The sequence below is a fragment of the Schistocerca piceifrons genome, chromosome X (assembly GCF_021461385.2).
Source record: "Schistocerca piceifrons isolate TAMUIC-IGC-003096 chromosome X, iqSchPice1.1, whole genome shotgun sequence".
Classification (NCBI taxonomy): Eukaryota; Metazoa; Arthropoda; class Insecta; order Orthoptera; family Acrididae; genus Schistocerca; species Schistocerca piceifrons.
Genome location: NC_060149.1, coordinates 429,785,294 through 429,929,472, shown reverse-complemented (window position 1 = coordinate 429,929,472; position 144,179 = coordinate 429,785,294). Strand labels below are relative to the sequence as shown.

Below are 144,179 nucleotides of genomic sequence, written 5' to 3'. Positions count from 1 at the left end.
CTAATAAGTTGCCATAAATAACTCCTTTTATGTTCATCAGCTGAATCAATTTTTATAAATATAGCTATTATTCTCATTAATAAGCAGTTATTACACATCTTCATAAAACAGGACTAATATTTGGCACTCCTATTATTTTTAAACCGTGTTTTCTTCCCATTCATGATAATTTTCAAGTTTTACAAATAGCTATAAGTGTTGATAATTTCAATAGCACTATTGAATCAGTTATTTTATACATGAATTAATAATAATTAATTAAAACTATTCTATAAGTTGTTGAAATGAAATTGTTTTGTAAATTATTATAATACAATACATTCTAATTTTTTTAAAATAATGAATTTATTAATGCGATATAAATTATCTACATTAAAGAATAACTGTACAGTTGTGTATTTTAATGTTGAATGTTAAGACTAATACTAAAGTAATTAAATTAAACTAAATAAATTTCATATAGTGATGATTATTTTTAACTGATGATCAGAAAAGAAGAATGATGGAAATTTGGTAAAAGTATACCTATTACATTATGTATTAGTTCTTTTTAAATAATTACTAATCTCTTATAAAAAATAAAAGACATATTCTGGATTAACAAATCATTAAAGTGGATTTGTAGCATTGTTATTGGCTGAATTACCGTATTTAGCTAGTGTTGGCACAATAGCTCATAGAATGGCTGCTGTACCTAAAAATGATAGAAATAAAAAAGATAATGAAAATTAGAAAAGATATAATTTTTCATTGAAAATAAAATGATATAGAATATCAAAATAGAAATATATAAAAGCTACGAACCGTTAATAGTTTTTGATTTAGAAAATCTTGTTTAAAAAGTAAAAATAAACATTTTAGAGGCATTTTTATGATTAATGCATTACCTAATAAATAAAAATTTTAGAATGTTGTAAATTTAATTTAGATATTTCTGATAAATTTGATACTCACTGGGGTTGTTATTATAAATATTTTATAATGTTACAAGACAACAAACTTTAGATGAATTTATTTGTGGTCATTTACGATATTTTATAATGCAAATACGATTTATGATAACACTATAAAAGATTATGATAAAAAGGTAGATAATATCAATTCACCTTTTTATTATTCTTTAGATAAAAATTTAATAGATTTAAAAATATAGTCTATGATAAACAAATAATTGATTTTATGTTTCCAACTATAAATGAACAAAAATTCTGAAATATGATGAGTATAATGTTATTCTTAACAAAATTGTTTGTTGTTGTTGTTGTTAATTATAAAAATGAAGATTTTTCTTTCATTGATTTAACTTTTAATTGTTTTGATATTTCACTAAGTGTTTTTGTTATTCTTTACGAAATAACTACAGTTAACTGTCAGATAAAATTGTGCATAAATGTAGTTTGCCACCTATATGATAGCAAGATGTATGAGTCAGTCGAAATACCCTCAGACTTGAAGAAGACTGTAATAATTCCATTTCGAAAGGAAGCAGGTTTTCACAGGTGTGATAATTACCGAACTATCAGTTTAATAAGTCATAGTTACAAAATACTAACACGAATTCTTTACAGATGAATGGAAAAACTGGTAGAAGCTGACCTCAGGGAAGATCAGTTTGGTATCTATAGAAATGTAGAAAAACATATGGCAACACTGCCCCTACAACTTGTCTTACAAATATAGGTTAAGGAAAGGCAAACCCATATTTATATCATTCATACACATAAAAAACTTTAGACAATGTCGACTGAAATAATGTCTTTCTAATTCTGGAGATGGCAGGGGTAAAAGAAAGGGAGCGAAAGGCTATTTACAATTTGTACAGAAACCAGATGGCTGTTATAAGAGTCAGAGGCAGGAAAGAACAGCTGTGGTTGAAAAGGGCTTGAGACAGTGTTGTAGCCTATCTGTCGTGTTATTCAATCTGTATATTGGGCACGTAATGAAGGAAACAAAAGAAGAATTTGGAGTAGGAAATAAAATCCAAGGAAAAGTATTAAAAACCATAAAGTTTGAGGTGACATTGTAATTGTGGCAGAGAGAGGAAAGGACTTGGAAGAACAGCTGAACAGAATGGACAGTGAGTTCAAAGGAGGATAATGGAATGTAATAAAATTATTTCAGATGATGCTGAGTAAATTAGATAAGGAAATGAGACATTTAAAATAGTAGGTGAGTTTGGCTATTTGGGCAGCAAAATAACTGATGAGGGTCGAAGTAGGGAGCATATAAAATGTCGATTGGGGCGGCAAGAGAAATTTGTTAATAACGAGTATAGATTTAAGTGACAGGAAGTCTTTTCTGAAAATGTTTGTATGGAGTGTATCTATGTATGGAAGTGAAACATGGACCATAAACCGTTTAGACAAGAAGAGAATAGAAGCTTTTAAAATATGGTGCGAAGAAGGGTGGTGAAGGTTAGATGGATAGATCAAGTAACTAATGAAGAGGTAACGAATAGAATTGGGGAGAAGTGGAACTTGTGGCACAACTTGTTTACGAGCAAGGATCGGTTGGTAGAACATGTTCCAAGGCATCAAGGAGTCACCAAATTAGTATTGGAGGGTAGTATGGAGAACAAAAATCGTAGAGAGGGACCAAGACATGAATACACTAAGGAGATTAAGAAGGATGTTAGTTGCAGTAGTTACTCAGAGATGAAGAGGTCTGCACAGGATATAACAGCATGGAGAGCTGCATCAGACCTGTCTTAGGACTGAAGACCACAACAACAATCTATATGATTAAACAATGAAGTTAAAAGTGCGCAACTAGATTCAAAAATAATTTTGTTTGGTGAAATTTAATCTTCTGTAAATGGATTTATTTCCTAAGAAACTCAACAATGCTAAAAACTTGATTTTCCTTAAGAAGAATTATGAACTGGAATACAATTAATTATACAATAAAATTAAGATGGCCCTGAGCACTATGGGACTTAACATCTGAGGTAATCAATCCCCTAGACTTAGAACTACTTAAACCAATCTAACCTAAAGACAGCACACACATTCATGCCTGAGGCAGCATTCCAACCTGCGACCGTAGCAGCTGCGTGGTTCTAGGCTGAAGCACTTAGAACCGCTCAGCCACAATTGATGGCAGTAATGAAATTAAAGTTATTTTGAATAACAAATATAATGAACTAATTAATGGATATAACTTTAATTATTTTGAAAAAAGAAAAATTAATTAAAATACATTTTTAATAAACTTTGTTCTCATTTTTAATAAAATCATATTTTTTTTAAATTTTTAAACAAATTTCTTCTTTTTAAATATTATTTCTAAACAAATTTATTAAATTTTTCCTCACAAAGAAATATGCAAATAAAAACAATTTAAAAAATATTAGCCATCTAGAATTAAATACTTTTTATAAAGTTACCAACTGTGAATACAGAAACACAAAACAGTAAAAGTATTTTCTCGAAGCTTAATGACAAATTTAAAATTATTTTGCCAAAAATATATAATAAACCAGCTGATGAATTTGATTGCAATTTTTGGAGGGCAGCTTCTGATCTAAAATACAAAGGAATAAAAAATTACAATGTTGAAGTTCTAGAAATCACATTATGTTCGATGCAGTTATAGCTCGAGATTTTCTTTAAAGAAATTTCACTGTAAATGAACTTTCTGATTACTGTAAATTAGAAAATTAAAAGGGTAAATTAAATAAACAATACTTTATTATATTTATAAGTAATCGTTTAATCAGGAGCGAAAGAAAAAATTGGGAAATTTACCATTTTCTAAATTTGAAAATTATGAACTATTTAAAAGTGACACAATCCCACAACGAATTAGACAAACCAATAAAATTTTCCCTTTTGATGAAAGTTTTTTTTTAGAAACCAAAAATATAAAGAGCAACTAAACATTATTTGGTTGTAAAATCATTCGAAATATATTACTAACTATAAATTTCGAAAATAACAGAAACTCAATTGAAACTAATCACATCTAAAATGTGGCAAAGCCAAAAGTTATGTAAGCAGTTATGTAATTCAAAATTTTTAATGGTTTTAAAATAAATTTTAATTTTTTTGGTGAATATATAATGCCTACAAATAATTAAGTTATGGAATATGGACATCAAACCCAAAATTATATAATTACTATAGAAAAAGATATATCAAAGTATTTGAGAAAAGGTAAACAGGGCTTTAACACAAATGGTTAATTTTCAAGCTGGCCTCCTTTAAGAGGCTCATCATACATTGAGTTGCCAGAATAATAAGAGAAATAACAAGCTTCCATTAATGTAAAAAATAATGATCCAAAATGCTTTCTTTGGTCTATAGCTTGCATATTAAATTCAGTATACAGACGGATATGTAAAAATCCAGGTAGAAAATGCATTCATAAAGTATTTGGGAAAGATCTTAAAGAAAAAATAACTAATATTTCGTTTTCTGTTGAAAATTATATTTCATAAATTAAGGATAAAGTTAATGTCTCTGTTAATTCTTATTCTTTTGATGGAAAATATCAAGAACATCCATTATAAATAACAAGTTTTAAAAAGGATGACTTATTGATTTATTATAGTTTAAAAAAAGAAATAATTCGCCCTACTGTGGAATAAAAGCGTTGTCTAAAGTTGTTTCAACTCAAATTGATATAAATGGGCAATAACAATTAATTTGTGATTTATGTTTATTACATTCTAAAGGTAAAGAAAAATTTGATGACCACGAAAATAATTGTTTAATTAATAATCCATTAAAAGTTGATCTACCATAATAAGATCAATACATAAAATTTAATATACTAAAACGTTCCTTGCATTATTTACATGGATTTTGAAAGTTTGTTACTAAAACTGAGCCATTTTCATTCTGATACAGAAAATTCCTTTACTATACAATATAAACAACAATAACCAAGGGGTTTTATTATTACATCAAATAGATAAATGGACATTATATAAATCCAGTTATTTATAGTGCACTAAATAGTTTTAAAAATTTGTAGAAACGATAAAAAAGGATTTGAAGAAGTTGGGGAAATATATTCTGAAAGTACAGAAATGATAACCTTAATTTTTGAAGAACAATAAATACACAGTAAACCTAAGTTAATGTAAAAAACATTAAAAATTTATAAAGATGGAATGTATATGAAACTGCAGGATGCTGGAGCATTCGTTGTAGGATTTTAAAAACACACCATCATTCTATAACTGTAATTTATTTATGATCTCTTATTTCAATTAATAGTTAAAGGTATGCTATTTACTAATGTGTAAGTCATTGTCCATTGTGTGGATTACTTGTTGAATATGACTCCTGTCAAATGATGCCCCCTCTGCACAACACATTCATCCAGGTAGCGTTGGAAGCTTTCCGTAACTTGGCATAATGTATTCACTGGGACAATGCAGATGGCAGTTCTGATGCGATCCTTCAACTCAGGAATTGTGGCACAACGTGTTCAGAACACTATTTGCTTCAGGTAGCCCCAAAGGAAAAAGTCTGCACATGAAAGGTCAGGTGAGCGAGGTGGCCAAGAAATGCCACCAAAACAGGCAAGTACTCTACCAGGAAATGTCTGTCGCAAGAAATCCATGCAAATTCTGGCTGTATGGAAGGTCGCTCTGTCTTGTTGAAACCATAATTATTTCACATCCACATCGACCATACCTAAATGGGGAAGAACGAAGTCTAGCAGCAGCTTTAGGTAGCGTTCACTGATGACAGTTACAGCCACACCCCCGTCATCTTCAAAGAAGTAAGGTCCAATAATCCCAAAGGAAGCAAGTCCACACCACACTGTGACATGAGAACGGTGCAAGGGCTTGATGAGCGGTTGATGCGGGTTTACATCACTCCAATAACGCATATTCAATTTATTTACTGAACCACATAACTCGAAATGAGCTTCATCTGACATCAGGATTGTGCACAACATTTGTGGCTTTTGGCGCAGGGAATTACGCATGGTTAAGCAGAATGTTTTGCATGGAACCCAATCATGAGACCTAATTTCCTGAACAATCTGCAGCTTATGTGGGTAAAAATGGAGATCTCTGTGCAATATTCTGCTGAATGAGCGATCAGACATATGCACAGTTTGTGCATGGCGGCCAGCAGATCTTTTTGCACTACGCAATAGTGCAGCATGAACATTTTGCATGGCTTCTGGTGCCTGCACAGTTTTTTCACTTCTTCCTGGTTTGCCATTGCAAACGGAACCTGTTGTTCAAAATGCACGTACCCACCTCACAATGGTCCGTCCATCTGGAACTTTCCCATGATGTCCCAAGTTGAAACGTTGCCAAAATAGACGCTGGGTAGCAATAACAGAGTCGTTATGCTTGAAATAACTTTCAACAGCAAAGGCATGATGCTGTGCACTCCACCGCTTCATATCACTGTTACACTCGAAATGGCAGCTCATTAGTACACCAATGCGGCACGAGCCGGCGCACATTCCTGCAGTATGTCATTGTACTATGCAAGTCAAATTACGCTATGAACGCTGCCACACCCTGTATTATGTAATAACTGTAATTTACAATCAAAACATCCTATTTTTGTACCAATTTATATACATAATTTATCAGGATATGACCATCATTGATTTATAAAAAAAATTGTAGATGAATTTGATACTAGTGGCTATCCAGAATATAATAGTTATAGTATACCTCAAGTAAATAAAAAAGTTGTTGGAAAAATGAAATATAAATGTAATGTCTACTGTCTTCTCTCTCAGGTTCATTGGCCAACATTCATTTGGTGATTTTTCAGACATTTCCCCAGCATGAGTGGCTGCCATTGTCAAAGCTTCACTCACAATTGCTAGTGGTGAACTGGAGTCGAGTTTGCAGCCACAGATTCTATGAGGAGTAGGGCGATGGCGGTATCAGCGCAATTTTGATATCAAATTGTTACCCAAATTAATTAAATGGATCAATTAATAACCCCCACGAAGAACCCCATCCCCCACCCTCAGATGACGTCATGCGTTTTTCTCAGCTTCCACGTGGGTCCCAGCCCCCTCCCTCCATCCCTCCCCACCCTCCCCCAACTTCCCTTATTGGTGGGAATTTCGAATTTTAGAGGAAATTTGTTTGTCCTAGGGTTGTGCTGATGTTCTACCACACCCTGGAATTGACGCGAAATTAAGAATGGCGGTGCCCTTTCTGGGACCTGGAGCCTCGTCCTCCTGGAAGAAAAGCCCAATTGCACTCCCATAACACAATTATACCACCAGAGGCAGGAATCAATATGAACGCAATATCCGATCACAACAGGGAATTAGGCGGGCCCAGCAGCTCTGCAGCCTCAATTGCGGTCAGTCAGTCAGTCAGTCACTCAGCATGAAGCGTCAGTCGAGATCGTCCAGCGCCGAACAGCCTCAGCAGCAACAGAATAAGAAGAAGCTGCGGAAGAGTAAGTACCCCTCTGCTTAATGTTTGTGTTTAGTGCTGTGTGAGGAAGATGAATCTTTGTGCTTATGTCATCGCTTGTAACCGTTTTTCATCTTTGCTCATCAGCAGATGCGTAGCCTGTTGGGATCTGCAACAGTGATGTGTCCCAGACTGTCAGGGCCTGCAGCAGCGGCACCATCCTAGGGTCCTGTGGCGCACCTGGCCACCTTGATGGAGGAGGACAATCATGTGTTATTGTCAATTGAACACACTCAGCCACCCCTGACTCGCTGAAGTGCACCTGGGGTCTTAATCAGCATGATGTAGGTTGGTACTGTGATCCATCATACGTGCCATCACAGAATATTCTAGTGTTACTCAATGGATGATGTTCGTGATAATAGACTCATGTATACAGTGTACTATCGCATTAAAATGCTGGATCCACGCAAAGAGAAATTTATTGTAGGTGGTTTGGTAAGTATCTTAGTACACAAAATGGCATTTGAGAAATCATACCTACCAAACTGGTAAACAGAGATATTTACAGTCTCCAAAATGCAAAGAACAAATCCTAGAACATCTTGAAGGATAGTAAAGGCGAAGAAATTGCAGATTGCTTCTACATCAAGGAAGTGCAGAAGAACTCTTAACAAGATGTGTTTCTCGTGGAGAGAGTCATAATGCTTTGGAGAAATAGAGTACTAGTTAAATGACTAGGTTTTCCTGCAGCACAAAATAATCAGATTGACTCATGATTTGCAATATAATGGGGTGCATAGAGCCAAAACCAACACAGTAGCATAACATGCATGCTAGGAGATGCATTAGAGGAGCTGATGGTATTCTAGACAAACTGCAAGTGGAATTACACGTTCCGGGTTATAACTACTGTGAACCTGGAACAAAACGTCAGAAATGCTTGGCGCGAGGTGATAAGGATGTTAATGCGCTCGACGAAGCATGTATGGAACACGGCACAGCATACATTGGAAATAAAGATCTCCCAAGTCGTCACAGGACAGGATTTTAGCTGATAAGACTAAGGCTTTACACAGAAGAAAGGATATTGGTATAGGTCAATGCACTGCAGCATTTGTATATGGTAAAACCATGCATGGAAAAATTAAGCTAAATTTATGAGTCATGAATTTCAAGCAAGTTATGAATGCTGCAGATCACTCACTGAAGAAGGAGAAGAAGAAGCAGACAACGATGAAGAAGAAGAAGAAGGGATGCTTGAAAAACTGTATCCTGACAGTGATGTATGCAGCTAAAAACGCTCTGAAGCAGAAAGGTGGTGGGAGGAAGAAGAGGATCGGTTAAAGCACCTCGAGTTCTACCAAGACGTCTGTGGTTTTATTCCATTCCTCATCCCAGTCCTCTCCGTGCTCTCGGCAGTAGGGTCCCTCGCCGGTGGTGCTGCAGCTATTGCCAGAACAGTCAAGAATGCACGAAACATCCAAGCACAGTTAGAAGAGGCAAGAAGACATAACCGTATGATGGAAACCGCAGCCATCGGAAAAGGACTATACTTGAAACCTTACAGGAAAGGCCTTGGTCTGTTCATAAATAAAAAAAGTTCATTAGCAGTCCTACCGGATAGGCCTCTCACAAATACTCATTATATTAAGTTTGTTAGAAAAAAATTCAACATTCCAAGATTCTGTAGTGTTTTTATATGGGATACATTACTAGAAACTATATGGAAAACTGTTGAATGTGGTATTGCGAATTTCGATGTCTCAGGAGGTCGTGGCACCCACTGGGTGTCATACGTTATGAAAAATACAGATACCAGCTACTATTTCGACTCGTTTGGTGATCTGCAACCACCAGAAGAATTACAATGATACTTCACTCGCAGAAGACATGTTTTCCACAATTTTCAGCACTATCATGACTTTAACACACACCTCTGTGGACATCTATGCATCATGTTTCTCTTGTCTTTACAAAGAAGAAGCAGAATATATAAGGAGGAGCTTTAAACATTCCTTCATCAGTTGAGATTCACATGCAAGGTCGTACGCATTGACTTTAAAAGAACGATAATCTGTATTGCGAGCAAATTACTTCTTGCCAATTGATATCAGCATTGGTGAATGGAGTATTGCATTGATTGGACTAGAGACATACAACAGTATCGCAAATATCACAGAGACAACGAACTGCATCTGGATATTAATGGTGAAAAAGACATTGTGGGAGTAGAACCTGGTGTGTATGGTATTGGCGATTTAAACGAAGTCTTAAAACAGTCTGGTAAAGTTATTGAGCTGCGTGCAAATGTCAGTATATTTAAATCTGAAATAAGGATTGTAAAGCAACACTTGACTTTAACCAGAAAGGTTTAGTAGGGCGCCTACTGGGTTTCACAAGAGGACGGGCTTTGAAGAAGAATCCTAGTAAATTTTACAAGTCAGATGAGACTGTGGACATACTGCCTGTCAGCACAGTCCAAGTCAAGTGTAATATTTCAACGAACTCCTATCTCAACGTAAGCTTGATTCATACTATTTACGGATTCTTCCCATCAGTTGTAACAGTTTATAAGATTCTTGAGACTCCTATGAATGCAGTATACCTTCCAGTGCCTGTTCGACATTGGACTATTTGGAGTTGCATATTGTGGACCAGAATAATCAACTTGTTGACTTTCGTGTTGAGGAAATCATTGCACAATTACATCTAAGGCAGGATGGGCATATGGCAGTGTGCGATTTGCAGGGGGGGATGGGGGGATTTGCCCCCCTCCGCATCAGACTATCCACTCCTCTGGTTTTAGTTTACGCATCCCAACCTGGGATGTTTATTTCCCACGCACTGGAGTAAAACTTTACATATAATGTAAATTTGTGGAGCTGAACACTGAAAGTTTTTAATTAGTCTTACGTTTAACACTATTAATATAGTTTTCTATCATCAGAATAAGTACAACTTTTCACAAATGTGCCTCTACTTTTTGAATTCCCCTTGTATATCTGTACCCGTATGTAGATGATTTTGTAAATAAGCTTTACCTACAATGTACTTTTAAAGATATAACAAGGGATGGCTTTTCTGATAGTGCATACGCGTCAATAGTGAGTTTTGGCATTAACATCTATTTATAAATAGCTGTTTAACCATGCATAACGCCACGGTCCGAGCTAGTAACATATATAATTCTACTAACACCCTATGACATCCCCCCCCCGCTGGTAGAAGCACAAATCGCACCATGGCGTATGGTATAAAACCAGTGCATGCAATCAATAGCACGTCACTTCGCTGACGATCTGCTAAGTGATAATACATGCGAACTACGAGTTTCTTAAATCAGTTGGCTTGAAAACTCACAATGACGTCCTCACTGAATATAACCAGGCCAGTAGAGTATGATGAGCGAATTATACGTCACGAATACTTCTCGAATAAACCTTTGACTTCAACCACATTTAAAAGACATTAAATTAGGATTGTCATCCAGCACCAAGACGCCCTAATGCTTCCATGCAAGAGTGTCATATATTTGGAGGGGTCATTCGAGAAAACCGACGGCAGCGATATAATGGGATCCAGGCGTACATGTAATGCTTTAGCTTTTCTGTTTCGAGAGATACACTATGAACTCAATGGATCTGAGATCGCCTGTAAACGCAATGTCGGCATCACATCAACCCTTAAAACATACAACTCTGCATCACCCACTGACTTGAATGGTTTAGAAAAAGGTAGATGGTTCATTGACGATCCGACAGATAGAACAGTTGCATAGTACAAGCAATTTACCTCTAAAAATGCTCATGGGTTACTTTGAGGCCTTGTGGCAGATTATTATCAACGCCAAACAGGGACTCATTCTAGTACAGAGTGCAATGAACAAAAACTCATGCAATCAAGGAGCACAAGAGGAGAATATGATCACAATCAGCACGATAATATGGAGAATGCTCACATGAGTAGATCAAACGAGTAGCGTTTGGAGCTTTTAAAAGTCCTGAATTCCGGTACATTTCTATCACGAACATTTCGCTCATGGGAGGTTTTTGAGAACCCATGCTACCGACTGCAAGCAGACAAACATGGGCTATTAAAACCTCTTTGCATCTAGAGATGCCTATATTCATCACACTTGCGTTTCAGACTGGTAGAAGAGGAAATGTAGCAAGTGATTCCACTGTATTCGACAACTGCAAGATAACTAATGTTAGGGTCTACCTGAATTCAAATTCTACCCATATGACAATTTACACCTACAGTGGGACGAAAATGAATACAGTCTGTCATATGACATGTATACGAGGCTTCGTTCTTCTTACGATAAAAGTGCTGAAGAAGAAGGAGGAGGCTGTCTACTCAGTTCAGGAAAATTCAAGGAGCTGTCACCGATCATCGTAATCCACTGCTCACAACAGGACGAGATAATTAAGTCTGGACTTGAAGATGTGCAAATTGAATTTGAATCTTTGACAAATTTCCCGGAACACACTGCCGCATATACTCCAGTTCTATATGACAATGTGATCAACTACTGCCCATTCACCAGTGTTGTGCAACGAGCTGTATAAATGAACAGGTGCTACGCCATACCTAGTCCACCCAGTACAACTGGAAAACTGCAGGAAGCTGAATAAGGAAAGAGAGAAACTGAAATAAACCACGTTTAGGAAAAAAAAAAAACATTGGAATGTGGACTCCCTGAATGTAGGCACAGGGGATGATAGAGACAACATCCTCTTGTTTACATGCTTGTGTGGCTACAGTATGCAGCTCAGTGTTCACAATCGTACTGCTCGGTGAAATATTATTAGTTGTGAGAGGACACTTTGTTTTCATAGATTGTAAATTACAGTGCTATCAAATTTGTGAGAGTAGGCGTTGTACTGTCCACTGATGTAAACATATTATTAGTTTTATTATTAAACTAAAATATTTTATATATTATCTTTTAATTGAACTATTTACTATTATTATTATATATATTACACTATTATTATTATTATTATAAAAAATTGCATATGTATAGCACATTACAGTTGGAGATGACTGTAAAATTCTATCTGTGGATGGGCAAAAGGAGTAACAAACCTTGATGCTCTACCCCCCCTCCCCCCATAATAAAACTAAGGGTCTGTGCCAGGTTCTCCATCAGGTCTAGGCTTACCATATGTCCAGGATTATCTCAGAGAGTCCTGGTGTTTCAATGGTCTCTGGAATAATATAAGGAATTGCAAAAATGTCTGGGGTCTGAGACTTTCATGACTGCTGAGAATGTATTTAAATTTCAGACCTATATGTTGCACATCATGTCTTTCAACATTCTCTTACAGCTGTGCCTCTCTCAGCATCAAGCAAGTGCTGACGTCAATGGGGAGGTATGGCTCCTAGTTCTGATGCAAGTTTTCGTGTAGTGTCTTGGCAGCATAATAGAGGCAAGCTGTTATGTTGTTTTACTGTGTGAAGTAACTGATCTAGAACTTTTTGATAATTTATCTCTATTCGTTTTTTGCCCCATCGTTAAGCAATAAGCAGAAGAAAATGTGAGTTTTCTGTCAACCAGCAATAGGGATTTTTGAAATGTTAAAATGAGTTCATAACTTTCTTGTTGTGAATTTTGTGGTTTAATTAAAATTTAACTTTAATGTTTCAGTAAACTGCTAAGACTTTTATGTAATTTAAAAATTTTCTCCTGGGTTGCGCCCAAAAATATATACAGTATAAACATGGCCTAGGTTGGACCCACAAAATTTGATAAGCATTGTCAGTCCATGTGTATGATGCACAGTGAAAACAAGTTCAAGAAAGCCATAGTGTTTATTTTAAGCATGAAGAAAGAGAATTTCAGTGTTGGAGGTTGGTATTTTAGTTAGATTGTGTTAGTAATTTTTTGGTGAACCATGTTTGATCTGAGTAGATAAGTACCTCTCAAAGCATCTTTAACATTTTTTTAAGAATTTGAGTAGTAGAAAATTTGTTATGAATAAATGCAGCATACTCATTACATAATGGATTGTTTGGAACAACAGTGACAGGAATAGAGTGTCCTCTATTATCACTATTTAGCTCATAGACTTGAATGTTTTCTCAGAAGTATGTGAAAAAACAAAATAGGCACTGCCTGCCCATCAGACATGAAAGTGACGATAACAAATAGCAGATTCATGGTAAACACATGAAACATGTTGTAGGTGTTGGAAGGACATTTCTGAGCAGTAATGAGAGAGTAAAGTTTGCAAATTAGATGAATAATGCTATTTTTCATATACATGAAATTATCGAATTCACAAATTCGTTTGTCTGAATAGACACGTATTATAGCTTTTTCCTTCATGGAGGTTATTTAGTTAGTTTCGTACTCCATGGAAGAATTGCAAGATAAATTTTAATAATATGGGATGAGTTATTTTATATTTACATCACAAATTATTTTATAAATATGGGTAAATGCTGATCATTTACAAGACTTTTTTTAAAAAAGGACCTTGGGATACAAGTTAGAAATCCCACCTGCCATCACCTTTCACACATTACAATAATAGCAATTCTTCTATGGAATAGAAAGACTAGTCAAAAGAAACTTTTTCTGTCTGTTTTCCAATTTTATATTGCTGTCTGTCAGATAATTAACATAACTGGGTAAGTGATGCAAAATTTTGGTTGCAGAATTGTGACCCCTTTTTGTGATAAAGGCAACCTTAATGTGATGTATTGACTCTCTTTTTTCTGGTGTAATTACGTACAACATTGCTCCCTTTCAACTGCAGTGTATTATTTACAAAAAACTTCATGAGGGAATAAATTAACTATAAGGCAGTAGTCAAAGCATCCAACTCTTGAAACGGATGTCACAAGAGGGTGGTCATGGGGCAGCACCATATATTATTCTTACAGCACATTTTTGGACAACGAAGACTTTCTTCCTTAAAGATGAGCTACCCCAGAACATTCCACATGACATTAATGAATGGAAGTATGCAAGATATGTCAACTTACTGATTTATATCCCCCCAAGATCTCAGATGATTCAAAGTGGAGATGTGGCTGAACTAAGTTGTTCAGGAGTTCCAAAATGTGTCTTTTCCAGTTTAAATTTTCGTTGATATGGACAACTAAGAACTTTGAAGTTTCCCCGACTATTTGCTACTTCCTCATCATAAGTTACAATAACCATTGCTGCAGTAGCTCTAGATGTGCAGAACTAAATATGTTATGTCTTTGTAATTGAGGGTGAGACCATTCACATAAAACCAGTCAATGCTACTTTTATTGACATCATTCACCATTTCGTCTGTTGGTGTGTGTAAGCTTGGATTGATTCCATTACTGATAATATCTGCAGAAAAAATTAATTCAGCTTGTTGTGTATTAGACACAAGATCGTTTAGATATACAAAGAACTATAGTGGGTCTAAAATTGAGCCTTTCAGAACCTGAGTTCTCCGCTGTCAGAATAATGTCCTCTAACTACAATCATTAATCTAATAAGTACGGCTGTCTGCATACGTTTGGTCAGATATGATATCCATTGACTAACTGTACCATCAGTCTCATAAAACCTCAGTTTATCTATGAGAATATTGTGATTCACACAGTCATGCCATAGATAGGTCGCAGAAAATATCAGTCACTGCAATTTTCTTATTTAATGCTTGTAAAATTTGATGAGTGTACACATAAATGGCATCAGAAGGTGATCCTACTGTATGAATTCTCCAAGATGTATGAAGTGCTCCAGTTGCAGTAGATGTGGAACAGCCCAATTCTTGGACAATAAAGATTTACATAACATCAGAAGTAATTTTGACAACCAAGGAACAAGACAATATTGCAATGAGTGTGACATTATGGATTGAAGAGATGAAGACACAATGTGACAATGCAGCACTATATTTTTAATGGCAAGAACAGATAGACTCAAATTTTCAACATGAAGATTTTGTTCTTATTATCATGAGTGACTTTGAAGATGAACAGCTACTGAAGTATGGACAACATAAAATATGTCTAGGCCGGACTCTTGAGGACTCTTAACTTGATGGCATACAGTCTTCGGGTCTTTGATGAAATGAATACTGACTATTATTTTTCTGGGATGCCATTTTTATTTTATTCCACAAATAATGGAGACATGTGCTTGCTGTCTTTTTTACTTCAGATGTATAAGAGAAGTGGGAGGGGCACTGTAATGGCTAATGACATTATGTCACATGATAATCCAGCTTTTTATAATTCATGATCACAAGCAATGTGATCATTTGCTGTGTTCATGGGATAGATCTATATAACGAAAGTGATCTCAAAATTTAAGGGGAATATGGATGGTATTGAGAAAAAAACAGCAATTTTTATTACAGTAAAGGACTTCAGAATGAATTGAATATAGATGTTCTCAGTATTAATCCAGATAAAGTGCTGGAAGACATGTTAAGTGGCACAGACGTTGTGGAACTTGGCAGGTACTTCCTTAAGAGTTATTACCGTCAAGTGGAGAAGTTGCTATCTTAGTTTGGTCACAGACTGATTATAAATACAGATTATTACTTCAAGTGCTTATGTAAGGTACTAAAATATAGTTACCCAGAAGGTAAAAGACGCAGAATATTAGCGAAGATTTAAATGCAAAGCTTTTAATGGCGTGGTATCACTCACTAAACATAAACAATGCTTCAGACTTGAAAACTGAAAGCAAGTCGCAGGAAGGTTTAGAAACCACAAACGAGATGATTTCATGCAGGGGTAAAGGCTTATGGGCAGCAATTTCATCTAGTGGTTACAAACTATATGTTGTAAGCAGAAATACAGAACTGACATGTGAAAGGAAATAACTTGTCTTTGCAACCAAGTGTGGATGGAATGGACAGTCTCATGATGCCAATTTCTGGTTACTAAACGTCGAAGCAGCCTAGTTGTGAGCTGTGATATATATACCACTTGGATATAGAACTCTGACATCTGAGCATAGCACTTCTGTCTTTCTGCAGATGCCTGTTGTTTCATCATTCACCATATTTCTCTTGGGTAAAAAGTTTCCGTTGCTCTGGAAGTGTTTAAGGATTATTTACTTATTTCTGCTTATGAACCTTATGTCTTTTACTGTATTGATATCCAAAACAGGGAACTGTCATATCAGCAAAGTATTGCAAAATATCTACATAATCAAAATCATTCATTTCCTCAAATAAGTTACAAATATAGCAATCTATATCATAATTTTGTTTCTGGAAACAGTAACAGGAAATTTAGTAAGCCAGAAATGTTTTGTGTGTATATCCTGCAGGAAAGTGACAAGCATTCTCTATTTTATGCTCAAAGTCCATTGTCTGTCACCTTGTACATGTGTATCTCTTGCCAAAATAGTCCACATACAGAGTGCGTTCCATAAGTAATGCCACCAATTTTTTTATGACGCAACGGTACACCACAGCGTGTTGTAACTGGCCGGGCTAAGTGGAGGGGCGTGTTAGCTTCAAAACGCTCTTTGTCTCATTCGGCTGCGAGCTGCTGGAGAGTCAGGACGTGCGTTTCTGTCAACCCCATTTTGAGTTTACGTAAAACAGCACAAAAGATCATTCTGTAGAGCAACGGTACACTATCATATTTTGCGTTAAACTTGGGAAGTCCACCACCGAAACATTTCCATTACTTCAGCATGCCTTTGAGACTGATTGCTTGTCCAAATCACAAGTTTTCCTATGGCAGAAGTCGTTCATGGAGGGCCGAGAGGAGATCACCTACGAACCTCGCAGTGGATGGCCATCAACCGCACGAGTCGACGAAAATGTGGCGCGTGTGCGCGATTGTTTGAACTCTGACGGACGGCTGAGCCTTCAATTGATAGCACAAACTCTAAACATGTCAAAAACAACCGTTTTCCGCATTGAGACTGAAGATTTGAACAAGAGAAAGGTGTGTGCCAAACTCGTCCAAAAGTGTTGACTGACGAAGACAAGCCCTTGCGAGTGCTTTGGTGCCGAGAAATGTTGGAATTGTGTTAAAATAACCCTAGTTTTTTAAACGCAGTTATCACTGGTGATGAGTCATGGATTTTTGAGTATGACCTTGAGACAAAAAGGCAGGGTCCAGAGTGGCACACCCCATCATCGCCCTGTCCCAAGAAGGTATGCATGAGCAAGTCCAGGATCAAATCCATGCTCATTGTCTTCTCTGACGTCAGAGGCATTGTCCACCACAAATTCGTACCTACCGTGACTACAGTGAGCTCAACTTTCTAATTGGAAGTGCTGAAAAGACTGAAAAAGAGGGTCTCGCACTGCCAAAGCGACGTCAAGGACACGTGGAAAGTTCGCCACGACAATGCGCCGAGTCACAGCGCCTTCATTGTCAACGACTTCCTGTACAGGACCAAGACCCCATTGGTTCCCTAGCCTCCCTACAGTTCTGACCTGGCTCCCGCTGACTTCTTTTTATTTCCTCAGCTAAAAGGAGTCATGAAAGGAAAACACTGGGACACGATTGAAAGCATCCAGGCGCATGTTACATCAGCTCTAAAGGACATTCCGGAAAAGGCATTCCAGGATACCTTCCAGGCATGAAAACACCGCCTCCAGAAGTGTATCGACGCAAGAGGGTGCTATAATGAAAATTTTTGATTATTTGTACGAATATATTCAATAAATGATTTTTTATGAATTTGGTCGCATTACTTATGGAAGGTACCCTGTATACTATCGGAGGTGCAGATAAAGAAAACTCGATTTTTAATGTTGTGCTCAGAGAAATACATTGTCACATTTCCAGTACATTTTTCCATGACATTAAATGGCAATACGAATGCTGGTAGCAAACAGATAACTTCTGATGCCAAGCATCCAACAATTCATTTTGTTTTAGACTGAGAAGTAAATTTCTTTCTACATTTTAAAATCAATTTATACTTATATCTGTCCACATTATTTAATGTGCTGTCTGCGTTATTTACAATACTTTGTTTTACGAGTTAAAACGTTGACTAATATAGTAGATAAATTATTGATTCCTACTGCATGTCACAGAATAGTTTTGGACTGCAAAATGTGAGCGCAATGGATAAATTTTATAAATAGACTGTCAATGTACCGATTATGAACATGAAAATCTTTGGCCAGTACCCTGCAATTTAACATCGAATTCAGGTGAAAATCACTGGTCGTGAGACACTTGAGAGAATTATCTATCAGTGCCTTTGGTAGTTCTGGTTTGCATCTATAGCGAATACTGAAAACAAATAAATTATGTTACTAATGCTCTTACACCAGTAGTATTAATCCATGATGAAACTTTAAAATTTCTGTGTTTCAAATTTTGATTGCTTGCTTATTGGCTGCAGTCGCCTTACTCAAATTTTGTGCCTTTTCTTACTTTTTATTCCTTGAGTTACAGCTTTCCTTTCACTCACAGTATGGTTTACTTGGCATGACCTCTCCACCATGTGAGTTATTAATATTCATCAAAATTTTCAGGGCAGTGTGCCAGCTTCCACCCATTATTTAAAAGATATGAAGTTCCTTTAATGATTGTATTCATTTGTTAAAGGTTATTGCAAATTTCCACATTTATTTCATTTTCAAGCACAGTAAAGTTGTGTCCTTGCATGCTGCAAATGATGGTAAACCACATCCCACATCACAAGTCCACCAACATGACGAATATAGCTACATCACTTGTGGTCACTCTCTGAATGCCCATAAGTAAGACGTTTTCTCACCTGTGCCCACCTATGCCTTTGTGTATCCGGCTGCCCACTCGACCTGGAACAGTCTGTCATAAACGGTCCAAATTTTGATTACAGTTATCTTGAATCTGATTGAAGTATTATATATGCTGTTGTCTTCTGTTTATTTAAGTTTACCTTCACCTGTTTCATCACATTGTTCATTGACTTGAGTTCTGGGTTGCTACAGTGATGAATTTGCACTTGGTTGTTGATCTGGGAACTCAATACTGCATGGAACTTTGTATTTGAGTGCTACAAGTCTTCGATTAGCAACATCGAACTAGTTGGTGTCTGTGAATGCAGTATCTGATCAAAAGTATCCAAACACGTATAAGTGACATTAATATGAGTGTGTCCATCCAAGTTCGTCTTTGTGATACCTTGAATTCTTCTGGGGACACTTTCAATAAGCTGTCTCACTGTCTGTGGAGGAATGGCAGCCCATTCTTCTTGAAGAGTTGAAACCAGATAAGCTAGTGATGTTGGACACCAAGGGTCTGGAATGAAGTTGACGTTTTAATTCATCCCAGAGGCATTTCGTTGGGACTCTGGGCAGGCTAGTCCACTGCAGGAATATTATTGTCCATAAACCATTGCCTGAAAGATGCTGCTTTATGACATGGTGCACTGTCTGATATGAACAATCATCATCTCGAAACTGTTCCTCTATTGTACACAGTACGCAGTGCTGCGAAATGTGTTCATATGCTTGAACATTTAGTGTTTTCTTATATGCAATAAGGGGATCACACCCCAACCACGAATAACATCTTTGTATCCCAACACCATCTTCTCCTGTATTTCGCTGTTCCCACTAAACAAGTTGGCAGTTAATGTTTTCCAGGCTTTCACCAAACCCAAACACTTTCATTGGATGGCCACAGAGTATAGCATGATTCATCACTGCAGATCACTTGCTTCCAGCCATTCACTGTCCACTGGCGTTGTTCTAGACACCATTTCAAGTGTCACTTAGCACTGACTATAGAAATACAGTGAATAACCTTAATATTCGGACACTAAGAGATTTTAACTTTGCTTCATCATAACTGTTGAATGATGTTTACACAATGTATACCACTTGTTAAGAAATACGTTTGAAATAAAGCACTCTTCGATGGTCATGTTACATTAATATCTGGACAGATGGCAGTGCCGCACTTGTTTTCACCATTCTTACCATGGTAAATACTTAAGAGTCAGAAGGCAAGTGTGTGTTTACAAGCGCAGTCGACTGTCCAGTCAGTAGGATGCCACTCAAAGCTAATACTAGTTTTGAGATACGACAGTTTGTGATTTTTCACAACACGAAAGGTAAATCAGTGGCTACAATGGAAGAGTGGCCAGGAAGAAACTGTATGTGAATGAAAACAATCGAAAGAAGAGATTGTCAGGGAGTCTATTACGAAAGACAAAATGTGGTGGAACGACGTCATTTTTGCCGACGAAAGTAAATTTAACGTTTTTGGGTCGGATGGATGAAGCATGGTGTGGCGGAAGAAGAAGAAGGATGAATTTACAGTCACAAATATTAAACCGACTGTAAAGCATGGAGGTGACAGCGTTCTTGTCTGAGGCTGTATAACGAGATTTGGACCAGGCGAATTGTTGTTCATCGACAGTATTATGGACAAATATGTCTATTTGAACATATTAAAGAACAATTTATGGAAATGTGCTGAAACCATGGGGATATCAAACACATTCAAGTTTTACCAGGACAATGACCTGAAACATAAGGCTCGCATTGTGCAGGAATATTTGTTGTAGAATTACGCCAAAGTCTTACAACCACCACCTCAATCACCAGATCTCAACCCCATTGGGAATGTATGGGGAGAACTGGAGCGACATATTAGAAAAACACCAGTATCGTCCAAGGAAACTCTGAAGTGTCGATTAAAAGAAGAATGGGACAGTCTACATGCAGACTATTTAAAAAAGATCATTTGCAGTATGCCACAGCGTTTGAAAGAAGTGATAAAACAGATTGGCTACCTGAAAGATATTGAAACATTTAATGTTCCACAAAATCTTGTCTTCAAATAATTAGTTCTGCAAAATGTCTGAATATTAAAGTAACGTGAATATAGTATAGTTGTATTTAAATAGTATTATAAAAGAACTTATGTACATTATCTTAATAAAGTTTATGCTATTATTTGCAAGACATGTAGGGAAGCAGCATACTCACGCCTTATAAAATTCACATCAGTCTTTCTATTGTGTGCCAGCCAGTCCGCTGTAACTAGCTCTGACGTCATAAATGCTGCGCAATACTTTAAAAAGCAAGTAAATAACCTGAAACGTTTCTAGCATGTCAGGAGTAATACTAAATCAATATGTGTTGAATATCAGTTCAATAACTTCAGCCATTTTCGAAATTTGGACGTTTTTCTGTAAAAATCATTGGCGCAATAGAAAAGAGCTAGAAACTTAAAAATTTATATTTTGATTCCTTTTTCATAATAATTTAGTAGAAGCAGTGTTCTGGATCTCACAAATTAAAATTTTAGTTGAAATTCATGATTTTCTGGTTTTTGTCTTAAAAATTAAGGAAGCAAGATAGATTAAGTAGGCGAATAAATAAAGCTAGGATGTTTAAATTTAAGTAGAAGGGAGATCCGCTATAATCATAAAGATGTGAGAAGTTTCAACTGAATAACTATAAAACTATAGCGATAGCGTATCTCCAAAGGGCGAGTTCAGAGCTCGTCTACTGGGTGTAGTGTAATTAAATTAATTCTCTCACCCAAAATATTTGACTTAGCCACGTAAGACTTTTATTATGATTACTTACCTGAGTGCTGATTGCACATTTAAATTGAGAGCTTCATCGGCCATCAGCAAAGGAAGCAATGATTTATTTGATAACTTAAAGTGGTGCACTACTAGCCCAGCGGCTAGTCGGGAGAGCGGATTTGATCAGGCGTTCCCTTAGCCATCCGCACTGCGGCTTTACATGTAAGAACGCTGCGCAAGAGTAAAAGGTCCCAGTTCTCTCCAGACGCTGATTAGCGCACCACCTGTGCCGGGAGTCGCGTCGCGTCGGTATCATTGCTATAAACAGCCTCAGATGCCGTAATAAGTTACTCGGGATACGCGTAACCATGAAATCGTTTTCGAGTGAAGTGTTAATTCTGGGATGACTTTAATGATCTATCTTCAGTTTGCGTATGTCGTATTTTCACGTGCCGCCGTGGGACACACATTCTACCATTATTTAGCGTGGCGTTTGATGAACATATCATCAAATTATGGCGAGCATTCACTTAAACATTTAATCTGAACAGTTATAGTTCCATCAGCGCATTAGACTTGAACTGCTCTGGTAGTTGGATTGTGTGGATTCTTTTTTGGTCTGTGACTTTCAGAATATAGTGAACATTTTAGAGAGAATGGTTTTTAATTATGAATCCCTGACAATCTCCTAATTCCTCAGAGCTATAAGCTGTAGCTATAAATGTATATCTCAGATGAAGTGGGCACTAGGAATTCTAATTACTGGCTTCACGTTTTGCTAATCACTTTCTGGTTGCCAATATTGTAGTTAGAGAGCCAGTGTTGAGAACGACAAACAACAGCAATAAATAAATAATATGAACATTTTAATACCAATTATTCCACCCGCCGCCCCACAGACACATCACAGAATATAATACTTGGTTATATGTTTTGTTTGTTTTTTATGAATAAAGTTATGATGCTGCAAAGTTAACATATCATAGTGTCCAAATATTAAAGTGATTCACTGTATGTGGCTTATGAGGAGTTACTTAGCCATTGTACCTCACAGTCACTGTGTTAGCTGAACTGCTGGCAGTATTCTACAATTCATGAGTGATTTATTCTGGTGATTTCACATGACTGTTTACAACTACCTCTGCAACACCCAATGGTCTCTGTCCACAAGTACATGAAGTCTATCTAGATTTGGTTTAGCTGTGTTTGTTCCTCCCTGTTTCCACTTCACGATCTCGTCACCCAGTCCACTTTGGCAGCTTTAGAAGGGTTGAAATGTCCTTGACAAATTTTTTCCTCAGATTGCATCCAATAACTATTTCACATTAGAAGTTGTTGAGCTCACCTCGCTGTCCCACACTGTTGTTACTGCTTCTCTACTGGCAATGCAAATTCCTCCCCTCTTTTTATGTTAATAGGTCCACCTCTCGTGACTGGCAGAGGCCAATTCTACATTACATAGGGATGTCCCAATACCTTTGACTAGATAGAATATTTTGAACTGGCTCAACGAAACTATATACCTAAATCCTATGAGTCGATTTCCATCACAATTTAGAACACATATAAACAGTCAGCAGATGATTTATTTTGAGTAGAAATTCATCAATACAAGACAAATAAGCTCTCTGAAAACCAAGCAGTAGGATGAAATACTGCCACATAAAAGCTGTTACAAGAATGTAATGGACAATGTCTACACCCTGTGAGAAAACTAAAATTAATAGCACAGCTTACATCAACAATAAACTGTCATAAAATGGAATGAGTGATGTACTCAGCTGATTATGGTTTAAACTGTTTTGCTTGTGTGGATCAACAACATATATTAGCATGGGTGATAATGTGGCAGCCATTAATAGTTCTTACGAACAGAAAAAAATTGCTTATTATGCCAATTTGATGCTGAAGTTGTTTGCAGTAGACTTTTACATTGTAACTTTCCTACAAACACCTTTGTTTTGACACTCTGTACATGGACATGTATTTACCTGAAGATATTCCCCATTCAATGCTTTATAAATCGCTTCACATATTTCTGTAATTATTTTGGATACTGTGCAATGTGGTTTTCGAGTGCTACTAGAGTAGCTCTTCATGTATCAAGAAATTGTAGTGTCACAGTGAGTCTGTCATCTGCACGTATAGGATTTCTCAAGTGAGTTATTATTATTGTAAAATGAGAAGCCCCTTTACTGGGCAGACACTGAAATGTATTCTCATCCATTCATAAGTAATTTATATAAGATCAGATGTCTTCTACTTGCAGCTCTCATAACAAATTTTCCTGAATGATTTTACTGTCTCATCGTAACAGCCAGTGCTTCAGCTGAGTGTATTTCCTTTTATACCACTGCTTTTCTTCCAAATACACAAACAATGCACTTGTGGTACAAGAAACTGCAGTGTATAATAACAAGTTGTTATGGTCTGCCCTCTTGAAATTTGACGAAAAATATAATGATAGCGTAATACCCCTCTTTAGTGCCACATCAAAGATCTTTGCCAAGGAAATCTGACAAATATTTGATCATATTTCTTTGTCTGAGAAATATGATAGTGTAATACCGGCCTGACCAGTAGCTTTTCACATTATTCAGGTCAGGTCACATGATATCGCACACTTGTTGCTTCGAAGACTCCATATTGGATTTTATTGTATTCCGTTGTTTCTGCATTTTAACTTGCATGTTATGACAGTACGCTGTTTCAAGATGTAATGCTAACAATGTCTACCTTAAATGGCAGTCGTTACCAACATTGTATCTCTGTGAGGAATTTTTGAGAAATTGTGATTGTGACTTAATGTAGTAGTAGAAACAGGACAATCAAACTGGGATTCATTTCCAAAACAATCTAGCAGAGTATAACTAACAGTAAACAATTGGGTCTGGGAACAGACGTTCTCCCAGCACAAAAGCAAGTTGTAACATTTTGTATTAATATCAGTCACCTGCCTAATTAGGCATTCTTGTGTCAAGCAATATAATAAAGCAGAAGGCAGTGCTGAGGCTAACCTATCCTTCCTCGACACATCCACTCTAACCTGGAAATCAGACAAACAAATGGCAAATGAGATAGCAAGCAGCAACATATGTGTCTCAACAACATGTACCTTAAATTTATTAGATACAGCAGTTTATAGAACCAATCAGCAACACACATGAAACTAGTGGCATACTAAACAGGGAAAGGCATGAAATCATTGTGATTTAAATCAGAGGATCTGTTAATGATCATACTCTACAACTTCATTGCTTAGTACAGGGTCTCTATGCCTGTGCATTAACCAACTTGCATTAGAATAGCTAACACAGTAAATATCTCTTTCTTAAACTCGGTTTGAAGCAGTTAAACAGAATGCAAATCTAACTACACTAGCTCTGAAGGAGCCTTTGCTTTTCTTCATTGTTAATTATATAAACACAAAAAACTATAACGCTTTAAATAACGAATGTCGTTTCATAAGCAGTCTTTTAACCTACGGAAAATATAGTTAGCTGTGCAAATGCCAACACAACATTAAGTTCAAGTTCAAACACTTTCTCTTGAAATGAACACCGATAAAACTTTGCGATTGTGATCAAAGTGCATAAATGCAACAGTTAATAATCTTTTTTCATTTCAGATTAACTATAATACTTTCAGGTAGCTTTTCAAGTAAGGCAAATTGTTTAACACAATAACTGCAGATTGATTGAAAATTACACTGCAAGTGGAGTATTTCTCTAACTATAAAACTGAAATTTAAATACTATAACTCCACACATTAGAAAGCATCATAAATATTTTTATGGCTGCCAAATAAGTTTTTCCATAGTAAATTCGGACGCTCGGAATTAAATTCACTAGGATAGGATTCCTATCCAAGTTCGTAATTTGGGATAATCACGGATGTAAGATAGAGTTTTTAGCAACACCACAATTATTAGTAAAATCAACCTAATTTCACAAATGCCTGGTCCATTTACAGACTGCCAAATATAAACAATTTAATGGCAGGCTGATGGTACTGGTGGTGTAATTTGCAGTGGCTGTTAACCTGGCAGCGATGCAGTCATGGCAGTTCTGTTGGCCTCGCCCTATTACTAATCTTATTGAAGTCGTAATTATATTTTTATACGGCCAAAAACTATGCCATGATAATAGTATCACCAGATGCAGCATTCGAGGCCCATAAATACTGCTCTTAAGCTCCTCTGACCTCAAATTCCAAGAATATGCGTCACAATGATCCGCTACTGCTAGCAATATGTTAACCACAACACTGCTGAGCTCAGACTGCTTACCCCTCACAAAGGACGAGTTGGCACTTGCGCTCCAACCACACCTTTTTCACTCCGCCAGGCTACTTCCATAGTTGTGGGCCTCTCCCACATCTTTTACATTCAACCCTATGTTCCCTAAGTATGGATCAAGTCATTTAAAATACATTATATAACAGTCATTCCAGTAGTTACTTAAATCCACAAGCATAATTTAAACAACATCGTGCAAAAGTTCACAAATTGAAATATGTATATATACTCAAAGAATTTCCATAATAGATGGAACACTCTACAGTAGCAACACTACAAACTGACATAGAAATATGGATATAGATAAAAATAGGTCGGAAATAGGTGTTACAAAGGCAACGGTTCATCGGAGATCTATCACAAACATCACTATTGATATGATTTGTTAGAACTGAATGGCAGTTGGTGACACATCAGCGGTAAAATCCTTTTAGTATATACGTAGATAAACAGTATTCAGCCACAGGTATCTGCGCAAATGGTGTGGTTTTGTGGTTAGGAACATAGGGTTATGATGTCGAAGGCTGTAGGTTTATGTCTTTCTTTCAGCAAATATTTTTTCCATTTTCGCTCTTACAACAGATGCTGATTCTTTCTTATACATGTAACAGAAGCGCGTTCTCCAATATTCGACGTTATTTACACATAAGAGAGTGCTCGCACATAAACGAATTTCTTTGATCATGTGACTCCAGTCTGACTAACACTTTTGGTCATGTCTCATCATGTAAGGACATACTAAAGAAATGCTTAGTATATTGAAATTCGTTAAATTTTACCATTTGTGATTGCTATACTCATATTATCACAACCAGAGAGTTTATTTGAGAACAGTGTCGACATCTTCTGTCAATCTGTGGTACCACAAAAGAAAACTGAATGCGCAAAGTCACGGATGCTTCCCAGTAATCTTTGTACCTTCCATCAGCCGGTTAATATCTTCTGAGTTTAGGTAACAAAAATTTATTTGTACATAGAAAGGTGCATTCTTGAAGGTGAAAACTAAACGTGTCTTTCACAACGAAAGGTAAGTGACATATTTATAACTTTATACATGTTTCCAAACGAGGACATTGTGATTGCAAGGTTGTAATAGAAATTTCGGACATTAATTTGCTGTCTTTTTAGTCAGATTACGGTGATTTCACAATGCCGTGAGTTTAAGACAGACGAAGGCCACTTACAGAAGAAGAAGAAGAAGAAGTTATAGAGCTCCTTAATTCATCTGAAACTGACGATCTATTCGATGATCCTGGCGATAATTATGATCAGGAGGTCAATGATGGAAGTAATGTTAGACATTTTATACCGTACAGTATACTCTAAGCTGAGTAGCCTAGACACAATGCCCGCTAACTGCATGATAAGTGATACTGAGATAATCACGAAACACTCTTCCCATCCAAACGACAATGCACTGGCAGCGAGAACGTTATTGTTGCGTACAAATTTGTTAAAGTGCAGCCAACCTAAATCTGAATAAGAAAAATACCCATTCTAGTCTTAACAGCCTAAAAGGTAGCTTTGAATGTCCAGATTGGTAAGTCTGATGTCTGTTCACATGCTTGGCTTCCGGACATGGCATGGCACAAGCCACGCCTATTGGACATTTAGCGGGTTTTGCATCCGAAGACAACATGCAGTTAGCTGCAGTTACCTGACACGTTCCACATCATTACGAAGTGTCATATTCATGATCTATGGATCAATTATTAATCTAATCTAATCTAATCTACTGAACACCATTTTCGACAGTCATGTTTGTTCATGCAATTGATATTGCATGTGTAAATGCATGGACTGAATACAAGAAACCTGCATCAGAATTAGGTGTACCTAAAAATAAGACACTTGATTTGCTTCACTTTAGGCCAAGTGTGGTCAAAGTACTGACAAAAATAGATAAGCTAGCTGCCAGGAAAAGTGAGAGTCCAATGCCATCTCCAGATCAATGTGGAAGTTCATCCCAAAGCTGATGTTCATTTGGACTACGTTGAATATCTTCCAGTGGTCAGTGACAAAAAATCGTTTGACAGGCGCAAGAAATCGGATTGCAAAGGCAAAGCCAAATTTTGTTGTGTAAAATGTAATATTCACTTATGTCTGGATAGAAAAAATTGTTTCTTTGATTATCATTCTTCGCAAGAATAAAACCATAGTTTATGTACACAATAATTACGTAAGCTTTGTGTAATCTATGTATTTTGATGAAATAAAAATCAAATAAAATACTTTGAGTTTTTTACTTATACTGCACCCACTTGAACGCAGTGTCATCATTTGGGGACGTGGTGTATCTCCCCTTGGGGGGCACCTCGGAATATTTTATAAATCTGAAAAATCATAAATTAATCCGAAGAACTGGATGGCAAAGCCATCATTTATTTTCAGGAAAAAACTAATTCGTGACTGAAAGGTTTAAAAAACGAAACATGAAACTCCTGCAAGTGAAACAACCAGCAATGTAACTTATATTCACACCTGTTATGAATACTTTGCGGTGTATTCCGAATATGTCGCAATTTCCGAGAGTGTGGATGGGCATGAACCTAAGAGGACAGCTTAAATTGCTGCGAGTGGAACAAACGGCAATCGTATTTCTAGGTTTGGTTGTCAAAAATACCTTGCTGCTTATTCTGAATATACCACGATTTCCAATGGTCTGGTTAGGTAGGAACCTAAGAGCAACAAGGAGTAGTGACATTTACATTCTTGCTTGTCACAAATATTTAGCTGTGTCCGGATTGTTAACAACACTTCCGTAAATTCAGCAGTCAAGGCAAAGATCGCACCACAAACCAAGTGACAATGATTTTTGAACATAATATAGAATGGAGTTTATGGTGTCTGACTGTGATTTGTCCCATAATTTCCATACTTCATGTTTTACATCTCTCTAAATGATCATTTAAAGACAAAATACACGTAATTGCAGCAAGCAACACTATTCACCAAGAGAACTATTCAGTACACTGACTGCTACAAATTAAAAAAAATCCTTGAATCTTTACAATATGTGAATGTTCCAGAAGCAGAAGTTAGTAACATGAGCATTCATGTATTGAAAATGTGGACCAATGTTTACTCTCTTCCCCTTTTTCACAAAAATAGCTACGCTAACAAAATACATTATTTCATGAATCATTTGCAGACAATTTTTTTCCCACAATGTTTCAGATGTAAAAATTCAGTTTTCGTTATGTCTTCCACAGTGCCCACAGAACACCAAAGCTAATTACATCTCTGGCAAACCGCACTCAGGCTCATCCGAAATGAAGCAATACTGTTGACTCTCACTACCCCCAAATGCTATTGGTTATTCACGTGTCTCTAACCCTGCCTGAGCTCTCTTGTCTGTGGATTAAGTCTTTGTGTTCCAACGTGATGTGTAAATATCCAGCCCTTAAATGGTCTAAACAGTAGCACATCCTGCAGGTCCACGACTGTTCGTCATTCCTTGACCATACTGTATGGCAGGCAGTTTGTTCCATGTTCTGTAGATCACACTAAAAATTAACATTATGATGTGAAATGTGTCAGTTGATCTAAAGATTGCAGAGGCTATTAGAATATATATAGCTACATGCTGACCATTTACAGATTTTTAACTGACTTATTATTTCTATCCACGAATTCCTCTACAAAATAGAAATACTTGTGAAGGATAAAGGACTTTAATCTACATTTGAAGACATTCCTTCTGTTTATCATACACGTTATTTCAGTGGGTAGATTATTAAAGTGTATTGATCTCCTTTCTATGTCAAAGCTAAATTCCCTAGAGGGAAGTGCATGTCACTTTTCCTTCTATTGAGAGGCACCCACTTGCCTTTCTCATACTGTGGCATCAAGCAGTCAGGCCTGCAAGATGAGTGGTTTGCCAAGCGAGTGGATTCTTCCTTAATTTATCGAGCAACATGAATTCTCGTATCTTACCATTTAGTTACAAATTATCCTCCTGTATGAATAATACGCAACGGAAACACGCATCTGACTATCAGTGATTTATAGAACTCTGACTGTACACTACGCACTGGCAATACCACATTTACCTTTTGTCTTTGATTTAACGGCTTTTATATAAATTCGGGACATTACGATAACATACAATTTAATGAAAAAGGCCACCAATCTCTTTCTTTTCACTATTTGATTTATTCCTCAACACACAAATTCTACAACCTACAACAAAATCACATGAGAAATTCCGCCCAGTGGGCATGGCTTTACGTTAGTGAATCTCTATACTATGGTCTCGTAATCTATTTACCGCAACAGTGCACTCCCTGGATCGGATGGTGGATCTTTTATTATACCTCACACTTCGCCTCTCACAATAATCCTCACGAAACTTTCCTCCAGATCGAGCGATACAGAAGGAACAGGCATACCCACAAATCTTTCGAAACTACCTTGCTACTCCCATGCAAAACACACATACCCAAATTACAAGACATACACAACACAACAATATGAAATATTACACAAAGAACGGTTACAACTTCATCACTTTTCCGCTTTCCCACTTCAATCAATATTTATCCCAGTTTCACACGACACTGCCCCACTTTGTAATTCTACTTTCCTACTGTGAACTCTGGAGATAAACGCACGTCTTCCTGTGCAATGCAAGCCATGTGGCGTTGCTGGAAAAACGGCCGACTCACCTTGATTCTCTCTCAGAGTTTAAATTCAGCGTCACACGGAATGATATTTCTTAAATACTTCAACTTATGATACACACGCTATTTCTTAAATATTTCAGCTTATTGTACACACGCTATTAATTCTTAAATATTTCAGCTTATTGTACGCACGCTATTAATTCTTAAATATTTCAGCTTAAGCTCACGGAAGTATCTCAACTTATAACTACACGTGGGCTCTTTGTGACCGTTGGTTTACTACAATCCCCTTAAAATTACCTGCCTCACTTTGTAATTTTCCCCACAAAAGGTCCTGTGAAAGAGAAATTATTAATTCTAACTACTCTTAAATATTCCACATCCATACCATGCCTCCACTCTTTCATTCCGGAGCACAACAAAAAAACAGGTCTTTACAGCAGAAGGTTCAGCGGCAGAGTAGCTGAAACATGGCCGTATTCCGATTCTCTCGCACCTCTCTCGAAGTGGGAGAAGCACCTTGCTACCTTATTGGTCAGCCACATTTCAGACGCTCAAAGCTCTGGTAACTTCCATCTCTTTGGTCTCACCAAAGGTAGCCAAAGGATCGACTCAAAGATGATCATATATTCCGATTCACTATCTGTGGTTAGCAGACGACCATACATTCATTCCTTTCACAGATCTCACCAAACTGGATGTAGGGATTTATTTTGAGGGAGTGCACATGTGATCAATTAAATAAATAAATTGTCATTCTTTCCCACACTGGTATCCGGCTTCGCTGTATTAGTTGAAATTGAGTTACTTTTACACAAAAAATGTGTTGTTCTGACAAGAATTTCGTACCTATTTTCAATGTTGGGCGGTACTGTACCCTTTCACCACCGGCTACCCATGCAGAAAAAAAATGGCACGGTACTATCCTTGCAATGCGAGGGTAGTTCCGAACCTTTTTTTTTTTTTTTTTTTTTTTTTTTTTTTTTTTTTTTTTTTTTTAGAAAACTGTATTAAAACAAACGTAGCAATTCATCAAAATAACCAGGAGGAGACCTTAGCCCCTGGTGACCTCAAATTGACGACCAAATATTGTTACTTTACCAAATTGGCAGTTGTTGCATTATTGTACTCTCCACAATCCGGAGTAACGTACACATACAAATTTACAACAATCTACATGACAAATAAAACATCACATCATAGAAATGAAAAAATAATCTTGAGATAAAATTTTGCTTTAGTTACTGGGATCTTCGTTATTTTTATGAGTAATCCAAATTTCAATAATTCTAAAACAAAAAATACTTTCTCTGTTGTCACACATATAGACGACAAGAACTTGCATTTCGACTAGCCTTCGTTACACTTTAATGTGAAATGTCACCACTGTGATAATAAAAATAAGTGGCTTCAGTCAAAACACCAACAAGATTATTACTATGGACGACATCAAAATACATCAGTTAATTCCGATATTTGTTGTGCAATGCAAACTCTTGTCCCCTGTGACAATCTTACTGATCAATGCTACATGAACCGCTACGTTAGTATTACGCCACTGGCTTATAATTAGAGCATCATTGTACCAAATATTCTAATAAACATGCTACGTGAACTTGATAACCCAGAACAGACAAAAAACAAACACTAACTATTCTAAACACAAATGTTGATGAAATACAATTACACTTGCTGTCCCTTCAGGAATGAAACACATAAAAAAAACATTTACACAATTACAAATACATTATTCCCTATCTTGCGAGTCACACGGAAACCTTTCATTCTGTGATTTTCTTGTGGTCAAAAAGTTGCTGATAGTTTTCCTAGAACCACTGTCTCGGTGTCAAAGCTCTCCCATGGTTACCCGGACGAAAGTCTTTGAGTCACTCAAATCGGCATTTTGAACACGCACTGGACAGTAAACTGTATCTCACATTAAACACAAATGTCATAGTCACTGTCAGAGTACCATCCACACGAATCTGTTCGTCCAAAAAAATGGCCCTACAACTACTATTACCCACGGTTCTGTCCTTTCAGTTCATGGTGTAATTAAAAGTCGTAAGTTTCAACAAACAGCACTCATTCCCGCACCAGTTCAAGAAATGTCTCCTACTACAGACGCAAATGTCAATGTCCCACTCTAGTTTCTTGCCTTCATACAATAATTGTTCACCAAACGACAACTGTCCTCTTTAAGTATACCAAGTGTCCCACATGCAATTCACAAAGCACACTTAACAAGTCACTGCCAAAAGTTTATGGATCCCACCATTCAGTGGTCAAGACAAAACAAAACGATCGTCCTGTCTGCTAAAGACAAAATCTTTTCCACCACTCACAACGTGGAAACACCAGTCCTTCACTTTCCACATTATGGAAAGTCGCAGTCATCTTGTTTCACGGCTCCACAGTCCAGTACTAGTTATTAGCTGCTGGTAAAAAAAATGCTCGCCGGGCTCTGCCGCGCCTCGTCCATTCTGCAATAGCGCCGCTGCGCGCGCCGTTGAGCAGAAGAAACCACCCGCTGTTGCCTCCGCGGGATACCTCCCCCAGTCGTAAGGGTGGCGGAACTTATGAATGGCCAGTGGTACGTGCGTGTCGCCCCAGGCCGTTGACCTGCTGTAGCGGGCGCGTGGAGTGTACCCCGTCCGACAGTGGAGTGGGGAGTGCCGCGGCTCTGTCGCCCGTCGCCATGGCATCGTCAGCTAGGCCCGCTAGCGGTATGGGCGTTACGACACCCAATCAGTTAGCCTTCCGTGCATCTCGCAACATTACAGACAAAAGGAAATTCTTACATTAAAATTATACACCCTAGTTTTCTACACATACAACATCAACATTTATCTCTTTTCTATAGACAGCCCATACTCGTGCTATTCATTGTACCTGTCGTCCCTCATACAAAACATGAAAGTGTAAAAAAAAAAAAAAACAAAAGGAATAATAAACAATCTATACAGCTCATAATTACAATATCAAATAGTAGGCTACTCTAACATCCTATCACAGTGAAAGTATTAGAAACTTTATCCTAAAACTACAATATACAATGTACTTTTGTGCTCGTGACACACTGAAATTAGTATCTCTTTATACATTTTACATTTTATTATATATAACAACATTTCTAGGACATGTATGAACCATCCACATGATGTCAGATCCTGACCCGCCATCGAGGTTCATCCAAATCAAACAATACACAATAATGTTTTAGTTACAGATCGGTAGGATCCCCTTTACAGGAGTGGGCGCATTGATCACACTACTCTACGACTCTCACTCACCAGACATCACATTTTCCTTCTCATTCAATCCATTAATACACTAACAGAATAGGTCTAGAAGTCAGTTAACCTTAACACCACCACACTCACGACAACATACCATACCTTTGCTCCCTTATACTTATAACACCACCACACTCACGACAACATACCATACCTTTGCTCCCTTATACTCAACCACATAACACATGAAGCTGTTCCGGAGATAGCTTTCCAGTCTCCGAATTCGTCCTTTCACTCTGGCACCTCTCTCCATCGGCTTACCTCCGCATTCACTTCATGCTAAATATCAACTTAGAATTGCGACATTTCATCTAAGAAACAAAAATACACAAATTATTCAACCTGCAAAATAACTGTACACATTCTTGGTACCGTTTTGATTAGTTATCCTGGTACCAGGCTTCAACAACAACAACAATAAATATTATTTTTGCCAAATCGCAAATGTTATGCTAAGAATTAGATCTTACACTTATATTACATCTTACGTCAGTGTTCCACAACGTTCACCATCTGGATCTCATATTCCCTTTATGTCCTTTCACATTGTGCAGTTGTCCTCATCTCTTCATTCGTATTTCGGCTCTCCGTCCGTCCATTACTCCATCATTTCCTGGTCTTCCTTCGCCATTCGCATCAATCTCTATTGCAGCATACACAGGTCTCTCTGTAACATACATCTAAGACATCTCCACATTATTCAATTCTACTCACCTTTATTTACCACTGTTTCATCACGTCGAATCTCTATTTATTAATCACACTGCTTCACGTCGCTTCTTCCCTTACCTATCACCTTTATCCACTACTATTTATCACGTCGCTTCTCTATCTACCATCTTTATTCCCTCATAAATCATCACGTCGTTTCTGCTTGATCCTTATTCATACGACAAAAAATACGTACATACACCACTCTGTCGACTCCTGTTCATGACTCATTTGACCAGTCTATTCCGTCATACTTCCTGACATCCCGCCTGAAAATTCTTATGTTCGATTTGACCCTGCACAACGTTACACACCACAAATAAATACACTGACTATCTACCATAAATTGCCTACTTTAGATCTATCCTTAACTTTTCCATAATTTGATGTTAGAAATGTGATGAAGCCCACGAGACTGTTTTCCCTTGATCGTCTCAATCAGTACAGCATTTTCATGGACAATCCGCCTCACTCTGAATGGTCCACTATACACAGTAAAGAATTTGCTAGTTAGGAATCTGTGCTTCTTTGATAATCGATGAGTTTTGATTAGAACCTTGTCTCCTACTGCCAATTCGATCTTACGGATCTTTCCTTTCTGCTTCTCCTGCCTATCCTTAGCTGCTTTCTTAATACGCTCTATCGCAACCTTGACAATTTCTGTGTGCCTCTGCTTTCCTGATCGCGGAAAATCTACCAGCTCCCTGACTCGATCTGGTGGTGGTTCATTCTTTAGTACCGTAATTGGTGATAATCCAGTTGCTCCATGTGGTAGCTCATTGAGGATGTCCTGAAAATCTTTGAGAAAAATACTCCAACTTCTGTGTTGCCTATGGCAATAGATCTTACACAATTTTCCCAGTTCTTTTACCACTCTTTCACTGGGGTTACTTGCAGCATGGTATCGGGATATGAACACCGGTTTTATCCTTCTTCTCTTCAGTGTGGTTAGCCATTGTCTGGATCTATATTGCGGTCCATTGTCAGCTATGAACTTTTCTACAGTTCCTACTTCTCGCAAAAAGTTTTTAACGATTGCTGCCGCTACTGTCCTTCCCGTCGCACGTTTCAAGGCGGTAAAAGTCACATACTTTGACACCAATTCCACTGCTACTAAAACATATCTATATCCCTGCACTGACTTAGGTAGCGGGCCAAACAAATCTGTTGCTCCGAATTCCCTCAATCTACCTGGCACTATCGGAAAAAGCGGTGCTTTGCATGAGATAGTTAACGATTTTGCCTTCTGGCACAATTTGCAACTACCAAGCACGTTCTTGATCCTCCTCTCCATACTAATGAAATAAACTGATTCCCTTAACTTCTTACAGCATTTCCTTGCCCCGTAATGCCCGTAACTTAGGTGCGTGTACCAGATCAACTTGTTGACTATTTCATTTTGTATACACAACACCCAGTCCTGTGTGTTCGGATTTCTACGGTAGAAAAGGACTCCGTTCTGAATTGTATAAAAGCGCGCTATATTGGCATCTAAGTTCGCTCTAATCCCTTGTTGTAGCATGCTTTCGATCTCAGCTTCCACTCTTTCTTTGTACACAACAGGTATCGGGTACACTTGGGCCCTAAACTGTTTATGTGGCTTGACCTTGAATCTATACACAAAATTTCTTATTGTACCCGCAGCATGTTTAAATACCTTTCTATTCTCGTATAAAATTTTCTGCAATTCCTCGTAGACCGTGGTCCCTCGTAAATGCCAGATTTTCTCCCTGATCTCCTCCTCCAAACATTTATGAATTTCCTTCTTCTCTTGTTCGAACCCCGTATTCTGTGCCTGTTTACCGGACTTTACCGCCAGACATAATGCTAAGTGTGCGTTATCTTTACCATGTAAGCAATCGTCGAATCTTAATGTAATTTCCTCCGAATCTCGTTTCAACTCCATCGAACCATTTCTCATGTTAACGACTGCTTTATATTGGTTCAAAAAATTAACCCCTAATATCCCTTCAACAGTTAGAGATGACACAATCATGAACACTGTACTAAACCTCTTCGCCTGGCACACGAAGTCTACCTGCGCTTGTAACTTCACCTCAATTCCCTTTCCTGTAATTGCCCCTCTCACTGTTGTCCTTTGCAATGGCAACGTTGGCCATGGTTTTGTAAGACTACAACACTTGAACACATCTTCCCTCAAAACACTCATTACACTGCCTGTGTCGATGACACAAGGTACGATTATATTATTTATTTCTACGCTAATTATTGGGTGGACTTCACTCCCCACATCTCCTACCTCCTCTAACAGATTCTCCCTTAGTTTTCCGTAATCGATATACCTAATATTTACATCATTAATAGTCCTGGTTTGTACCCGTCTATCAAGTAGTCACCTTCTTGTCCCTCCGTCATTGTGACAATGATTGTCCTGTCGTGAACCCAATAATTGCCTATCCTCTCTTCGCCCATCATTTTCATTTTCCCTTCTTCTTCCATCTCTGTCCCATCTTCTATCTTCCCGGTTTGCTGGTCGATATCCCCATGAATTCTGCCCCCTATTTCCTCGCCATCTTCCATTTCCGTCATTCCTCTGATTCCATGCTCTCCTGTCATTCTGATAGTTTCTACCGTTCCTATCCTCAACTCTGTCTGACCTAAGAGTCATGTCGCCGTTCACAATGTTGCTCTCGTTACCCAGTTCCTGTAATAAGTGCTGAAATGACGCAGAATCGTTCAAGCCTCTGCCTGCTATCACTATATCTCTGCGCAATCTCACTGGCAACTTCGTTATACAGATCCTAATGAGCTCCCCAGTTTCGTATGGCACATCCAAATACCTGTTTCGTCTCAGCATTTCCTGATAACACGACACTGGATCTCTTATACCACCTTCGTTACAATTTGGCATCATCAATATGCTTTGCTTAACCTGGTCCTGCTTACTTTTCGACCAGAATTCATTTAAAAATTTGTCACAAAACATCTTGTAGCTACTACAGTCTTTAATAACTTCCTGCATTTTCGCTCTAGCCTCGTCCCTCAAATGGTTACACACAAACTTCATTTTTAGGAGCGGTCCCCACGATGAAGGTAATGAATCTTGAAATTGAGACAGCCACAGGCATGGATGTTGGTAATTATCAGGATCCGGAAAACAAGTGTACGTTTGTACCGACACGAAGTGTCTCCTACATTCTTCTTCCGCATTTATGTTTTCCGACCTTGGGCTATACCCAGTTGGGTTTGCCACCTGTTTTATCCGACACAACCGTTCTTCTAACTCTCTGAGTTCGTCATCCTCTTTCTGCCTATTTTCGATTTTTGAATTTATCTCACTCTCCCTACGCAGTCTACCTGGTGGTGTTTCACCTTCGCTTCTGCACGCTAATTGCAACTGTGCTAGTTCTTCCCTATGTTTCCTATTTGTTTCCAATTGTGCCTCTTTAAACTGTAATAGTGATTGTATCTCCTCCTGGTCGGCATAAACCTTTCGCTGCGTACTGTCAGAGCCTGTTTCGCCTCTTATACTGATCTTTTCTACATCTGCGCTAATCGTATTCATTCTGACCACTACCTCCGCAACTTCATCCCTGTGTTTATTTAGCGCCATTTCCTGCCGTGTGACTTGAGCTTCCATGCTGTCTAATGCCCCTTGTTTATCTGCCAGTAAGTCCCCCACTATCTCTTTGATTCGCTCATCCGGCCACACGCCCCTATGTTCTGTAATATCGCTTTCTATTGCACTTATTCGTACCTCCAAATTATTGGCTTTTTCTTTCACTGCATCACATTCTTGCTGCACCGCATCCAGATTCTTCTCCCCCTCATCTAACCGATTATTAACTGCGGACAGACGCTCATCGATAACTGTGTGTAGCTTCCTCATTGCCTCTTTATTTCCCTTATCAATTGCCTCCAATCTTTCCTTATTTGCTTCCAATCTCTCCTTAGTCTCCCTATCCATTGCTTCCAATCTCTCCTTAGCCTCCCTATCTCTCTCCTTATTCTCCCTATCTCTCTCCTTATTATCTCTATTGATTGCTTCTAATCTTTCGTTAGTTGCTTCAAATCTTTCCTTAGTCTCCCTACTCATCGCTTGTAAAAACTGCAGTATCACATCGTTATTTCCTACTTTCGACGCGCTCACCTCGTTCGCCTGAGAAACCGTAGCTTCGCTAAGGGTAGCTGCACTTTCACCGCGCACCTGGCCTAGTCTCGGCTCGCCCGCGTCGTCGGGAAAAGCCCGCGTTTGTGGACAAAGCCCACCGCATAAAGGTTCCCCTTGCAGCGGTCCACTGAACAATACAGCCCGTTCGGAGCGTTTGTCTTTCTCGCTCATTAACCCATGGTCAACAGCTACTTCCTGCTGCACTGCTACGTCCACCCCAGAATCGCTATTCTCCATGGTGGCTACACTTTTCGACTGCGACCTAGTTACTACGGACATTACGCAAAAAAAAAAAATTATGAAACGATCTTCCAGCCTTGTGCGATATAGCAATAAATTACATAAAATAAAATAAAAGATCCTCACCAATCCAGAAAGAATTTGCAAACAGAAAAAATTTTACTTCTTAGCGCTATCACAATACATTCCATAAAAAAAATCTTAACAGCAAATCCTAACAACAAAATATCCTAACAAAAACGATCCTGGCAAAGGAATCCTGGCAACAAATTAAATATCCTGGTAACAAAATTATCGTGGCAAAAAAAACGGAATCCTGGCAACAAATTAAATATCCTGGTAACAAAATTATCGTGGCAAAAAACGGAATCCTGGCAGGGTCGAAATTATGAGAGGCACCCACTTGCCTTTCTCATACTGTGGCATCAAGCAGTCAGGCCTGCAAGATGAGTGGTTTGCCAAGCGAGTGGATTCTTCCTTAATTTATCGAGCAACATGAATTCTCGTATCTTACCATTTAGTTACAAATTATCCTCCTGTATGAATAATACGCAACGGAAACACGCATCTGACTATCAGTGATTTATAGAACTCTGACTGTACACTACGCACTGGCAATACCACATTTACCTTTTGTCTTTGATTTAACGGCTTTTATATAAATTCGGGACATTACGATAACATACAATTTAATGAAAAAGGCCACCAATCTCTTTCTTTTCACTATTTGATTTATTCCTCAACACACAAATTCTACAACCTACAACAAAATCACATGAGAAATTCCGCCCAGTGGGCATGGCTTTACGTTAGTGAATCTCTATACTATGGTCTCGTAATCTATTTACCGCAACAGTGCACTCCCTGGATCGGATGGTGGATCTTTTATTATACCTCACACTTCGCCTCTCACAATAATCCTCACGAAACTTTCCTCCAGATCGAGCGATACAGAAGGAACAGGCATACCCACAAATCTTTCGAAACTACCTTGCTACTCCCATGCAAAACACACATACCCAAATTACAAGACATACACAACACAACAATATGAAATATTACACAAAGAACGGTTACAACTTCATCACTTTTCCGCTTTCCCACTTCAATCAATATTTATCCCAGTTTCACACGACACTGCCCCACTTTGTAATTCTACTTTCCTACTGTGAACTCTGGAGATAAACGCACGTCTTCCTGTGCAATGCAAGCCATGTGGCGTTGCTGGAAAAACGGCCGACTCACCTTGATTCTCTCTCAGAGTTTAAATTCAGCGTCACACGGAATGATATTTCTTAAATACTTCAACTTATGATACACACGCTATTTCTTAAATATTTCAGCTTATTGTACACACGCTATTAATTCTTAAATATTTCAGCTTATTGTACGCACGCTATTAATTCTTAAATATTTCAGCTTAAGCTCACGGAAGTATCTCAACTTATAACTACACGTGGGCTCTTTGTGACCGTTGGTTTACTACAATCCCCTTAAAATTACCTGCCTCACTTTGTAATTTTCCCCACAAAAGGTCCTGTGAAAGAGAAATTATTAATTCTAACTACTCTTAAATATTCCACATCCATACCATGCCTCCACTCTTTCATTCCGGAGCACAACAAAAAAACAGGTCTTTACAGCAGAAGGTTCAGCGGCAGAGTAGCTGAAACATGGCCGTATTCCGATTCTCTCGCACCTCTCTCGAAGTGGGAGAAGCACCTTGCTACCTTATTGGTCAGCCACATTTCAGACGCTCAAAGCTCTGGTAACTTCCATCTCTTTGGTCTCACCAAAGGTAGCCAAAGGATCGACTCAAAGATGATCATATATTCCGATTCACTATCTGTGGTTAGCAGACGACCATACATTCATTCCTTTCACAGATCTCACCAAACTGGATGTAGGGATTTATTTTGAGGGAGTGCACATGTGATCAATTAAATAAATAAATTGTCATTCTTTCCCACACTGGTATCCGGCTTCGCTGTATTAGTTGAAATTGAGTTACTTTTACACAAAAAATGTGTTGTTCTGACAAGAATTTCGTACCTATTTTCAATGTTGGGCGGTACTGTACCCTTTCACTATTGTTGTATTGGTGAATAGTCTAAGGCAAATTTTTTACTTTAAAATGCTAATTTCCTTGCCATTTCATCCAGAATGTTTGCAGGTTCATATTAACATGGGTGACTGTTTGCATTATTTAACTTGATTTGACTTCAGTAAGTAGATCAAAAACGCTGACTGTTATTAGACCTAACCCTTCATAGATGATCACAGCTGTGTCAGCTTCTCATTTAAAATTACAGAAGTCTGCAGTGGATTAAGTTTTCACCAATATATATATTTATGGAACATGTTTTATGCTCAAGAATTATGATGTTTTTGGAAAAATGAACAGCTCCTCTATAAAAATCAACATGGATTCCGCAAACAGAGATCCTGCTTGCCTAGGTGCTCCATGAGATCCACAGCACAGTGGACAATGGAGCTCAGGTTGACACCGTGTTCCTTTATTTCAGTAAGGCTTTGGACACCATCCCACATTTCTGTTTAATGAAGAAATACAAGCTGACAGAGTATCAGAGCAGACTTGCGATTGGATTCAAGACTTTCTTGCAAACAAAACTGAACACGTTGCTCTTAACAGAACAAAATCGACAGATGTTGTAAGAATTTGCAGAACGACCTGCAGAGAACTGATGATTGATGAAGGCTCTGGTAGTTAACTCTGAACGTAAATAAATGTAACATATTGAAGGAAATGTAACCCATCCACGAAATAAGTGGCTTATAAGGCGCTTGTTCGCCAGATTATTGAGTATTTTTCATCTATCTGGGATCCCTATCAGGTAGGAGTGATAGAGGAGTTAGAGAAGATACAATGAAGAGTGGCACGTTTCTTGCTGGAATCGTTTAGCTGGCGAGAGATGCTAAACAAACTCCACCGGTAGACGTTACAAGAGAGGCGTTGCGCATCATGGAGAGAGTTACTATTGAAATTTCCGGAAACCATTTTCCAGGAGGTGTCAGACAACATATTACTCGCATACATCTCATGTATTGACCACGAGGAGAAAATTCGAGAAATTAGAGCCAATGCAGAGGCTTATTGACAATCATTCTTCCCACACACTATTCGTGAGTGGAACAGGCTTGGAGGGATCAGATAGTGGTACAGAAATTACCCTCCACCACACAGCATTAGGTGGCTTGTGGAGTATGATGTAGATGTAGATGAATATTGGAGTACACATGTCAGAACACTCATACTCGATTTCAACTGAAATTCTGGCTATACATTTTCATGTCTTGGTTTCTGCTGTGTTACTTTGACCTGCACTTAAAGCTCCAACAGACTGTGATCATTGGTAAAACGAATGTTGTGCTGTAAACTCGTGTTTACTGGGTCACTTTGGGATGGATTTGCAATTAGGTTGTCCATGACATCTCTAGGGTCGACTCAAACCTTAGTATCATTGATGTTCCACTTCTGATTTTTATGAATAGTACATCTGAACTTTCTTTCATGTGATATGTGACGATTGTACTTCTGCAGGAACGACAGGAATGTTGGAGGAGCCGACAGGTACCTCACTCCAGGATGCTTTATACCCATAGGAAGATGAAACTCACTTCACTGATGCAGTCAACCCATGGCAACTGAAAATGTGTGTGAGACTGGGATTCGAACAGGAACTACTGTTCATCGCCGTCAGTTGTGTTAAGGCTGATTCGCACTAGACTTTAATAGAACAGAACAGTAGATAACGTCACCATCAAATGGTGTTGTGTATACACTTGAGGGACATCCACATGTCACTTTACTTAGCCCAATACCAAACGACAAAAGTGAGGTTATGAGATTTGATCAATGAAAAAACCAAAGTCAAACAGAATTAGAATTAAGAAACTAGCAATGATAAAATTTATTAACACACACAGCAAACTTTAAAATGGGTGTTCTTGATAAAGTCTGTATGGTAAATTGCTGAGAACTGAAGCAATAATAATCGTTTTGTCCAAATACTCCAAAACATTGACATTTACTTGCTGGCAAAAATATACACATACTAGGATCCTGTCCTGGCTTCACACAGGTATGGCTGGCCGACCTGTGTGGCATAATATAATTTTATTTATGGACCACTGTGTAGAGTTATGATTAACGTTGAGAAAACACCATTAGGCAACTGAATAAATGACTTAAACGATTTAAGCACTACACCAGGAGGCACCAATGTTGTGGGTTCCATATTGAATTGGCGTCTGGAGTGATACCTCATGACAATGATGGAAAATGTAAGCTATGATGCCATCTTGAGTCAGTGTATCTATTAGTGGAATCCATATCAAAAACATTACAGTATTACCTGAGATTAGCCTTCCTGTATAGACACAAAAACACAGCAGGGGTCTTAGTTTACAAAACGTGTACATGCAAAAGATATGTACAAACATAAAGATTCTAGTAATAATAGTTTTGTGTGGCATTGTGGCAGTCTTTCAGTCAGACACCACTTCATGCTTGCAGTGGGCAGCATTTACTTGATCCATGAAGATGCACAGGCAGCACAAAATGTGCAAACCATGAAATGGAAAATGACAATAGGTCACATGGCTGCAAAACTCGAGCAACATGAGCATTTTCTATAAGAATTTGGCCTTAGTAATAGAGAAATTGAGAATAAGACAATATCACGGTCTCCGAATCTCTGCTGACTTTATAAATTTTCTCTCAGATAATAATGACCATTTATGCTTTAAAAAGCTTATACACTGCTTCAGTTTTGATCTGGAGATTAAATCTCTAACAAGGCTAATATATCATAATGTAAGTTCTGTTGATGAAGTAGTAAGTGATATGTAGGGCACTGTATATTCCGTAAACTTAGAATTCTCTGACTTCAAGGTATTAGTTGTACAGATAAATTTGCCACCGAGCAAGCTTGAGCACAAAAATACTCTAAAAAAAGCAAAAACTTCTGTGAAAAACCACGTGCACGTCTTTCTGACCCATACACAGAGAGAAAATTGGCTGACTGTATATCAATTCCGAACTGTAGATAGCAAATTTGAAGCTGTCTCTTAAATACTTTCTACATTTACAGTAAATTACAAAACAAGGAGTATATGTACAAGCAGGGAATCCTGCAAATGGATCACTAGAGGTATCACTACATCAACTAAAAGGAAGAGAAACCTTTTTTCCTCAGCAAAACCAAGTTTGGCAATAATGAAGAATTTAAGAAGTGCTTCACTACAAATTAAAATCTCTTTAAGAATGTAGTTAACACAGCCAAAAAGCCTCTAACAGAGAACCTGCTCAGATCATCATCAAACAAAACTAAATGCATGTGAAAAGTTAATAATACAAACCCTGATAGAAACATACAGTTGTCAAGTAAATGAGACATCAGTTTCCAACTAAAAAGAAATGACTGACTAATTTAAATCCTTCGTCATGCTCTGACTCACTGTTCTTCGCACCAAGATCAGGAACAGAGACACAAAAAGTAATTAATGACAAAATAAAGAAAAAAGAACAGATATAATCCCATGCTGCCTTCTCCATATCTATTATTAGTAAAGCACTGTCCCATTTATAATCTTCTTGTTCATGAACGGCACAGTTTCAAATAAATTTGAAACTGCAAAAGTCACATCGTACACAAAAAGGGAAGTGAAGAAGATGCTAGCAACTACAGGCCAACTGCAATTGACCAAGTATTCAACAAAGTATTTGAATACACCATGGCCATCAGACTAAATTCAGTTTTGAGAAACAGGAAAATTTAGCCTTCTGCACAGTTTGGCTTCCATGCAAAGAAAGCTACAGCTGATACAATACAATAATTCCTAGATTATACTTTAAGTCTTCTTGAGAAAAAGCTACCAATCTGAGGCAGTTTTCTTGATCTAATCAAGGGCTTTGACATGGTTATTCACAGTATCTTGCTGCAAACGTTTTATTCCTATAGAATAAGAGGAACTGGCATTGATTGGTTTAAAAGTTATCTCAAAGTCAGGAAACATTACATTTAAATATGTGAGATCAAGCAATTTACTTTCATGGCGTTCCGCAATGTTCAGTTTTAGGCCTCTTCTTCCTTTGCATAAAGGACTTTCCCTTAAACTTACCCACCAACAGAACCTCTCATATAAAAGTATAAAAGTATACTCGTGGAAAAAAGTCTATGTCTGAGTCGTGATGGGGCATTTGCAGTGTGTCATGAAGACGAAGTTAATAAAATAATTATTACTAAGAATATGGAAAGGCACCACGTCCACTATACCGCTCGTGAGTGCGGCGAGAATAGCAGACGACGACACCGTCTCCTCCACGTTGACCCCAAACGTTTCTTCCCGAGGAAGTTCAAAATTGGCTTCCCATTCCAACCTCTTCAATTTCGTTGACGACTTCTGTGAATTCCGACATTCAAAATGGTTTGACGCTCCTTTCCGCCCCGTCCCTTTCAGTCATATTGGTGAATTTCTACAACGATCGAAGCTATAATCGATATCTCACCAACTTTTGATGTGATGTCGATACCTATCGTTGACTGTATGCACACACAGAACTATACATGTGTTGATTTGTTTACTTGAGAGGAAATGTTAGGTTTGTGTGAATAGTGAGGTGACCACATCGTTCCGGTTTCCAAAAGTTTAGGGAAATTTTTTGTGGTAATTGAGTAAAAGAAATTTTAGTTGCAAAAGAAAGTAACTGTTTAAAGGAATTAAATTTTTCACTCGCCAGTAGTGCGTAACCACGTGCAGTAAGTGTGGGCGTGTACAGCAAACACGAAATGGTTAACACTAAAGATGAAACCACGTCTTCTACACAGGAAGGGTAAGAGTGTTTATTACTAGATTTTTAACTAGACTTGTGTCATAGTTCTCGCCGTTTATTGCCAATACGTTCATGCTTGAAAATAAATCCTTTCTAGCTGTTACACATAATAAGTCATGTAGTTGAAGAGTTGTGCTCGTACTAATTTTTCTTCTGGTCTTGGTCGCTAATAAAGATGTGAAATCACTGTGGACTTTAGGAAATGTGTTCGTCTTATGGTTATGTGCTTGTAACTCATAGAGTTTGATGGAAGGCGATTTTAACACAAATTTGAATTGAAGTATGTAGTGGACGCAATGATCGAATGTTTTGCAATTTTTTTGTTCTTCAGCTCTCTTTATTTCATGAAACATGGCACTAGAATAAGTCATATGTAGGCCTACTTTATATGATATACATTAGCTGTCAGTAGCAGTACAGAGTAATGTAATGTAGGTACTTACCATAACATTTCGTCCCTCTCAATTATCCACAATGGTCTTAGTTTGCATTTGTTGATCTGTATCATGTGTCAGACATTTCGTTGTAGTATGATTTCAGAGCAACTTTTGGATCACAAAAATTAATCATTTTAAACTGTTCACTGTTGATGTAGATGTAGGCTGTAACTGTAAAAGAAATGTGGTGCAAACAGGCATATATTAAAGGTTTTAGAGCAATTTTGTCAAATGGTACACTACATAATTGTACCTCTTGTACTTATCCCTCCAATTGTTTTTGTGAAGTTGATGGTAATCTATATTTGTATCTTGAATCACTTGTTCCTTAGTGAGGAGCATCAAGCTCACTCTGTCCATAACAGCTTTCAAGTAACACACACCTCATGACTGACAGTGCCAAATGAGAAGCACCTCTGGTGGCTGAATTTGGTTATCATAGTTTTCTCAAGTTTTGAGTGAATCTTATAGTGTCCATGTGTTGATCAACTTGAAATGGTTCCTTCACAAGACATTGGTGGACATTATGTGGTTGGGACTGCTGAATCTCCATGTAAAACCACTGCTATTGGGTCAATCCAAATGAAGTGGTCCAATAAAAATTAAGTTGGTTGCTTGACCATTTTTAAATATTTTAATATTTTTATATGTGATTACCCTATAATTGAGAATTTCAAAACAGTTTTTTTTTTTTTTTTTACCTTTCACCTTTACTGAATGTCATCCATTTTCGCTTCTAAGCGTGCAACGATGTTTCAGTTTAGAGATGTTAGCAAAAATATGACTATTTCTGCGCTGGTTTAAGTTAAAACATTGCAATTGACATGATTGTTTTTAGAAAAGTGTCCTCTACAACATTGTCTATTACACAAAATACCCTAAATTCATAAATAACCAGTCAAAATGACCTCCAAAGTTTGGTATCCAAATTTTCAAAGATCTACTTTTTAGGCCCAAAAATAACATACAAGGAGTGATTTATGAGAGTCTATTTTTTTCCTATAGTTATATATCATACACTACTAGCCTCATATAGAGTAAGAACACTTACAAATGTTATCTTAATTTCTTATGAATTCTTGAAATTTGAAAGTTTTCATTTTTTGTAAAGTTTGGGTTTAGTTATCTCAGGTGGGACTGAATATGAAAATATAATTTTTGCACAGTTTGTACACCTATATGATAGCAACGTACTGTAAAAATGTCAACGTTGATATCTGACTGAAGAGATAATACACATTACTCTACAACTGGTCTTATTATATTAGCAGGATATAATCAATTATTATAGAAGTTTGGGACTGAATTATATACAAAAAGTGGAAACATCACTGAAATTAACATTTATATTATTTTGACGTACTTAAAAAATTATTTTCAATTAACACCCTTCAAGATGTGACTGTTCCTAAACCTTGTGGTGAATGTTAAGAACACTTATTTCTTCAGACAGCTTCTGTGATATAGAATAAGACCTCCCAGTTGTTGTGATAAGTTCAAGCACTGAAAGTTTCTTTAAAACATTTTTCATTGGTATCCAGACTTTGTCACTAGTAGATTTCTTGAATGATGCTCTTGGGGCAGCCGGGTGGTAAAAATGCACAAAAATATAATTGTTTTCCAAACTTATTCTTTCAACCACTGTCCATCATACACACATGCCACTATGTCAGTCAATGTTAAAGACAGAGATGTAATTTTACTGACACAATGATCTTCATAAATTTTGGTTTCTGATGTTACATAGCATCGAACTATGTTTTCTGCAATGCCAAGGAATTTGTGGAACTGCCTTGTTTCTTTTATTGCTATACAGTTTTCAAATCTGGTTTGAAGTGTTGTTTTAATATGCAGAGCCCTTTCTTCTTTCTTGATCAGAAAATTGGTAATGCCTTTAATATTATCCTTGCAAAAGACATGCATTTCCTGTACTGCGAGAATTTGGTCTGTGGTTGGTCTTTGTAGGCTGGCTTTACTTACTTCACGTTTTGTTGTACCTCCTACTCCATCACATGCATTTTTACCATGGCAAGATGCAAAAAAGTGCCATTTAGCCTCCAACCCAAAGTGTACTTTGTGGTTGCAAAGATTTGAAAAGTTCTTTTTGTTCTTGTACTGACTATCACTTCCATCTGAAAAATATATCAGCTTCTCAACCTCGGTAACATTTTCTTTTGTGTAATTTGTTACATACTTTTGAAACACATGTGCAGCCAAAGTGTTGTGCTCCGCCTAGAATGCAAACTGAAGAACTGCAAACTTCATCTTTCTCATTTTTAAAGTAGATAATAAATGGATGCACTGCTGCCTGGTCATTGACCCAGTGGTACCCTTGTATTGCATCTGGAATCACAAATGTAAAATTTTCTGCAAAATCAGCTAGCACTATGCATTAAGTTTCATGAAGTTTTGCTTTTTTTTCTTTCAAAAACTTACTTTGGATTTTAGAAACATAGTGGTGACTTTTGAGTTTCTGTAAGTTATCAATTAAAGATTCCAAGTACTGTTCCTGAGATTTAACCACTGTTATCATTTCTGCCGTGTCGGTTGTGACCCACTGTTTGAAGGTAATACTGTCTGGCATCTCCTCCTCATATTCATGAAACAATTCAATAATGGTTTCCTTACCAGTGCATTTATTACACAAACTTGTCATGCAATCATAACTGTTAGTGTCACAGACCATTAAATCTAGTAACTCTTTGTAGTTAAGATCACGGAGTTTTGCACCCGCAATCATCAGTTTGACATTTTGATGATATAAACAAAAACATACGGAGTGTGTCCCTGAGGATTCAGCCAAAATACACCACTTAGGGCAGAGGTCACAAAATTTTGACCTTCCAATTTTGCATTCAGGATGAGAATTTTTGAGAGCTACATGACGTTCATTTAAATTTGACAGTACTAGTTGTTTCTGCTTTGTTACTTTAACTCCATTTATAACAACTCTTTTGCTATCTTTGCAACCTGGGCACATTCTACTGTTTTCATCATCTTCAAAAAACTGCTGGATCTGTTTAATTGTTTCTTTACTTATACCTGGTCCTTTCTTCTTTCCTAAAACTGGAAGAATGCCTTGCTCTTTCACTAATTTTTGGGTTAGTTTAACCAAACGATGAGAAGCATTGAATTCATGAACTATTTTTTCTCTTGACCATGAGTCAGGGAGCAAACTGAAAATTTTAACTTTTTCCTGTTTAGATGTCACTGAGCATTTAATTTTTAACTTCTCTATTAAGCTCAAATATTCAGTGTCAGATGATGCTGGTGGTAGGTTTTCTTCTTCTTTAGAAATAATGTTGGTATCTGTATTATTAAAGCATGATTCCAAGGCTTTTCTGATTTTGTCTGTAATTTGTTGTACCTAATTTTCAATAGCTACTTAATTTTATTATTTTCGAAGCAGGAGATACGTCTAACTTAGAACAAGCAAAGTCCAATATGCTAACTGCTTCCTCATGAGTAATATAAATGTCATTAACAAGGTTACATGATTCTGGTTCTGGATGTACACAAATATATTTGAGTAACAAGTTGGGCACAGGGAATTTCCAGGAATCACATTATGTTTCACTTGGGAAGCTGATTCAATCTCACACAACAAGAACAAATGTTCAAGTTTTATTTCCCGCAAACCCTAGTAATAGGCTTTTTATGAACTTTAAGTGGATCACAGCAATTTCTTCCAAAAATGTGGTTGTACTTCAGAATATATTTCTTCTCATGATAATCACACACTGATATTACAGAAGAACTTACTTGAAATTTAAACAAAGTTTTTCTAACTTCATCAAAGCCTCCAGAATGAGATTTTCACTCTGCAGCGGAGTGTGCGCTGATATGAAACTTTCCTGGCAGATTAAAACTGTGCGCCGGACCGAGACTCGAACTCGAGACCTTTGCCTTTCGTGGGCAAGTGCTCTACCAACTGAGCTACCAAAGCACGACTCACGCCCCATCCTCACAGCTTTACAGAAGGTAGGAGGTGAGGTACTGGCAGAAGCAAAGCTGTGAGGACGGGGCGTGAGTCATGCTTGGGTAGCTCAGTTGGTAGAACACTTGCCCACGAAAGGCAAAGGTCCTGAGTTCGAGTCTCGGTCCGGCACACAGTTTTAATCTGCCAGGAAAGTTTCATCAAAGTCATTGACATTTTTCAAGATTTTTGAAACTGAACCGTAAACTGTTTTGTGACACACTTCACTTGCTATCTGTCCAACAGAGCACTGTTCATCCATGGTATTGCATTCCAGCTAATCTCTCAAAATTAATTACAAATTACACACAGAACAAAGCACATAACACATTCTACACTCTCTATGAAGTATGTACGTCCACTCTAACAGAGGTTTCAGAACAGACTGGCTACAACAATGCCTCACCCAGCAATAATGTACTTCTACAGTGCCTCACCCAGCAATACTGTACTTCTACAATGCCTCACCCAGCAACAATGTACTTCTTTATTGACAATAAACCTAAATATAAATGAGCATTTTTATTACCATAGAACAAAAGTGAAAGCTCATATTGTTTAATATTGCATTATTAAAAATAAATAAACTAAATGAATATTGGGTGATAGTGTTAACTAAATCTATGTCACAATTCAATTTTATTACAATGAAACAATAGACCATTTAAATAGGCAACAGCCATAAGATCAGTTGTAGAGTAATGTGAATTATTTCCTCATTTTCAAAAATTCATATCTTTGTTCGCTGTCAGATATCAGTGTTGAAATTTTTACAGTACGTTGCTGTCATATAGGTGTACAAACTATGCAAAAATCATATTTTTATATTCAGTCCCACTTGAGATAACTAAACCCAAACTTTACAAAAAATGAAAACTTTCAAATTTCAAGAATTCATAAGAAATCAAGAAAACATTTGTAAGTGTTCTTACTCTATATGAGGCTAGTTGTGTATGATATCTAACTATAGGGGGGGGGGGGGGAAATAGTCTCTCATAAAACACTCCTTGTTTGTTATTTTTGGGCCTAAAAAGTGGGTTTTTGAAAATTTGGATACCATAATTTGGAGGTCATTTTGACTGGTTATTTTTGAATTTAGGGTACTTCGTGTAATAGACAATGTTGTAGGGAACACGTTTCTAAAAACAATCATGTCAATTGCAATGTTGTAACTTAACCCAGTGCAGAGATATTCAAATTTTCGCTAATGTCTCCAGACTGAAAAATCATAGTGTGCCTACAAATAAAAATGGCCGCCATCCAGTTAAGGTGCAACATAAATTATTTTAAAAAACTGTTTTGAACTTCTCAGATATGGTGCAATCAACATATAAAAAAATTAAAGTATTTAAAAATGGTCAAGTAACCATCACTGGACCACTTCATATGGATTTGGCCCCATTGTGAGGAGAAGTCACTTTGGCCACTTTCATAGGCTTTCTTCTTATTTTTGACATTTAGTATGTTCTTTGAATAGCTAAGATGTTTGTATGTCGCATATTTCCTCTGTTAACATACTGTAATTAAACTTCTCCAGTGTATCCCCTACACAACTAACACTAACACACTCAACAAATTTCTGGCATCTATATATTCCACAAGCAAATTACCTGCTTCAAAACACTCTATTCTCACACGCCAACTTTCAACTATGTCGATTATATGTGATGTCACAATATCATTATGTCTTTAGGAATTCTGTTAGGTGGCATCATGGCAGATGTTTCGCACATGAAACATGTTAAATTACTCCAGAACAACAGCTGTTCTGATCTGACCATCTCTTCAGACAGGAATTGAAACTTTAGTGCTGACAGTTATAACCCTACTGCTTTCCCTGCCCTGGCTGCCCCATGGGAAGAGGGACAAGCCAGATTTGTAGGAGCAAGACACTTTATTCATTACTTCATATGTACTTGAACTGATGGGTACCGAGCGAGGTGGCGCAGTGGTTAGACACTGGACTCGCATTCGGGAGGACGACGGTTCAATCCCGCGTCCGGCCATCCTGATTTAGGTTTTCTGTGATTTCCCTAAATCACGCTAGGCAAATGCCGGGATGGTTCCTCTGAAAGGGCACGGCCGACTTCCTTCCCCATCCTTCCCTAATCCGATGAGACCGATGACCACGCTGTCTGGTCTCCTTCCCCAAACCAACCAACTTGAACTGATGGGGATACTTTGCCTGTGACAAAACCATTATTTTTTGTGGAACAGTTGAAAAAATGTGGAGAACTTAAGTTGTTAGGAAAAATACATCAAGGATTGCAATTGATTAGAGTGTCTTTTACTGCACATGCTGCAGCTCTTCCGGCATGTGAATGTCTGGGTGATATACCAGTGACCATGGCCACACAAAAAATGTTGAATATGATCCAAGAAATCACCTTGCGCTTGAAACAGATGAGGAGGTATGGGCTAATCTTGAGCGGCGAGGCCTGCATGTTGTCCGACATGTTGAAAAGGTCCCAAGGATAATATAATAGATATAGGCACTGTTATGGAAGTCTTTGAAGGAGTTAGTGATGATGTATATATGTGACATGAAACCTTATGTCCCACCACCTGTGAGGTGCTTTCGATGCTTGTCCCTTGGTCACATGTCATCCTGCTGCATGGTGGACACAGAATGTGGCAAGTACGAACGATCGCCCCAAGTAGTTAGTTGTGTTGAACAAGCACCTTCATATGTCAACTACATGTAATACCATCCTTCACATTAGCTGGTTTGCCCAGTCTTCAAGAAATAAAATAAAATACAGGAATGTAAATCTATTGATCACTTGTTGTATACTGTGGCATGTAAAAAATATCAACGCCCACACCTATTGATACGAAGTCAAATTATGTGAAAGTTCCAGCTATCACTACCGCCGCCGTAACTGTTTTAATACAAGTTCTCTCACTGCTGTCGTCTCCTGTGATTCCCATGGAACCATCTTTTTGAACCACTTCCCACACCTGGTTGAGGAACAGTTTGCTTCTCCAGCATCTATCAGTTACAAGATACCCTCTTGGGACCATTCTTCCTGGAAAGGGACAGATCAGAGGTCCAATGCCAGCTGATGGTTGAAAGGATTGTGACCTGTGGGTGTCAGAGGTTGCCTAATCTTCACCCGTCGCTACACTTGTTGCAGATAGGCCCTCACAAGAAACCCAGCTACCAGAAGCTGCAAAGGAGCAGAAGAAGAATTGGGACAAGGTTACCCTAGTGACCTTGGAGGTGCCATATCCCCCCCCTCCTGCCCCCTCCACATTATTGGATTTTAAACCTGATGTGATTCCACCACTATCAGTTACAGGCAGTGATCCTGGGGGCATGATCAGCCCTCCTTGCCTCTTGATGCCTAACCTGGACACCTGTAACATAATCATTCAGTGGAACAGTAATGCCTATTGTTCTCACCTGCCAGAACTATACCACCTTATTTCCTCCTCCTGCATTTTGTATTATGCTGTAAGAAATACACTTCACTGATAACCATTCCCCAGTGCTCTGTGGTTATTGTACATTCTGTTGGAACTGTGCTGACCCTGAGAGGGCGTCTAGAGAATTCCTTACATCCATTGCCACAGATGTGGTCACTGAGTGGATTCCCCTGTATTAAAGGTTGGAAGCAATAGTGGTGTGAGCACTAATGACCCCAGCGATCACCATTTGCAACATTTACACATCTCCAGGCAAGTCACTGAGTACATTGAGTTGACCACCATATTCCAGCAAACCCCCCCCCCCCCCCCCCCACACACACACACACACTTCTTCTACGTGGAGTTTTCAGTGTGCACTATCCGCTGTGGCGGAGTACCACTTCATGCTCCACCACCACCCTACAGGGGATTTACATCTCTTTCGTGAGTATGTACTTGGCCGACAACAGCCCTGGCCCTTGCAGCACTACTTTCCTTTCCGTGCTGCAGGTCTATCCTTCTACTATTCTTCTTTCCCCTCTGCCTTTCTATTGGATCGTGGTCTTGGTACTGACCCTGCTTGGATCCGGTTTATAATTTTGGACACTTGGTTGTGTTCTCTCCCGTGTCTTTCTTCTGGCACTTTATACAACATTTCGTCTTTCATTACACGGTCCCCCTCGTTGACTTTGACCTACCATTCCTCTTCAAAATTTTACGCAACTGCAGATGGTGTGTGGAAGTTCGCCCATTGTGGTGTACCTTCCACCTTTTGTGTCTTTCTTCTTCCTCTCTGGCAAACGTAAAACACTAAGAACCCAACTGGGAAGCCATTCTGATGGGGGTAGGCGTAGAGGTTGTCAAGTCAAGTACCTGCACAGTGGTGGCCCCCTGGCCGCAGAGGGATCGCACTATTGGTGCCTGAGTATGTGCCCATCATGGCTGGAGCATGGGGACTTTGTCCAATGATTCACTGGCCAGGTAGCTGTTCCTGTGGCTGGGTGGCACTTGTGAGGAGAGTCCCCGTTCAGAGTGGGTGGCACCAGGGAGAATGACTTGCAAATAAAACAGCTCAAACTTTATTCTGCTTGTTTCTCTATGGCCGCAGCAACCTCTTCTCAGGGAAAGGATTACTACAGTGTAGAGAGATGTGACACCACAGTTTCCTTCCCTGGGTATGCCATGGGAGGAACACGGGATAAAGGACAAACTGAGAAATGCTTCTCGCAGTACTAAGTTTGCTCTAGGACCGACAGGAATTCCTGTTTGTCCATAAAGCCATTATTCTATGTTGAACACCTCGAGGACTTGTTTGAGGAAGTAGCAGCTATTTTAAATTTGAAGATTGGTTCACTTCTGATTAAAACAGCATCCCATGCTCAGTCACAGGCGCTGCTTGCCTGGGACAAGCTGGGTGACATTCTTGTAACTGTCCACCCCTCATAAGCCTCAGTGTGGTACATGGTATTATCTTCCACCGCATCCTCCTTTTACAAACCCATGGTGAGTTATGTGCCAATTTGGAGCAATAGGGTGTGAATTGTTTTTTTGTCCATCATGTCCAATGGGGACCAGAGGACAGTAGGGTTGATATTGGGGTCATCACCTTGGCCTTTGAAGGCAACTCATTGCCTGAAAAGGCCACTGTGGTGATGTATTGATACTACTTGAAACCATATGTACCTAAACTCCATGTGGTGCTTCAAATGCATGTGATTCAGGCACGTCTTCACACTGTAATGTTAACCCCATCTATAGGGATTGTGGACGTCAATTACACATGAAGTTCCTCGTGTATCTCCCATGAACCCTAGCCATTCCCCCTCCTCCCCCCTCCTCCCCCCTCCTCCCCCCTCCTCCCCCCTCCTCCCCCCTCCTCCCCCCTCCTCCCCCCTCCTCCCCCCTCCTCCCCCCTCCTCCCCCCTCCTCCCTCCTCCTCCCCCCTCCTCCCCCCTCCTCGCCCCATCTTCCCCCCTCTTACCCCCTTCCCCCCTCTTCCCTTCTCAGTCTGTGTCAACTGCAGGAAGCACCACTGCCCCTATTCACTGGACTGCAATCAAAGAGAAAAGCAAGGCTCTCAACCAACTCACATATCAGGAGGCCAAGAATAAATGTGACTGACTGCATTCTGTGCATATGACGATGACCTTTGCTATGGCTGTGACAACATTATCCACCCTAGTGACAGTACCCTCGCCCTTTGTGCTTTCTACATCAGGTCTTTGGGGCCACTTGACTATATCTGAACCTCTGGTGTTTGGGACCCTCCTTTGCCAACTGCTCATTGCAGTCTTTTTTGACCTTTATAAAGCATATGACATCACCTGGTGTGATCACATTTTACTTAACCTCCATGACTAGGGCTTTCGAGGCTCCGTACTGATTTTTAAATGTTAATTTTTATCCCACCATTTGTTCGTTTGTACTTCGCTTAGCTCTTCATAGATTCAAGAGAACGGCATCCCATAGTGCTCTGCCCTGTGGATTACATTCTTTCTCATCACAATCAATGGGCTAGTGACTTCTGTAGGGCCACAGGTCACCCTGCGCTGTATGTTGACGACTCTTAGATTTGGTACAGCTCCTACATGGTTGAACTCCAGTTGCAGGGTGCCATCAGACAGGCCTCTGTGTGGACCCTTTCTCATGGTTTCCAGTTCTCTCCTGCGAAAAAGCAGCTGATAATTTGTTCTCATACTATGGTCCATCATGACCCAGAACTCTACTTGGTCACCCGACATTTAAAAGTTGTTGCACAGTTCTGTTTTACGGGCTTCCTTTTGATAAAATGCTGACTTGGCTGCCCTATATTTGTCAGCTAGAGACTAGGTGCATGAGGAAGCTTATGCTTTATGCTTCCTTGCCCACACAGTTTGGGGTGCGGATTGTACTACTCTACTTTGTATGTATTTACTCCACTCAAAGCAAGGGAACTGAAAACAAAATTATAATAAAAATGTAATTCTTGGCAGGAATATCTCTCTATTTATAGCCCTTTATCTTGTATTTCTAGCTAATAATTTATGCACTAATAATAATTTATGAGGAGCAAATAAAACATTTCTTTACTATACATGTCACTAAAATCAATCTGCAATAGCTGACATAAAAAATAAGACATACATTTTGTTTTACTTTCAATTTTTATATAATTTGTAATTTATTACTACAACCATACATTTAATTAGTTGTGTGCAATATTTTGCATCTATTGCTCTAGTGCTACCAACTGCTTCCTTCTTTTAATCAACTTTTGCGTATATTTCTTTTTCCCCAGTTTGATTCAGTACCTCCTCATTAGTTATCCAATCTACTCATTTCATCTTTAGCATTCTTCTGTAGCATTGCAGTATGTCTTGTTGGTTTCCGCGGTAGACTTGTATTTTGTAAAATTAGCTTTCAAATATTTAGTCAGATTTTCAGATTAATGTGTCTCAAAATAATTTCAAATAAATATTGAGGAGATTCCTTTCCATTCCTCTCAGGCAGAGGAGGTAGTTACCCACTACTAATGGTATCATTGGCAATAATTTGTTGAATCTCCTCTGGGTAATGTAGCTCTAGCTGGAGCTGCATTTACATTCACACTCCACTCTGGCAGTGGAATGTACTAATGTTATCTGATGATCTTAATCCCCAGTCATGGATACTATGCAGGAGAAACAACTGACAGTTATCCTTGCATGACGTTTATAACAATTATACAGGCTGAGAGACAATATGATGTTTGGTTCTCACAAGACCTACACGTGTGACAATAATTGTCTTGTATATTCTTCCTCTGCTATTTTTTTTGGTCTCTCTATGCCATTCAGTTTTGTTGCAAACTATTCAGCAAATTTCAAACACTGTTTTAGACACACAGTTAGTACGCTAATCAGATTTGAGTATTCTGCTATCATGTTTATGCTTGGCCAGTACACGAGTGCTTCAAACTTGATCATGGGCTGTAATATTCTTCAGATAACATTTCTTTCCGTTGGTGAAAAAGAAACATACTTTAGATTTTATTTTATTTTTTCCCCATTTTTTTTATTATTGTAAGTGTTCACTAACTTCTGTTCAATAAGCTTAGAAAGAATGCCATGAAGAAATGACTGTAACCTGCACTGTGTGTGTCACATTTTATACAAAATCTTTATATCAAATGAAATTGTTTTCTTAACTACACACAAAACTCATCCTGATCCAAAGCTAAATTCACTAGATGATGATGTATATATTTTTGATTATGGTGCTCTGTTACCAATGATCAATGTTATTCTGGTCTTTGACAGTTTTCATAAGATAGTTAGCGCACTGTGAATCCATTATAAGTATTTCCAACTGATAAGATGAGTGAGGTAGTGCAGTCCTAAGGTGCTGGACACACTTTCTGGGTGAGTACAGTTCAAATTCCTGCTTGCCATCCTGATTTAGGAAAAGACATCACCAATTCACTTCTCCAGTCTGAGCTTTTACTCAGTCACTAGTCATCATTAACAGGACATTAAGCTCAAACCTGCTTTCCTTTGTTTGTCTCCAACTGGTGGAATAAATGTCCAGAAGAGTACACATGCAAACCCTTGAACAAGCTTGTCTTTTCTGGAATGACACTTTGTGCTTAACTGAAGAACCACTGTTTCCTACAGAGTTTTTTAATGTCACTCATAATTAGTTGTAGGAAAGCTGTTTCATGCCATGATAAAAATTTGACAGAAAATTTGTTAAATTTAACATCAAGACCTACTTCCTTATCGGTTTCCTCACTCTGCCACCCAGCCATTACTTTTAAAGAATATTTGGTCCTGGTAACAGTAATTAGCCTCACTGATTTCCATGAAACTTTCTAGCTTTTTTATGGTAATACATTATTTTAGCTCCTGAGTACTATCATAAGATTGTACATGCCTGAGGCTTTTGTATGTCATTGCTTCCTGTGCAGCTCGTGCTGAGAATCTGAGTGTTGGCTTCCTGTGGTACTGCTTTTAGATAATGAGATTTCTCCTCTGTGGTCTAATGCTCACCATTGCTGGCCTTGAGTTTGAGTCCCAGTGGCCATTTCAGTCTTTTAGTCAGGAAAAGGTCTAGAAGAAGATTCACTCAGCCTCACAAGACCAAAAGCTGCTTAATGTAATTGTTAGTATGCAAGGCCCCAGCGTCAAATTGAAGGGCTCCTGTCTGGCTGGGGTCATATGCCACATGCCCCACCCCCTTTGTATTGCATGATGGTAAGCATTGTTAAAGTTACTGAAAAATTCTGGACAGTTATGGACAAGTTAGTTCAAACTGTGATCCTGTGTAATTTGGGTTTTTGTGGTTTATGGAAATCACCTCATCCTTCCCATAAATTGGGCAACTGCTCTGTTTACAAACATAATCTTGTGTTGTATGACCCTTTAAACTTTCTTTGAAAATAAGTCTCTCTCTCTCTCTCTCTCTCTCTCTCTCTCTCTCTCTCTCTCTCTCTCTCTCTGTGTGTGTGTGTGTGTGTGTGTGTGTGTGTGTGTGTGTGTGTGTGTGTGTGTGTTTTAGAAATACTCTCATATATTTTTATCATGAATCTATCTGTAACATATCACTTCTGCTAGTTGGATCTAAAAAGCTAACAGTTATTTATCATGCATTTGACATTTTTATAAAGATGCACATGTTGCTACAACATAGTGAATGTGTGTGCCTCAAACCCTCTTTGATATTCTTGATAGCTGATGAAATTTGTAATTCACAGATCACCAGAAAAATCGAAGCAGGCATTAAAGAAAGAAGCTAAAGAGGCAGCAAAGAAAGCAAAGAAAGAAGAGAGATTACAGCAAAAGGTATGGTATTTTCAGTTTTTTTGGTCTGCAAAAGTTTGTTGGTGTATTAATACAACTACACTTTCTTTGCTGCCATTTTAATGTTGAAACTTTTTTGGGGGATGTATAGTTGTACAGCAAGCATACTATCTGCACTATATTATACATGCCCATTTCAGAGAGTGTGTGCAGATGCTGGTGAACCACCACTCTTGGCATTTAGTTCAGTGATCCAATCCACCTTCGAACAACTGTTCAGAAATCTGCCCCTAGTGACCAAGCCATTGACAAGTTGTACTTCAGATTTGGTTTTTACAACTTTGTTTTCATCTATTTTAAGTATGTACCATAGTTTGATTGTTATTTATACAGATGGATCCCAACAGGGGAGTGCTCTCTTTGTTCTGCAGTTTTCCCTGACATTGTTTTTAAAGTGCGTCTTCCAGAACAATTTACAAATTATGATGAGGAGTTATATGGCATTCTGATGGCACTAGAGGGTTCACAGACATCACCGTATGAGTTTTCTTGTGTGTTCGGACTCTCTTAGTGCTCTGCAGGCACTTCACCAAATGTATCAGGTAGACCCACTGATTCAGCTCATCCACGACAACTTGAGCAGCTCCAACACCATGGGAAGGAGGTGATCTTTTGCTGGGTACATGGCCACATTGGGATACATGGTAACGACGTGGCTGATAAAGCTGCCAAGGAAGCATGTTGGGATGGTGCTGTCCAACAATGTCCCATCCCACTGCATGCCATTATCTCATTTTCTGACAGATGCATCATGCATGCATCAGTGAGAGTCTGAATGGTTACAGGTGACAGACAACAAATTACAGTTGCTCAAGCCAGCCGGGGTGGCTGAGTGGTTCTAGGCGCTAGAGTCTGGAACTGTGCAACCGCTATGGTTGCAGGTTCGAATCCTGCCTCGGGCATGGGGGTGTGTGATGTCCTTAGGTTAGTTAGGTTTAAGTAGTTCTAAGTTCTAGGGGACTGATGACTTCAGAAGTTAAGTCCCATAGTGCTCAGAGCCATTTTGCAGTCGCTCAAATCGACCACAAAGGCTTGACGGACTTCATGTCAGCCTCACCACTTGAAGGAGGTTTTGCTTTCCAGCCTGCGCATAGGGCATAGTCCTTTCACACATGGCTTCCCCCTCTTTCAGGAGGATCCACCATTCTGTGAAGTTCATGGCGTGCCACTTTCAGTTCAGCATATTGTGGCTACGTGTGTCCTGTATACTGATGTTAGGGCAGCCCACAGACTCGCTGGAGATCTGCCTACCATTCTCACAGATACCAGTGTTGCAAACAAGAATGGTGAAATTTTGTGAATGGGCAGGCCTCATCCCTAAACTGGTGGGCTTTAATACATTATAAACTGCTCTGCGTGTGGGGACAACCTTCGTCCCCACCCATGAGATTTGCATGTTGACTTTTTGTCAGGTTGCTGATAACCATGATGTCGAACACCCCGTCACCCCAACTCATCATCATCATATATTATACATTTTGAGATTTTGTTGCTGCAGTGTGCAGGATGTTAAAGTGGCACATTTGGTATAGTAATAAGTAACAGAATGTTGTTTGCAGATGCTGCCTTTAGCATTATGTAAAATGGAATTTCACTGTGTGCAAAATTTAGCTCTGAGAGACCCAGGTCAAAATACTAATTGAAATGTGGTATGGGTTGTTCTCAGAAAGAACTTTTCTGGTTCAGTCCGTAAACAAAACAAGGAAATCATATCTACTGGAGGTAATGTAACATGCAGGAGGTTTCAAAAGTGGCTTTCCAATGATGTGGACGACCTACTGGTAATTATGCCCATAAATAATGATGAATAGGAGGGCAGTAAATCTCGTGAGTGATGCTGCCGCTTTGACAGGTGACTTGACCTCTTATGAACTGTGAAATGCATGTGATTAGTCTGGAGCAAGATGCAGTGGGTCAGTGTATGGGGCAGTTTTTAAACCTGGATTGTTTGTAGGGGTTTGATTAATAATTCTGGTGTTCTTGAATGCTAGTTCCATATGGTGCTCTAGGATGTTATCCAGATTGAGTGGGTAGTGATATAACAGTTTGATGGGTGCGGAAAGAGCTTTGTGAAAGATGTTTCTCAGTAAAGGCCATGGCAAAAAATTTAAGTGAATGTATGTTAAATTACTTAAGTCTGTAGGAGATACCGAGCAGGAAAGGAAATACTTCTTTGTGTCAGGTTTGCAGAGTAGAGCTTTGAGTGCAGTAAAGTTAATGTGGGACTATGTTTGGAGGAGGAGGAGATTAGTATTTAAAATCCCATTAATATTGAGGTCATTAGAGGTGGAGTGCAAGCTCGGATTAGGAAAGGATGGGGAAGGAAGTCAGCCATTCCCTGTCAGAGGAACCATCCCGACATTTGTCTGAAATGATTAAGGGAAATCACAAAAAACCTAAACCTGGATGGCCGGGCACAGGTTTGAACTGTTGTCCTCTCCAATGAGAGTCCAGTGTGCTAACCACTGCGCCACCGGACTATGTTTGGGTTGTTACTGCTTTTTGCTGTAGTTGCTATTTATGCAGAAACCAAGCCTGTAAGAGTGAGACTCTTTGGTTTGAAAGTGGCAACATGTGGAAAAATGAAGATACTTTAGTTCAGTGGTCGGTGTGTTTAATGTGGGCAGGTATTTTTATCTAGCCATCAGAGTACTCAAGATCAAGATCAAAGAATTTAGCATGTTCGGCTGAAGTAGGTGAATGATACTTGGAAAACATTGCAGTTGAATTGACAGAAGATGACTTTGAGTCACTGTAATAAAGATGTTAATGGCCTGACTGGACCAGATGAAAGCTTTAAGTTAGTATTAATAGGTTATGCAAAGACATTGTAGAAAACTCTTATGTCACTTCCAGAGTCATACTAGTCCATTTTTATATTGAAATTGTGGACTTTGTTTCATTTTATATGTAATATTAAAGTTGTGTGTTTTTATTGAAAGTTAATAATTCAGTCAGTTATCAAATTCCTGTTTAAAAATCAAGTGGCTATGCATTTAGGAGGAGGAGGAAGAAATTTATATCTAACGTCCTGTTGACAATGAGGTCATTAGAAATGGAGCAGAAGCTTGGATTAGGGAAAGATGGTGAAGGAAAGTGGCTGTGTCCTTCTGAAGGAACCATCCCGGCACATTCCCTAAGCGATCTAGGGAAATTGCTGAAAATCTAAACCAGGATGGCTGGACACGGGTTTGAACCATCGTCCTCCTGAATGCGAATCCAATGTGCTAAACACAGCACTACCTCCCTCGGTGCTATGCGTTTATCAGAGTTATGATGCAAAATGTGTACAGGAACAGAATGTGTAAAATAAGGGCAAAAATTCTTCATAATGTAAGACCACAAGATGTTCCCTTCATGGCCACAACTCTTAATGACAAAATTATTTTCAGTCTTTTAAAAACTTTTTGTTAATAGGTATTACAACAGTAATTTGATTGATCTGTTGCGTTTCAATATTTTGCGTGTTCTGTTGCAGCCTTTTGTAACAGAAGATTGAAAGTTAAAAGAGAATGTTATTAGTGTCTCGTGTTTTTTTTTCCAAATGATCCCAAATTTTCTTTTTAAAGTGAGAATTTTGCTTCAAGCACAAAAACCTATAAGCCCTATTTTCAGCTTCTCTTTTCAGTAAGAATATGCGTTGCTTAAACTAAAAGAACATAAACAGAAATACATTTCCTCAAAATGTAGCTTACTTTGAAGATAAATTTCTGACTGAAATCCAAAAATTGTGTTGACACAATACCCACTATGAGAAATATATAAATAAAGGAAGTGTTGTAGGTTTAAATTGCATTACTGAACATTTAGACATATCACATTTATGGTCTTGAAAATTGATTTTTCTTGGTATGAGATCTGATGTTTTCCTCACATATTTGTAATTTATAAAATTCTCAGGTGCCTGGTGGGTTCTTGTCATAATTACTCTATGATATTTCGGCAAACGGACTATTTGCCATCTTCAGGTGGTTTCATCTGAGTTACCTGAAGATGACAATGAGTCTGTCTGCCAAAATATAATGAAGTAATTGTGATGTACCCTTTCTGGGCACCCTAGAATTCTACAAATTGTGTCTCTATATTACGAGAATGGAAGTTGCTACTCACCATATAGCGGAGATGCTGAGTCACAGACAGGCACAACAAAAGACTCTCTCAATTAAAGCTTTCAACCATCGGCCTTTGTCTCTATGTTGTGCCTATCTGCGACTCAGTATCTCCGCTATATGGCCAGTAGCAACTTTCCTTCTCATAATATTGTTACATTCTATTCTGGATTTTCCATTGCAATTTTTTCTTTGTGTGTGTGTGTGTGTGTGTGTGTGTGTGTGTGTGTGTGTGTGTGTGTGTGTGTGCAAGAAATTGATTTCACAAAGGGAAACTTTTATACTTCCTGAGATTTTTGTAGGTAATTTTCTTGCAGTTTCTTGTACCCACATATTTATGCAATTCTGAAAATCCTTTATCTTGTGTCTTTTTGTGACAGGCAGCCCAAGATGATGCTTCGGAGCCTGATTCTTGTGCAGGAAAGTATGGTCAGCCTCCAATGATTCAGAGTGCGGAAAAGACTCAAAGGAACTTTGTCCATGTTAAAGATATTAAGGATGAGATTGCTGGTCAGTGTGTTTGGGTTAGAGGTCGTTTACATACTAGTAGAGCTAAAGGTAAGTAATAAACTGACCAAAATTTTGTGTTAGTATCAGTAATATGTGATATTAAGTCCCTTCAAATAAACAGGGTGGTCAGAAGCAGTCTGAAACGCTTGTAAGGTGTTACATGGTTGGTAGTGCTGAGAAATAACTGTTAAGAAAAAATCGGTACAGTGTGCCATTTTTGAGTTGATTAGCATTGAATTTAGCCAATCAGGATATTGCGCATGCAAATTCAAGTGGTCCACCAGATGCAGTTAGTGTCAGCTGTTCTCATAGCAGTGATGATAGTGCACTTTTCAGATTGTTTCTGACCACCCTGTATATTATGTTGCTTTGTATTGTGTTCCAACTATTCTTCTTCTTCTTCTTCTTCTTCATGTTATTATTATTATTATTATTATTATTGTTATTCTTATTTTCTTTCTTCCTGTGCACCAACTGACTGAGTAGGCCACATGCCTTGCACTCTACTAACACAGCTTAGAAAGGTGGCTTGCTTTCCCTCTCCATCTTGACTGTACATTTGATTTTTGAAAGTACATCATTCATATTATGCATGAACTGCTGCTGTGACAGTTGAATGCAATATCATTTTAAACTGGAATTGTCAGTGTACCAGATTGGTGAAGTTGTGTGGAGCTGAGAACATATTCCTCGGAATGGTCCATGAAGAAATTTCTACTGGTTGGTGAAGTGGAGAGCCCATCAGTGTACCATTCATCATTTCATAATATTAACTGCCCCATTAAAGGTGATATTGGTCTTAGAGAACAAAGAGAATAGCCACAAAACACTATTTGAGAAGACAAAGATCTTGATACATGTGGCTACTTAATGGGATTTCACTCTAAGAAAAAGCAGTGAGTTTCACTTATGGCCCAATAACTTTCAACAGAGAAGAGAGCTACACACCTTATGAGGCATAGTGTGGCCTTGGACACAGAGGAAAATGCTTAACTGTTCCAGGTCAATGGGTGTAGCCGTTTTGAATGTAGTGTTGGTCCCTTGCACCTGCTAGCACCATTGCATCCACGGTGGGCTGATGCTGTGGCAGGCTGCTTAACTCACCTTTCTGCACCTGTGTTAATTATGCCCACCCCTGAAACATATTGAATGCTGCTGTCTTGCTTATATGTGGCATACATCTTAGTTATTTTACCTGTCATAAGTTTTAACTCTTGAGGATGATGGCTGTGAAAATTGTTGAAAACATGAGAATTTTATCTCCCTTGCTGTTGCTTGAAAACTGAGAAAATTTTATCTGCCTGTAGTCTTATTTATTAAAAAAATGTTTTTTACCTGTAATGGTTTGTAGTGGCATTCCTTTTGCGGGTTGATAAGTATCAGTCATGATACAAAATAATCTTGTTCAGTTGCATATGAGGACAATGAATAATTAATTCTCTTTGTTCACTTTCCCCCTCTGTAGTAGAGTTATTCTTATAGCTTTTTCCTAAAATCAAAGAAAAGTGTACCAAATATGATTCAATTTTCAAAATTTTCCTTGTATTTTAGGTGATATGAAGGTTTACATTAACACAAAGGACATTTCTTAGCTAAGGCTATGTTTGTAGACATTATCATTCATTGATCAGTAGTGTAGTCTGTGAAGTGACCTATATTGCAATACTATGAGCTTAAAATGTTTTATGGATGTAACCTTGAATCATGTATCTGGTTCTATGTCCTACTTTTACCACACAACATATCCCTCATAAACCAATGTTGAGAGTGTCCATTTACACCTTTCTGCTTCCTGCAATAAGAGCATTCAGTGGTATGCATTACAATTGGTGTTTTGATACAGTACATTGTGTTTACTGATGATTAAAGGACAGCCTAGTGTTTGACAAGGACCTTGTACATTACGCTGGAGGAGAACATAAAAAGTGACTTGGTTAAATACCTCATGGTTGTTCTCAGTCCATCGATCAGAAAATATGAATACAATATATCAAACTCCACTGACTTCATACAATTTTTACAAGTATTGCTTATTTTGGGCAGAGACATTACAGTCTGTTCCAGTGTTATTGCCTCTCACAGATGGGTCTGTGACAGACTCGCAGCTGTCATCTGGAAATTTGATACACCTATCGCTAAACTCTTGAAACATTTGCTTACATTTGCTTATTTTCTATTCAGTGGAGAGTGAACAAACTGATGTCGTAGCTAGGGGCAGCTCTTTGTCACCTGTGGTTGTCAGTACTGTATGTTCACGGAGAACTTCAGGAGAAACTCACTACCATTGAAACCAACCTGTTTATTTTCATTTGTAGACAATACCTTCAAGGTATGGATGCAGGGCAAGTGGGATTCAATAAGTATTGTTATCTTAGCTCTATACATCTAGATATCAAGTAAGAAAAAAAGACTGACAACTACTGTTTCTCGATTCTGGAGGGATGCAAGAGTGCTGCATCACTTGGTCATAATGTTGGCAGAAAGCCCACTCACATCATTCTCTATATACGTGGTTTGAGTTGTCACCATATAACATGTAAAAACAATAGACAGGGCAAGCTCATGCATGGAGCCTCCAGTTTTTTTAACCAGGAAAATCTAACATGAGTTACAGTGTCTGAAAACTATTTTCAAGAATGATAAAGTAAGTGCCAGAAAGGCCTGTTTTCTGTCCCAGACCGTGTTGCAGACGAGTTTGCATTGGAATGACTATGTGGTTCTCACTATATGCTGGTTCTAAATCCAGATGTTCTAGAAAAGAATATCAAATTTTTCTTTTGCATATGACAACTCCATAATAAACAGAGGTGTTTGTAAGTTATGAGAGTCAATACATCTCATCAACAATCTAAAAGTAGCATATGGCACTGATCTTTGAACCTTCCTTCAGAGTTTACAGCAGAGAAGTTCTAAAACTTTTACATTAATCTGGTAAAGATGATGGTGGTAGATAGCATAAGAGCTGAGTTGATTGCATAATTATATGCTATTTACAGAGTGTATACGACCCGGGACAACCAGGAAATCTGGGACAAACCTGGGAATTTTTTCATCTGGGAGAAAACTGGGAAAAACCCAGGAGTTGAGGTGGGTCGTCTCCACGTGACCTGAGTTTACGTTCAGTGATTTTGTTGTTTCCTCTTTGTTTATTGCTCTCATGTTACATGAAAACAAAACCGATTTTTGTGGTCAGGTGCTAGCAAATGAATTAAAATACATTTGCATAATTACAGAAGGCTAAAATATGTTATTAGTTTCAGATTTTATTTCCATCTTTCTGACAGTCAAGCATTAATCGCCTTGCAGAATGATGAAGTTATTTTTGTTGGTTTGCTAAAGAGATTTGGCTTTTATTAATCTTTTCCACTGAGACAGTCAATTTCTTTGAAATGAAGTGTTTAATTTACACTATTTGGCTAGTTTCAACTGTTTGCTGCATTTAAAGTGCACATATGGCATTATGCCATAATAAAGAACCAAACATGAGATAATACAGTACTGGCACTCCAAGAAAATTTACACCCAAACCTGGACATACGAATGTGCACTTTAAGCCGTATTATGCATTTTAGTATGGTTCACGAAATTGACTGACTGCATCACGTTTCCTATGCTGTTATCAGCTGGTGAGATCACATGGCATGAGCTATGACTGGTCTACAAAAGCGCATCGCGACCTCCATTTCAATGCTTTGGAAAGTAACATCTGTAATACAAAAATATGCAGTGTACATGTTGCTGCACATCAAAGTTTCATTCAAAACGTATTGTCCCCCCCCCCCCCCCCTCCCCGCCCCCCACTGTTTCGCTTTCTGTAGTGCCGGAAAATTCTATGTCGGTATATAAAACCATAACCATTCAAACGACTGATGAGTTTTACAGTGCTGAGTAAGAGAATACTGTCACTTAACGTGGAAAAAGTGTATTTTCACCTGGAAGAAAGTGTATTTTTAACCGTCAAATCCGGGAATTTTTTCTTCCTTGTCCATGTTTATACCCTGTATTTAGCACTAATGGGTTAAGATGAACAGAATCACAATAATTTGCATACATAAAATCTTTTACTGTTTAATTTTTTGAGGCTGTCATGTCTTGCGTATTCAGTCACATTTGAACATAAGAGGTTTACAGGGATAAGGCAATGAGTGAATCACCAGTATGCAGGTGAATGTGAGTGTTCAGTTGATGCTAAACCAAAAGATGGTTCACATTGAAGACTGGAGTGGGTGTCTTAGGTGTAATTGACAAGGATTAGTGCAGCAGTTGTAGAAGATAGCCTTTCATTGTCACAACTTTCTCACTCCAGCATCTTTAAATTTTGTGAACAACTCTCCATGAAATCATCTCTGCCAGTTGTAGTGTAACTTTGTATGTGTCCAAGGGGTTACTGATAATGCAGAAAGACTAAAAAAAGAAGAGCTTTGGGGTTTCATTTGACTTCTTGACCTGGTATGAAATTAAAGTGATGGATGTGAACAGCCATGCAGTGCGGGGGAGGGGGGGGGGGATTGTGTAGGTGTAGGCACAGGCGCAATAGTTTTTCGTTTGTGGTGTTGGATATCATTATTTCTAGAACAGTATCTTGTACTGGGTAAAGTTAATTTTACGCGACTGTATTTGAGCATTCAGGCCACTGTATTCATGAGTGCCTTTGTGGTATATATAGTAAAAATTATTTAATATTGCTTTCAGTGTTATGGAAGGTGTTGTTATGATTCTGTTACAGGAAAACAGTGCTTTATTGTTGTTAGACAGCAGGAGTACACTGTGCAATGCCTGTTTGCCGTGGGAGAAAAAATTAGTAAACAAATGGTGAAATTTGCTTCAAAGTAAGTCATTCATCTTTAGTTTTCTGTTTCATAATTATTGACACTCTTTTCCTTTTGTTGTCGTATAAAATCATTTTACATTGTGGAGCATGCTAATATTTAGTTATCAATTATTTTGTGATTGCCGAGAAGGTTGTTAATTAAATATGTGAAAGTGGCAACCTAAAAATCATGCCAAGCACCTATACCACACGAATGCCTTATTTTTGATATCATGTTTATAAGTATTTTTGCCTTCTAAGTGTGCCACTACTTCAATGTCATAGTCACATATCAGTCCACCAGTGATAGTGCTATTCCAGGTTCCTCTTTAGTCTCCCAAAACCTGAAATTAATCGAGTCCAAGATGTATAGAAGTTGGTCAAGCAGCTCCAAAATCGATTTGCTATCTTGGAAAAAAAACTGCTCTTATTACTAAAGAAGAATTTGACATTGGGCTTTAGTGTGATTTTTATACTTTGAAGCTTGTATTTGCACTGTTACTAGTTTCATCAAAATCCATCAACTCAGTGGCAGTGCATGAGCAGTTAACAGCAGATATCTTATTGCCTTGTGGCAGTTAATGTTATGGATGGAATTGATACAAAAATGAGACTGATGCTGCAAGTTTGTGTACCTACTACATATGTTTAATTAGTTTTTGACATCATTTGAATTTACACATACCTACATTTGTTCCTTCCACTGCTCAGAACATTTCAGCATATTGATAAAAAGCTCTCTGGGTGACTAGGTGGCTAGCAGGTTTAAGATACCATGACATTTTGATGGGTGTCATACTAATCATTTTCTGGTGCCAACAGATGATGAGTATGACACTCGTCGAATTGTTTTAATATCTTAACACTATCACCCAGCTGGAAACCTTAAAAATTTTCGTCAGTAGTATATGGTGGGAATGTCTAAATTTAATGTGTTTCACCATATTGTTCCCCATTTAGCTGCACGGAAGCAGATCTCTCTTAACCAGCCAGTGGAGCATAAGAACATTAATAAACTGTTTGTTTACTCGCTCTGACATGATTTATTTTAAATGCTAGACCTTTTGTATACCTAAAACTGTGGCGGTTGTCAAATTCATTACAGTGGTTGAGGTGGATTATCTTTGTATTTTAACACATTGTTAATAGGGAAAAAAAATTGTGAAAAGAACTTTCAGACTGAAGTTGCAGGTTATTTTCATCTGTAATAATCATTTTTATTTTTTGATAAATAAGAATTTTTGCAGCAGAGATCACGTGTTAAAGTATTTATATTTCCTCAGTGACTGGTTTTCACACAGTCTTGCTCCCATCTTTGGATTTACAGTATACCAGGAGAAAAACAGTACTGTGACATCTGAATAATTGTACAACCAAGACACAAGTGGAAGAACATAATAACCACATCACTATATTTGTACATACCTTCTGGTAATATTACTGTGTATGAATCACGCAACCATAATGAGAGCACACTCCATTTATAAAACAGAGACGCCACATTGGCTTGTCAAATACTTAAAATGAGTAAGTAAAGAGTCCATAAGACCCACAGTGCACCCCAAAGTGGAAACGAGTTTGTTTGTGGAGCTGTTATAACTACGGCCCATCAGGAAAGACTCAGCAGGCATGCAGCTTTAGTGTTAATGGGTGGTTACGCTCTTGGTCAACAGGTGCTTGAGTGGTAATGGAAAATTATCTAGTGGTCTAAGGGAAAAAAACCATAAGCATTTAGATAATATCCCACAATAGGGCACAGACTGTCAGATCACCTGTATCAACAATACAGTTATATTGTACACTACTACATTTATAGCTCATTTATCCATGTATATAAATTTTTCTTGTTGAAGGTACCAACACATAGAGACCTAGTTCCTCCACTTACAGGATCATCCACAAACTATACCAGAGATGTGGCAGACCGACATTTGAAGTGTAAGCCAGTGTCAGTTGACTCGGGAGATACTTTCAGGCCAAACTACCTTAGGATTACAGCTCCAACTCTCAAATATTCTTGGAAAATAATATTGACAGAAAAAATAAAAATGAACAAAAAATAAAAACAAAAACATAATATGCCCCAAAACTGTGAGCTGGTGGTATGAAGCACCCATGGATAGGATACCATAGATGTGAGAGACCTGTTTTTGTGACCTGTGGCCAATCAAATGTAACATGAACATACTTAACAAGTAGTGTATAAGGCAGGCTGGACATTTTAATTCAACAGCTTCATAGGCATTATACAACCACAACTATTTAAGGTGACCGAGTGTAGGGCAGTCGCTTTGAATTATCAGAGGCACCAACATACAGATGTATTAGAGAATATGACATACTTATCAAGTAGTATGTAAGGTATGCAGGACATTTATACATCACTTTCACAGCTATTCTTAAAACACAATTAAGACTATCAGGTGTAGGGCAGCAGCTTTGGATTATCAGAGGAACCACCATAGAGACGTACTTATTAAGAAAGTTAGGTATAGGGGTGTGCCCCATTGGATTAATGACGAATCCAGTAATGATAACCTGGTTATATCGGTGGACTGCCTGCTAATGTGCAACAGTAAGGAGCACTACTAAAAAGTAAAGAAACATGCTAACCTATTGGAGTACATCATTAAGTACCTAATGGATAAACTATAAAAATCACCCAAAAAGAGCAATGCATCTATAATAATTTATCCACCATTGGGTTCTATGGTGCTCAATTACGTGAGAAGAGTCTTATGTTCTACATCACATTGTTCCAACACTGGCTCACTGTAGAAAAAAGTGTTCTTCATATGTGTCAGTTTGTTTTTATACATGTTTTATGCAGTTAATTTAAGTTAGCTGACAAGGAGGACCATTCAACTGATGCAGCTTTATGAGCAAGCTCCAAAGTTGCACACAATATTGCAAGAAGTGTTGTGTAATTTTCAGTGGGGCCCCTGTTCAAATCCTATTTGCTGGCCAGAGCCAGGAGGGATAAGAAAACTTGTAAGAGTTTGCCTCTCCAAGCAAACAGTTTCTTGTTGGATCCGAGACGTATGTGGCTCTGGAAAACCAACTGAAGAGAAACGTCAGACTTCCATTGCTTATTCATTAGCACTTTATGAAACTACCAATGTAACTGACTGACTATGCACAGCATGCAATATTTGAATGGGCTGTTGACTCCAAATTACAGGTTTTGAAGGTACTATTAGATGTTATACCTGTGGATTACACAACCATATGTTTGAGGTGGTATGTGAATCCAATGAAATCTTGTGTCTGCCATGGGACAGGCTCTATTCTGTAGTGACGGAGGGAGCTCCACGGATGGTTGGGAGTCAGCAAGAATTTGTCTCTCGTGTGAAAGAAAAAAATCAAGACCACAGCTGAGAAGGACTTATCAAGTGTACACCGTTTTATCCATCAGGAGGCCCTTTGCATTGAAAGTATGCAATATGGCGACATCATGAAGGTCATGATACAATGTGTGAATTTTGTAAGACATCATGGTGTCAATCGCCACCAGTTCAAGGGATTCTTGTAAGACCTTGAAGCAGCATATAGTGACATACCCTATCATTGCATGATACAGTGGATTAGTAGAGGCAAAGTTCTCAACATATTTTTTGCTATTGAGAAGGAAATCACCCCACTTGTGGAAATGAAAGGGGAAACACAGCCATCGCTCAGTGATGACAGACTTTGCCTTTCTCACTGATATCACAGGATCCTTAAATTTGTCACTTCAAGTAAAGGATATTTTTATTGCTCGCATGTATGACAAAATAAATGCATTCATGGACAAACTATCTGCTTGAAAGGCAGCTCACTGCACAAAATTCAACATTTTTCGAAAGCCTTTCATTACTGTAATTACCTCCTTACTCATGTTTTGTGGGTCATCAGCAAAATATTTTGCAACCCTGTCAGTCTTTCTAGACCAGCTTTAGAGACCTACGTAACCAAGAAAATGAATTCGAATTGTTTTGCGCACCATCTGCTCAAGGACAGATATTACAACACAACCAATTTGTTAAGGTGGTCCCATCATCTTCATGCAGAAAAGTGTCCAAAGCAATACAGAAATGCTCCTCTATATGTTGTTGTGAACAACTGTTTTTGTTATGAAGAGGGTAAAAATTACAGAAAGATTTCAGCTCCACGACCCAACACTGAAGAATATTCTGCGTCTTGCAGCAATAATGGGTCTCACTCCAAATATTTCATATCTTGTAATAAAAAGAAACGTCTTGTGATTCTTGAGTTTCTTGTAGTGTATTTGTTGACTGAACAGTCCACGTGTGTACTGCCAGTTCGCAGTGTCCAACAAGCACAATATTTTGGTGATCAGAGAGGTACCGAGCGAGATGGCGCAGTGGTTAGCACACTGGACTCGCATTCGGGAGGACGACGGTTCAATCCCGTCTCCGGCCATCCTGATTTAGGTTTTCCGTGATTTCCCTACATCGCTTCGGGCAAATGCCGGGATGGTTCGTGTGAAAGGGCACGGCCGATTTCCTTCCCCATCCTTTCTTCACCCGAGCTTGCGCTCTGTCTCTAATGACCTCGTTGTCGACGGGACGTTAAACACTAATCTCCTCCTCCTCCATCAGACAGGTCACCATTATCAGGTGTGCTGACAAACTGAGCGTCTGAGGGAGCAAGGCCTACTAATAACCCTGCGAGCCTCTCCGTCCGTGGCCACACATCGGCTGTCGCAGAGACGCTAGGGTTGGCATCTGTAATGACGTTAATGTAAGTTCTCTGTCCACCCTGGCCCACAGATGGGTTTGTTTGTTGAGTCTTCTTAATTAAACTCAGTGCTGGTTTCCAAGCCTTGCTAAGATTATAACCACAATCTCAGTTGATGAGATCATCCCTGGTATGATTTTCTGTGGCCCCTCTAATGATGCTGTCTCAGTATTTGAAAGTCTGTGCCAAGATACTGGTACATTCATACTTCATCACATGTTCTTGGACGAACAGTGCTCTATGACTGCTGACTTGTTGGGTTGCATCAGTTGAGTGTGCCTCTGGTGTTCTCCACAACAATCTTCAACTGTGCGCTTTGTGTGTCCAATATACATCATCCCACATTGACATCGAATCTGGTATATACCACCCTTCCTCAAACCAAGATCATCTTTGACAATTCCCAATAATGCTCGTGTTTTATTGCGCGGGAAAAAGACAGTGTCTACTCAGTGCTTCAGTACGCGTCTGATTTTTCCTGATAGTGCGCACATGTGTTGTATAAAGGCAGTGGCTGCCTCTTCCTCCGTTGCTTCTTCCATCTCCACAGGCTGTACTGTTGTGGTGGGCTGGAGAGGATGCCTAATCTACCATTCTGGGAGACTTTTTTTTTTTTACTACAGTTCTGAGGTGTTCCGGCTCATGGGGCAGTCACTCTGCGTCTGAAAACATTACCAGAAGAGAGAGGGCAGCGATTTGGGACCTGTGTGAGTGCCCTGAGATTGTCGTCATACCTGCTGACAAAGGCAGTGCTACTGTTATCCTTTCCTTCAAGGACTACATTGAGAACATGCAGATCCTGCTAGGTGACAACTCTTACAGGAAGATCAATGCTGACCCCACAAAAAAGGGGGAGAACAAGACAAGGGATCTTCTCAAGGGTGCGGATACACCAGAGGGTGTCACCAAGAAACTGTTACCTCAAGGACTTATACTCCATTGCGCCCCATTGTCAACAGCATTAGGGCACCTCCCTCTTTACTGGCAAAATATGTGACAGAAATACTAAGCCCGTATCTGGGTAAATACTCTGATCATATTCGCAATTCTGTAGATTTTGTAAAACAGCTTGACAACTTCAGGGAGAAAGGCTTAGATATCCTGGTGAGTTTTTGTGTCATTTTGTTATCCACCAGGGTACCTCTATGACAGTCACTAGAGTTTATTGATGAGAAATTTGATACCAAGGCCACTGATCTTTTCAGGTGTGTCCTGACTTCCACATATTTTCTGTTTAATGGAGACTACTACGAACAAATGGAGGAACTCAGAGTGGGCAGCCCACTCTCACCTGTGGTCATGAAATTGTATATGAAGTACTTTGATGAGGAAGCTCTAGTGTCAACCAAATGGAAATCCACGTGTTTTTTCCGTTATGTGGATGACATTTTCGTCATCTGGCCCTATCGAAGGGACAAACTCTTTTTCCTTACATGTTTGACTCCATACATTCCAACATCAAATTCAGTATGGAGATTGAACCAGAAGGAAGATTACCATTCCTATACGTCATGGTCAAAATAAGAACTGATGGCACTGTGGGCCATGGTGTGTATCAGAGGAAAATACACACTGACCTGTATATGAATGTAAATGCTGCCACCACCCTTGGCAGAGGAATGGGATACTAAAAACACTAGTACACAGGCTGTGTACCATTTCAGATGCAGTGTGTCTGCCCCAGGAGCTGGAACACCTCAGAACTGTATTCCGAAAAAATGTGTGCCCAAAATGGACGATTAGGTGTGCTCTCCACCTCACCACAGCTATACTACCTGTGGAGACAGAAGCAGCCACGGAGAAAGAGGCAGCCACTGCCTTTATACTGTACACTGGCACATATTGAAGGAGCACCAAGTAAAAACTGTCTTTTGCCCACCCAATAAAACACGAGCATTATTGGGAAATGTCGAAGATGATCACAGTTTGTGAAAGGCTGTTGTATACCAGATTCCATGTCAATGTGGGAAGGCATATATTGGACAGACAGTGCGCACTGTTGAAGATCGTTGCTGAGAACACCAGAGGCACATTCAACTGACGTATCCCAACAAGTCAGCGGTTGCGGAGCACTGTCCTGAGAATCACGTGATGTAGTATGAACATACCAGGATCTTGGCACATACTTCCAAATGCTGGGGCAGCGTCATTAGAGAGGCCAAAGAAATTCATCGCTGGGATGACCTCATCAACCAAGATTGTGGCTATAATCTTCACAGGGCTTGAGAACCAGCACTGAGTTTAATTAAGAAGGACCTTAGCAAACAAAACTATCTGGTGAGCAGGGCAGACAGAGAACTTACATCAATGCCATCACAGATGCTGATGCTAGTATTCCCGCAACTGCAGACACCGATGCATGGCCGCAGACACGGCCACGAGTGTGGACCGTGGATGGAGCATCTTGCGGGGCAAGGGATTATTAGCTGGCCATGTGCCTTCAGGAGCTCAATTTGTCAGTGCACCTGACGATGGTGACATGTCTGATCGCTGAAATATTGTGCCTTTTGGACACTGTGAACTGGTAGTACACCCGTGGACTATTATAAAGTATTACTATTTTTCACTTAAACTGAATTCTTTTGTTACATGTGTCCTGCCTGTGGATTTATAATATACAGTGTTGACTATACACCCATGAACTATTTTCCCATACCTTTAAGCATACAGCAGATTGCTTCACTGCATGCATGTGCACAGTCTGTGCACCCTGCCTGGTGGGCACGGCTGTGCCTGTATGTGCCCAGCTACCCTCCAGTGAGTGTGCCCACTGGAACAGCATGTTCTACGTCATAAGATACTTCGACAGAATACATAGTTGTCCGTAATGGTGCTAAAATACATGAGAAGAGTATTGTGCTCTAACTCAGAAGACATTTTGACAGAATACAAAGCCATTCAGGAGTCATTTTACTAACAGTGCGTTATAGAAAACTAACAGTATTTTTTCCAGGAATATAAATAAAATGGCATAACAGTAATGATACAGTCTGTGGATGGCCTTCTTACCTTCTTATGTAGTATTACAAAAGGGGGGGGGGGCTGTTTGCTGGCCTATTTGGGTAAGGTACTGCACAAGCCGTAGTTTTTGCCACCAGAGTACTATCAATACTGTAGTGTGAGCATGAGTTGCCATGCACTGTATTAAAAATTTTTTCTAAATAAAAACATCTTAAGAACTACCTTTCCTTTTTTTATATGTTAAGTCAGACTGTACTGTGTATCAGTAGCACAGGTGGGTTAGCTATGTGGTTATTAACATCTATAAGTTTTCTTTATATAAAAACAGGACCAGTGTGACTAAGACAGATACAATTTAATGTCACTTCTTGGGATGACCTACCAAAAAATAAGTTAATTGTATACTAAATGAGTGTATCATATGGATACTAATCATGAAAAAGATTGTATGCATATAGAGACATATTGACAAATGATTTAGCTGTATTAATTTACGAGATGAAAATGTAGCGTAAGTCATCTATATGAAAAGCAAAAGGGAGACATAGTGGCCATATATAACAGTTCATGTTAGAAGAAACTATGTATTGACTATGTATAGGGAGCTGCAGCAAAGGAGGCAGGCAGGGGGAAGAGGGATGAACAAGGACTGTTAATTCTTGTAAGAAAATTGCTTAAAGAGAGAAGAACAGGGGTGGGAGGGTCATAATGGATAGTGGAAGGGGACTGGGGGGATGGAGAATGGGAAGAGGGGATGACAACCTCATAATATGTCATAGAAAATGTTGAAGTTATTGTCTGCTGATTCTAATTGGTCATTGAGAATATTTTGACGGCTGAGTGAGGTGGCGCAGTGGTCAGCTCACTGAACTCGCATTTTGAACGACAACGGCTCAATCCAGATTTAGGTTTTCTATGATTTCCCTAAACTGCTGCAGGCAAATGCCAGGATGGTTCCTTTGAAAGGGCACAACACAACACAATCTGATATTGCGCTACATCTCTAATGACCTTGATGTCGTTGGGATGTCTTCCTTCCTTCCTTCCTTCCTTCCTTCCTTCCAAACATATTGACTTTGGTGCTTCACATGTTTGTATATTTGCATACAATCTAAAATGTTTATAATAGCTCCACAGATGAACTCACTTCCACTGTGAGGCACACAGTTTGTGTTATTGACTTTTTATTTACTCTGTTTTATATATATTTGACAAGCCAATGTGGAATGTTTGTTTTATGAATGGAGTGTGCTCTTTTTACAGTTTTGTGATTCATACACAGTAATATTATTTCCAGAAGATATGCGCAAATATTGTGAGCTGTTAATTATATTTTTCCACTTGTATATTGGTTGCAGATGTCATAGTAATGTTTTTCTCCTGGTCTATTGTAGATACGAAAATGGTAGCTAGCCTCTGTTGAAACTGATCATTGAGAAAATAAAAATATTTCAATATGCGATATTGGCTGCAAAAATTCTTATTTATCACCAAAAATATGAACGCAGCCAGCAACATGTGCAACTTAAATTTTTATTTGTAACAAGTTCATGTAGGGACAGGAAGACAATATAAAGTACCTCTCTTTGTTACCCAGAATCTTGAATACACTGCATTGCTTTGAGACTACTTCTGTACTTTTTGCTCAGACTGTTTTCTTACACATGTGACATATGTTGCCATGTTCTCTGCACTACTATCTATGGTTCTTACTTGTTGTTTCATCTTCATTATTTGACCCACTACTGATACAGGTAATATTTGACCCAGTGCTGTTTACAGGTAATACCTTTTTGTGTATATACACTGAGGTGACAAAAGTCATGTGAGAGCAATATGCACAAACACAGGTGGCAGTAGTATCGTGGACACATAGTATAAAAGGGCAGTGCATTGGTGGAGCTGTTATTTGTACGAAGGTGATTCATGTGAAAAGGTGTCCGATGTTGTTATGGCCGCACCATGGGGATTAACAGGCTTTGGACAGAGAATGGTAGCTGAAGCTAGATGCACTGTAAATTCCATTTCAGAAATTGTTAGGGAATTCCAGGACTCATAGGTTTAAGAGTGTGCCAAGAATACCAAATTTCAGCCAATACCTCTCACAACGGACACTACAGTGGGTAATGGCTTTCACTTAATGGCTGAGACAAGTGATGTTTATCTAGAGTTGTTAGTGCTAACAGAGAAGCAACCACGGTAATTGATGTGGATGTTCTATGAATGTATCTGTCACGACAGTGCTGTGAAATTTGATGTTAATGGGCTATGGTAGTAAACACGTGATGCGAGTGCCTATGCTAACAGCACGACATTGCCTAAAGTGCATCTCCTGTGCTTGTGGCCATATCAGTTGCAACCTAGATGACTGGGAAACTGTGGCCTGATCAGATGAGTCTCGCTTTCAGTTGGTAAGAGCTGATTATGGGGTTTGAGACTGTTGCAGACTTCACAAAGCTGTGGACCCAAGTTGTCAACAAGGCTCTGTGCAAGCTGGTGGTGGTTCCATTATAATGTGGGCTGTATTTACACGGAATAGACTGGGTCCTCTGGCCCAGCTGGACTGATCATTGACTGGAAGTGGCCAAGTTCGGCTATTCGGAGACCATTTGCAGCTATTTATGGACTTAATGTCACCAGACAATGATGGAATTTTTATGACTGACAATGTGCCATGTCACTGGGCTACAATTGTTCACGATTGCTTTGGAGAACATTCTGGACAATTTGAGTGAATGATTTGGCCACCCAGATTGCCCGACATGAATGCCATCAAACTTTTATGGGACATAATTGAGAGATAAGTTCGTGCACAGAATCCTGCACCGGCAAGACTTCCACTGTTACCGGCGACTATAGAGACAGCATGTCTCAATATATCTGCAGGGGACTTCTAGCAACTTGTTGAGTCCATGCCACATTTATTTGCTGCACTATCCTGAACAAAAGGAGATCTGACAACAACATTGGTAGGTATCCCACGACTTTTGTCACCTCAGTGTATTTCACGTTCATAGTGTGTCACTGAGATGGTAAAGATGCTAGTTTGCCTGATATCTTTTCTTGTAACTACTCTGTGAAGAATCCATGTATTTATTCCAGTGAAGTGCAATAAATTGTAAAAATCTTGTACAGATATCACTGTGAAGCAACTTTTATTCATTTTCTAGGCATCTGGTCCAGTACATACACTCAATATTTCTTTTTATAATGAATTTTATGGAAGATGTTTCAACTCATTCCTATTTCCTACACTTGAAGGAATCATTCTGAGAAAAATTTTAATTTTCTTGCCTCGGTAAGTGGATGAGGTTTTCATCACATTTCATCATGGCAATTTCAAATAGTGATACTTCGTCATTCGTACTGATGTTGGTATCTCTCTTCTTGAGTGGTTCACTGTACCCACTGGACCTATTTCCATACTCTTAAATATTTTGATAAGGTGCAAACATGAGGAGAAAATGCATTGTACCACTCCTTCCATTTGTATGGAGTGGTGCTATAAGCTTCATAAAAACAAGTTTTCTGCTTGTTTGGAAATCCAATGAATAGTTGTTTGGTATCGGCATCCATGCTGATGATAATTTAATGTCACATTTATCTGCCTTACTAGTCATGTATGGTGTAAATCTGCATCTGACCTAATTGGGAAAGAGCTGTTCATCAATTTTAATGTTTTGTCTCAGACTGTGTATTAGAGAAGGATTTTCGATGAAATTATTACAAACTTCTGTGCACCAAAGTTAACTTGTCTGTTTTTAGTGTTATTGATAACACAGGCCAATGATGAAAAACTGTTTTGCTGAAAATACCTTATTCTTATGTTTTTTAGGGTGGTAAATCCAAATATGATATTTAAAAAACTGTATCACCCACCATTTCTTCACATTTTACTGTTAAATTTATTAAATTATGCGATTTTTTAAAAGAATTTAACAACTTTTATGTAGTTAAAATAAATTAAAAGGGAGGTGTAATGAATGTAGATGACGTTGGTAGGACTGCTGAAAAACATTTGCTGGCAAAAAAAGTCGGGAGGATGACGGTTCAATCCTGCGTCCGGCCATCCTGATTTAGGTTTTCCATGATTTCCCGAAATCGCTCCAGGCAAATGCCGGGATGGTTCCTGTGAAAGGGCACGGCCGACTTCCTTCCCCGTCCTTGCTTAATCTGATGAGACCGATGACCTTGCTGTCTGGTCTCCTTCCCCAAACAACCAGCCAACCAGGCAAGAAAAGGTCGACTCTATTTTTGTGTTAACAAATGGTGTTTTGTTTACTGTTAACCTAACCCCACTTTCCTATCTCCTGTACATGTGCTCAGTACAATTTCCAATCGTGGTTGTAAAAGCTCTGCTGACAGTTTTTGTTATATTTGTGGTGAATTTATGAGTAAAAAGCACCAAAGAAACATTACAGACTTTGTGAGAAAGGTTTATCTATCATATTTTGTATCTAAACTTGGTGATCAAGATAAATCTTGGGCACCGCATAAGGTATGTTATGTGTGTGTTGAAGATCTGAGAAAATGGTCCAAAAAGAAGAAAAAAGCCTTTAGATTTGCTGTTTGTATGATATGGAGGAAGCCAAGAAATCATTCCAATGATTGCTACTTTTGCAGTGTTGATATTACTGGTCATAATTCGAAAAACAAGAAGATAATAAGCTACCCTAACCTTCCGCCCGCCGTCGACCAGTAGGGCATGGTGTAGATTTGCTCGTTCCTGAACCACCAGATGATTTAAATTCTATTCCAACAGAAGTATTTTCTGATGTACAATCTGATTTAGATGAACCAGATGATGATGAATTCCATTGTAATACAGAAAGTCTACAGCCCAAAATGTTTACTCACACAGAGCTTAAGGATTTGGTTAGGGATCTGGGCTTAACAAAAGAAAAAGCTGAATTGCTTGGCTCTAGATTAAAAGAAAACAACTTATTGGCAGTTGGAACCAGCATATTGACAGACTTATTTCCTGTTGTTCCTGTTGGATCATAGGGCAGCAGCCTTCCATCTGGTTCTGTGGGCAGCCAAACATTTCACTTCACTCCATGTTTTACCAACTTTCAGAGCTTCTTCTTCCACCGTTCTTTTCCATGTCTTTTTCGGGGGGCCATGTGTACAATCATGTTTGTTACCTTCCATGTTTCGCAACTATACAGGAGGACTGACTTTATGTTGCTATTGAACAAGCGCAGCTTGGTTTGTCTTGGGCTGAACAGAAAGCCTCTCCCATTTGTCTGACGAACCGGTTTCAGGCTCTGTCTCAGGCTGATACTGATCTTCGGCTGGACATGGCTGCATGTCCTGTTCCAGAGGTTGCCCCTCAGTCTGCAAGATCCGGGCGGTCGCACAGGGTGGGCTTACTGGTAGTTGGGAGCTCCAACATCAGGCGCGTAATGGGGCCCCTTAGGGATATGGCAGCAAGAGAGGGGAAGAAAACCAATGTGCACTCCGTGTGCATACCGGGGGGAGTCATTCCAGATGTGGAAAGGGTCCTTCCGGATGCCATGAAGGGTACAGGGTGCACCCATCTGCAGGTGGTCGCTCATGTCGGCACCAGTGATGTGTGTTGCTATGGATCGGAGGAAATCCTCTCTGGCTTAGGGTGGCTATCTGATTTGGTGAAGACTGCCAGTCTCGCTAGCGGGATGAAAGCAGAGCTCACCATCTGCAGTATCGTCGACAGGACTGACTGCGGACCTTTGGTACAGAGCCGAGTGGAGGGTCTGAATCAGAGGCTGAGACGGTTCTGCGACCGTGTGGGCTGCAGATTCCTCGACTTGCGCCATAGGGTGGTGGGGTTTCGGGTTCCACTGGATAGGTCAGGAGTCCACTACACGCAGCAGCAAGCGACTACACGTGTAGCAGGGGTTGTGTGGCGTGGACTGGGCAGTTTTTTAGGTTAGATGGCCTCGGGCAAGTACAGAAAGGGCAACAGCCTCAAAGGGTGCGGGGCAAAGTCAGGACATGCGGGGACCAAGCAGCAATCAGTATTGTAATTGTAAACTGTCGAAGCTGCATTGGTAAAGTACCGGGACTTCAAGCGCTGATAGAAAGAACTGAAGCTGAAATCGTTATAGGTACAGAAAGCTGGCTGAAGCCAGAGATAAATTCTGCTGAAATTTTTACAGAGGCACAGATGGTGTTTACAAAAGGATAGATTGCATGCAACCGGTGGTGGCGTGTTTGTCGCTGTTAGTAGTAGTTTATCCTGTAGTGAGGTAGAAGTGGATAGTTCCTGTGAATTATTATGGGTGGAGGTTACACTCAACAACCGAGCTAGGTTAATAGTTGGCTCCTTTTACCGACTGCCCGACTCAGCAGCATTAGTGGCAGAACAACTGAGAGAAAATTTGGAATACATTTCACATAAATTTTCTCAGCATGTTATAGTCTTAGGTGGAGATTTCAATTTACCAGATATAGACTGGGACACTCAGATGTTTAGGACGGGTGGTAGGGACAGAGCATCGAGTGACATTATACTGAGTGCACTATCCGAAAATTACCTCGAGCGATTAAACAGAGAACTGACTCGTGGGGGTTAACATCTTGGACCTACTGATAACAAACAGACCCGAACTTTTCGACTCTGTAAGTGTAGAACAGGGAATCAGTGATCATACGGCCATTGCAGCATCCCTGATTATGGAAGTTAATAGGAATATAAAAAAAGGGAGGAAGGTTTATCTGTTTAGCAAGAGTTATAGAAGGCAGATTTCAGACTACCTAACAGATCAAAACGAAAATTTCTGTTCTGACACTGACAATGTTGAGTGTTTATGGAAAAAGTTCAAGGCAATCGTAAAATGCGTTTTAGACAGGTACGTGCCGACTAAATCTGTGAGGGACGGGAAAAACCCACTGTGGTTCAACAACAAAGTTAGGAAACTACTGCGAAAGCAAAGAGAGCTTCACTCCAAGTTTAAATGCAGCCAAAACATCTCAGACAAACAGAAGCTAAACGATGTCAAAGTTAGCGTAAGGAGGGCTATGCGTGAAGCGTTCAGTGAATTCGAAAGTAAAATTCTATGTACCGACTTGACAGAAAATCCTAGGAAGTTCTGGTCTTACGTTAAATCAGTAAGTGGCTCGAAACAGCATATCCAGACACTCCGGGATGATGATGGCATTGAAACAGAGTATGACATGCGTAAAGCTGAAATACTAAACACCTTTCTCCAAAGCTGTTTCACAGAGGAAGACCGCATGGCAGTTCTTTCTTTAAATCCTCGCACAAACGAAAAAATGGCTGACATCGAAATAAGTGTCCAAGGAATAGAAAAGCAACTGGAATCACTCAACAGAGGAAAGTCCACTGGACCTGACGGGATACTAATTCGATTCTACACAGAATACACAAAAGAACTTGCCCCCCTTCTAACAGCCGTGTACCGCAAGTCTCTAGAGGAACGGAAGGTTCCAAATGATTGGAAAAGAGCACAGGTAGTTCCAGTCTTCAAGAAGGGTCGTCGAGCAGATGCGCAAAACTATAGACCTACATCTCTGACGTTGATCTGTTGTAGAATTTTAGAACATGTTTTTTGCTTGCGTATCATGTCTTTTTGGAAACCCAGAATCTACTCTGTAGGAATCAACATGGATTCTGGAAACAGCGATCGTGTGAGACCCAACTCGCTTTATTTGTTCATGAGACCCAGAAAATATTAGATACAAGCTCCCAGGTAGATGCTATTTTCCTTGACTTCCGGAAGGCATTCGATACAGTTCCGCACTGTCGCCTGATAAACAAAGTAAGAGCCTACGGAATATCAGACCAGCTGTGTGGCTGGATTGAAGAGTTTTTAGCAAACAGAACACAGCATGTTGTTATCAATGGAGAGACGTCTACAGACGTTAAGGTAACCTCTGGCGTGCCACAGGGGAGTGTTATGGGACCATTGCTTTTCACAATATATACAGGGTGTTACAAAAAGGTACGGCCAAACTTTCAGGAAACGTTCCTCACACACAAATAAAGAAAAGATGTTATGTGGACATGTGTCTGGAAACGCTTAATTTCCATGTTAGAGCTCATTTTAGTTTGTTCTTCCACCTACGCTCAATGGAGCACGTTATCATGATTTCATACGGGATACTCTACCTGTGCTGCTAGAACATGTGCCTTTACAAGTACGACACAACATGTGGTTCATGCACGATGGAGCTCCTGCACGTTCAGTCGAAGTGTTCGTACGCTTCTCAACAACAGATTCGGTGACCGATGGATTGGTAGAGGTGGACCAATTCCATGGCCTCCACGCTCTCCTGACCCCAACCCTCTTGACTTTCATTTATGGGGGCATTTGAAAGCTCTTGTCTACGCAACCCCGGTACCAAATGTAGAGACTCTTTGTGCTCGTATTGTGGACGGCTGTGATACAATACGCCATTTTCCAGGGCTGCGACGGAGGGTGGATGCATGTATCCTCGCTAACGGAGGACATTTTGAACATTTCCTGTAACAAAGTGTTTGAAGTCACGCTGGTATGTTCTGTTGCTGTGTGTTTCCATTCAATGGTTAATGCGATTTGAAGAGAAGTAATAAAATGAGCTCTAACATGGAAAGTAAGCGTTTCCGGACACATGTCCACGTAACATATTTTCTTTCTTTGTGTGTGAGGAATGTTTCCTGAAAGTTTGGCCGTACCTTTTTGTAACTCCCTGTATAAATGACCTAGTAGATAGTGTCGGAAGTTCCATGCGGCTTTTCGCGGATGATGCTGTAGTATACAGAGAAGTTGCAGCATTAGAAAATTGTAGCGAAATGCAGGAAGATCTGCAGCGGATAGGCACTTGGTGCAGGGAGTGGCAACTGACCCTTAACATAGATAAATGTAATGTATTGTGAATACATAGAAAGAAGGATCCTTTATTGTATGATTATATGATTGTGGAACAAACACTGGTAGCAGTTACTTCTGTAAAATATCTGGGAGTACGCGTATGGAACGATTTGAAGTGGAATGATCATATAAAATTAATTGTTGGTAAGGCGGGTACCAGGTTGAGATTCATTGGGAGAGTGCTTAGAAAATTTAGTCCATCAACAAAGGAGGTGGCTTACAAAACACTCGTTCGACCTATACTTGAGTATTGCTCATCAGTGTGGGATCCGTACCAGATCGGGTTGACGGAGGAGATAGAGAAGATCCAAAGAAGAGTGGCGCGTTTCGTCACAGGGTTATTTGGTAACCGTGAAAGTGTTACGGAGATGTTTAGCAAACTCAAGTGGCAGACTCTGCAAGAGAGGCGCTCTGCATCGCGGTGTAGCTTGCTCACCAGGTTTCGAGAGGGTGCGTTTCTGGATGAGGTATCGAATATATTGCTTCCCCTTACTTATACCTCCCGAGGAGATCACGAATGTAAAATTAGAGAGATTTGAGCGCGCATGGAGGCTTTCAGACAGTCGTTCTTCCCACGAACCATACGCGACTGGAACAGAAAAGGGAGGTAATGACAGTGGCACGTAAAGTGCCCTCCGCCACACACCGTTGGGTGGCTTGCGGAGTATAAATGTAGATGTAGATGTTCTTTTTATGCCAGACAGGGTACAGTTGTACAAAGGCTCCATTTGCCTTCCGTATCCAACTCTTTACATCCTCCTCGGCCCCTCCATCTTTACAGATGGTACTTCCTAGATATACAAAGGAGTCTACTTGTTCCAATTCCTTTCCATACACTGTTAGCTTCACTTGTTTCTCAGATCGCATACTCATTTCCTTAGTTTTCTGAACGTTTATTTTAAGTCCTGAAATTTCTGCTTCCTCTTTCAGACTTTCTATCTTTTCTTCCATGTCACGCAATCTTTGCGAGAGCAGACAGATATTGTCAGCAAAGTCAAGGTCTTGAAGCCTGGCTTGAATTCCCCACTGAATACCTCTTCTCCTACCATCAACAACTCTTTTCATGGCGCTGTGCAGTACCAACAAGGACAAGGTAGGTGACAGAATACATCCCTGCCTCACCCCAGCATTTGTTTGGATAGGTTCAGTAAGGTTCCCATTGTGTAGCACACTAAATTCATTCCCATCATACATGGCTTTAATAATATTTATTATCTTTGGCGGTATTCGAAGGTATGCCACATAACTCTCCTATTAAGAGAATCAAATGCCTTTTCAAAACCAATAAATGTAAGGTAGAGTGTGTTCTGCACTCTGCTGAAGTATTATACGCAGTGTGTCGATGAGATCGACACAACTTTTGTGCTCTCTAAACACAGCTTGCTCTTTTCTCAGTTGTGCCTCGGCTGAGTCCTTGATATGATTTAGCATCAATCTACAGAGTACTTTACTTGGTACAGATAGGAGGGTGATGCCTTGCCAGTTATTACAGTTGGTAGTATCCCCTTTCTTCGGCAGTTTAATAATCAGCTCTTCTTTCCAATCCTTTGGTATTTTATCTTCTGACCATATCTCCTCAAACAATGGATGCAGTAGAATAAAGGTGGTGTCAATGTCTGCTTATAGCACCTCAGGTGCAATATTATCCATTCCTGGAGCCTTTTCATTCTTCATCTGTTTGAGAGCTATTTTAATTTCAGTCTTAGTTGGTGTGACATTGATTCTGTCACTGGCATCTGGAAAATTTCATTGCCTCTCCCTCTCTTCAGGTTGCTGTCTGTTTAGGACTTCAGAAAAATGTTCTCTCCATCATCTAAGTTGATCTTCTTTTATCATCAACAGTTGACCCTCCTTGCGACAGGCCCGCCGGCTTGGGGCGAAGTACTTCCCCCGCTATTTGATCTGTTCTCGAACCGATGGGGGGGACGTTCGCCACCTCCAAGCCCATGTTCTTTGTTCAGCACATTGAGGACATCTTCGGGGAAATCGAGGCTCTCAGTAAGATGCGTTCGGGGTCCGTTCTTATAAAGACCACCTCCGCCACACAGTTGGCGGCGCTCCAGGCGTGCGACCGCCTAGGGGACATCCCAGTGTCCATTGTCCTGCATCTGGCACTAAATAGGACGCAGGGGGTTATTTTTCATTGGGACCTCCTGCTGCAATCTGATGAGGAGCTCAGGGCCAACCTGGAGCGCCGAGGCGTGCATTTCGTCCAGCGAGTCCGGCGAGTCCAGCGCGGCCCCAAAGACCGTCACATCGATACCGGGGACTTTATCCTCGCCTTCGAGGGGGACGTTCTCCCGGAGAGGGTAAAGGTGATGTGCTACCGGTGCGACGTGCGACCTTACGTCCCGCCTCCTATGCGCTGTTTTCGGTGTTTGCGCTTTGGGCACATGTCGTCACGGTGTGAGGCTGAGCCCCTTTGTGGCGATTGTGGCCGTCCTCTTCGTGAGGAACATACATGCACCCCACCACCTCGGTGCGTTAATTGTCCTGGCATCCACTCGCCTAGATCCTCAGACTGCCCCGCATATCAGAAGGAGAAGAAGATACAAGAACTCAAAACTTTGGATCGGCTCTCTTATTCTGAGGCCAGGAAGAAGTATGACCGCCTCCATCCCGTGCCGTTGACCACTTCGTTTGTCTCAGTTGTGTCCACTCCTTCCGCGGTATCCTCACCCCTATCCTGTCCGCCCTCCGCCTCCTCCCCCCATCCGGGGTCTGCCTCCGCCTCCCAAATCCCTCCCTTCCAAATCCTCCTCCCCCGTGGCCCCCGCCCCCTCTGCCCCAGGGGCCACCCTTCCCCCCCCCTCCCCCCCCCCCTCCCCCCCGCCGCCGCCTGAGAATTGATCCTCTTGTCAGGCGTCCATCGGGGAAACGTTCCGGACCCCAGCTTCCGAGGTCCGGCATTCCAAAACGGACCCCACGCGTGAGGACCTTCTTCGGGTCCAGGCCACCATCCCTGTGCCTCCTCGGCCTTCCAAGAAGGCCTCCAAGAAGAAGTCTCTATCCCCCTCTCCACCCCGGTGCGTTTCGTCTGACGCTCCATCCGTGAGTCGCTACTCCCGGGCGTCCTCAGTTTCGCCGGGACACTCTGCTGCCAGGCGCTCAGCTGGCCTCTCGTCGGCAAATGATGCTGCCCCTCCTACACAACCAGGGACAGCGGCCGCAGCTGGCGACGACTCGATGGAACCGGATCCGCCTCCCGCCGGTTGTAGCGTTGTTCCCTCGCAACTTGGCCCTCCGCGGCCGTCGAGGTGACCAGCTCTTCCCCCGTCTCGTTTCCCCCTTTTTGACTAGCGATGGCCTTGTTACATTGGAACGTAAGAGGTATTCGATCTAATCGGGAGGAATTACAACTGCTCCTCCACCTGCACTGTCCGCTCGTCCTTGGTCTCCAGGAAACCAAGTTGCGCCCAACTGACCGTATTGCCTTTCCCCACTATACCTCAGAGCGGTATGACCTCATCCCTGTGGACGGTATCCCAGCTCATGGTGGGGTCATGTTGCTCGTTCGGGACGATGTCTATTACCATCCCATCCCATTGACCACCCCACTCCAAGCAATAGCTGTCCGTCTTACTCTTTCTGCTTTTACTTTTTCAGTTTGTACCATCTACACCCCATCGTCATCTGCTGTTAGTCGGGCTGACATGATGCACCTGATCGTTCAGCTTCCCCCGCCGTTTTTATTGTTTGGCGACTTCAATGCCCATCATCCCCTTTGGGGCTCTCCTGCATCCTGTCAAAGAGGCTCACTCTTGGCGGATGTCTTCAACCATCTCAATCTTGTCTGCCTCAATACTGGCGCCCCGACTTTCCTCTCGGACTCTACTCATACCTACTCCCACTTGGACCTCTTGATCTGTTCTACCACTCTTGCCCGTCGGTTCGAGTGGTATGTCCTTTCTGACACCTATTCGAGCGACCACTTCCCCTGTGTCGTTCGTCTCCTGCACCACACCCCATCCCCACGTCCTTCGAGCTGGAACATACCGAAAGCTGACTGGGGACTTGACTCCTCCCTGGCAACCTTTCCGGACTACGATTTTCTCAGTTGTGACAGTCAGGTCGAATACCTCACGGCTGTTATCATCAATGCTGCCGAACGTTCCGTTCCTCGTACTACCTCTTCTTCACGTCGCGTTTCCGTCCCCTGGTGGAACGAGGCTTGTAGGGACGCTATCCGTGCTCGACGATGTGCTTTACGCACTTTTCACCGCCATCCTACGTTGGCGAATTGTATTGGATACAAACGACTCTGAGCGCAATGCCGTAGAGTCATCAAAGACAGCAAAAAAGCTTGTTGGGCCTCTTTCACCAGCTCCTTTAACAGTTTTACTCCCTCTTCTGTCGTATGGGGTGGCCTGCGCCGGCTGTCGGGCATTAAGGCCCACTCCTCGGTACCTGGCCTGACCTCAGGTAATGAGGTCCTCGTTGATCCTGTGGCTGTCTCCAAGGCCTTCGGCCGGTTTTTCGCGGAGGTTTCAAGCTCCGCCCATTACCACCCTGCCTTCCTTCCCAGGAAAGAGGCAGAAGAGGCTCGGCGACCTTCCTTCCACTCGCTGAATCTGGAAACTTATAATGCCCCCTTTACTATGCGGGAACTCGAACGTGCACTTGCACTGTCCCGGTCCTCTGCTCCGGGGCCAGATGCCATTCACGTTCAGATGCTGGCACACCTTTCTCCGGCGGGCAAAAGCTTCCTTCTTCGTACCTACAATCGCGTCTGGACCGAAGGTCAGGTCCCCATGCGTTGGCGTGACGCCGTCGTTGTTCCTATACCCAAACCTGGGAAGGATAGGCACCTTCCTTCTAGTTACCGCCCCATTTCTCTTACAAGCTGTGTCTGTAAGGTGATGGAGCGCATGGTTCATGCTCGGTTAGTTTGGATTCTTGAATCTCGACGGCTACTTACCAATGTCCAATGCGCCTTTCGTCGCCGCCGCTCCGCTGTTGACCACCTTGTGACCTTGTCGACATTCATCATGAACAACTTTTTGTGAAGGCGCCAAACGGTAGCCGTGTTCTTCGATTTGGAGAAGGATTATGATACCTGTTGGAGAGGAGGTATCCTCCGCACTATGCACAGGTGGGGCCTACGCGGTCGCCTGCCCCTTTTTATTGATTCCTTTTTAATGGATCGAAAGTTTAGGGTACGTGTGGGTTCCGTATTGTCCGACGTCTTCCTCCAGGAGAACGGAGTGCCTCAGGGCTCCGTCTTGAACGTATCCCTTTTTGCCATCGCGATCAATCCAATTATGGATTGCATTCCACCTAATGTCTCAGGCTCTCTCTTTGTCGATGACTTCGCGATCTACTGCAGTGCCCAGAGAACATGCCTCCTGGAGCGCTGCCTTCAGTGTTGTCTAGACAGCCTCTACTCATGGAGCGTGGCAAATGGCTTCCGGTTCTCTGAAGAGAAGACGGTTTGTATCAACTTTTGGCAATATAAAGCGTTCCTTCCGCCATCCTTACATCTCGGTCCCGTTGTTCTCCCATTCGTGGAAACAACTAAGTTTCTAGGGCTCACGTTGGACAGGAAACTGTGTTGGTCTCCGCATGTCTCTTATTTGGCGGCCCGCTGTACATGTTCCCTTAATGTCCTCAGAGTTCTTAGTGGTTCGGGTTATGTCTTGCGACCGGAGCCTTCTACACTAGTCCTGTCGAGAGTCTTTATGCTGAAGCTGCCGAACTACCATTGACCTACCGGCGCGACGTACTGCTGTGTCGGTATGCCTGCCTGCTGTTGTCTATGCCCGACCACCCCTCTTACCAGTTCTTCTTTGCCGATTCTCTCGACCGTCAGTACAGGTTGTATGTGTGTGCCCTGCTGCCCCCCGGAGTCCGCTTCCGTCGCCTGCTTCGACAATTGGATTTTGCCCTCCGTACCACCTTCAGAGAGGGTGAGAGCCCTACACCACCTTGGCTCCAGGCTCCGGTTCATATTTACCTCGACCTCAGGTCACTCCCGAAGGAGGGTACTCCGGCTGCAGTGTATTGCTCACGGTTTGTCGAACTTCGTGCTCGACTTGCCGGTCACACCTTTATTTACACCGATGGCTCCAAAACTGACGATGGTGTTGGCTGTGCCTTTGTCGTCGGGGCCGCCACCTTTAAATACCGGCTCCTCGACCAATGTTCGAGCTTTACGGCCGAGCTTTTTGCTTTCCATCAGGCCGTTCAGTATGCCCGCCGCCACCGCCATTCATCGTATGTACTCTGCTCTGACTCACTCAGTGCTCTTCAGAGCCTTGGAGGTCCCTATCCGGTCCATGCCTTGATTCAACGGATACAGCAGTCCCTCCATTCTTTCGCTGATAATGGTTCTCCTGTCAGCTTTCTGTGGGTTCCCGGACATGTAGGAGTGCCTGGGAATGAGGCTGCGGATGCTGCAGCCAAGGCTGCAGTCCTCCTGCCTTGGCCAGCCTCCCATTGTGTCCCGTCATCTGACGTTCGTGGGGATGTTTGTAAGAGGCTTGTGTCGTCGTGGTGGGATGCTTGGTCATCCCTCCAAGGAAACAAGCTACGGGCAGTAAAACCGCTCCCAACTGCATTGGCGGTTTAGCCACCGCTACCTGCTCTCCGGTGACCCAGCCCCGCAGTGCCCTTGTGGTCAGGCATTAACAGTGCGCCATCTTTTCTCGTGTCCCCGCTTTAGTCAATCTCGTGTTGTCCTGTCCCTGCCATCTACTTTACCGGATATTTTAGCTGATGACGCTCGAGCAGCTGCTCGTGTTCTGCGTTTTATAACTTTGACTGGCTTGTCCAAAGACATCTAACCTTTTTACTTATTTTATATGCATCTTTGTCAGGTCTTTCTGGTGTCCCCCGTCCCCTTGAGTTTTACTAGATTCCATATGCTCTAACAACAGTGACTGGGTGCTAATGACGTCAGTAGTTGAGCGCCCTTAAACCCCACCAAAAAAAAAAAAAGACCCTCCTTGCTTTTGACAGGTCTGTTCTTTTTGAAACCTTTTTTGGACAACATTCTAGTGCTGAGGTACAGTTCTTTTGCATCGCCCCTTGCTGCGGCTGTCTCTGCTCTCAAAGCTTACTCATTCATCTACTTCCTCTTATCATTCCTCACACTCCTCTTTGAGAGACAGTAGCTGCATACTCAGCTTGCATTTGAGTTTTCTGTTATCTTGTTTTACTCATATTTAGTTATACCTTAATCTCCTTCCTACAGCTGATCAAATTCCATGTACGCTCAGATGTCCAATCTTTCTTCAAATGGTTTTTAAAGCCAAGGACCTGTTTGCTCAAATTGCAATAGACGTCCTTAATCTGAGTCCATGTATCATCAATACTATTTTCATCATTTTCCTGTGCTTCTTGGAGTGCCACGTAGAGGTTCCTTTTCAAACTTTCTATTTGTAACCATGATTTTTAATCTAAAATTTGCAACAATAAGGTGGTGATCACTGCCAACATCAGCCCCACGTTTATTTCTCACGTTCATCAGCAACCTTCTAAATTTTTTGCTTAGCATTATATGATCAATTTTGTTTTCCATTCTGTGATCAGGGGATACCCATGTAACCTTATTGCAATTCTTGTATGGGAATAATGTACCTCCAATCACCAAATCGTGACTGGCACAGAAATTTGAAAACATATCCCCATTTTCATTCATTACTTTGATACCGTGGACTCCCTTTACATGCTCTAGGCCTTCATTGCTCTTTCCAACTTCTGCATTTAGGTCTCCCATAATAATCAAGATGTCTCTCTTAGTGGTACTTTTAATGGTGTCACTTAAGGAGAGGTAAAACTCTTTTTTTCTGTTCAGTATCTGAGGTTTCTGTAGGAGCATAGCATTGGATGACTGTGATATTTTGAATGTTTGTCTTAAAACGTGCTGTCGGTAGTCTTTCTGAAACTGGTTTCCATTCCATAAGGTTCTTTTTTGCTCCTTTTTGACAAAAGTCCAACTCCATTTCTGTACTCTACATCCTCTCCAGTGGGTCTAGAGTATAAAAAGGTGTATCCATCTTGTGTTTGGATTTCTCCAAAGTCTAGCCATCTCACCTCACTAAGTCCAAGAATGTCCATCCTGTAACTCTTCATCTCTTTTGTAACCTGTTTGTCTGCTGGCTTCTCTCAATGTTATAATATTCCACAAACCTATTTTCGTTGTCCTTTTCATGCCAAAGGTCGTCATATTTGAGTCCGTCTGGCTCTTCTTTTCTGCTGTTTCTTTAATCATTTGTTTTTGGGAGTGCCGGTGATTGGCCCACAGCTCCCTAGTGTGGTGGTGGGACTACCACCGAAGAGCCTCCAGACTTGCCCAATTTTCTTTTAAGGGTTTACTCCCCTAGGGCAGCTGGCTTCCCTATGCCTAAGAATCCCCCCTACTGTTTACTATGATTTGAGATGGCAGGAAAAGGACAGCGTAAGGACAGGCTTGGGATAGGTGAAAATGACCAGTGGGCTGTTGTGGGACACACTTTGTCTGGCTCCTCCCTGTCGGCCAATCCGACATGGGTGACCCTGCTGGTAGCTAAGCTACTGCTGGCATAGCCCTCAGGATCCAGAGCAGAAACACCATATACATGTACAGAAAGAGAGAGCAGCAATTTTCCAAGTTTTTTCAACAAGGTGATTTAGTGTACTGCTCAGACATTCCTGGTCTGATGAATGAGTTTGGTATTGAATACAAAAAGGAAGACTGGAGGCTGTTTATTGATTCATCCAAAAATAGTTTAAAGGCTGTTTTAGTACACAACAGTAACATGTATGCATCTATACCTGTTGGAAATTCTGTAAACAAGAAAGAAAGCAATGAAAACCTAGAAATAGTGCTAAATGAAATAGGCTATTCTGCTCATGGTTGGATGATATGTGGTGATCTAAAAGTAATGTGCATACTCCTTGGTCAGCAAGGTGGCTTTACCAAATTTCCATGTTTCTTGTGTAAATGGGACAGTAGGGCTAGGGATCAACACTGGTGCAGAAAGAACTGGCCTGTGAGGGAGTCTTTGAAACCTGGTGAGAAGAACATTCTATGCAAAAACATTGTAGATTCAAACACATACTCCTCCCACCTCTACATATAAAGTTAAGCCTAATGAAACAGTTTGTAAAGGCTTTGACTAAAGATGGACCATGTTTTAAGTATTTCTGCCAAAAGTTTCCACACATTTCAGAAGCTAAACTAAAAGAAGGCATCTTTGTCGGACCTGACATTAGAAAATTGATGTTTGATGTTAACTCTGAATCCACAATGATCTTAAATGAGAAGGAAGCATGGATATTATTCAAGCAAGTCGTTATCATTCTTAGGACTTGAAAAAGACCCAGAATATGTTTCTATTATAGCTACAATGTTAAAGAAGTTTAAAACTTTAGGATGTTTAATGAGCCTGATCGTTCACTTTCCAAACAATCACTTTGATTACTTCCCGGACAATATGGGAGATGTTAGTGAGGAGCAAGGAGCGCATTTTTACCAGGACATTAAAGGGATGGAAAAACGCTACCAAGGCCGCTGGAACACCAACATGATGGGGTACTTCTGTTGGTCACATCACTGAGAAGTTCAGCAAGCAACTCATCGTAGAAAAAGCTACACAAGAAGCTTCAATGAAAAAAAGAGAAAGAAAATACCAGCCAATTCCAGCTGACAAGTGAAACCTCTATTAACACATATCATTGTTTTAAGTAACTTATTGTAAATACAAACCATGCTTATGTTGTAACAAAGCATTTCATTAATTTTCTCATTTACTTTATAGCATAGGATCTTTATACTATATAATAAAAAGCATATTGCTCGAAAACTATGGGTGATAAAAAAAAAACTAAGGTTAGATTTGGATTCAGCTCATAAAAATCTATAAAGATCAGCTATCAAAGTAAAAAAAGTTTTTAAAAAAATTTTGTTGGCCTGTGTAAATTTTTATATCAGAATTTAAAAGTTTCATATTTTATCTGAACCTGTCTGTTGTCATTATATCACAAGAGAACTGTGAGCTTTTGATCAAATAAAGGACATAAATTTCATTTCAAAACATGCACATAAAATTTCAGTGAATATGTCTAGCTCAGAAAGGAAGACACACCAGCTGTTGTTTCGACATTGCATATGTACTTCTCTCTCTGTGGACCAGTTTATATATTTTTAGTGTTGTGTTGTCTATGAACAGCTGCCAAAAATTAGCTACATTGTGAATTATGAAGTTTCTCTTTGCAAGTTACATTCCCCTGCTGCGCAGAATAAAAACAAATTGCCTTTGTAGTTTTCCAGTTGCATTTCAGGTATGCACCTAATCTCACATCTTTTCCAAATTCAGAATGGCCCACAAAAAAAGGTGAAGATAATGGATATCTACCTCTTCCTTTATTGTATTCACATGGCATCCCTACGTGAGCAATGTGTTGTTTTTTATGAAGAATTTTGTCTTGTTACTGTACCAGTTCTTGGTGTAACTTCCACAGATGCACCAGGACTACTTTCACTTGATTCAGTGCTATCTGGAGTGCGAGTAGCACTATTAGTTTCTACTTGTCTTTGAGATTCACTACCTTTGGACTCTTACTCTGTAACTTGTTGCAGTTGCTCTATTACTTTCTGCTCAGACAATGTACGAGCCATTTTCGGTGGTTGTATTGTGATTTATACACAACCAAACACTTCAAGCACAGCAAGATGGAGTAATCAGCTCAGAGGCTTCAGCATACATTGTAACATCATATCACACTAAAGTGCAACATCATTGAGGATGTGCAGTGCTCTTGGATGGTATAGGTGCATAAAGAAATGTTAAGTGGTCAAAAGCTGCTGACGCAGCTCTAAATATACAGTGAGATAAAAAAACAAGTACAGTAACACGTCATTAATTTTTGTAATGTAATCTCCGTTGAAAAGAAATAAGACACAGAAAAAAGTATTGTTGTTGCAGACAAATAAAATTTCAGAATGGTCAGTTTGACAGCTTCCATGGATCTAGAGTTAATGAAACTTGTAATGTCAAAAGAACGCACTTTGAAATTGAAAACAGTAGTGCACAGTTAAGTAAAGCACCCCTCAGCCTAAAGGTTGGTTTCAACACTCCATTGCTGTACTTGACCTAGCCCCTTTGGAGATGGTATAGCCTTACCTTCCTCCAGCCTTTGAACTGATTTATCTAACCATTTGGGGGGGGGGGGGGGGGGGCTAAAATTTAATGATGTGATTTGGCATTTTTTGTGTGAATTGCCATTTTTTTACACTGATGAATAATTCCCAGAGGTGAATAAAAGATAAGTGACAGCAAAAAATCTTGGGTGCAACAAAGGGTTGAATCCTAAGCATTCGGCAGAGAACTGGAAAACAGTATGCTGCTTGATATTTTGTTTTAGTATATAAGTTTATTTCAAATGTATTGCCTTCACTAATACATGTCCTGACATTGTAGGTGGACTTGAGTCAACTTTGAGTAAACCATTTTTGCTGTCTGTAGTTGTTGGTCATAATATTATTTTCAGCAACGCTTTAAACTTGTTTGATAATTTGCTGTTGCACGTATAATGTTTTTTACTATCTGACAGATATTGCCTACATCTACAATGTCTACGATCTACAATGTCAGGACGTGCTGATGAAGGCAATAAAGCCGAAATGAGCTTATACACTAAAATAAAATATGAAGCAGCATACTGTTTTCTAATTCTTTGCATAATGTCCTCCTGTGACGTAATATATGCTGCAGGTTCCACAATAAAGAAACTAAACATTTGGGTTTGTTGTTGGACACTTACCATTGTAGCCACAAAGCACATTAATGTGGCATAGCAAATAGTTCTGTCGTAATGTGAGCAGTATCCTTTCTTTCATGTAAAGGTAGTATATTGCTGTGAGTTGTGTGTTGTAGAGATTATTTTGCAGCAAAACAGTATGCTCATTCAAGTTTCTGGAATGGCTCAAAATAACACTAAACATTTAAGAATGTCATAAACTTATGTTTTCAGTTGGCTCATTAATGACTCCGGAAGTCAGACAACTTGGAGATCATCTTGCTTACAATTGGGTAGTTCTGAACTCTTGAGGGTATAACATCATTTGGCATTTCTAGCATGTAAGATGATGTCAGGTCCGACAAAGATGCCTTCTTTTCTATGATATTCGACTTATCTGAGAGAATTTTGGTATCTACTTCGCGCACACGTTATGGTACAGCAATTAGCCATGGACAGTTTTGTAGTGTGCTTATAGAAGGTTCTGAATAATAGTTTCTGCTACTACAACATTTTGTTCAGTGATGACATTATTGCAGTGGACAGGAAATAGATGATTCTCCATTGTTATTTGTTCTAGTTGTTATTACTGTGTAATTTCGTACACTTGTGCAACTAACAAGGCAGTTGTTCTCAACACCTTTTTCTTGCTCCTGTGAAAACACCCTTTTCAGCTAGAAACCATTCACAGTGTGTTCCAGATATTTGGATGCACCTGTCGCTGTGAATACCACCTTTGCTTAGCTGCTGGTTTTCATTTGACTGAAACGCAGAATAGGGGGGACGTTTTTCAATGTTCAGTATGTGCTTATGTCTATTAGAAACAACTGAAACAAAGGAATATGATAATTTCCAGTTTTTCATAGTGCAGACAATGTATTAATAGGTATTGAGCAAATGACCAAATTGTCATGGCAGCTATACATAATATTTCAACATGATAATGAGTGTTATCTCATCAGATGTGCTGCTGAAGCTGCTGGTAAGCTGAAGTGTGTTCACTTAATGCTTATGGGATTCCCTCACTCCTTGCACCCAAAATTCAGTGACTGGAATCTGACGATCAGACAGTAGAATTTAGGCTACTTAGGAGAGTTGGGAGTGCTCGAAAGAGAGAGTAGCAAAGTGAGTGTGGCATCATAGTATCCAGATCTTGGATAGAACACCTGTTCCACTTGTGCAGTTCAAGAAAGGAATGAAGTAAGTCCTTGGCTATAAAATGAACATATTTCTGACAGAAATCAATCATCAATCCACTGGATAATGACAACTGATTCTGTTTGTGAAATACTGTACATGTCTATCATGATAATGTGGCATATCACCCGAGAACTCTTTCCTATAAGGTCTTGTACGCTCTTAAACAAGGAATGTTGGAAATGGCAGTATGTCTAGATCACTCTGATTTCTGTTCTATACAGGTTAATGTAAAAACTTGTAAATTATAGATTGCAGCGATCAGTTGTCCTTTTTTAAATTTTATTGTGCAGTTCTAGATTTCGACTAGAAGCTAGCCATTCTCAATGCACTATTATTTTTGGTCAATGCATGTAATTCCCTGTTGGTCGGGCTTCATTCACAGTTCAATTCAGTTCAATGTATGAAATTCCCTGTTGGTCAGGCTTCATCCACAGTTCATTGAACTGAAAATAATAGTGCATTGAGAATGGCTAGCTTCTAGCTGAAATCTAGATCTGCACAATAAAATTTTAAAAGGACAACTGATTGCTGCAATCTAGAATTTAGAACTCAATATAACAGTCACTGAGTGCAACAGCTTTCTGAATCCAGTCTGTCCATTTTTTGCTGTTGATAGTGACATACATAACTTTGAAGTGTTACCATGTATATTTTTTGTATGCTTTTTTCCTTTCTTCTTTTTTCCTTTTCTTCTCGTTTGCTTTCTTCTCGTTTGCTTTCTTCTCGTTTGCTTTCTTCTCGTTTGCTTTCTTCTCGTTTGCTTTCTTCTCGTTTGCTTTCTTCTCGTTTGCTTTCTTCTCGTTTGCTTTCCTTGCATGATGATACTAGCCTCAGAGCTCTTATTCTACTTCAGTATATACCTTTGAACAATTTCTGATACTTTACATCTTTCAACTATGGCATTCTTACTACTGAGATTGGTGCAGTTTCCTCCTTTACCAGTAAGCTCCTGAGATTATGGCTGTGTGGCTTGGTTAATGCTAATAAGTATGTTAGTTACATATTTTGTACGTTGAATTCAGGATCAGTAGTTGATTGTATGACATTCACATGAAACATACTCACTTCATTCATAAAAATTTAGACAAACTTTGTACCTTATTTTGAGATACTGTAATTTCTTTTCTTTTTAGCATAACAAAAGAATCCATAATAGACGTTGAAGCTGTTGTTTCTAAAGTCCCACGTACTGTTGATGGTTGTACTCAGAAGACAGTGGAATTGCATGGATTACAAATTTTTGTTGTCAGTGCTTCTAAAAGTCAGCTGCCTTTGCAAATTGAAGATGCTGCTCGTCCAGTAAAGGATGATGACAACAGTGAAGTAAGTGTAGGTTACACTGAAGCTATGAAACAAATCTCTTGTGATTCGGTCTGAATACACTGGTGCTGTGCTGCTGTACACAGGAAAACATTATGGCTGCAATAATAATAATAATAATAATAATAATAATAATAATAATAACCACAGTGACTCCATAGAAGCGATGGAAAAAACAGATGCCTATAAATACCTAGGATACAGACAAAAAATAGGAATAGATAATACAAATATTAAAGAAGAACTAAAAGAAAAATATAGACAAAGACTAACAAAAATACTGAAAACAGAATTGACAGCAAGAAACAAGACAAAAGCTATAAATACTTATGCTATACCAATATTGACCTACTCATTTGGAGTAGTGAAATGGAGTAACACAGACCTAGAAGCACTCAATACACTTACACGATCACAATGCCACAAATATAGAATACATCACATACATTCAGCAACTGAAAGATTCACATTAAGCAGAAAGGAAGGAGTAAGGGGATTTATCGACATAAAAAACCTTCATTGTGGACAGGTAGACAATTTAAGAAAATTCTTTATAGAACGAGCAGAAACTAGCAAAATACACGAAGCAATCACTCATATAAATACATTGGCTACACCACTGCAATTTCATAACCACTTCTACAACCCTTTAGATCACATAACATCAACAGATACGAAGAAAGTAAATTGGAAGGGGAAGGCACTACATGGCAAGCAGCCGTATCATCTAACACAGCCACACATCGATCAAGACGCATCCAACACATGGCTAAGAAAAGGCAATATATACAGTGAGACGGAAGGATTCATGATTGCAATACAGGATCAAACAATAAACACCAGATATTACAGCAAGCATATTATTAAAGATCCCAATACCACAACGGATAAATGCAGACTTTGCAAACAACAAATAGAAACAGTAGATCACATCACAAGCGGATGTACAATACTAGCAAATACAGAATACCCCAGAAGACATGACAATGTAGCAAAAATAATACATCAACAGCTTGCCTTACAACATAAACTTATAAAACAACACGTTCCCACATACAAGTATGCACCACAAAATGTACTGGAGAATGATGAATACAAATTATACTGGAACAGAACCTTTATAACAGATAAAACAACACGACATAACAAACCTGAGATCATACTCACCAATAAAAAGAAGAAATTAACACAACTAATCGAAATATCCATACCCAATACAACAAATATACAAAAGAAAACAGGAGAAAAAAATTGAAAAATACATCCAACTGGCTGAGGAAGTCAAGGACATGTGGCATCGGGATAAAGTTGACATTATACCAATTATACTATCAACTACAGGAGTCATACCACACAATATCCACCAGTACATCAATGCAATACAGCTACATCCAAACTTATATATACAGCTACAGAAATCTGTAATTATTGATACATGTTCAATTACCCGAAATTTCCTAGATGCAATATAACATATACCGTACAGTTAAAAGGAAGTGACGCTTGATCAAGGTCCGCGTCACTTTCCATTTTTAACCAGACTTAACGTCTGAGAAAGTAAAGAAATAATAATAATAATAATAATAATAATAATAATAATAATATTTTAGAGTATTCAATTGTTGTTGATTAATCAGGTCTTCTGCCTGTATGGTATGTTGTTGATATATGTTCTCAATGATTTTTCAGCAAATAATGTTGTTAATCAATCTTTCTCTAATCGTAAGTCAGAAGGTGGCTTTGAGAGAGAGAGAGAGAGAGAGAGAGAGAGAGAGAGAGAGAGAGAGAGAGAGAGAGTGGGGGTGGAGGGGGGGTGGAGGTGTGATGGTGTGTGAGTAATGTCTTATGTATGGTGGCCTCTCATCATGAGGAGATACTTTTAGCTAGGCTGTGTATTGGGCACTGTCGTTTCAGTCACTGTCATTTGTTAAGTGGAGATCCGACACTACTCTGTGCTTACTGCAACCAACCATTAACAGTGCACCATTTTCTGACCCAATGCCAATTTTATAACCGTTTGCATTTTAATCACTGTTTGCCATCTGAATTATCGGATATTTTAGCAAATACAGTAAGAGCTGTAGATCATGTTTTACTTTTTGTTCATCATAGTGATGTGCTGAAGGAAATTTAGTTTTCGACTTTTTGAGCAGCCTGTTCAAAGGGGGAGTGATTATTTTTAGCTATCCCTCTACTCCAGTTGACTAGCCTCTGAATATTATTGACTTCAAATTCGTTCGGTAATTTACCTTTTTAAGTTATGACACAGGTGATTATGACAGCTGCTTTGCACCCTAAAGCAACAACAAACAAAGAATCAAATATATGGTGGCAGGAAGGGGGGACAAACGTCATCCACATTTCCAAGTCTTGGAGTGTTGTTGCAGACAGCAGTGAGGTTCACTTAGTGATAACACATTAAAATATATGAGGGAGATCACAAATTTTCTAACTTTTCAATTAACTCCTCAGACAACTGTGCATTTGAAAGACAAATAAAGTTCTTCTATGACACTGCATTAAGTGCTCCACAGCTATAGTTCCAGGTGCTTCCGCTATGCTGAGTACGGTACATGGAACAGTTGATGCTGAGCTGAAGTCATGTTGGTTTGTAGTGTAGTTATAACTCTTATGTGGCTAAGTGAGTTTGGTTTTAATGACCATTTTGTGTTTATTCTTCTTAATTTTGGCATTGTGGGCATAAAGTTCTCTCCCAAATTTATAGAATGTATTTCTTGGATAACTCTGTCACAGTCTCACAACTGCCTCCTTGCCCCCTCCCAATTTGTAAAGGAAATGTGGATTCATATTCATCCAGCCATTTTCCATAATCCCCATAATGGAATAGACCAGGAAAAACAAAGAGTTTATTGCAATAGTACTACAAAAAATGATGTGCTTACAGAAATAGATGTTCTACTAGATAGGTAGAACTAAAAGTTGTAGATAATTTTTTGCTTATGTAGCCCGTGGATCACTCTATCAGTATAAACAAACAGGCACAGAGTTAGTATGTGACTCAAATACCTGGTGCATTTCACTGATACTGCACTTGTAACCAACCCTGCATGTAACAGGCAGCTTACGTATGATCATCCATCATTTGCAGACAGGTGTGGATTGATTTTATAAACATTATTCCTCATGTTGAAGCTATTAAAATGAATGTTGTTGTTTCAACAATTGATTGTTTCAAGCACAGATTTTGTTCAGAGTGCTGTGGAGAAAATGCCGAATCATGATTGTGGTTCTCTTTTCTTGCGCCATTGATTTCACATGTCCTTCTTATGGCAATTTCATGTTCAAGTAACTGGGACATGAACTGAAGATCAGCTGCAGTGACGATTTTTTCATCCTAGGAGAAAGGGCCTCAATTTAAACTGTTGCTTTATTAGTGCTGAACATGTTTTATGAAGTTTCTTGGGTTAATTTATACAAACATATAAACAAATCAGTTCATTCACTCTATTGCCTTTTTCCAATCCAGGATTTCTTACCATTATGATAATAGTATTCATTCTTGGTTTTTACCTCCTTTGACAAATAACTGGACTGTTTCTATTTATGTTTTGAAATAAAATGTGAGGCTGCATATTTTCTTTTCGCTAAATCGTCTGGAATTTCTTTGGAGTTCTGTAAATGACCAGTGAAACTTGAAAGGATTTGTAAAATATTTTTTTAGTAGTTCCTTGTGTTAAAGGTTTCAGAATTTTGTTAATAGTTTGTCATTTATTTATCTCCTCTATATGAAATATTCTCTTTTGTTTCCACAGGAAGGCCTGAATATTAGAGTTAATCAAGATACTCGCTTAGATAACAGGGTATTGGATCTACGAACTCCAGCAAACCAGGCTATTTTTAGATTGGAAGCAGGTGTTTGTAAACTGTTCAGGGACCTTTTATTCAACCAGGTATATTGAACAGTGCCTTTTGTTGTACAAGTATAAGTAGTGAACTTTACTGTTAAAGGAACTATATAGTATAATGTGAAGGAAAATTAGGTATGTAAATTTGCAATAAAACTGACAAAGCAAAAAGTAATGTGAAAATTCATGGAAACTACTCAGTGTCTGTAGAGAAAAGGATGTCTAGCAGATTCCTGCGTCCTGTATTAATTGTATACGAATGTGCTAAAATTACACTGTTCTTAGAAAAAAATACCATGAACTGTATAGCAAAGAGTACTTTGCTGAGAAACAAATGTCAAAGGTATTCATGAAACAAACAAGTTTACTTTAGATTGATAGTGTTTCAGACTATTGAAACACTATAGGCAAGTAAACTTGCTGCCTTGAGTGTGAGTAGCTGTCACTGATGTATAATATGTTCGAGACTTTTGGAATTAGAATAATTAGGATTACAGCTCATGAAGCTCAGCCTGTAAATTTGGTAATGCAAATGAGTGTGGTAATTTATGAAAGATATTTCGTGCGGAAATAATTTTGGCTTTTGTAAATGAGTGCATTCATTGTGGCTGGACATTTTTGGTAAATTTTGCCTTTGTTTGCAGGGGTTTGTTGAGATACATACGCCAAAAATAATTCCAGCTGCAAGTGAGGGTGGTGCTAATGTTTTTACTGTTTCATATTTTAAAAGCTCAGCTTACTTAGCGCAGAGCCCTCAACTTTACAAACAGATGGCTATTGCAGCGGATTTTGACAGGGTGTACACTGTGGGAGCAGGTGAGATGTAGTTGTGTTGTTACATTTTATCATGTTAAATTCTCAACATCTTGTCAAGAACTAGCCACAGTTAGTATTTAAAGTGTTATACTTAGTGTTACTTATGAGCAGCTTGGTGATGTAGCTGTGTAAAGAATCAAGGTATCAACCTAAAGATCTCTGGTTGGAATACTGATATTCAAATCTAGCAGCACTTTTTGTGTGTGTAAAATACAAACATCCACTAATGTTTGGGTCTCTTTGTATCTGACTGTCTTAAGTTAATTCACGTACTTTTTCAAAATAAAGGCATACTTTCTTCATAAGCAGAGGACCTAGAAAATCAGCCAGTAGGTTTGACAACTGAAAAAGTCATTATATTCTTACATAACTTTCATGTAATGCATGTCTCTCTATGTATTTTGTATGAATGAATGAGACTATCTGCAGAGTCATGTAATCTGCTGTTTGCCAAGGAAGATAATATTTGGCATGATAATGTATAATATATGACAGCAAGAAGTTATTTTGGAAGCGTTTTCAAATGTGGTTTTCAGTTGTAAGACAGAGATATTAATCATTAGGAAAGTGTACTGGACAGACTGATCAAAGCAGAATCAACAGTCATGTTAGTCTGTTTTCATCACTTCTTTCCAAATTTGTTTGACTGCTTGTAGTTGAAAGAAAATAGTTTTCAAACTATGCTACAGATCTGCTTGCAGTTGATGAACTAATATAATTGTCGTATTATGTTTTTTCAGAAAACGAGTTGTCCCCCCCCCCCAAAAAAAAAATTAAATAAATAAAAAAATATTAACTGGTCATACTGAAATCTTTGTTACAGTTTTTCGTGCTGAAGACAGTAATACTCATCGCCATTTAACAGAATTTGTTGGACTTGATTTAGAAATGGCTTTTAAATACCACTACCATGAAGTGATAGACACTATTGGGAACACTTTCACACAGATCTTCAAGGGTCTACGTGACAAGTAAGTCAACTATTGAAGGGATATATGTAGTTGTTTATAACAATGTTAATGTTTCTGTATAACATTGGTATTATCCATTTGTGTGGCTATAGTGCTAAAGTTTTCACATTACTTGCTGCTTCAGCAGATATGGTATCTAAAACTGTAGTCAAATTTGAGACAATCCCCTCACTGATAAATTGAACATTGTAATTGTATAGTAAGTGCCTGTGCTATTCTGGAAAGCACAAGGCCATTGATGGCAGTGCTAATTTCTTTTTTCCATTTCAAAAAATCTCAAGAGGATACCATACATTAAGTAGAGATCACTAATTTTTTACAATTATTATTGGCAACTTAATTTAGTTTTCATATACTATATATTTAGTTACCTACAGTACAACATGTGTGTCTGTATAGTGTGTTTATAAAATAATGTGACCTGTTCCACTTGTGTGAGCTATGATTTTCAGGTCATAAAATATGGTTACAGTGTGGAATGCATCATATATTGTAAAACCAAGTACTTAGTCTAACTGATTTTACAACGTGTGGTGTGTTACACTCTATAACAATATATTATGATCTCAGGATGATTTCTAACACAATCAAAAACAAGTCATATCATTTCCGGTGCCCAGTATTTAGATTTTCCTAAATTAGTCAAGGAAAATGCTGGAATCGTTCTTTTGGAAAGAATTCAGCTAATTTCCTTCTCTATTCTGACTGACTGATCTAGCCTTGTCAGTATGGCCTTGCTGTGTTGGTACTGTGAACGGATGATAGCATTGCCAAGGGCACACAGTTCTATTGTATGGTTAAATAATGATGGCGTCCATTTGGAAAATTCCAGAAGTAAAATAGTCCCCCATTCAGTTCTCTAACCAGGAACTACTCTGTGGGATGTTATCATTGGGAAAAACAAAACTGGTGTTTAGGAGTCTGAACATGGAATGTTGGTGCCCTTAATTTTGTAGGTAGAATAGAGAATTTGAAAAGACACATTGGCAAGTTGAAGCTAGATATAGCGGACATTTGTGAAATGCAGTGACAGAAGAATGGGACTTATGATCAAGTGGGTACAAGATCATCAACTGAACATTAAACAGGAGTAATGTAGAAACAAGTATAATAATTAATGAGAAAATAGGGTTGCATGTGAGCTGCTATGAACAGCAGTGTGACTGCATTATCACAGCCATGATAGGTACAAAGGCAACATTCACCACAATAGTATAATTTTTTAAAAGATATTTCTGCGATTTGACTGTATTCAATGTGTTTATTTCACTATCTTTATTTCAGCCTTAAATCATTTTCAGGTGTTCAGTGTCAAAAATTGTCTGATGATTTCACACATGTTGGACAATTTTTGAAATTGTAACACTTGAAGATGGCCTAAGGCCAAAATCTAGATAGTGAAATAAACACCTTATTTACAGTCAAATGGCAGAAATAGCTTTTGAAAATTGTACATGACTATGGCTCCAGAAAAAGAAAAAAACAACAATAGTGTAAGTTTACATTCCCACTGATTGAAAAAAAGGTATGACTAAGGAAAAAAAGTTATTCAGATTTTTAAGGGAGAGGAAAATTTAATAGTGATTGAAGGCTGGAACTCAACAGTAGGAAAAGGAATAAAGGGAGAATAGAAGAAAGCATACTGAGGCAAAGGAGTGAAATTGGGACACCACCTGGTATAAACTGAATGGAGCATAATTAGATTTAAGAATAACGAAATAATGTTTTGTATGTGGAAGAGACATGAGACAGCCTCAAATATATTACGTAAAGGTAAGACAAATTTCAAAACCAGATTTTAAATTGCAGAACATTTCCAGGGGCAGATGTGAACTGTGACCATAATTTATTAATTATGGACTGTAGATTAAAACTGAAGAAATTGCAGAAAGGTAAGATATGAAGGAGCTGGAACCTGGATAAACTGAAAAAAAAAAAAAACAGATGTTGTTGAGAAGTACAACAGATGATTAAGTAACTATTGATTGAAACTGGGGAAAGAACACTAAAGAGCAAAAATTGTCAGATTTGAGTGAGGATATACTGCAAACAGCAGAGGAACAACTAGGCAAAAAGACAAGGTTGAATAGGTATTCTTGGATAACACTCAAGATACCGAATTTAATGGATGATAGGAGAAAATGTAAAAACACAAGAAGCTGAGCAGGCAAAAGGGAATATATGTGTCTAAAAATTGAGATTGATGGGAAGAGTAAAATAGCAAAGCAGAAACTGCTAGAGCAGAAAAGCAAAGCTGTGGAAGCGTGCATGACGATGGGAAAGAAAGATGTCACCTACAGAAGAAGTAAGGAAACCTTTGTAGAAAACAGAAGCAGCTGTACAGATATTAAAAACTAAGGTGGGAAACTCATATTAAGCAAAGAAGGCAAGGCAGAAAAGAGAGAGGAATACATAGAACAACTATACAAAGGAAACAAACTTGAAGAGCAGAGGAAGTGTATGAAATTGAGATGGTGGAGCTGACACTGCAAGAAGAACTTAATGAGGCTGTGAAAGACCTTAATCAAAACAAGGCATTTGGGGTGAACCACATTCCCTGATAACTATTAAGATCCTTGAGGGAACGTATCATGGGAAATCTATTCCACCCAGCATGCAAGATACTTGAGACAGTTGCAAATACCCAAAGACTGAAAGAAGATGATGAATGTATTAATTTCAATTTCAGAGAAGGTTGGTGCTGACAGGTGTGATAATTACAGAACTACCAATTTAATAAGGCATGGAATGAGATTTTCACTCTGCAGCAGTGTGTGCGCTGATATGAAACTTCCTGGCAGATGAAAACTGTGTGCCGGACTGAGACTCGAACTCGGGACCTTTGCCTTTTGCGGGCAAATGCTTTACTGGCAGAAGTAAAGCTGTGAGGATGGGGCGTGAGTCGTGATTGGGTAGCTCAGTTGGTAGAGCACTTGCCCGCAAAAGGCAAAGGTCCAGAGTTCGAGTCTTGGTCCAGCACACAGTTTTAATCTGCCAGGAAGTTTAATAAGGCATAATTGTGAAATAGTGACACAGACTGAAACTTCCTGGCAGATTAAAACTGTGTGCCCGACCGAGACTCGAACTCGGGACCTTTGCCTTTCGCGGGCAAGTGCTCTACCAACTGAGCTACGGAAGCACGACTCACGCCCGGTACTCACAGCTCCACTTCTGCCAGTACCTTGTTTCGTACCTTACAAACTTTACAGAAGCTCTCCTGCGAACCTTGCAGAACACAGTTTTAATCTGCCAGGAAGTTTCATATCAGCGCACACTCCGCTGCAGAGTGAAAATCTCATTCTGGAAACTGACACAGACTGTTTACAAGAGAATGGAAAGATCAATCAAAGCCAACCTCAGTGAATATCGGTATGGTTTCATGTGAAAAGGCGGAACACGTGAGGCAGTACTGCAGCCTTGACATAGAAGATAGACTGAATAAAGGCAAAATTGTATTTATAGCATTTGTAGATTTAGAATAATGTTGATGGAATTGCCCTTTTTGAAATACTGAAAGTAGCAGTGATAAAATGCAGGAATTGAAATATTATCTCAAACTTTTACAGAAACCAGACAGCAGTTATAGTAGTTGATGTACATGAAAGGGGGCTGATAGTTGAGAGGGAGAAAGAGTGTGGATGACATAGCACTGCCGCACACGCGTCATTTTGAAAGGATGCACACGTGTCAGTGCTGCATCCCTCCTCTCTTAAGGAGATCACGGATTCTTGAGAACGTCCATGCTGTCCTCTGTGTCCACTGGGCTCTGGCTAAGGGGTCGCACTGCAATGGGAGTGTACTATGGTTTGGAGTGCTTCGGATGTGAATGGATTCTGTGCCCACCTTCCCGTGTCAAACCATACAGCAACACCAGCGACATTGTGGATTTTTTCCATGTTGACATTGTACATTGGCTCCGGTGCTGGTGCATGCGGTGTTGATGATATTGGTATCAGCTGCTGCTCAGGAACAGGTGACGGAATCCCTGGCGATGGTGTCAGAAGCAGTAGAGGAACTGCTGGCCACAGAGGATGGATGCCATTGCCTGCACAGAAGTGGGGAACCGGCAGTTGCAAGTGATCTGATGCCCAATGTGGATCACCTCTGAGGTGATGGTGTGACATAGGGGGGTGCCCAGCCGTCCAAGCAAAGTTGAAACTGATCATGGTGCCTTGAGCAGAAGTCGTCCTCCATGCTGATGTCGCAGAGGTGCTGCGCCGAGCATTTGGTGATGACAGCTCAAATCCATTTAAAATGATGTCCAAAACTGTATGGCCAGGCAGCAAGACCCATCTGCAAGAGGTGCAGCGATTGCACAGTTTGATGTCCGGATGGAGAGTGCAGGAAGTGTAGCGGATGATACGTGTGAAGTAGCTGCACCAGCCCCTTCTCACTGAATGGTGTGAAATGGAGCAAGGAGAGAAACTGACTTAAGGCAATGTGGGACGAAGAGTTGGCAACATACTTTTTCATCTCAGTTTTGAATGTTCGCACTAGGCGTTCCACCTCACCATTAGGTTGTGGATGGAATGCCAGGGTGAGGATGTGACAAATACCATGGGAATAACAAAATGCCGCAAACTCTTGCGATGAAAATTGTGGACCATTTACGGACATTTATTTTGTGGGCAAGCCTTCGTGTGAAACGAATTTGGATGAGGCTGGGACAGCAGCAGTTGTGGATGTGGAAACACGATGAATGTCATATTGAAAATGAAAATATGCTTCAACGGTCAACAGCCAATAAGTGTTAAGAAAGGGGGCAGTGAAATCCACATGTATATTGTCCCATGCATGCAATGGCATCAACCAAGGAGGCAGTGACACCTGGGGAGCTGCTAGGCGTGTCGCACACTGTGAACAGGAGACAACCACGTGGGTAATGTCACCATCCGAGCCAGTCCAAAACACGTGTCAATGGACCAATGCTTTTGTGTGTGATACACCCCAATGATCTGCGTGTAATAAATGGAGAACCTCTGAACAATGCACTGAGGGAATCACTACTCGAGTGGCTGCGTGATCCATGTCTAAAAGCAGAACACCATCCACAACAGAGAATCAGTGTTGAAAGATGTAGTAATTATGGAGGGGTCAGACACATGAGAAGGTGGGGAATGAGGCCATCCATGTTGTACAATTGTTATGACTTTCTGCAAAATGGGATCCATGTGCTAGTTACAGGAAAACCATCAACTGGCTGCTCTGCGGTGACGTCACTGTGGGAACAAAGCCATTCCAACACATCAAATCTTGGGTGCAGATCAACCGGCAGGTGGGGCAAAGCATCAGCATTTTGATGTTGATTTGTAGAGTGGAAATGAATCTCGTAATGTGAAATGAAAAGAACCCAATGTTGAATGTGATATGTTGCTTTATCTGGTAATGACACAGAAGGTCTGATTAAGGAAACCAGTGGTTTGTGATCGGTGACCATGTGGTACGTCACTAAGCAGGGCACAGACATCAACATGGTCTTAAGGGTGCAAAACGCAGTTTGACAAGCCGTTGACCAGTGAAACTGAGTCCCTTTGCACAGCAATGCATGTAATAAGAGCTGCACGATTGTTGGTGCTCCAGGAAAAAATTTATGGTAGTAGTTGACTTTGCCTAGAAAAAAATAGAAGATCCTTGGGTAAAGTAGGACGTGAAAGTGACACAATATTGGAAACATTGATGCAGGGGTTTGAGACCCTCATGAGAGACTTCAAACCCAAGATAAACAATAGAAGGTTGAAAAAATTGACATTTCTCTAAATTGCACTGCAACACGACCACTTGGAAGACAGAAAATAAGACTACAGAGATTTTGTAAATTTTCCTCAGTGGAGGCACTGAAAACTACAGTATCATCCAAATAGTTTGCACAACCTGTCACAGACACTGAAAGTTGTTCCAAAAAATGTTGAAAAGGCAACCACAAGTATTGGTTCAGGCCAAAAGGGGTACTGACAACTAACATATGTTGTGACTTTTTATCTAAAGGGAGTTGTAAATAGGCATCTGACAAGTCAGTTTTTGAGAAATATTGACCACTTGATAACTTCTCAAAGAGTTCATCTGGACACAGTATCTGGTATATATCCACTATAGCTTGTGAGTTCACAGAAACTTTAAAATCGCCACAGCGGTGAAACCGTCCCAACGGTTTCTTTACTATAACTAAAGGGGTAGATCATCATTTGGTGCAACAGGATGAACAACGGCAGATTGTGAGAGGCGATCTGATTCATATTTGACTCGTTCTCTTAGTGCCACTGGAATCAGACGGGCCCAAAGAAAACGAGGCCGAGCAGAAGGCTTCATGGTAATGTGCGCTTGAAAATTGTTAGCACACCCCAATCCAGGAGAGAACGAAGAGGAAAACTCAAAACATAGTGCATCGAACTGGGTGTACAGCACTTGTTCAGACATTAAATTCATTTCATCTGAAATGGTAAAACCAAACAACTTAAAAGCATCTAATCCAAAAGGATTCTCTGTATGCCTATTATCTACAATAAGAAATGTAAGTGACCAGGCTACTGACTTGTTGGTCAATAAGGCAGAAAACTGCCAGAGACTAGGAATACTCTTTTTATTGTAATATACAAGGTGTATTCAAAAAGTAAGGTGACTATATATTTTTATGAAAAAGTATTTATTTATTCATCAACAATATTCATGTTATCCCTTTCAAAGACAATACACTTGTGCCAACACTGCTTCCAATCCTCGAAGCACTTCTCGTAAGCACTTTTTGATACAGCCTCGAGTACTTCCAGCAATGCAGTTTTTTATTTCCTCAGTTGTTGAAAATCTTCATCCTTTCATAGGTCTATATAGTTTTGGGAACAGGAAAAAGTTGCAGGGGGCCAAATCCAGTGAATATGGTGGCTGAGGCATGATTGTTGTGTTGTTTTTGTCCAAAAAATCTCTCACAAGCAACGATGTGATGCAAAAGCCATGAATTGTTTTTCCACAACTCCAGATGTTTTTCGCGTATTGCTTCTGCAAATGGCACATAATGTCAATGTAATACTCCTTTTATTGTCTGTACAACCTTGAGGCAAAAATTCATGGTGCAGTACACCACAGTAATTGAAAAACAACATTGAGCAAAACTTTGATGTTTGATCGATCTTGGCGTGCTTTTTTCGGTCTTGGCTATCTGAGATGTTTCCATTGGGACAACTGGGCTTTGGTTTCGATGTCATAACCGTAATTTCATGTTTTGTCACCAGTTATGACCCTTTTGAGCACATCAGGAACATTGATGTCATTCGAGAGCTCCTCAGCGAGGATGCTCATGTGACGGCTCTTCTAATCAAAGTTGAGAAGTTTTGGATCAAACTTCGCTGACACATCTCGTGCCCAAACATCCGAAAAAATTGCATGAAACGAGGCAATCGATATGCCAACATCCTCAGCAACGTCTCTTATGGTAATTCAATGATTTCCCAAAACAATTTTCTTCACAGCTTTGACGTTATCATCTGTTGTTGATGTGCTGGGGTGTCCAGAGCGAGGTTCATCGTTAGCACCTTCCTGGCCATCTTCGAAGAGCTTGTACCACTTTTAAAATTTTTTTTAACTTAGAGCAGACAACATTTCAAGTGTTCTACAGCACAGATTTCATTTTTCACACAAAATTTGATGCAAATTCTTTGCTCCATTTTTTTTATAGTAATCAAAAATCGCCGAGCACATTAAAACACGTTAACCTTTGCATCTGTCAAAAACAAATGAAGTTTGCTGTACACTTGAAACTGTGATCGAATGTTCGGGACATGTGTACCAACATAAAAAAAACATCGATAATCGAATTTACATTGCTCGTGCAATTTGAAAAGTCGACTTACTTTTTGAACAGCCCTTGTACTAACTTTTGTGCCACAGGGAGAAGCGGAGGGGAGTCGGGGTCCATATAAATTTGCGAGTTTAACAAGGTTATCGCAGTTCCTATATCCACTTGTATGCTGTTTACTGGCCTGTTTTCATTGTTGGTGCGGCTGCTACTGGGAGCAAGGCTGACCGCCTTGACACTGTGATCGTGTGTAGACTGAACCATATCTTCCACCTGTGAACTCTCTGAAGCTTGGTGTGGAAGAGAGGGGTGGATTGCTGATACCTCACACCATGACTCAGTTTGGTTATCCATAGCTCGCAAAACCTCAGACAGCTGTACAGTAGCTAAAAACTCAGAAAGGCATGGATTTTCACAGTGGAGGGCACACTCTCGCGCCTCACGACCCAGAGCTAAATGAATTGTAGCATTTCTCACCACCTGATCAGCATACAGCTGTTTATGCACATCTGACAGAAAATGACAGTGACAACTTAACCCATGGAATTCAGCGGCCCATGCTCGATGGGATTGATGTCGTTGCTTCCTTCAGCTGTAGAACTCAAACCGGGATGCGTTAATATGGGTGTGCTTATTGTAGTATTTTGGAAGAAGTTCACAAGTTTGATCAAATGTTAAAAAAGCGAGATCCTGCAAAGGGGTGAATTGATATAGGCATTCATACATTCTTGGTGATATCCATGAAATGAGCAAGGCACAGCATGGAATAGTGTCAGTAATCCCAAAATCTTGAAAGTGTTGTCGCAGTTATTTCTCGTATACATTCCATTACTCAACGGACTCATCGTGCATAGAAAAGGGAGGCGGATAAACCTTGGGGGCTGCGGAGGGCAAAACAGCAGGCAATGCAGACTGAGGAGCGTGCTGGCTAGACAAAACAGAAGCCAATGATTGAAGTATCTGAGTTTGTCTGTGATAGGTGATGTAACACCATGGCGAATGATTCTTGCCGTTCGACGAACTGTCCTCTGTAACACCGTTAGCAATTGTGACCATTCAGCAGGAACCAATACGTACACAGATAGCTGGAGCAATACACAGAGAGAACTGAGGCTGATCGTAGTTCGGCTAGCCTTAAATAGACTGGGGCCTATGGTGGGCTCTGATCTCTCTCTCTCTCTCTCTCTCTCTCTCTCTCTCTCTCTCTCTCTTTCTTTCTCACACACACACACACACACACACACACACACACACACACACACACACACACACACACACACACACCCGCGCGCATGCGCGTAAGTCTGAGGTGCCCTCTGTGGACGATATAGTGCTGCTGCATGGGCGGCCGTTTGAAAGTATGTGCCCGTGTCACTGCAGAAATGTATAGCGTCATAAAAAGAGGTTATAAGGTAAATATCTACAAAAGTAAAAGAGGGGAAGGAAATGCAGTCAAATTAAATCAGGCAAACCTGAGGGAATTGTGTTAGGAAATGAGACATTAAATAGTAGATGAGTTCTGCTATTTGGGCAGCAAAATAATTGATGGTGGCTGAAATAGATATAATGTAAACTCCAGACTAGTAATATCAAGAAAAGTATTCCTGATAAAGAGAAATTTGTTGATATTTAATATAAACTGTTAAGTTTTTCTGAAAGTATTTGTCTGTAGCATAATCTTGAACAAAAGTGAAAAGAGGACAACAAACAGTTCTGGCAAGAAGAGACTAGAAGATTTCGAAATAGGGTGCTGCAGAAGAATATTTAAGATTTTCTCGGTAGATCATATAACTAATGAAGTGGCACCAAATCAATTTGGGAGAAAAGAAATGTTTGACAACATTGCTGAAACAAAGGAGATGTTGATGGTACGTGTTATGAAGCATCAGGTATTCATCTATTTGGTATTGGAGAGAAATGTGGGAGGGGAGGTGCTTGACTACAGCTTGCTGTTTCAAGTAGATATAAGTTGCAATAGTTGTGCAGAGATGAAGAGACTTGCACAGTGTGGAGGGTTGCATCAAACCAGTCTTTGAACTAAAGACTACAATGAAAACAGTTCTGTACTGTGAAAGCTTACCTCATTGTTGGTGATGTGAGCCCATCCTTATGTGTAGAAGTTTTACCAATGAAGCACCACGTGTATGACGCATGTGTAAAATTGAAGAGTTGCAATATTATGCTTTATATTTTTGAAACTTACAACCAGAAATTAAACAGTTGACAAAAAATGAAAAAAGACAGTCAGTAACTATATATAATATTTGTGTGTGCATGTGTTTTTTCTAATTTACTGAGGTTAAGACACAAAGAATCAAGATGTGTAGCACCCTAAATCAAAACACTTTATTTATCAGTCATGTATCATTCAATTGAATGCTGTCTCTAATTGTGTGTAGAGGGAATTGTAACTGTGTGTACCAGTTCTGTATTTTTATAAGTTTAAAATTACATACCATTAATTTAATTGTTTGCAATCTCTCACAGTTACGCTGATGAAATAGCTGCTGTAGCACAACAGTTTCCTGTGGAACCATTTCGGTTTATTGATCCACCTCTGAAACTTGAATTTAGTCAAGGTGTGAAGATGTTACGTGAAGCAGGAGTTGAAATGGGGGATGAGGATGATCTTAGTACTACTAATGAGAAATTACTGGGACGCTTAGTTAAGGCGAAAGTAAGTTTGTATTCTGTTATTTCCAAAAACATATTTGTAGGCATACACATCCTTTGTAAAAGTGAGATGTATTGAAAATTATTTGTTGCATCTTAAATGAAATAGTATTTTTATCTGTTCTCATATGTGTGTTATTTTATCAGTTCTGTTTTATTCAGTTAGCTCACGCAAAATAATTCTAACCATCATATTCCTCTGTAGTTACCTCTGCTTCTGTATTTTAACTTCTCTCCCCCCACCGCTCCTCACACACACACACACACACACACACACACACACTCTCACTCACTCACTCACTCACTCACTCTCTTGACTTGTGTTGAATGACACACACACACACACACACACACACACACACACACACACACACACACTCACTCACTCTCTTGACTTGTGTTGAATGAGATGGGTTGTACTTTGAAGTTGCCAATCACCAGTTGAATGTATTGAAAAGTACACAAATTTGTAGCACCAGTCTCATTTCGTTTGTTTCAGTCTTGTACCATTATCTCACGGAGTGCATGAACGGGTTTATAGTATACTGTTTGTGTACTGCCATTGTGTAGATCTGTTTTGACAAAAATTGTCCTAGCATTGCATTTTGGTAAACAGTCATACACTATTATCGTATGGCAAATAGTTTCTTAGTAATGAGAAAAGTCGCATTTCTGTTGCATGGAGATTTGCTTTAGCACAGAGACTTTTGTAACAATTCAATGTATCATTTAAAAATTGTTAGTTTAGAGCGCTTTTAAAGGTAAAAATTGTGACTGAAGCCAGAAACAACAAGCAATTTCTTTGCCATTGAACTTTTTTTCCCCCCACTTTTGGTTTTAGACTGAAGCCCACCTTTAGGTGACAGCACTAATCATTTGCTGCACTTCACTAAGAAATTATCACAAAATATCAGGAGGCAAAAGGGTATGGTGTTTAAATTAACCCAGATTAGAGTATAGAAAATTAAAATATAGTTGAATTGCATTGAATAATTGTGAACTTCATATATATTTTAATTTTATCATATATTACTTACAGATTGTAAATATTGCATAGATCTGAAGATGGCCGTATAGATTGAAACTGCCTATCATAACTAGCGTGCAGAAGAACTGTTTTTAAAAGGAAGGCCGCTAATCTCTCTGAACAGAAGGTGTCCCCTTATTAAATGTAGAAAGTTTTTTCAGTAGCATCTCATTGCTTTTATACTACTCCTTACTAGAAATCCAAGGGTTCTACATTCAAATCTCGTTACATCATAGGGTTTTACTGGAATACAATGTATCTTTCACTTCCAGTAACATTTTTTATATGATGGGAAAGAAGATAACCTGCATTGTGGTTTGAGTTCCATGTAAACAGTAAGTTCTCTTGTAACTGGCTGTGTGAACTTATTCAGTAGGCAGAGGAAAGCTTCACGTTTATTTTTTAAAGTAGATTTGTACTTTTTGTTGACGTTATCACTTAGAGAGCAACATTTTCAATACATCATTGGTTTACATTTAATGTAAGTGGCATCATGTATAAGATGATTTGATCAGCTGATTACCTTATTCCAGTGATATTAATGCATTACTGTCCATCAGTTATTAAAATTTAAATGCAGATTAAAAATGTTTGTGCATCAGTGAGCATTTTATCTTTCTACTTATCCAGAAATGCTACATCTTATATTAATTACTCTTAAAGACAACATTCTGAAAAACGTGTAAATATTGTTGAATCACTATAAGTGCATTTAACATAAGTTTTTATTTTGCAGTATGACACTGATTTTTATATTCTGGATAAATATCCTCTTGCAGTGAGGCCCTTCTACACTATGCCCGATCCAAAAGACAATGTAAGTTCTACAGTTTATATCTGAGTAATTTTAATTCTGATGATTTGTATAATTTTTTATTTTGATTAAAATATTTCACTGTCTTTGTGCAGCTGTATTTAAACTTGTTGAGTGTGCACAACTCTTATGCTCTCTGAACAAGAATAAAGGATTTACCTTTTCTGATACTGTTTCCTGGGAATTTGTTTAAATCCGTCCTTACAAATTTGATGGAAAAATTCCCTCAATTTAAATGCTAAAATTTTGTTCTATATGTTTCAGTTTGTGTTGTTACTTAAATAATTATTAATCTTCAGGTTCCTTGTGACTGCTTTTCTTCTGTCATCTATTCATACGTGAATTTTTTTTCCTTGCAGAAAAAGTCAAACTCTTATGATATGTTCATGAGAGGCGAAGAAATACTCTCTGGTGCACAGAGAATTCATGACCCAGAATTTTTGACTGAAAGGGCAAAACTACTTGGCGTTGGTAAGTTGTAATTATTTCCTGTTGGACAAACTTATTCAGTTTATTCATCACTTTGTTTGATGTTCAGAGCAAAACCAGTTGTTAAGTTTCTGCCTCCATTGATCATGTCTTCTTGTGTAACAAGTGCCATATTTTGCTACTGTTTATTTTTGCTTCTTTGCAGTCTGCCATGATTGTTATAAGTTATCTCTGTAAAACATCTCTAAATCCCTGTACTCAGGATAATTGTATTATGAAACTTAGTTAAACTTTATTGTCATATGAAATAAAAACCACAAAATGAAGACTCCATTTCAGTGGTTTTTTTTCTATAGTGCTGCAGATTCAGGTGAAATCCTAATATTTTTCTTTTCCAATATTCTTTCAGATATTGAAAAGATCAAACCTTACATTGATTCTTTCCGTTATGGATGCCCACCACATGCAGGAGGTGGAATTGGATTGGAAAGAGTTGTGATGTTGTACTTGGGTTTGGATAATATTCGTAAAACATCATTGTTCCCTCGTGATCCAAAAAGAGTAACTCCATGAGGACTCTGTTATAGAAGGTAATTAAACAGTGTCTGAAGTGTCCCCATGTTATTGATTTTTCTATATTTTCACAGTCTTACGTCGCTACTAAAGTACCTACTGGATATGTTAAGATTGTACTAATAAAGGTGAGATAATTTTGAAAAACATACAAAGAGGAGCGAACAACACGGCAGTGCAGTTTAGAAGTAAAGAATCCTGTACAACTTTTTTGCTAACTGAAGTAGTTACTGTACACTGGTAAGATCAGTTAATGGATTCATTACAATGTTTTAATACATCCTGGTCAGAGATTATCGTGTTTTGGGGCAGCTTGAAGTACGACCACATAGTATTCCTGCGAGCGGAGAAAAAGGCAACTTACATCACTTTGACACATCGGTTGAATACATTGCTGATGAGTGAGGCAACACACAAATTTTGCAACCTCAGAAGCTGTAGGTGTCCAGTGCTAGTGTTCAATAATAGAAATATAGTGCTGCAGTAATGTGACATAGAAAAGGCAGTTCGAGTTTCCCAACGAGTGATTTTTATGACTGTTTGCTTGCTTTTAAACAAAAAGAAGTATATGAAGTAAATTAGTGTAACATTGTGCATTGGCACAGTCAAAATTAATGATTCCCTCTTGTGCGTAGCTTGTTGTAATAGATGGCAGGATGCAACTCCTTGATTACATTGAGCCTTGCAAGAAATATCAGAATACAGGATATCCGTCAGGAATGTCTGCAGCAGTGTTCATGTTGAACCATCCCAATACTGTGATGGTGGGCTGATGAACAGATATCAACTTTGGTGGTTACACGGATCTTTATGTGAAACAGTTGAATGGCAGATAGATGACAAGAAGGTTTGAAATTTTTATGACTGACAGAGTTTTCCACGTAGAACCCATTTTGTGGGCTGCATGCCATAAGGCAAGAGTGACTGATGTCTTGAGTCATACAGACAATAATTACTGCGTATTACATTCATATGCTCTGGTATATTATTGTTTATCCAGGGTGTCTACGACCCGGGACAACCGGGAGATCCGAGAAAAACCCGGGAATTTTTTCATCCGGGAGAAAACCGGGAAAAACCCGGGAATCTTTTTGAGTTCCGGGAATTTTTCATTGTTTTAGTTTTCAGTTTAATTTTTGTGATTTTGACTGGTAAGAACCAATACTCTAACAAAACAATTTACTGTATCCCACTTCTGCATAATAATACTGCAGCCACAAAACATGAACGAGAGAAAAAAAAAACGAAAATAAAAGTTAAGTCGCAATGAAAATGCACCATATACAACAACAAAACACAGTGCTCATACAAGCGTCTGCCAACAGCAAAGTGTGTCAAAGGCTTTAGGAAGACTGTGCAGTGCTTCTTAACAACAAATTGCCTCCAATGAGCGTGATGTGACGGTTTTTTACATTAGATTCGTTTTAATGCAAGATCTTTTAATGTTTCACACGTACGAACATGCGGGCTTCCTGCGTCATCGTAGCTGCGCAAGTGCAGTGACGCCTGTTATCTGGCGCTCTCTGGCACCTGCTGAAACATACCTTTCTAATAGGTCACGGAAAAATATTGCCAATATTGCTTTGAAAAGCGTTACTTTCAAAGTAAATTTCCTTTTATGTAAGATAAACTATGTGAGAAAGTGTACGACGAATTTTTTAAATCACAGAGCGTTTGACTGTCATTTAAAAATCAACTCTTTGGGGACGACTATATGAAGAATTTCGAGCGCAGAAGATCAGACATTTACGTCGTTATTAAAAAAATTTACTGGCACATTTATGTGATGTATGACGTGCAGAAAAGATCAACAATATATGTGGAAGCTTAGCTTCTCTTGCAGCTTATTAATCTTAGAGACCAATATTATATGTGATAGCTTTGCTTTTCTTGTAACAACCATTGTACATTAATTTAAGTCATTAATTTTTCTTATTTGTGTGTTCGCGCTACTTAAGAGTGATCTTGCTATTGGCTGACTACCTCACGTGTCAAATGCTGTCATCAGCTGGCGAGATCAGGTGACATGAACTGTGACTGGCTTACAAAAGCGCGTCGCAATCTCGATTTTAATGCTTCGGAAAGTAACATGCGGTGTTTGGTGGAATTTGAATTTATACCTTCGTAACACGGAGATATGCAGTGTACATGTTGCTGCACATCAAAGATCTTTCCAAAAGTGTTTTTTTTCCCCTGAGTTTCATTTTCTAAAGTGCCGGGAAATTCTACGCCGGTGTATAAAACCATAAACCATAAAAGGATTGATAAGTGCCGAGAAAAAGTATACTGTCACTTAGTATGGAAAAAGTGTGTTTTGACCCGGGAGAAAGTGTATTTTCAACCGGGAAATCCGGGAATAATTTTTCCTTGTCCATGTAGACACCCTGTTATCCTATAGCGTCCCGTACGATTGTTTATAGCAGAGTGAATTAAGAGATTATATAAAGTGCGTTTTGCCAACTAATTCCTCAACTATTTTGACCATTGTTTACAAATGAACTTTTTTTTTTTACTTTGACAGTGTGTGATGAGTGCTGTTTCTTTTTTTTTTTTTTTTTTTACTGTAAATCTGTGTTACACTGTGGGTCGACAGCTTACTTTGACAGTGTGTGACGAGTGCTGTTGTAAACTGTTACACAGAATAAAAGGGCATAAAATGATTTGTTTCTTTGTTTTAAAAAGTGATATCCAAATAGGGTATTTTTTGATATTGCTTACTGGTGTTTTCTTTTGTTGTTCCTTACCGTTTAGCTGGCTTGTAGTGTTGTCACTGCAGTGAACAACTATATGTTCATCAACAAAATGTGTCAAAATGTTAATCTTTAAATGACCCTGAAGAAGAGAAGTAGAAGGGAATAGCACTGTGAGGTAACACTTCACAAAAGAATTCTGATATACAGTCAAACCTCAGTATAAAGAATTTCATGGGACCATGAAAATTAAATCGTTGTACCAGAGTTATAATTCTAATGAGGCTTTTTTATTTTGACTTGGAGCAAGAAGTCATGTTTTCGTGGCTGCGAAGTACATTACTGTAGCGCTTTTCTGATGAAAAATAACATTGAAAGACAAATAATGAAACACATTTTGTTTACTTAATTTATTAATATTGTACCTGTAAAATATCTTAAGTTCGTGTGCAGAAAAATTCACTTAGTTTCCTTTGTTTCTTTTTTCTTAAAGGCTCTCTCATGAGTATTGTCTTTATCTCCTTTAACGCAATCATTTGCTGTGCTGAAACACTGGGAATTGAAGATGCTACTTGCTGAATGGTTTCCAACTGACCTATTAGCTCCATCAGAGTGGGGGTCACACTTATAACATCACTGTCATCATCAGAATCTTCAACAGGCGAATTACCCTTTAACACTTTGAAGATAGATTTGTTGGTTTGTGCTTCAATCACGAACACTTCATAATCCTGCTGACAAGTATTCAACTGCTGAAACATCTATCATTATACCAGTAACTGCTGAATAAATCTCCAGGTCACTTTGAATATTATCCTGCATTTTTCATCGACCACAATATTCTCACCAACGACTTGACTTTTGGAAATTCTTGCGTTTTTCCATCAGTTTACAATCACATTCTCGTCTGTGTTGTACAAATTTTCAAGACTGTATTTTTTCTAACAGTTTACACATGGTGTTTTTCATACAAAATTCTGCATCACCATAAGATGCTGATTTTTCTTCTCCTGAAATTACTTTAAAATGATCGACTTTCCTTAAATCTTTGCAACCATCCATTACTTGCCTTAAAATTAGAATCACCAAGCAACTTTGTGAAATCTAAGGCCTTTTAACATATCAACGGACCATTAATTGGTAAATTCTGCACATGCATATCATTAAACCATTGCAGTGTAGCACTGTCCACATCAGCAGCAGTAGCAGCCGCAGCCATCTTCATTCTTTTTCTTGGAGGGTTAAATTTGCCATCTACAAAACTTTCTGCAGTTTTTTATTTTTTAAGTAATGTAGCTAACATTGATTGTGCAAGTCCGTACTTCCTCCCCATGTCTACTTGTTTCATTCTGTTATCTATGTCTTTGAGAACCTCCTTATTTGCTTCAGAGTTCCAGCCATTGTCCAAATCTTAGTGAAGTCCAAAGTGTTTACATCAACTAAAAATATTCAGATTGCAAAAATCACGGACATTAGCTATGTGTGAGCCCAACAAAACACTTCTCTCTGCTACTGAAGCTCAAAAATGGACAAACTAAACACTCGTTCAAACAAAGGAGCTCTTTGATGTTTGCCGCTCAGCACAGCTCGCCTGCAGCTGTACGCTTTTCTCTTTACTGCTAGAGTAAATACAGTACTGTAGTATGTAGTGAAGTTTCCATAGTAAAGCGCTGAAAGTCTAGTAGCTAAATAAACAATACTTACCGCTATAGTGAGCTTCTTAGAAGTAGGAAATAGTAAATACCTCAATTTTGTCTTCATTATAACGGGGTGTTGCTAAATTTACTTCATCATTGTAATGAGGGGTCATTAACATAGTACATATAGGAACTCAGCCAGTGCCATATAAAATTATCACTGGACCCGGGTTTATCGGTGTATTGATAATCTTTATATGGAGGTTTGACTGTACAAGGTTTGTTCGAAAAGTAATGCAATTTTTCTCCAGTGTCCCTATTGGTTCGAAAATAGTCAGAATGGCCAAGTTAGATAAAGAGGACTCATAGCTTTGCAGTGCTGCTTACCTCAGTCTGCTCTGAGCTCTGGCAGCATCATTATTGATATTTATGTAAACTTCCTCCTTGTGTCAGTACACACGATGGAGTAAATGTGTGAATAACCATACATGTTAAAGTTCTGTGCTAAACTCTACAGTAGTTTAGCCAATATGTACTAAATTATTTAAGTTTTAAGGTGGTTAAAGATATTAAAGTTTGGCAGCAAAGAGGTGGAAGATGAATCCCATTGTGTGTGGCCATCAGCCAACAAAAGTGGCCAAATGTGTATCATGTTCATCTTATGAAGACTAATATAATAGAGGGAAACATTCCACGTGGGAAAAATATATCTAAAAAGAAAGATGATGAAACTTACCAAACAAAAGCGCTGGCAGGTCGATAGACACACAAACAAACACAAACATACACACAAAATTCTAGCTTTCGCAACCAATGGTTGCCTCGTCAGGAAAGAGGGAAGGAGAAGGAAAGACAAAAGGATATGGGTTTTAAGGGAGAGGGTAAGGAGTCATTCCAATCCCGGGAGCGGAAAGACTTACCTTAGGGGGAAAAAAGGACAGGTATACACTCGCACACACACACATATCCATCCACACATACACAGACACAAGCAGACATTTGTAAAGGCAAAGAGTTTGGGCAGAGATGATTGTTGGCTTCAAATTAATGATATGAATATAATAGAGGGAAACATTCCACGTGGGAAAAATATATCTAAAAAGAAAGATGATGAAACTTACCAAACTCTTTGCCTTTACAAATGTCTGCTTGTGTCTGTGTATGTGTGGATGGATATGTGTGTGTGTGCGAGTGTATACCTGTCCTTTTTTCCCCCTAAGGTAAGTCTTTCCGCTCCCGGGATTGGAATGACTCCTTACCCTCTCCCTTAAAACCCATATCCTTTTGTCTTTCCTTCTCCTTCCCTCTTTCCTGACGAGGCAACCATTGGTTGCGAAAGCTAGAATTTTGTGTGTATGTTTGTGTTTGTTTGTGTGTCTATCGACCTGCCAGCGCTTTTGTTTGGTAAGTTTCATCATCTTTCTTTTTAGACTTATGAAGACTAATTGTTGAGTGAGTGTGCAGATCATAGCATAGGCTCTTGGGACCAATTGTGTGAAACCAGTTGACCTTAGATTAATGCAGAAAATTACCTCATATCAAGATGAACTTGGAAATTACATTGTATAACTACTAATCTCAGGTTATATGATCATGAACTGGGGCCATAACTGACTGGTGAAATGACACAGATCAAGAATCATCAGTCACAATGTAATGACTTTACAAAACAATGCCTTTGTTTCGTACAAATGTGAGTTCAAAAGAAGGAAATAATAAAGAAGTTATTATTAACACAAAAATGTTACATAAATATGTGAACACACACACACACACACACACACACACACACACACACACACACACACACACACACACTTTTTTTTTTATCTGATAAGGTTAGGTAAACGAAATTGTTAGCTTTGTAAGTAGTGAATGCAGATAATAAGTGATCTTCTTGGAGACTGGAGACAATTTGTAATTAATCTGATTATTTTAAAACATTTTATAGTCTTTAATGATGTAATAAGAAAGAGGAATTCGAAAGTTTTACTGTGAGAAGTTTTGTACATATAGTTCGACAGCAGTCAGTAATGATTGAACACCTCTTACAGAATGTTTCCGAAGCTCAAGTAGCAGGAACTTCACCATTCAGATTAAATGTGTATCTACAAAACAAGTGGTTAAACTGCTATGACAACTGCATGCATGTTGATGAACAAAACTAGTAGCAAGTATATGTAATTCAGTTAATAATTATCTAGTGCTGGCTCAGTAGTTGCATTCTGGAATACAGTCCAGAGTATCTCAGGTTTGATCCCAGGTCAGTTCTTAGAATTGTTTTTTTTTTTCACTTGCCATTTCTTTTGTGTTTGGTAGTTGTGTCGATTTGCAAACCACAGAGTTATTTAAAATTAGGACTCAGAGTAAATTAATTGCATAGCATTTACTATAGCTGCAGCATTAGACTTGCACGAAATGAAATAGCTGTCAGTTCACTGGATGAGGAACCTGAAATAAATGACACTGTATTTGTCAGGAGAAGAGTCTATGAAGAAATTACAGCACCAGCAGAAAATGAAGCTAACAAGAGTCTCGATCCAAGGGCAGCATTTACTAACATCTACATTTACATCCATACTCCGCAAGCCACCTGACGGTGTGTGGCGGAGGGTACCTTGAGTACCTCTATCGGTTCTCCCTTCTATTCCAGTCTCGTATTGTTCGTGGAAAGGAGGACTGTCGGTATGCCTCTGTGTGGGCTCTAATCTCTCTAATTTTATCCTCATGGTCTCTTTATGAGATATACGTAGGAGGGAGCAATATACTGCTTGACTCCTCGGTGAAGGTATGTTCTCGAAACTTCAACAAAAGCCCATACCGAGCTTGCGTCTCTCCTGCAGAGTATTTCACTGGAGTTTATCTATCATCTCCGTAACGCTTTCGCGATTACTAAATGATCCTGTAATGAAGCGAGATGCTCTCCGTTGGATCTTCTCTCTCTCTTCTATCAACCCTATCTGGTACGGAGCCCACACTGGTGAGCAGTATTCAAGCAGTGGGCGAACAAGTGTACTGTAACCTACTTCCTTTGTTTTCAGATTGCATTTCCTTTGGATTCTTCCAGTGAATCTGTCTGGCATCTGCTTTACCGACGATCAACTTCCATTTTAAATCACTCTTAATGCGTACTCCCAGATAATTTGTGGAATTAATTGCTTGCAGTTGCTGACCTGCTATATTGTAGCTAAATGATAAGGGATCTTTCTTTCTATGTATTCTCAGCACGTTACACATGTATACATTGAGATTCAATTGCCACCGTGCATCATGCGTCAATTCGCTGTTACAACCTTATACCACAGCATCATCCGCAAAAAGCCTCAGTGAACTTGTGATGTTATCCACAAGGTCATTTATGTATAATGTGAATAGCAACGGTCCTACGACACTCCCCTGCGGCACACCTGAAATCACTCTTACTTCGGAAGACTTCTCTCCATTGAGAATGACATGCTGCGTTCTGTTATCTAGGAACTCTTCAATCCAATCACACAATTGGTCTGATAGTCCATATGCTCTTACTTTATTCATTAAATGACTGGGGGGAACTGTATCGAATGCCTTCCGGAAGTCAAGAAACACGGCATCTACCTGGGAACCCATGTCTATGGCCCTCTGAGTCCCGTGGACGAATGGCATGAGCTGGGTTTCACACGATCGTCTTTTTTGAAACCCATGCCGATTCCTACAGAGTAGATTTCTAGTCTCCAGAAAAGTCATTATACTCGAACATAATACATGTTCCAAAATTCTACAACTGATCGACATTAGAGATATAGGTCTATAGTTCTGCATATCTGTTCAATGTCCCTTCTTGAAAATGGGGATGACCTGTGCCCTTTTCCAATCCTTTGGAATGCTACGCTCTTCTAGAGACCTACGGTACACCGCTGCAAGGGGGGGAAAGGGGGGGGGGGTGAGGCGGCGGCGGCGGCGGCAAGTTCCTTCGCATACTCTGCGTAAAATCGAACTGGTATCCCATCACGTCCAGCGGCCTTTCCTCTTTTGAGCGATTTTAATTGTTTCTCTATCCCTCTGTCGTCTATTTCGATATCTACCATTTTGTCATCTGTGTGGCGACAATCTAGAGAAGGAACTACAGTGCAGTCTTCCTCTGTCAAACAGCTTTGGAAAAAGACATTTAGTATTTCGGCCTTTAGTCTGTCATCCTCTGTTTCAGTACCATTTTGGTTACAGAGTGTCTGGACATTTTGTTTTGATCCACCTTCCGCTTTGACATAAGACCAAAATTTCTTAGGATTTTCGGCCAAGTCAGTACATAAAACTGTCGCATAGCCCTCCTCACACTACATTTTGCTTCGCATAATTTTTGTTTGTCTGCAAGGCTTTGGCTATATTTATGTTTGCTGTGAAGTTTCCTTTGCTTTCGCAGCAGTTTTCTAACTCGGTTGTGGTACCGCGGTGGCTCTTTTCCATCTCTTGTCCACTGATCCTCAACACTATCTGTACTTGAGATAAAACTTTTGTGCTGAGTTGTCAAGTATTCTGAAATCTGCTTTTTGTCACGTTTGCTAAACAGAAAAATCTTCCTACCTTTTTTAATATTTCTATTTACGGCTGAAATCATCGATGCAGTAACCGCTTTATGATCGCTGATTCCCTGTTCTGCGTTAACTGTTTCAAATAGTTCGGGTCTGTTTGTCACCAGAAGGTCTAATATGTTATCTTTGTCCCTGCCACCTGTTATAAACGTTTGAGTCTCCCAGTCTATATCCGGCAAATTAAAATCTCCAGCCAGAACTATAACATGGTGGGGAAGTCTACTCAAAATATTTTCCAAATTTTTCTTCAGGTGCTCTGCCACAACAGCTGCTGAGCCAGGGGACCTATAGAGATATCCAATTACCATGTTTGAGCCTGCTTTAACCGTGACCCTCACCCAAATTATTTCACATTTTGGATCTCTGTCAATTTCCTTCGATACTATTGCACTCTTTATCACTATAAACACACCTCCCCCTTCACTGTCCAGTGTATCTCTGCGGTATACATTCCAATCAGAGTTTAGAATTTCATTACATCTGGTTTCAGCCAACTTCCCGTCCCTAGTACTATGTGGACATTGTGACCGTTTATTAATCAGAGCAGTTCTGAGACCTTTCTATAGACGCTACTGCAGTTTACTTATTCCACATTAATATTGTCATTCCCTGTTGCGTTTTGCCTACTGCTACCTTGTCGCGTCTCAGGAGGCATTTTGTCGGGCCTAGGGAGGGAATTCTCTAACCTAAAAAACCCATATGTGCACTCCACAGGTACTCCGCTATACCCTTGTAGCCGCGTCCTGCGTGTAGTGCATGCCTGACCTATTCAGGGGGACCCTACATTTCTCCACCCGATAGCGGAGGTCGAGAAATTTGCACTCAGGTCTCCACAGAATTGTCTGAGCCTCTGGTTTAAGCCTTCCACTCGGCTCCAAACCACAGGACCGCAATCGGTTCTGGGAACAATACTACAAATAGGTAGCTCAGATTCCACCCCGCGAGTGAGGCTTTCCACCTTCACCAACTCCGTCAACTGCCTGTATGAACTGAGGATGACCTCTGAACCCAGACGGCAGGAGCCTTTGGTGCCGACGTGAGCAACAAGTTGCAGTCAGGTGCACCCAGTGCTCTCTATCGCCGCCGACAGTGCCTCCTCCACATCTTGGATGAGACCCCCTGGCAAGCAGACAGGGTGAACACTGGCCTTCTTCCCCGACCTTTCCGCTATTTCCCTAAGGGGCTCCATCACCTGCCTAATGTTGGAGCTCCCAATCACTCACTAGTAAACCCCTCCCCCCGTGTGCCTGCTCGGACCTTGCTGAAGGAGCGGCCACATGTCCACTCACAGGCAGAACAGGCGATGCCACACGGCCAGCCTCCACATTGACCCTCCGCCTCATGCGCCGCGAATGCCGCTGAACCCGCCACTCCCCTTGGGGAGAGGGTGGCCCAACCGCGCCTGGTACTCGCAAAGATGTTTCGACAGCAGTGACCATGGGTGAAGCATGGAACACTTGGGGTGTACCATGTGATGCAGAAGACTCCCCACTGCCGCTACACTCCGAGGCAGCAGCCTGAAGATGGCTGACTGAGGCCATCAGCACGCTCAGCTTTTCACGAACAGTGGCCAGCTCCTCCTGCATCCGTACACAGCAGTCACGCATCCTATCCATCCTAAGAAATCAATTTACTGTAGAATGTTAATCAACTAGACTACTAATTCACTAAAGTGCGGCTGATAGCTGACTAAACTGTGGTTACTAGACACTTCTTGTTGGAAACAATGAAAATAGCACTACCTGTCTCTGGACTGTATTCAAAACAAACACTTGCACTACTGGCACTACAGCTGACTAAAGGGACTCTCTGTGACTGTATTCAAAACAAACACGAAATCTATGGAACACTATTACTAGCACTCGAAAATTAAAGCTTTCTAAAAGCAAAAACACATGGAAGAAGAAATGACAGGTAAGAAAAATACAGTTAATACTTAAATTAACATAGCTCGCTGCACAGCAGACGTGACGCAGACAGCAGTTTCGACGACACACGAATGTCAACAACGTATTTACGTAAAAAAAAAGGTTACAAAATTGGAATTGATTTACAAAATGGTGTTTGAAAGGCTGATTTATTTTTAATTTCTTTTAATTTCTCTGGTTTCAGTGTTACCATTCTTATTTCATGTTGCACTAGCAGGTGTGTATTTTTATTTTATGTTTGCTTTTAAGGTACTCCAATATTTATTTTTTTTTGTAAAATTTGCGTTTCATATCAAGGACTTTGCTAGATAGGATTCTAAGATTGTAGATTCTATAAGAAAATCGCATCTTGTGTGTTGCATGCCTTCTTGTAATTAGATGTTACTTTTACTTCAAAATATGTTATGTATTGCTGTCACAGATAAGTTACCCTATTGTTCTTACCAGCTTAACATAAAAATTCTCTGCTTTGTCTTCATTTTCAATGTCACCAACAAGGAGAACAATGTTTTCATTTGAAGTTACAGTCAGCTTCTCATTTAATGATGTGGAGCAACTAGAGCATTCAGTGTTGTTTAAATCTGTATCAGAACAAGAAATGAACAAGAATGTTATGAATAATATTAAAAATTAAGTTTTATTTAGCAAATTAGTTTTTAAAAAAATATCTGAGCATATTAAAATCTATACAAACCACCACTGTAACTTCAGGAAGAAAATCTGCATTATCGTCATAGCGGTTGTCAATATGAGTAAATTGTGGCTTCAGGGATGCAGTTGGCTTCTGTCCATTTTTTGTAACAGTAAACCTAGTGCAAGTATCACCTCTGTTTTTATGTATTTCGACCTCAATAAGTTTTGACACTGTTCTTGCTTCAGTTTACAACAACACAAGTATCCATATGAAACTGAAATGTAATAACTGTAAAGTGTGTCTTAACATTATACGTTTTCATGTGTGAATGTTTTCTTGGTCCTTTCCTTGATAATGTCATATCACATTCTCAAACTTTCCTAGTCATGATTTGCTTCAATATTTTGTGAATTAAAGTCAACAGTAATTTCTTTTCAGGCTTTTTGTTTGTAGGCTGCAGTAACTTCATCAGCTTTTTGCTTCCTGTTGTGTCCTTATACTGGGAGAGTATAATTTCCAGGTATAAATATTTTTTGACTGAGGAGAAGTTTCAAGATCATATCTTTTTCTGTGTACTTTCTCAATCTTTGCAATATGACACCTTCATTTATAAATAGTATGTATGTGTGATGTAAGATTAATATCTTTGGCTGAAGCATGATACAGTAATCATTTGAGTAACTGTTCTCTAGCAGTGTTGCCGAGCATGTTTTGTGCTAATTTAGATCAACACTAAACCTCGTTCACTAGATCCAAGTTTAGTGTTACACAGTAGAGCAGATCTCTGAACAGAGTTCAGTTTCTGAATGAAGGTAAAAATTGATACCCAGTCAGTGATATTTATACAATTGGCCCTAAACCAATGTCCATGATATAGCTGGTGACAGTTTGAACGTGAGGAAAATTTTGGCCAAGCTGATCCAAAAACTATTAACTGACAATCACAAGAACAACTGAGAGGTGATCACAAGTGAACTTTGGAATGTTTACAAATTAAACCTTATTTGCTGGACAGTGTCATTACCAGCATTGAAAGAAAAGTGTTTGGCTATGACCCAGAGAAAGAGTGCCATACTTATGAATGGCACACCTCAGGTTCCCCTCTGAATAAGCAAGTTGAAATTGAAACTCATTGTAACAGTCTTTTGTAGCTCACAAAGAACTCATACCTCAAAGGCAGACAGTCAGTACTAAGAAAGATCTTCCAAACACAGAAAGAAAATGCCAATACCTGACAGTTGCACCACTACAATACCCCCAGCCCCACCCCTCTACATGTCTGGAAGTTCACGGTCAAGCTCAAATTGGCAATACTATCCCATCCCCCCGAAAGTCCTTGCCTAGCTCTGGCAGAATTTTTCCTGTTCCTCAAAATCAAGACCAGTTTGAAAGCAATCACCTTTTATGACCAACAAGGGGGCTGGATATCTAAAACAATGTGGATGCGTACACTGCATGGCAAGGTTGCTCAGAAGAATGTGGAGATAATGAAACTGGTGTACCTGAAATAATTTTAAATTTTCCTAACAATATCTCAGTTTTTTACAAATATAATTGCTTTACTTTTTGGACACTCCCCATAAAGCTACATTGAATGAGTTTTCACAGAAACCCAATGGCTTCATACTGTGTGAGCACTTTTAGATTACCCCAAACTATTCTGCTTTAGAAACTCCAAATACAGAGACCTCTCATTTCTGGTGTTCAGGAAGGAATTCTTTAAATTACAAAAATTGCATTCTGTATAGAGCTTCAACAGTTCTTTTGAAAACACATTTGTATATAGATTCAGCTTTTGCGCCCAGCATTGAAAACTGCGCAAGTGACCCCAACTGCTTTTAAAGAGTTGGTGTAGTTGTTCATGTGCAGTATCACTTATTATTGCCTTTTCATTGTTGTATCAAGTGTTGTATTGTTATAGAGTAACCTATATTACACCAGCACACTTGGATTAGTGGTGTCCAGAATGTGTACACCAACTATAAAATTTTTTTGACCTTTGTTTCAGCAATCTTCAATAGCACAGCAAAAACATGATGATCGGTTCTGTCACTTTTCTGATTGGCTTATATTACCACATCCTTACCAGCCAACTCCTCCATCACATAATCTTTGTGCTGTAGTAAAGATACAATAATCTCACTCATTTTCAAACAAGGGATATTACCTGCATCTTAAAACAAACTATTACCACTCTGCTTATTATTTGATCATTACTCTGTTAAATGTAAAACTTCCGCTTGGAAAATATAATTTGACTTTCATGTTTTTTTACTATCTTGTAATCACAGCTCACATTGAATGAATTTGTTCATCCATTGCAGAAAATTCTCATTTTTCCTGTTTGTGGAGCAGAATATTTGCCTTCACAAAGTTTTCCACAGTCCTTTGAAGTAGATATTGAATATCACTTTTCTTCTTCAAAGTCATTTCAAAGGTGCTGCTAATAGGAGGTTGCCACTTTTGTGGCACATTGACAAGTTTCATTATGTTTCTCTTGCACGTTTCACTAGGTACATATTTTAAAATACCATATTCCCAGTCTCACAAAATTTTCCTGTCGCAGTATTAAAATACTGTTGATTTATCTGGAGCAAAACTCTGACTTTAAGTTCTGGTGCCCTGCTGTCAGGAATCACTGCGTGCTTCTGCATTTTAGCAGTGCTGAACATTAGTTTAATACATTTTTTCTTGATTGAGATAAAATATCGATTACATTTGTTCTTTTGTGGGATTTCTTGAATTTCGATTGTGCTGCATTGTCGTGTGGGCATCTGCGTGAAACTCCTCCACCACACGACTAAAAATATGGCAGTGTACCAAATTGTAGCTAAATAAGTATGGTTAAAAAGAACGAACATTGAACACAGAAACTTTTCCAAGGGGTTTTAGAGCTAATTTTCACACAGTTCACTAGATATTAAGTATTTTGTTCATTGTGTAGTGTACATTACAATAGGCTTCATTGCAAGTACATAAATACAATACAGATGATTCAGCAAGTACAGATGTTATTCAGAAAATTAAAATCAGTAATGTGCATGTCAGAGGACTCATTCATATTGCACAGTTGGTTGTTTGTCAGAAGCTTATTAAGTTTTCCAGTGATACTGACCAAGCAGAGAGTGATAATGAAGTTCACAGTTGTTAGTACCCTGAGCCAAGTAAAAATAGGAAGCAGTGTTCCATAGAGCCAGCCCTACACATACGAACAATCTTTTTCTTTTTCTTTTGAAAATTTTAATGATATGAGAAGAGTGTCCCCACATCAGTCAGCCATACAAAATATGTGACTGGAAGAGCCCAAAATGTATCACATAATCACTGCTATTCATATCTTTGTTTTGTCTCTAGATAAGAGACCTGTGAAATGTTTTTGCATACCTTATAAACAGGCTCTTCCCCAATTAAATTTTGGTCAGTATGAGTTCTGACAAGTTTGGTTCTCTATATCCTTACACAACCAGTTATTTAGTTCTGTTGTGTTATAACCCAGGTGACACTGAAGATAAATATATTTGTCTTCTGACTGTTTGCTACTGTAGCTTCTGAATTGTTGAATGCTAGTAATGATCAGAAAGACAAATACTATATACTATGTAATTCTGATCAGACTTCTATGAAAGCAAAGGCAACATACATGAGAAATGAATGCTGAAAATTTTTATGAAAAGGAATTTCATTAAACTAGTCAAAGCTTCAGTTAAATCTCCTGAAATCTGATTTCCATGTTGTAATACTCTATTATATCACACACACTCTGAAATTTCAGGTATGATTAATTTGATTTTACTAGAGGATGCAAAGACGGGAACTTATTGGAACATGATAAAGATAGAAGAATCATTACAGAGGAATTTCTACTCAACCAGAATTATTGGAAAACACAAGTTCATGTTTTATTTCCACTTATCGTGAATTTTCAAAACAACAGACATGTATCACTGTAGTCACTGATATTATTGTATCAGCACTTTCTTCATTAACATGATGATGATGATGATGATGATGATGATGATGATGATGATGATGATGATGATGATGATGATCATCATCATCATCATCGTGCTTGCAATATGAAACAATTATCATATTGTGAAACAGTATAGTTACAAGTTATAAAAGTAAAAGGCAAATGGGAAGTAGAATCATGAACAGTAGACAGTAACTGCAAGTCAATTTGAAATTTGAGTAAACTACAGTAAAATGAAAACTTGTACCAACTGCCCTAAAACCACTAAGAGAGAGTTTATTTCAAAGAACTTTATTAGTGGTGGTTAACACAGATACAAAATTCCTATTTACAAGAACACTGTTTTAGTACACATTGATGAAGGTACTGTATCAATGCATCATAAATGTGACATCACATCTGTTGATTGTTAAATAAGGTTGATTGTACCAGAGACAGTTAGATTTTAACCCTGCTAAAGAAGTCAAATGTTCCTGTCAAAAAAGGAGTAAACATATGACACACGATTCTAATATATCTTCATTTGCACATAGTGGTGACAAAGCGGTTTAGCAATAAACACGTGCGTATTATTCAGTGAACATGCAAATAATTACTGGACAATCATTACTTAAAAATCAGTTGTATCAAATGTTAAAAGAGCATTGGAGGGGATTTGTTTTCCCCTGCATCAGTTTTTGTGTTGTAAAGTTAAAACATGATCTACCTATTTAGAAGAAAATTACTGCATTAACTTCCAAGGCAAGTAGATGCGTTGGTGATTGAAGGTGTCATACCAGGATTGATTAACTCTGCTGTCTAGGAATAATCAAAGGTTGCCCCACTGATCAGTGTGATTATGAAGATATGGCTTTTTTTCCCCTCATCTTCCAAGTAGTTGAATGGAGGAAGAAATTGGCTCTGGCCATGTTAATGGAGCTATCCAAGAATTTGCCTAAAGTGATTCAGAGGAACATTAATTAGGATGCATAGACAGAGATTTTAACTTTGTTCCATCTGAATACAAATTAACAAGTTCCTGAATTACTGTGCAATCTAACTTGTTGTAGCCACACTGTCTTGTTTTTACTAATGCAAGTTCAGATTCCAGGTATAACTGTGTGTCTGTTGTATGTAAAAGGTCGTAGTCATTAGTTGGCTGGAAAAGCTGTGCTGTGTACTGAATGACTGAAATATTAATTTGAGCTAGGACTTTTCAATTGGTGAAGCTGTCCCCAGGGGCTCAGCATTCATTTGCTGGGTACGGGCTTGGCGACCCTGGGCTTCCTGAGCTGAGAACTGGTAAGTGCCGCCAGTCCCCTGTTACCGTAAGCTCTGAGCATACTTCAGCGACCACCGTGCGGCGCGGCGGTGGAACGTTGTGTGTCTCAGGCAATGGGGATCTTGGCTTGACCGCCTGGGTCGCTAGGATGGAATAAACCTCCCCTCAATCTCAAGGTGTGCTGCGCGCTGATGAGATGCATGGCTGTTGAGGTGGAACAGATGTTAGTGGGCAACCTCTGGGGAACCTGCCGCACCTCAGTTATATAAGGCTTACCTAGGCATGCGGGGCTCTGTCTAGGTGGACTTCTAGTTCCCTAGCTGCTCGTGGGACCGAGATGGATCCTTCGAAATCCTCTTTTCCTCCTCCCAGCGGAAAGGATGGGCCACTGGAAGGGTCTAACACCCAGTCTCTCAAGAGGGCCCGTGCTGTCAGCCCCCCTGACTCTGGCACATCTTTAACAAGTAAAGTCTTTAGTAACAGAATGCATTCTGGTAATCAGAGCGTGTTTCTCATTGTGAAATGGAAGGAGGGTAGTTTTCAGAAGGTTTCGCCCTTCTATATACAAAAGGATTTGGAGGGCATCTGTGGCTCCTTAAAATCAGTGTAGCGTTTGCTACATGGGACCATGGGACCATGCTAGTGGAAACTTCCAATTCCCAGCAAGCAACTAACCTCCAAGCTTCTAAATGCCCTGGGGAGTATGCCATAGACACTGAACTGCACAGCACCTTCATTTGTACCAAAGGTGTTGTGACATGCCGGGATCTAGTCGACATTCCCAAGGAAGAACTGCAACGTGAGTGGGCTCTGGAAGGTATCGTTGATGTAGAATATATCATGAGGAGGGTTGATGGCAGTCTTGTCAAATTCGACTCCTTCATTCTGACCTTCACTAGCACGAAACTTCCTGAACATGTTAAGCTGGCTTCCTTTACCTTAGTGTGAGACCTTATTTCCCGACCCCAATGCGCTGTTTTAAATGCCAGCGTTTTGGGCATACCACCTTAGGGTGTAAAGGTGAAGTGACTTGTGGCAACTGCGGTAAGGCTGCTCATGAAGGAGTTAGTTGCTCATCTCAAGCCAAATGTATCAATTGCTCTGGAAACCACCCTGTATGGAGTAGGGACTGCTGAATATTTTTAGAGGAACGCAAAGTCCAGGAAATAAAAACAACCAAGCTTATCCCCTACGGTGAGGCCAAAAAGATCTAAAAGTCGATGCAACTTCCCACATTTGCTACATCTTTTGCATCCATGGTTCAGAAGCCTACTCCAAAAGATGATGCCTCTATGCAGACAGAGGTGGTGAGTGTTGGCACTAACACCTGCAGCTGTCGGTGCACTTGCACCGCAGCTAGTGTTTCAGAGCCTGTAGCCCCTCCTCGGATGGCAGACAAAGGTACAGTGGCAAACTTGGGCCAGCCCCTGGCGCCTCCAACAGCTGAGGATGTTCCAAAGCCCGGTACGGCCATCATCACTCCCACGTCGGCTACCCCAAAGCCCACCAAACTGCAGAAATCTGCAATACGGCAGCAACAGCGGGTCAAATCACGTGGTAAACCGTCTTACCATGCAGATGTCGTTTTACATGAGGCTTCATCTAACTCTTCCCCAGAGCTCGTGGAGTATGACGCATGTGTTGGGCAATCATCTCACCCCACGCCTACCGAGCGAGGTGGCGCAGTGGTTAGACACTGGACTCGCATTCGGGAGGACGACGGTTCAATCTCGTGTCCGGCCATCCTGATTTAGGTTTTCTGTGATTTCCCTAAATTGCTCCAGGCAAATGCCGGGATGGTGCCTGTCAAAGGGCACGGCCGACTTCCTTCCCCATCCTTCCCTAATACGATGAGATCAATGACCTCGCTGTCTGGTCTCCTTCCCCAAAAAACAACCAATCACCCCACGCCTGCCCCTCCACCTGCTGTAGTCTCCCTACCCCATCGGAGAGACAGGATGAAGGTGCTACCCCTGTCATAGAGGGCTCCCATACTTCAGTGGAACTTGCAGGGGTTCAGGACACATGTGGAGGAACTTCGGCTACTCTCTAAGGGTAGACCACTATGTCTGTGTCTCCAGGAGACTTATTTCCATCCATCATACTCCCCTGAGCTATGAAGCTATACACTCCACAAAAAGGACGACCTGCATGGAGAGAGAGCTAGAGGAGGCATAGGTATTTTCGTCAGGACGGACTACCACTCCCCGCCTCTCTTGCTTACAACGATTTTACAGGCCGTTGCTGTGTCTGTGCACGTGCGTCATCCATTGATGCGTCATCCCTCACCGACCTTCTTACACAGCTCCCCCCAACCATTCATTATTTGTGGTGATTTTAATGCCCACAGTGTGCTTTGGGGCTCTGCTATTACCTGTCCCAGGAGCAGAGCAATTGAAAGGCTTCTCCTGTCATCCCGTGCCTACTTGCTCAATGGAGGACAGAGCACTCACTTCTGCACATCGACTGGGTCATTCTCTGCCATTGATCTCTCACCAGCTCTTGCCGCCATTGCTCAAAGGGAAGTGGTTGCTGACTTGCACGGCAGTTATCACTTCCCAATCTGGATTCACTTGCCAGATGGCATGGGCCCCGAAAGGAGACCACCAAGATGGGTGCTCAGTGGAACCGACTGGACACTTTATAGCCAGTTGGCCCAGTTCAAACACTGTGCGAATGTTGAGGCGTGGATGGATCTGCGTCGGTTCCAGTGTCGGCCGACTGCTGAGAATCTTGCAGCCTTTTGGGTGGCGAGGGCAAAATGTCGCCGCATTATTCGTGAGAGCAAGAAGAGGTCGTGGCAACAGTTCCTGAACACCATTAATCGTTCCACCAAAAGTTCCGTTGTGTGGGAGACCATCAGGAGAATTTCTGGGAGAGGAGGGAGGTGCCCCATGGTTTCTGTAATGAATAACAGCACTCTCCACATGGATCCGCGAGACATTGCCCAGACTATGGCAGCATATTTTGCCACGGTTACTGCAACAACTGGTCAGGATCCGGGTTTCCAGCGCCATAGAGCAGTTGCTGAGAGGTGTAGTCTGGACTTCCAGTCCACCTCTCATGAAGTTTACAACTGCCCATTTTCTATGTGGGAGCTGGATTCTGCATTGTCTGCAGCTCGTGACACACCCCCTGGTCACGACATGATTCATTACAGTATGCTATGGCACCTCACAAGGTGCAACAAAGAAATCCTCCTCGCACTTTTTAATGCCATTTGGGTGTCAGGTCACTTTCCTGACTCGTGGTGTGAGGCAGTTTTAATTCCTTTTTTAAAACCTGGGAAAGACCGCATGAGCCCGAGTAGCTACTGTAGTGTTGCCCTCACTAGTTGCATGGGAAAGACCTTGGAGCGGATGGTCAACCGCTGCCTTGTATGGATGTTACAATCCCGGCAACTCCTTAGTCGCTCTCAGTGTGGGTTCAGGAGGTTTCGTTCCACCTTCAATAACCTTGCCCTCCTGGAGGCGGCTATCCAACTAGTTTTCCTATTCTGTCACCACCTTCTAGGTGTGTTTTTTGACATCAAGAAGGCCTACAATACCACTTGGAGACATCTCAACCTGGAGCAGCTTCACGAATGGGGTTTTCGTGGTTGTCTTCCTCTTTTTATTCAGTCTTTCCTCTCGCCACGATATTTTAGATACCGAATTGGTGATGTCCTGTCTGAACGCTTTGGGCAGGAGAACGGTGTCCCTCAGGGTAGCGTTTTAAGTGTCACTGTCTTTGCCATCGCTATTAATAGCATTACCTCCATAGTGAAAAGTCCTGTCCAGTGTTCCTGGTTTGTGGATGATTTCTCTTTGTTTTGCTCTTCTTCAAGCCTTGCAATGACAACATGTCAGTTGCAACTTACTCTTAGACATTTGGGGCCCAGAAGAGCGGTTTTAAGTTTTCCACTGAGAAGTCTGTATGTGTTCTTTTTCACCATTCTCGTTCGATTTTTAACCTTTCCTGAGTTGTGGATGAGGGACACTATCCTTACTTTTAAAGACGCAGTGAGATTTCTGGGGCTCATTTTTGACTCGAAGCTTACGTGGTTACCTCATCTTAAAGACCTAAAACGACAGTCACTTAAGGCTTTGAGTGTTTTAAAATGTCTTAGCCACAGTACATGGGGAGCTGACAGGACTTGTCTACTCCAGTTTTACAGGCCGTTTGTGCGATCTCGGCTCGATTATGGGTGCACGGTGTATGGGTCTGCGAGGCCTTCTTACTTAAAGATGTTGGATGTTGTGCACCATGAAGGGCTTTGGTTGGCCATTGGGGCATTCAGAACTAGCCCCATACCAAGCCTCTGTGCAGAGGCTGGTGAAACGCCACTTCATATGCTGCGACAGCTACTTAAGGTGCACCAGGCGTATAAAACTCTGTCCACACCATACACACTTGCATACCATACCGTTGCTCAGCTTCCTCTGGCATGGGTATTTCATAACCGGCAACGTGCGATGCGGCCCTATGGCATTCGTGCACAGGATTGCCCCTATGCGATGGATATGGCTGGTCTTCATGTTTTATGTTGTGGTTGGAACAGATTTCCACCTTGGCTCCTCCGGAGACCCAGACTTATTTCAGATTTGACTAATTTTAAGAAAGATAGTACACCAGGTTTTACATTCCAATCTCTGTTTTTTAACAATTTAGATGTGCATCACAGTTTTACCGTCGTTTACACAGATGACTCCAAACAGGAGAATTTCCTTGGCTGTTCTGTAGTGTTCCCTGATCATGTTACCCGGATTCGCCTCCCTGTTGAATATACCGTATTCGCAGCAGAGCTCCACACGATCCTGAAGGCACTGCAGCTGATGAATCGTGTTCGGAACATTCGATTTCTCCTTACAGCCTTACAATCACTGCAGAATCTGTACCCAACAGAGGCGATGGTCCAGCTGATATATGACCAACTCTACCTGCTCCAATGGTGGGGTAAGGTGTCCTTCTGCTGGGTGCCTGGTCATGTAGGAATATGGGGCAATGAACAGGCCGATCGGGCTGCCAAGGAGGCCTGCAAAGAGCAGGATGTGGTCCAGTGTCCTATTCCCTTGCAGTCTGTCATTTCTGCACTCCACAAGAACTGCATGGAGTTGTGGGAGGAAGAGTGGCTGGCGGAGACAGCCAATAAACTGCGGTTGGTGAAATCAACAACTCAGCCGTGGCGTTCCTCCTGCCGGTTGCTCAGGTGGGAAGAAGTGACCCTCGCACGTCTTCGGATCGGGCACTGTCCTCTCACACATAGCTTTCTATTATGGCGAGAGGTTCCCCCATTTTGTGATGCTTGTGGTGTGCACATCTCTGTCCGGCACATTTTAACAGACTGCATTTTATACCGTGATCCAAGGGCAGAAGCACAAGTTGATGGGGTTCTGCCTTGTGTGTTAGCTAACGATGAGACGTGTGTGTCGAGGGTTTTAAAGTTTTGTGATGTGTCTGGACTCTGGCCTAAACTTTTAGGCTGGAGGTTTTAGTGTATTGAAGAGTGTCTGGCTCCTCCCTTGTTTCCTTGCGGTCAGCCAGCCACTTCCATCTGCTATATTGTTTTAGCTCCCTCTACCACTTTCTTCCTGTGTTGTCCATGTTTTACTGCTGACGACATGCTTCGTCCCATGCTTCGGTGTGGGTAGGCGCATATTTTTCATACCTTGTTACCTGTGTTTTACGTTCTGTTTTATCTTACTGTTCTGAATATTTTCTTGACACACATCTCAGTCTGTTACTGAGCGGGCGCTGAAGACCTTGCTGCCGTGCGCCCAAAAAAACCCTCTACTACAATTGGTGAAGCTGCGGGAGATGATCAGCATGCACCATAATAACACTTTCACCAGAGAATGACTATCATTTGTTCATCGATACAAACAGGAAACTATATATTTCAGTCTATGCTGAAGATTATTTTGTTCAACAGTGAAAGTAAATTGAGGCTTCTGTGGAGTCGTTGACTATGGGTGTTGTTGAGACTCCAACTGATTTTTATTGTTCGTGTGACAGATGTCATAACAGAACACATCATTCATAAATAATTGTAAACTTGAACATCATATTTTCTTCAGTACACATTTTTTTACATAGTCAGTACTTGAAGACATCAGAAATTGTCATTTCTGTTGTTGTGATGATTATTTAAATTAGGCTGTGTCAACACTACCCCATAGTGTGGGTTCAGTACCAGGTGCTCTTCAGCTCACTCGCAGGCAGGCACGCACAGCTAGTATAGGGTACCCACAAGGCAGAGCTCTATTACATACTTATTACACAGCCACTTGGCCAACATTGCCCATGTGCATTTGGCTGTGCAGAACTGTCGTACATGCAATGGCCTGACAGCCCTACTGCTCACAAGTCAGGTGTTTTGTTCATCCCTACCCACCCCTGCCTGTGGGCGCCTGTCTGCCTGCTGGCAGGCATGCAAGCTGGAACTGTCTGCCTACTTTAGATGTTGCTTTAACAGTAGTATAGTGTGTACATCTTCTTGTTTTCAAAATGAATGTTAATATGAAATTTGAATCAAACTGAACTATTGAATAAGCTGTATATAATCTTACTACATGAGTTGAATGATACTTTTTTACATATGAATATTTTTATGCATGGTTATCAGTAATTTCATAGTAATATTTATAGGGAATGACTGTACATAATTTGATAATTTCACAGTAGCTCCAAGAACTTCCCCAATTGAGAAGATACCCATTTAGAAATTTATTTTCAGTGCTTATAAGAATCATCCAATAATTTATGATCATTTGGTATCTCTCTCTCATACTGTAAACTGAATCTCGAGAATTTAAAATTAGCAGGTGATTTATTAAATTTCTCTTTTTTTTTTTTTTTTTTTGCAGGTGTGTGGCATTGCTGTTATTATTAATCAGAATTGAGAGAAATTTTAATTTTGTGTGGCTGTGATTTTAAAATTTTGGACTGAAATGGGTTCCAGTGTAGTCTTGTTAACATAAATACTCGTACTGCTGTGGTTTAAATTTCTTATGTGCCTTTTTTTAAGCAGTCTTGCACATAAAGTTCATTAATATGCCAAGTGTGAAATGATTTTAAAATAAAATTATTTTTGAAAAATTTGTGTTTATTTATTAAAAAATAAGTGAGTACTTACATATTATTTATATTTTGATGACTAGAAGACCTATCCTTGCTGAATGTTTCTATAGGATGTTACTCTTCTGTTTGGTATCAGACAGATGGGAAAATGTGGAAAAAAAAGCATAGTAGGAGTTTGCCACTCCAAAGTTACACACACACACACACACACACACACACACACACACACACACACACCTGTTATGAAATTCCCGTCGGTTTACATTTTGTTGCATAACCGAGTTATAAATATATTGTATGAAATATACTTTTTCACTTCAAAATGCACACAATTATTTGTTGAAAAAACTCGAGTTACCACTTACAGTCTTCTGAGGGCACCTTTATTTTATTTGCTGTCAAAGAGAAACTGCACAGTTTAAACTATTATATAACAAAATATGTAATTAATTAATTATATTTTTACTCTGATAGCCATATATGTAAAACATGGATTATGAAATATAACACTACAAACCAATAATGAAGATACAAACATGTATCACACATAAAATTGCAGTACAGGCTGCGATTTATGTTAAGAAGTGGGCTCACTATCTGCACTAAGTTTTTATAGTTCAGGAATACATTTCCACTTCCTTCTGAGGACACAATGTCTACTGGCAACAGTTTCCCTGAATTTAACATGTTACAGATGACATTGTTTGAACATGTATAGTGTGCATTCTCTAAGACAGGCTGTTCCAATGCTGCCCCTTCGGGTGCAAGTAACACTTGTTCAGCCTGTGGAGTTTGATTACATATGCTGTGGCCTAGCTGCAAGACTGCCTGTATGTTTGCTACTTTTCCACCTGTGCTCCTGTTTACTCCACTGCTCCTGGGCCACCATGTGAACTGGAACAGTGTACTCTATGAGGATCTGAATTTCATTTACAAATTGGTGTATCTATTACAATTTAAATCTGAAATCTTTTCTTTTTAAATCCTATAAATATATTGATGTAAGTATGATAACCTGTTAGACACCTGAAAATAGTGAGTTCTAAAATACTGTGCTGGATCTTCCTGCCAGAATAAAACTGTGTGCCAGACTGGGACTCAGATCTGAGACCTTAACCTTTCACGGGCAAGTGATTTTGCAATTGAACTTTCTAAGCATGACTCTTGACATGCCCTCACAGCTTTACTTCTACCAGTACCTTATCTTCTACCTTCCAAACTTAATATAAATTGTCTTGCATACCTTGTGGGACAAGGACTCCTGGAAGAACATATACAGCTGAGAAATGAGTTGGGTACAGCATATCTGTAGTAACACTTACTGAAGCAGCTCTCACTGAATTAACTGAATACTCCCAAATGAAGACCTGCTATGTGGGGACTTAATGCATGCAATTTTCTATGGTGATGGGAAGCTTCATGCCTTCTAAACTTGGGCGGTGCATACACTTCAGTACTGCTGTGGGATCATTCTTTTTATTTATTTATTTATTTGTTTATCTACATGTCTAGTTCCGTAGGACCAAATTGAGGAGCAAATCTCCATAGTCATGAAATGTGTTAGTACATCCAATTGCAACATAAAAGTAATAACTGATAAAAAATAAAATGTTTATGAACCAAAAAAAGTCAAGC

The 144,179-nt window shown here is 39.6% G+C and overlaps 1 protein-coding gene across 1 annotated transcript; it reads left to right on the top strand.

The window, feature by feature from the left end:
* Nucleotides 1-45,687: 45,687 nt before the first annotated feature.
* LOC124722877 (aspartate--tRNA ligase, cytoplasmic) lies at nt 45,688-142,562 on the top strand. Its single transcript, XM_047248013.1, has 13 exons — nt 45,688-45,976; nt 59,511-59,598; nt 64,106-64,283; nt 68,962-69,064; nt 99,656-99,845; nt 103,616-103,753; nt 104,353-104,524; nt 105,348-105,495; nt 115,769-115,958; nt 117,718-117,798; nt 118,155-118,266; nt 118,634-118,814; nt 142,331-142,562. Exons 1-12 carry the CDS (start codon nt 45,933-45,935, stop codon nt 118,795-118,797), a joined length of 1,608 nt encoding a protein of 535 aa, XP_047103969.1. The 5' UTR covers nt 45,688-45,932; the 3' UTR covers nt 118,798-118,814; nt 142,331-142,562.
* The last annotated feature ends 1,617 nt before the right edge of the window (nt 142,563-144,179 follow it).

Coding starts and splice junctions, on each gene's coding strand:
- LOC124722877 (XM_047248013.1), top strand. CDS start 45,933: ATGGTTAACACTAAAGATGAAACCACGTCTTCTACACAGGAAGG. Junction 99,846..103,615: donor AGGATGATGACAACAGTGAA/GTAAGTGTAGGT, acceptor TTGTTTCCACAG/GAAGGCCTGAATATTAGAGT. Junction 104,525..105,347: donor GGTGTACACTGTGGGAGCAG/GTGAGATGTAGT, acceptor TCTTTGTTACAG/TTTTTCGTGCTGAAGACAGT.